General features: G+C 47.1%; 5 protein-coding genes and 2 long non-coding RNA genes across 12 annotated transcripts; 2 read left to right on the top strand and 5 right to left on the bottom strand.

Annotated features, from left to right (window-relative positions):
• Positions 1 to 286: 286 nt before the first annotated feature.
• Positions 287 to 5114, bottom strand: BNIP1 (BCL2 interacting protein 1). The gene is made up of 6 exons (XM_068206170.1): positions 4957 to 5114; positions 4784 to 4876; positions 4416 to 4507; positions 3485 to 3586; positions 2674 to 2792; positions 287 to 944 (listed from the first exon to the last, which is right to left on the bottom strand). Exons 1-6 carry the CDS (start codon positions 5041 to 5043, stop codon positions 748 to 750), a joined length of 690 nt encoding a protein of 229 aa, XP_068062271.1. The 5' UTR covers positions 5044 to 5114; the 3' UTR covers positions 287 to 747.
• Positions 5115 to 6474: 1360 nt separating this feature from the next.
• On the bottom strand, positions 6475 to 33666 carry CREBRF (CREB3 regulatory factor). 2 transcript variants are annotated; one of them, XM_068206168.1, is made up of 9 exons: positions 33528 to 33666; positions 23979 to 24156; positions 22951 to 23076; positions 21001 to 22084; positions 16734 to 16928; positions 14577 to 14766; positions 14020 to 14093; positions 13517 to 13639; positions 6475 to 12363 (listed from the first exon to the last, which is right to left on the bottom strand). In XM_068206168.1, the coding sequence occupies exons 2-9, from the start codon at positions 23985 to 23987 to the stop codon at positions 12248 to 12250; spliced, it is 1917 nt and encodes a 638-aa protein (XP_068062269.1). In that variant the 5' UTR covers positions 23988 to 24156; positions 33528 to 33666; the 3' UTR covers positions 6475 to 12247. The 2 variants fall into 2 exon arrangements, with proteins under 2 accessions (XP_068062269.1, XP_068062270.1); XM_068206169.1 differs by lacking the exon at positions 6475 to 12363 and adding an exon at positions 12413 to 13212.
• A 2507-nt stretch (positions 33667 to 36173) lies between these two features.
• ATP6V0E1 (ATPase H+ transporting V0 subunit e1) lies at positions 36174 to 46239 on the bottom strand. Its single transcript, XM_068206172.1, has 4 exons — positions 46089 to 46239; positions 44373 to 44420; positions 39228 to 39354; positions 36174 to 36672 (listed from the first exon to the last, which is right to left on the bottom strand). Exons 1-3 carry the CDS (start codon positions 46190 to 46192, stop codon positions 39261 to 39263), a joined length of 246 nt encoding a protein of 81 aa, XP_068062273.1. The 5' UTR covers positions 46193 to 46239; the 3' UTR covers positions 36174 to 36672; positions 39228 to 39260.
• A 2159-nt stretch (positions 46240 to 48398) lies between these two features.
• Positions 48399 to 52920, bottom strand: RPL26L1 (ribosomal protein L26 like 1). The gene is made up of 4 exons (XM_068206171.1): positions 52760 to 52920; positions 51805 to 51977; positions 50424 to 50564; positions 48399 to 48570 (listed from the first exon to the last, which is right to left on the bottom strand). Exons 2-4 carry the CDS (start codon positions 51970 to 51972, stop codon positions 48442 to 48444), a joined length of 438 nt encoding a protein of 145 aa, XP_068062272.1. The 5' UTR covers positions 51973 to 51977; positions 52760 to 52920; the 3' UTR covers positions 48399 to 48441.
• Positions 52921 to 55963: 3043 nt separating this feature from the next.
• ERGIC1 (endoplasmic reticulum-golgi intermediate compartment 1) lies at positions 55964 to 114697 on the bottom strand. Of its 5 annotated transcripts, none has more exons than XM_068206174.1 (10): positions 114525 to 114697; positions 92473 to 92534; positions 86013 to 86085; positions 76669 to 76763; positions 75879 to 76003; positions 73468 to 73572; positions 70421 to 70481; positions 69248 to 69348; positions 66523 to 66645; positions 55964 to 59707 (listed from the first exon to the last, which is right to left on the bottom strand). In XM_068206174.1, exons 1-10 carry the CDS (start codon positions 114680 to 114682, stop codon positions 59600 to 59602), a joined length of 1011 nt encoding a protein of 336 aa, XP_068062275.1. In that variant the 5' UTR covers positions 114683 to 114697; the 3' UTR covers positions 55964 to 59599. The 5 variants fall into 5 exon arrangements, with proteins under 5 accessions (XP_068062275.1, XP_068062276.1, XP_068062277.1 ...); XM_068206175.1 differs by lacking the exon at positions 114525 to 114697 and adding an exon at positions 110446 to 110468; XM_068206176.1 differs by lacking the exon at positions 114525 to 114697 and adding an exon at positions 101034 to 101225.
• Positions 91935 to 92901, top strand: LOC137483240 (uncharacterized). Its single transcript, XR_011004406.1, has 2 exons — positions 91935 to 92031; positions 92753 to 92901. It is a non-coding gene; the product is annotated as an uncharacterized lncRNA (long non-coding RNA).
• An 85-nt stretch (positions 114698 to 114782) lies between the features above and the next one.
• On the top strand, positions 114783 to 119352 carry LOC137483239 (uncharacterized). The gene is made up of 2 exons (XR_011004405.1): positions 114783 to 118756; positions 118950 to 119352. It is a non-coding gene; the product is annotated as an uncharacterized lncRNA (long non-coding RNA).
• Positions 119353 to 141183: the final 21831 nt, after the last annotated feature.

Genomic DNA, 141183 nt, shown 5'->3' on the forward strand with positions numbered 1-141183 from the left:
GGAGTAAAACCCTCCAACTTCCAAATGCACACCTTGGCAGTAACTTTGCAAAGATAAAGGCATGAATTGAAATTATATAAAGAAAAAGAGGAAAAGGGTTTTTGATATTAGGAGATTTCCAATCTAATTCTATTATGTGAATTCATAGTAACAAATGGGGTTCCCATTTTTGCTTTGCTCAGAGCCCTCCCAAGGTCAGAGGGACAGAGCCAGGCTGTGTTAAGCTCCCAGAAAAACAATCCATAAGCAACCACTAAAGAAAAAGCAGGATCTTTACACTGAAAGGCTCTTTGAAGCCATCAGACTTTGTTTTTAAAGAAAACTCTGTTGACATGAATACAATAAATATTTTATTAATGGAATGTGTGAATTCTTCTCTTCCATCCTCCCTCTTACTCTCAGCACCTTACACACAGATGTCAGAGCGGCTTCCAGTCCAAGACTTCATTTCAAGGCAAAGATCAGTGAGAGGTTGAAAGTTCAGACTGGCACCTTTGAGTGCCCAGTCCCTCAAGTGTTTGCTTCCCCAAACCCACAGGCAAACTGGCATTTCTTCTTTCCACAGCATGACCTATCAATCTCTTCTGAGGCAGCTCCACGGGGACAGCACAAATTCCTGCCTACTATAACACTCCTCCAGCTATTGCAATATCCCTTTATTATTCATTTAAAAGCCCCACCGTTATCAACCATCTCTCTTTCTGATTGTTTTTTTTTTTTTTTAATAGTTCGGTGATTGCTGGAATTTTACAAAAATGGGAAGAGTCTCTTTTTGAGGATGTAGAGCACTGTGGCCAGGAAGAGGGCGAGGGCCAGGAAGATGAGCAGCTTGTCCGTCAGCTCCCGGCGGTTGTACTTGGTGATCAGCTTCCTCCCCAGCTGGATGGTGCCAGACATGGACTTGAATTCCTCATTTGCTTCCAGGATGGTTCGGGAAGAATTGGCTGAAATTAAAGGGGAACAGAAAAAAAAAATTAAATCAGCAGGTTGTGCTTTAAAAATACCCAGCAAAGTGTGTAAGGATGAGATATTTGATAACACAGACAGTGCCTGAGGGATCCTTCTGGGTCAGGCTGACTTGTGGGTGAGACAGACACAGAGAGTTCTCACAGCTCAGGGGTGCAAAGTGAAATAAGAGCACTGAAAAGCTGAAAGTCCCTGATTTTTGAATTTTTGGGTTAGCAGGTCAAATCTAGTTCAGGTTTTTCAGTCAGCACTGCTAGAAGCAGAGTGAAATAGGAACAGTGCTAGAGAGAGAAATCACAAGCAGCAGCAGGACAGGGCAATATTTGAATATATTAATTGCACCACTGAAAGTGTTCCCCCAAGCCCCAGCAGTAAATCAGTGCGAGGCTGCAGAATTATTCAGCTCAAACCATTTGTAATAGACATTTTTGACACACACAGCAATTTTTGGCCTAATAAAAATGAGCAGGGTCAACTAGAAGTGTGTGAGAAAACAAACACATGCCCCAGACTTCTCAGCCTTGCTCCTTTCAAATTGCTAAACAAAAGCAAAAGCCCTGGATTGCCCTTTTTTCTGCTTTACAGAAAGCACAGCCTGTAGGACAGTGCATCACCCTACACTGCCCTGGTTGCTCACAGAAAGGTCAAATCCAGCATTGTCTGGTTCTCAAAAACAGAGCAGAAACAGGTCTGCAGTATTTTGCAAAACACTTTATCCCATCCCATTTCAAGAGGCATTCTGATCCAAGTGAAAATAGAATCCTTGTTTCCCAGAGTTAATGACAAAGCAGAGCCTCCCTGCTCCACAGCCTCAAACACTCACTGCATCCTAGGGAATGCTCAGGAAACAGGAATTCCCACTACTAACTCAGAATTTACAGCTGGGTTTTGTAAATGACCTTTGATAGTTTTTCCCTTGATGAATTCCAAGTGCTGTTCATTCAGAAAGAGGGTGAAAAAGTGCCTGCCAAACTGTCCTTTTAATGGGAGAAGGAACATGCTACTCCCGCAGCAACAAACTGTGGCCAGCTGCCACCCTCAGATGGGGCAGAAAGCAAAGAGGGCAAACGAGTGTTATTTGTCCTTGTCTTTAAAGTCCCCTCCTGCCCAAAAGCACAGCTAGGAAGAGGCCCAGGCAGCAACTCCTGAATGCTCCATGAATCACCAGTTCTGACAGGTCACTTGATTTATTGTTTTAGGAGTCCAAGCCAAGGAACTGGGTGAAATCTTGGTTTCACAGTCCCTGATGCACTGCTGACAGAGCAAGTGACCCCGGGTTCAAGGCACTTGATCTCAGTGTCTCAGCCATCCCAGCTGGAGCCTGGCTGGAAGCAGCCCTCCAGACACTCCTTCCTCTGCGCAGGGACTTGTATCCATGCTTTTGTTTCCTCTGCTATCCCCAAATCCGTGCCAGGACAGTGGCACAGAGTAACACCGAACACACTCTGGGCACTGGGTGAGCTCAGTTTGCTGTTACAAGAAACTAAACCTCATCCTGACCCCTCTTCCTTCTCACGATCATGAAACAGAAACTCCACACAAAGTACACGGATATTTCCTGTTTATGTCCAGCTGGTAGAGGAGTTCTGCTGGCCACTCCTTTAATCATCACTGTAGCACATTCTCCTACTCTGCTCCTCTCCCCAGGCTGACAGAGCTGACCAAAGGTATTCCATCACCCCCTCCATGCCCCAATTCCAGCTGTACCTAACGTCTGCACAGTCTCCTCGCTCTGCTGCACCTGCTGGGACATCATCCTGCTGATGCCCATCAGACTCTCTGTGATGTTGCTTGCACTCTCTGCCAGACTTTCCTTTGTGGTCTTCCTGAAAAGAGAAAAAAGAAAAGCAGGAAGAGGTAAAATTATTTTTTTGGATGCTCTGGGAAAATGCTGCTGATAGGTAAGACCAATACTTGGCACTAAACATCTCTGCAGTGTACAAAAGACACAACTGGTTTTCACCGCATGAGAAATTCAGATTATTTTCACTAAACAATAAAAAATAATCACAAAATAAGAAAGTCTTGAGCCCAAACAACAGCCCAGAATCTCACAGGGGCCTGTACTTCACCACTTGCTCACCCAGGACTGTGTAACTCCATGAGCTGCTATGGGAGCACCAACGCAAACCCATTTTATCATCCTGAGTATCCCAGCTGTTGCTTTCAATACAATACACAGCCTGCACACACTCACATCCAGCTCTGGATGTGAAAACAGCTTGGATAATGACCCAGTTCTTGTGTAAAACCTATCTGGAATTAATGTAAAAGACAATATGTAAAGCTATGAAGGTAATTTATCCCCTTTTCTGCTTAGTCATGCCAATGCCAAGAAAACCTGAATTCATCACAGTTCTTAACAGCCCAAATCTCCACAAATGGGAAATGCACTTATAAAATAAAAGCTACTCTCGATATAATTAAATAAATTAAAAATAAAATGTCACTTCCATTTAAAATGAGTGAATACAGGAGACACTGGTAAATCCCATAGTACAGTGGGACAGTCCAATACCTTTGTCTTAAGATGTCTCGTCCCTGCAGCAGCTGATCTTTCTCCGAGTTGTCAATAGCAATCTTGCAGGCCAGATTTGCCTTTCTCCAGGCTGCCTGGTTGCTGAAATCACAAAAGCAGAGTGTTGTAATGTGATGGGAACACCTTGCAAGCACAGACAATTTTCACAAAGCAAACACCACTGTAAGTGGGCACTCCTGATACATGCAAGGGCCCTCAGAATCTAAGAAATACCTGGGCTGGAAAATACTTCCAAGATCATCAAGTCCAAGCTGTGCCCCATCCCCACCTTGTCCCCAGCTCAGAGCACCAAGTGCCACCTCCAGCCCTGCCTGGGACACTCCAGGGATGGGGATCCAAACCTCCCTGGGCACTTCCAGTGCCTGAGCACCCTTTCCATGGGGAAATTCCTGCTGCTGTCCACCCTGAGCCTGCCCTGGCCCAGCCTGAGGCCGTTCCCTCTCCTCCTGTCCCTGTTCCTGGGAGCAGAGCCCGATCCCCGGCTGTCCCCTCCTGTCAGGAGCTGTGCAGAGCCAGAAGGGCCTCCTGAGCCTCCTTTTCTCCAGGCTGAGCCCCTTCCCAGCTCCCTCAGCCCCTCACTTTCTCTGTATTCCTACACACAACAAAAACATTCTATCCTGACATTCCCGCTCCTCAGTGTAGCATTTAAGAACCAAGGGAAGAAGAAAAGTGTGCCAGCTGTCAAACAACAGACTCCTAAGCCACCTTCTCTGAGCTCAAAGGGACAGACCAGAGTTAGGAAGTCAGGACAGGAGAAGGGAGTTGTACCTTTCTGTCCCCCACCTCTTGGTCTGGGACAAAACCGTGTCAGTGAGCGTGCTTCCCAACCAGACTCTGAGAGAGGCTGCACCAAAGTCAGCCAACCTCTGCTTGCAGCGGGCTGGGGAGCAGCCCCAGCTGCCAGACCCACCTGAGCATTTGCTTCTTGTGGTTCTCCACCTCCCGCAGCAAGGCTTGCTTCTCCGACTCCTTGTCCTGCTCCTTCGCCATCTGCTCCAGCTCCTTTGGCGGACAGCACAAACGCCAGAACCTCACCAGCCACCCGCAACTCGCACAGCCCAGCCCCGGCCGGGGACTGGATTCGGAGCAGATTTATCTGATAAACCCCCAGTCCAGGACCGCGACTCCCCAAATCTCAGCCGGGCCCCCCAAACCCAAGGCCGGGATCCCCCAAAGCCCGGCAGGAACCCACAGCCGGGATCCTGCAGCCCCAGACCACAGCCGGTGGGGCCGGAGCACAGCTCGGTGCCCTCAGCAGCCCCCGGCCGTGCTCCTCACCTGGATGCGGCCGCGGAGGTGTCGGAACTTCTCCTTCACGGCGCCATTGAGCTCCGTGAGGGCGCTGAGCGGCCCCGGGCAGTCCCGGATGTCCTGGAACACAACGGCGCGGTCAGCGCGGGCCGGGCTCGCCCCGCGGCCGTGCCGGGGTGTCCCGGGGCTGGCGGCGGTACCTGCACGGCCGCTTTGATCTCCAGGTCGAACTTGACGATCTCCTGGTGGCAGACCCGCAGCGGCACGGCCGCGCCCGCCGCCGCCATCTTGGCCGGGCCGGGCCGGGCCGGGCCGGGCGCGGGCGCCCCCTGCGGGCGGCGGGCGGGGACGCGCGGGCCTGAGGGGACGCGGCGGGGCCGGGCCGGGCGATGGCCGGGAGCGCGCAGCTCCGCGGGGATGGGCAGCAGAGTTCCAGGGTCGCTGAGGTTACAAAACACCTCCGAAACCCAGCGGGTCCCCGCTGTGCCCCATCCCCACCCTGTCCCCAGCCCAGAGCACCCAGTGCCACCTCCAGCCCTGCCTGGGACACTCCGGGGATGGGGATCCAAACCTCCCTGGGCACTTCCAGTGCCTGAGCACCCTTTCCATGGGGAAATTCCTGCTGATGTGCACCCTGAGCCTGCCCTGGCCCAGCCTGAGGCCGTTCCCTCTCCTCCTGTCCCTGTCCCTGGGAGCAGAGCCCGACCCCCGGCTGTCCCCTCCTGGCAGGAGCTGTGCAGAGCCAGAAGATTCCCCTGGAGCAATTCCAGGTTTACATCCAAGAGCTTCCTTGGGTTCCTGGGCAGGCCAGGCTGACTCTGGTCAGGAGCAGGGTGGGGAACACGAGCTCTGCACCCCCAAAACGAGAAGCAGAGCAATGCCTGTTGGGGAAGATGAAATAGGAAAACCTTATAAATATGATTGCCTGGCAAAAGATTCGGAAAATACAGCCATTGAGATGAGAACTAGATTTGAAATAACAAACCTTGACTACTGAATAACTAGAAAACAATAGTATAGCCAGGTTGAAAGCAATCCCCTTTCTGATTAAACAATGCCCTTTACCTGCAGATAGGTCCAAAGGTCAGATGGAATGCTCTGTCTCACCCCCAATGTATGGTTCATCCCACACCTGTGACCCTCCCCTGAAGTATCAGAGATCTGTGACCCCATTGCCCAAGTCCTGTTCCAGCCCACCCTGAAGCCCCCTGATAAGGTGTGCCCGAGGGACCAGACTCCCTCTTGGACCTTCCCCTGGGACCCTCACCTGGAACCCTCGCTCCCTCTCTCGCCCTCTCCCTCTCCCCCGGTACTGCCACGAGTTGTGCCTGGCAACTCCAAGCAGGGCCTTTCCCCCTTTTAATAAACCACATCTTCCAAGACCTGACTTCAGAGATCTCTCATCCCTCCAAACCGTCCTGGAGTCCCGCGCTCTCTGCAATGCCCTTTGCTTTTCGCACCAACTCGCCCCCGGTGCCCTCAGACCACGGCCACAGGACCTGCAGGCACCGACCCAGGCTCTCCTGATGGTCCCACAGCGAGCCAGCAGTGCTGCGAGGCAGCTCTGAGCAAGAGGAAGGAAAAACCAGGTACTTCCTTACCTCCCTGTCATCCATTCCAGAGGAAAGTTCCTGGAAATACCAGGAGGCCGGGGACTTCATTCAAAGCAGCAGGAGCCATTCTCTATCATTCCACACACACAACGATCCGAGACAGTATTTCCTCCACAATTTTTATTTTAAATTACAAAGGATGTTGCATACATTGATGAGTTTGTATCTGAATAGAAGTGCTAGGGATCAAGGGTGACAGAGTAAACAAAGTCAATAGTTTAATTGTGCCTCTTTTCAAAAAAAAAAAATAAAACTGCACAAATATTAACCAACATTTAACATTGCAACTCTTAACAGATCATGCTTTGAACAAGGTAAATTTATTTTCTAACAGAGACAAGACTTTCAGTACGTTTTTCTGAGCTCCAGTTGGAAGTTGATTATAGAATATAAAGGACAGCATTACAATCATGACCCCAAGCATAGGCAGAACAGGATGCCATGTTTTGTTTAAAATGCCTTTTTTATTTTGCATCTGCATGTGCCATCAGCCTTAAGAGTTCACCCAACTATAAATACTGAGCAAGAAGTTTTCCTTGGATATATAATACTCCAGGAAGGTAGATGATTCCAATCAGAATGCATGACTATCCATCATTACGAGAGAAATTAAAATTAAGTTTTCTTACTAGGTTCTGTTTCCTAATCAGAAGATTTTGATAGGGTGGGATGCGCTTTTTCCAATACTAAATCTAATCCATAAGTTTTCCTTACTGTAGTAAAGTCACCCAAATTTGACTTTAAATATACCCAAATAAAAATTACTTTAAACTCCAGAAAATCTCTGAACAATGATGTTATCTAAAAAGCTTGGAATTTTTTTTTTTTTAATGGGGGAAACAAAAAAAATGCAAGCGTGGCTTCAAAGAGCTCTGGTTCCACTTTTAGCTCCACAGCTTGTTAGAAAAACAATAAATTCAGAGTCAGTATTTGCTCCCATGGAAGTTCATGGATGTCTAAGAGGCTGAGGATTATATCCAGAGTGCAAAGACACCTTCTCGAAGCACTGGAGGGAAAACATGGCATATTGTGAAATGCAAGTTGTAGAAAGACAGAGATTTTTTGTTTGCTGCAAAGAAGATACAGCCTGAAAGTGCCATCTTTGATTAACGACATTGAAGAATCCCAATTTACATTGGGAGATATTCAAGAGTGGTGTTTTCTCAACAGACTAATGCCCTTAATACAGTTACAAGAAGGATCAGTCACTGAGGCAGCAACTGTTGGAAATGTACTTCACACGATCCCTGGGGTAAACAAAATAAACCTCAGCTGTGTGCAAGGCTGTGCCAACAAGCCAAGACCACATCTAGCAGCACACTCCACTAGGTGATTCCAACTGAAGCCTCCAACTTCAAAAGAAAATCAAATCATGCTTAGAGGATTTGAAACTCGGGTCTCAAGGCCAAATACAGATCCTGACATTCACGGTCCAGAACTGGGTTGTGCCTCAGCAGAATTTCAGGAAGACGAGCAAGCACGTTTGAGGAATAGAACTGCATTTGCTATTTCTGCTGGAGGCAGCTTGGCCTTGGAAATTCTCCCGACAAAACCTTTTAGAGCTTCTTTAAAATAAAAAAAATAGCTATGTTTAAATGATTTATGGAAAAGCACATCCAGTCATTATAGCTGTGAATAAGCTGTTTCATTAATGAAGGCAAATATTAGATAAATATTGGGGGGTGTCTTTAAAAAATAAATTTTAAACTGACACCTCTACATTTCCAAAGTGTCTGTTTGCTTTTAGGTTAGTTAAAAGACCTTTCATCCATTTTAGGTTGGTTTTTTGTTTGTTTGCTTTTTTTTTTTTAAAACCCCAACTTTTCCCTGGCCCTCTTAGTATGGAAAAAAGTCAGTCTATAAATTAATTTAGGAACTGAACACAGCTGAGCCTGACTCTCACATCAGCTTTACAGCAATACAACTTTATTAAATCACAATGATTTCAACTGGTATGATAAGAAAATCCAGCCCATCCACACATAAACACAGCTTTAGTAGTAAGTCTCTCTCATCCCAAAAAACATAAAGTACTCACCAAGTATCAGTAAATGTGTTCAAGAAACCAAAAAAGTAAGCGTCAGCAAAAGGGGTTTTGGGTTGAAAAACACCCTTCAGGAGCACCCCCACGTTTTGCAAGGCCATTCAAAAACGGGTCTTCCTTAGAAATACAAAAGGACTACTGAGAGAAACTGAAATCAGCCCTGTCTGCACTCACTCCAGCACGCTTAAATCAGCTCTGATTCCACCTCAGAAGCTTTGACGAGTTCAGAGGGAATGAAAAACACTTAGTTCTAGATGTACAAGTAAGGCACAATATAAAGCCACATCATCATCTGTCATGAAGGGAGGGGAAGGACGAGGGTCATACATGGTACAGCAGAACAAGCAGCCCATCGATTCCAAGTGTGGCACCTACGCTCAGACTGACGAGATCTCGACAAGAGCAGTTATGACAGCATGCTTTTAATATGGAAACAAATCCTAGAGAATCCAGTGTATCAGAAAAAGGAAGAGCTTTCTGGTTGTATTAAATCAAAAAATAGATCATTGTTTTTGGATATAGGATTAAAAGTGAATATTCACAATGCCTACACTCAAAAACAAACAAAAAAACCCCAGGACTTCGTTAAGATCCACATACTATGTATGAACACTGAAAATCTTTAGAAAATGGTCTTCTCTAAAGATCACCCCAAAACGCATGCCACAATTGCCAAAAAACAGAACATGTACATTTGTTGGTTTTTATACCCTTATAAGATTTTTGTTTGTGATAAGTATACACTAAATGTATATATTTTAATGACACTAGAGGAAGCAGATTGTTACTGGCATTAAAGTACAACCATTTCTAGACGGTTTAAATGCCACAGAGTCCCCTGGTTAAAATGTAAAGCTGCACAGCTTGCCTATGTCACCTTTATGATAAAGTTAAACCAGCAAAAGGTCTTATCTTTACTCTACATTTTACTGCCAGGTTTTATTTATCTCAAGTATCGCTGCAGCATTCTGACCAGCCCAGAGTTAGCAGCAAGTGGCAGGAATCATATAAAATGCAGTTTCTTTTTTTTTTTTCCTTTTTCCTCTTTTTTTTTTTTTAAACAAAGTGCTTTTCTAAGATATACATACATATAAATAGTTACAAAATAAAGTGTCAACATTAAAAAGCTCAACTATTTCAAAGCTTTAACTTAAAATAATACATAGGAAACACTGAAATGCGAGGGTATGGAACTCACTATAGATTCAAAGTCTACTTTGAAATGCGAGACCAAAATCATAGTCTGGTTTTCAGACAAAAATAAAAAGCTATAAAGTTGTGTGTTGCTCAGGATTCCCAGGCAGCAAAAAAAGGGGGGGCTTTTAAATGCCTTGTCAGTTGAATTTGTCCCAGAAGCTTTTACCTGATTTCAAACTGCTCTCTCCCAATGCTCAGACGCTGCCTCGCCCGCAGGGTTTGGATGGAGCACAGGGACGAGCTCTGTGTGCCAACCCTGCTCAGGCACAGCCTGCACCTCACAGGACACATTCTCTGTCGGGGTTTTCGGGGCCCTGGGCAGCTCCACAAGAACAAGAAGAATACACCAGACCCACTGTGGAAAGCAGCAGCCAACTCTCACCTCACCTGAACAACAACACCACCACCACAAACGCCTCCAAGGAAAACACCCACATTCCACTCAGATTTTGCAAGCCTTAAGTGGATTTACAAAGTTTTGCCTAAATTGCCCTGGGTATTTGTTCAGTCTCTTGTAGGAAAGACTTTCTGTACAGCTCAGTAGTGGTATTTTGGCCTCCTCCTCCCTTTTGAGTCTTCCAAAATATTTAGGTACAAAGGAAGCTGTGAGTGTGGCAGGGCCACCACTTTCACCAGCCACTCCTCCTGCACTGTTACCGATTCAGGCTTTTTTCTCTTATAGTACAAGCTCGGATATAAAAATAATCTACTTATAAACAAAAAGGAATCACAGTACAAATAAACTTAGACAAACTAGAAACAAAGTGGAGAAGTTCCCCAAAGGGAGTGGGGAAAAAGCCTTCATGGACTTTTGCATTTTTTTTTTCAGCAGCTACATTTGAAAATATTTGGTATTTCTATTTTCAGTAAACAGTGTTTTGTCATCTTTAAATAGGGAGAGAAAGAACAGGGAGGAAAAGGAGGGGGGTCCATGAAACCAGAGAATGATCTTGCCTTGAGATAAAGGACTTTCTCATCAAAGGCTAAAGCTTTTAATCTGTACGTTAACACTGACTACAAAGCCAACTCTTATTAGCAGAAGAGCAAATAAGAACTTTGTGTTAATATTCTTCAATCATAGAAACTACTGAATTAACAAGAATAAGTCACATATAAGTCTGAAGAAGCTAGTTTCGAAATACCTGTACAAAAATATAAAAGTCTATAAATTTTTTTTTTGTTTTGTTTGAAGCCTGTGTTGATCCTTGGAAACATCACATGCATAATAATACATCAACTGGAAAAGTGGCAACTAAGGAATTAGATCTTTGTAGCTTTTTTTTTTCCTCTTTACATATATACACGTTACAATAAAAATAATTTTATTTTGGTTGTTTGGTGGAAGTATACTACAACAAGCTAAATACTTTTTTTTAAATTCTCATAGTCGAAAACTATTTTACCAATAGCTTACTAAAATCCAAATATATTAAAATCTCCTACAGTAAGTGCAGAGAAAAAAGATTTAAAGACTCCAAGACGGCCACCAACTTATCTACCATGGAAGCGAACTACAAGAACAGCAAAATAATATTGTTATGTATGAATGCTCCTTCTGTAGATAATTGGACCCAAACAAAAAAATTCACAGTTCAGTAAGATCCCTAACCCTGACCTTTAATTTTTTTTCTTTTTTTCTTTTGTTTTTACATTCAGTACAGTATCATATAAGCTGTGCAAAACTTTACTTAGACTGGCAGTTCGCCATATCAGTTGCATTTGTCTTTGGTACAAAAATAAACAATCGCATTAATGTGCAAGTATTTGTTTTCTTCCGGCCAAAGTACCGAAATTGAGTTTTCTAGAGCCATCTTTTATACAATACATAGACTCTGTGGCATATATCTACATTTTCAACATATTCCTATATACATTCAAAAATTTTTAAGAGCTGGAACAAATACATTAAAACCTAAAATCTCACCATCTATACAGCTCGGTTTTGCCCCTCAGGGTTTTCTTCATACAAAACTTTACCAGCTTATACTGATAGCTCTCCCCACAAAATACAAGGCACAAAGAATATACTTTTTTTTTCTCTTGCTTGCACAGACATTTAAATACTCTTTTAAGCTCAGAAAATTAAAGTCTTATATGGCACACTAGCTCTAATGCTGTGTGTGCTATGTACAAGTTAATGGTTGCAAAGAAAGCTTACTGGGTTTTTTTTTTAAGAACAAGAAAAGAAAATCCAATTATTTAAAAATAAAATTTAAAAAGAACAAAAAACTCCCTACATTGACAGCTTCACCAAAAAAATGCTTCCTCTTACTTCACTTGGACCATAAACCTGTTACAATGTCTGGCAAATGCTAAAATATTTTCTCTAGCAAACTCATGTTTCTGCTTCTAAAACAAAAGCGATATATTCTGGTCCTAGATCATTTGAAAGAGAACTCTCATTTCTGCCCTTGAGCTTGAAGCAGCTTTGAAACTATCTGGTTTATGGTCCAAAAATGCTCTGCAGCATTTTCTACCACGCCGTGATTTGTTTTCCTACACTGTTACTTGAAAGCAATGGAACCTACAGGTGAGTGTTTACAGGACGCTAAGCTGACATGCAGAGCAGAATGCCATTTACAACGAGGAACTCGGCAGCACAGGCAGAACCTGCCCCAGAGCAGCTCCAGTCCTGTCCTAAACCTTGGCCATCGGTATCCGCAGCCCCACGAGGCCGCCCGTGGGGTCTCCCTCTGCTGTCTTCTCCAGCACCTGGTTCACAAACTCCGACGTCTGTCCAGCTACAGGAAGTCCTGAAAGGAAGGGAAGAGAAGCTGATCTCAGGTCACTGCTCATGGCACATTCCTACCGATGCCTCAGGTTTTGGCTTTTCTATGTTTCACATTCTGAGCTGCTTTAGAGTGTGGGTCTGGGGTTCACATTATGGGATGGTGAGCTCTCTTCACAAAGCAGGGAGACAAAACAATTCCTGCTCCAGCTGGGGACCAAGGACAAATGATCCAAACCTCAGCCCCAAGAGCACAAACAACGTGGGCTGGAGAGAGGAAAACAAGCAGGATGGGACTGCATGGGCTGGAGCTGGAATGGGACAATGAACTCCAATGTGCCAATGGAGCAGAACTCATAAAAGTGAGACCTCATGACCAGTCAATCATTTTTGGGACCATTTCGGTTCATCTTGGGTTCATTTTGTGCCATTTTGGTTCATCTTGGGTTCATTTTGTGCCATTTTGGTTCACCTTGGGTTCATTTTGTGCCATTTTGGTTCATCTTGGGTTCATTTTGTGCCATTTTGGTTCATCTTGGGTGCAGCCCTGGCTGGGCTCTTGTGCTGCCCAAGGTGGATCCATGGAGGAGATCCTTTTAATAAATCCCTGCTTTATTCTCTAGCTCTGTCCAGCCTCTGCTCTAGTTCAGCGTTCCCAAGGCATCACTATGGGTGACACAAAGCCAGGGGACACTTTGGGTTGGACAAATGGAATCAGGACAGGGTTCATTCGTTTCTCTAGATCAGAAATTGTTTGCAGTCAAATACAGAAAGCCCAGAGAAGGCACCAGGATGATCAGAGGGCAGGGAGGAAAGGCTGGGAGAATTGGGATTGTTCAGCCTTTGGAGTGGCCTCATTGTAGCCTCCCAGTGCCTGAATAAGACAACAAGATGGAGAGAGAATTTTTACAAGGGATGGAGGGACAGGACAGAGGGAATGGCTTCAAACTGCCAGAGAGCAGGGTTAGATGGGATATTGGGAAGGAACTGTTCCCCACAGGGTGCCCAGAGCAGCTGTGGCTGCCCCTGCATCCCTGGCAGTGTCCAAGGCCAGGCTGGATGGGCTTGGAGCAGCCTGGGACAGTGGAAGGTGGAATGGGATGAGCCTTGGTGCTCCTCAGGGTATTTATGATTCTATATCTTCATACCCAGGTAAATACACAAAGTTCACTGCTTACCAAGAGTGTCTTTAATAAGTATGTTCAACTTTTGTTCCATGTTGATTCCTCTGTCATCTTTAGGTACCTGCACCCGATTAACTATTTCTTGTTTAATGGAGTTGATGACAAAGAGTAAATTATCTGCAAAGAAAAAAAAAAGGATTAGCTTTACATCACATTCCCCTGGAAGGGATTCACAGTTACGCACACACAGTTATCTGTGTCAAAGGTGTCACATCACACTTACTGTAAAATTGAATGTGATAGTTTACATCAAATATTACCAATATTTTCAATGATATTTACAGAACATGCATACATTTACATAACTTACACCTGCAAAGTAGCTCAACATTGCAGGTAACCCAATTTACATTCACTTTATTCAATGGGCTGGTTTTGTAGAACAGAATTGCTGGGTTTATACCAACTCTTTTCTCTATGACCCAAGTCACATCACAGTGCAAAACACAGACTTGCCCAAACAATAGGAAAATTAAGATGTGAAGAGTTGTATTTACCATATTCCGTGTTGAGACCCCAGAGTTTAACTTTATTGGCTTCATACTGGGCTTTCTTTTTTAGTCTACAAGCCCTATGGCGAGAAGAGGGGAAGAATTAGAGCACTACCAGAAATTCCAGAGTAGTAAGAGCCACATGAAGTCATCAACCAACCCTCCCAGAGCTGTGATGCACAAACACATCCATCCTCACTCACCTGCACTGGAAACACTCTGCTACCTGCATCTGCTCACATTTGACACTTGTGGAATTTGCCACTGTCCCAGCTGTTTGCCCCATAGCTAAGGAAGCCAATTCCAGTGGAAACACATCCTTACCTAGGAAACAGGCAAACCACAGCTCCCAAGGTGGCAGCTGCTCTCCTTTTTGATAAACTGGTAATTCCCATTTGATAAACTGGTAATTTCCACTTGCTAAACTGCCACTGCTCCATTGCAGGAGCTGCCACATGAAGCAGAATTTCTTTAGGCTAAACGACTAAAAATTGTTTAGATCTTTATAATTTACTTGTAGCAATCCAAATTTTCTCATCCCTGCAGCTTTACCCAATGCATACCTGGAAGCCAACTTGTTCTTCTCTTTCCTTGACCTGGGTCTGGCAGTCAAGGGAAGTTCACTGACAGGTGTCAGGTCACTGATCACCTTATTCAGCTTCCTCAGCTCGTTACCAATCTGGAGGAGTTTTCTGGGGTTGGGAGTCAGGTCTTCTACATCAGTCCTCCGTGACTTCTTTGCTGCATATTTTCCTGTTTTAAACACGCAGAAAAATGGGTAGGGAAGTGACATAATACATACACAAACCTGCGAGAAAACACTCTAAAATAGGCATTTTTTGGGTGCAGTTTAAGTTCCTTTGTTCATTGCAGAAGAATGGGCCGGAATCAGGTGATCCCTGAGGCCTCTCACAATAGAAAGAGCATTTCCACACAAAGAGCTTTGTACAATTCATATTCTATCCAGATCAGATAAGAGCAAATACTGCTGGCAAGGCCACTGGATGTGACAGAGAGCATACACACAACTCTGCTGAAAAATGTATGTCACAAGTTCAAACCCTGTTGTTTTGCTCCAGCTGTAAACTTGTTAACTCATATGCAGCCAAAATATCCTCCTGTACACTCCAGTGGATTAAACTCCTAAATAATCTAATTGCCAAAGTCCCGTTCTAAGAAAGAGTGCTGAGGCCTGGTGCTGAAAAAATCTTCAGCAATGCTGAGATGAAATGATCCACATAATGCCAGTTAATCCCTCTTATTGTATGTATTTTAAGCTATTTAAGGCCAGGTTTTGCACTTGACTTAAAGGTCAAGTGGCCAAGCATCTGGTGGGTTTGAGTCCTCAGAGCATGTTTGGTTATTTGGTGTTGGATAACAAATATAAAATAATGGAATCGCAGAATGGTTTGGTGTCACCAGAGGACACAAGGAAAAACGATGCACCACAGCTATGGGCAGGATGAAGAGACTACTTTATTTCCTCTGACTCCAACATTTATAGTTTTCAAAAGGTGTCAGTGGATTGGAGGGAGAACGTGCCACCTACCAGTACATCAAATTTCTCCGCCTCTATGAAGGAATGCAAAACAATAGGTTGTTTACAGAAAGTTGTGTGAGAAAGTTTTCTACAAGAACGTAAACTCAGAAGGCTTTAGAAAATCTTAAAAAATCAGGGCGACAGTTTGGGTTGGAAGGGACCTTAAACTCATCTTTTTCTCCCCCTTGCCATGGGCAATGAACACCTTCCACTAGACCAGGTTGCTCAGAGCTCCATTATGAGAAAGAGCAGGGACAGGGACTTTAGGTGCTGATATTTCACTACAGGATAAAGAAGCTTTTAAAAACTAAGGACATTCAAAGAAAAAAAAATGCTTTCCTCCCTGAATAAATCTACAGGTAACAACAACAACAACGACAAAAAACCTTCTGATTTAAGAGAAGGCCAATTGCCATGTTAAAGACAGGAATTTTCAACTCTAAGGGAACATTAACCTTACAACCAGGGAAGTTGGTTTAAATTGCTCCTTCAAAGCCAAAATCAAATGGAGCAGCCTAAAAGAGGTCCTGTGAGAAGAAAACAAAAATACCCCTAAGAGTGGTTTGTTTTGGGTGATGTTAATCATGTTTGTGGTGCAGTAATTGCTCACTGGGAATAAATCAGTTATTAGAGCAACTAGTTTAAGTTTCTAAGAGGGCATCTTAAGGAAATAGTTTATTCCCAGAGGAGTAACTGCTTCACTGTGCTGCATTCACAGGGGGAAAACAAGGAGGGAGGAGCAGAGAGAGACAGTTGTACCTTAGTGCTTGTCCTCAGCTCATACCAGTCCCCTGAACTTGGCATCCCAGAGCCCTCCCAGCCTCCTGCTAACACAGGCAGCACTGACAGGAACAGCCACGAGCAGCAAACATCAGTCAAGTCACCATCCAATATTTACAGTATCCCACTGAGAAAGCTTTGAACTCTTGGGGTTTCTACTGAGAGCCCTTGGAAGTCACAATTCTCAATTCATCCACACTCCTCTGGAAGAAACCACACTGAAAGTCCCTACTGTGTGCTCACTGTGCCTTCCCTGGGCACTGCAGAGTAACAGATTTACAGCGCTTGAGTTCTCATGGCCAAAACACAACTTCTCAGCACTTGCAAGGAGGGGATTTTGGCTGCTGAAGGTGTCACAAGGAAAAGACAGTCATTTGAGACCAGGCTGAGGATTTCTTACCATGGTGGAGCCCATTCTTCTGGTACATGTTGCTGGGCAGGGTGTCCCTGTCCCACTCGGATGGCCTCAGCATCCTCTCCTGCTGGGACGGCGTCAGCTGCTCGCTGTACTCCCAGAAGTATCTTCGCTTGCCTCTTTTCCGAGAGGATATTGCAGTCATTTCTTTTAAATCCTCCACAGAATCGTTTTCATACCCTAAAAGCATGCAGGGGGTTGTTTATATGCTGGTGACAGAATTGTTTGTAGCCCTTTAGCAGCGGACTGAGGATTCAAGTTGAAAGCCAAACCACAGCCAGCTCTGTTTTGCATTATCTAACACTTGGTTCCCAGCATCAACTGCTCCTGGGTACTTGCCCTAAGTCCAGGATAGACACTGAGCCACTGATGGGGCTTCAATAGTTGAAAAAACCAAAATTATTTATGCATTTAAAGACCCTTTATGTTCTCTTGACTCCCTAAGCTGTAGTCCCCCACAATCCCAGCAGTGCCAAGTACAGACAGCAGATGTTGGACCATGTTCACCCATCCTGACAATTTCCTCCATGAACTGCCAGGAACACAATCCTAACTCACCTCCACATTTGACAAAAAACATGGAAAGAGAAGCAGATTAAATAAAGAAGGATTAGCAAAAGACAATAAAGAAAAAATTATTCAATTATAGAACACTCTGAGTTGGAAGAAGCCCACAGGATTGAGTCCAACTCCTGCTGCTCCTTGGCTCCAAAGACCTGCAGAGAATAAATCCAAGCACTGATCCCTCCTAGGCTGGAGAAAGGGGCTCTGTTATCAGGACAGTGACCAAAAGACCATCTAAGTCGAAGGGATCTGGACCCACTGTTCAACCTCTTCCTCCTCTTTAGTGGGATGGGAAGAAATGACCCTCAGTAAAGCTGTACAATATTTTAGAGGTGAATTATGATGCACTTGATATCATGAATTGCTCATGAAGGACATGGAAATTGTAATGCCACTGCTCACATCACAGAAATATTTTACCATAACTACGTAAACCCAAACCACAGGTTTTCAAACCCCAGATATGCTTTAGAAAATAATCTATACTAAGGTTAAAAAAAAAATCTCAAACCACGGCATGACCTTTTGTGCTAAAATGCTAAATATTAGTTTACATTTACTCAAAAAAGGAGCATTTCTAAACATCACATACTGTGATGGAGCTAAAGGAAAAGCCACCCATGCAGGGACTGCAGGCTTAGCAAGCCTTGACCCCATATGCTTCAGCTCTGCTTCATCTTCCAGCAGCACAAAGAACACTTTCTTCCTTTTAAAACAGTCCATTCAATTAGTCTGTTTGCACTTGAAAAAGCAGTTGAAAGAGGAAAAACAAACTTTCCTGCTTTGGTTTGACTCTCACATCATAACCCAAAGCACGAAGTCAGGTATGCAGAAGGATGAAATCCATCCTGAAGTTCTGTTTCTCACAATTTCATCAATTCATTTACTTGGGTTCTCTGGTTTGTTGGAAAGGCAGGATTTTAAAGGCAAACCAAAACATCTGTGGTGTATAGCCAAAATTATTGACAATTTACATTAAATACAGTTTCAAATACCATAAATGTTTGTAACTGTAGCTCCATTTTACTCAAATGCTGTTTGACATAAGTATCAAAACACACTCAAAAAGCCCACTGACTTTCCACCTAAAAAAAGCCGTGTAACTCATTATACAGAAATATATAAATTGAACCCATCTTCATGATAACACAGAATTAATCCAACCAATGAAAACAAATCTCTGTAAGAGCTGAAGTGTACAAATGTACAACAAGGTTAAAATCAGGACTTCCTCTTTGCTTATTCAAACTGTAATGAAGTTAGCAACTTCAATTACATTGACTTAATACATCCTGCCTTGCAAGCCCAACACTGACCTGCTGCCATTATAAAGTTACAGAAAAGAGCCCGGTGCAGTGCCCTAACCTAGCACACAACCTTGTTTAGCTGCTCTGCACTGTATTTATTCCTCCTCTTAGCGAAGATCACACAGCAGGGCAGGCTTCTAAGAAATCTGAAAGGGTTCTTGCATTTAACTCTGAAGCCCTTCGCAAGCCCCTCCTAAAAGTGCTCCTTCACATCCCTCCCTGTGGTTTCGGGTTTAAATTCACCAGGGTTAAATGAAGCAGAACAGAGAACAGTGCTCACATGACTCCTGCATCTCACCAGGTGAAACCCAAAAATAGCCCCACTGAAACAAACCCAGAGAACTCCTCCTCTTCACCACTTCACCACAGAGGCTTCTGGCAAATCATTCCCGGTGCTCTTCCCCCAGCTGATGGTCCAGGTGCTCAGACTGACCTAATGCAGCTTCTTAAAGCAATCTGTGTCTCTAGGAGCAATTTTTAACTCATTTCTTCTCCAGTGCTACTGACAATGGAATAAATTGCTGCATTTCCCATTCCTGGAATCTCCCGACTGCTCGATGGCAGGAACAGTCATTTAGAAGTCTTTCTACTAAATGAGACAGGAAAAATAAACTCAGTAATAGCAAAACCCCCACATATAATGCTAAAAAAGGCCTGGGCTGGTAATTCCCATAATAAACTACCTTTGCAGGGGACCAAAATTGCTAAATCTGTGTCATGGTGATAATAAAAACACTATGGTCCAAACTTGCCTGAGAGCCAGTCACATTTTTAGCTATTTCTCCTTCACTGTATCTAAATATTTCCTCAGATAACACTTGAAGAAAGCATTTCATTCACTCTAAAAGCATACATGAAGAATAACCAAAAGCAAATTATGCATAAAAGCCATTAGAGGGTCAGCAATAACTAGCAGATTTTTGTCCATTCAGTAAATTATATCCTCCCTCAAAATAACAACTGATTTTGCTTTCAGACCTGTGGAAGGTTTAATTTTCCTGTGCTGTGCCTCTTTTTAGATTCTTTACCCATAGTATTTACCTTTAGAGGTAAAAAAACAACACAAAATACAAGAGTAACATAATTAGAGTACCTGGAGATATTATTTCCTAAAATAGACAAAATACATGATAACATTTTTAATATCACCACATTTGAGGTGAATGGTTTTAGGCTTCATCCATGGAAGGGTTTGGCAAGCTTGGATAAGCCCAGATCCTCAGCTACTGCTGCACAATGTGGATTGTTGGTCAGTAAAATCATTAATTAACTCATTCCACCCACAGTATTTAACATAAGCTCTCTTTTTCAGGGATCCCAGGCTCCCAGTGCAACACATCCCCCATGGGCTGCAGAGCTGGAACAGCTGCTCAGGGCCCCAGAAAGCAGAGGGAGTTCACTCCAGAAGGGAGGAAGAAGCTTCAAAATGTTAATAAAAATGTGTTGTGTGCATGTGAAAGTAGCATAAAGGGCAGAATGCTTAACGAGTTTAATGCCAACGCAGGAAATCTAATTAGAAAATAATTTCATCTGAGAGTTCATTATGACAAACACTGACAAGCTTTAGGGAAGCTGCTGCTCTCAACAAGGAAGAATTTCAGCTGCTTTATCCCCCTGAAGTTACATATTGCCAAATGTCTGAATACTTTAATTCTTATTCTCTACTACAGGGCATTTATAAGATGTGAATATTGTAATACTTCCTGAAGTCAAATGAATACTTGGTTACAATCCTGTGCAATTTTATTTTTATACATTGTTACTGTTTTGTTACCTTCTAGGTGAAGGTTAGTTGTTATTCCTGCTCTTAGAACTCCATTTTTAAAGGCAGGAGAGAGGAATTCAGCATCCTCTGAAGCCCCACCAAGTGTTATTGCTGAAAACCACCTAGAAATGATTCTATTAATTTCAGTCATTCTTTGGATTCTGTGGAAAAGCTGCACCTGAAAATAGGACTTAAATAATTATGAAGTCATTTCACTCAGGATGTGATTTCATCCTGACAGATCCAACTCTGGATAAATCCACAGCTACAAGAAGTGCTAGAAAGCTCTGCACATCCTACCAGAGAGCTACAATAAAAAAGAAGGCCACACTTGCAGGCAGCTGCTCAAACCTCAGGCTACAGCTGGGCTTCCTGTACTCTATTATTCTTGTTGCACGACCACAATTTATGCATTTTCACGAAATAGGGCAACAGAGACTTTGCATACTTTGAATAAATTGCATTGTGCAAAGCACTTAGAAAACGTGGGAGGAGAGCTCACAACTTAAGATCAGTGGTGCTCATCTGTAACTTCCAGGAGTTCAGAAGCTTCCATTCCCACTCAGAGGACAAACCCATCAACCTCCACGTTACCAAAGCCCAACCCTGCTGGTACCTGGTTCTGAGAAGGTATCGCTGATGTCATCGTCCTTATCGTCCTCGTAATCTTCCTCCTCATCATCGTTCTCAGACAGCTCGTGCTCACTGCCAAAGCCTTCATCGTGGTCCTCATCCTCAATATCATCCTCATCCTCCTCCTCTTCCTCAGGCTCTGCTTTGACTGACTGCTCACCCAAAGTGTCTGTCACAAAAAGAGAATAGTTGTGCTCTTCTTTCTTCTGCGAGGAGTCCGACACGGACGTGCTGGCGGAAAGGCTGCTCTCCCCCACGGCCAGCCCTGGGCTCTCCTGGGGAGGGCTGAGGAGCAGCTCTTGAGTCTCTTTGAAAGGCAAGCCAGGAGTTGTACTGTGACCGTGGGGGGACTCGAGTCCTTTTCTCTCTTGTCTCTTTGCTACAGCCCCACAGTAGCAGGTGTTTTCCTTGGCTGCGTCAGCGTGCGCCTGGCTCAGCACGGGCCTGCTCTGCGGCAAGGGGTTGATCTTTACTTTTGCTTTTTTAACATAGTCTTTACATTCAACGTGAATGTTCACCTTTTCACTGCTGTACACGTTGGTCTTGGCCATGATCTGTGTACTGGAAGCAGGCTGGCTGCCAGGCTTGCTGGCCTTCTGGGCACAGTCCGACAGCGCGGCCTCGGCCTGCACGTTCTTGGAAGAACAGACCGGCGCCGCTGCTCTGCTCGCCATCTTTTTGCCAGGTAACAAAGAATTTAAAGGGTTTTGTTTCACACTAAAGAGCAAATCAGGGTAATAGAGTGAATCTGAGACAGGCTGGGAGTCCTCGCTGTTCAGCTGAGCCAGTGTGGGTGTTTTGCTTATCACCTCTTCATCTTGGTATGGGCTTGAAAAGTCATCGAGGCCCAGGTAATCCACCTCTTTTGTTCCCCAGATGTCACAGCTGGTTAATTTAGTGTACTTAGTTAGGTCTTCACAGTAGGTATCCCACTGCTCCCACTTGGAGGTGAAAGCAGCTTCTTTGTCCAGGATGTCCGTAAAAGACTCCAAGTTCTCAAGGTCTTTGCAGTCCTCCATGAAAAGCAAGTTGTCCCTGGAGCTCTGCTGATAGTCCATTTCTCTGTCCTGTGCACAGTAAGATAAGTTAAAAGTTAATACAAAAAAAGTATCCAACATCTCTTTCCTCTACTTCATCTGGTAAGGAGAGCTCAATTCCAGTGAAGTATGAGAGTGGTGACACAGGAAGGAACCTCAACTTCCAATAAAAGCTTCTTTTGAAGGTCAGAATGAAGTTCAGCTCCTGTGCTTCAGCAACAGGTCTTTCTGAAGACACTGCTCTTCCTATAACACTGTATTTTCCTGCTATTGCAAATCCATCTGCTCATCAGGGACTAAACCAGTACCAATATCCATGTATTTAAAATATGAAAGACATCACAGGCATGTCTATAATCTAGGTCAATCTTTGCTGTGTGCTTAACAGAATATGCTTGAGTTTACCAGTTCCTGGAAAACCTCATTCTAACACAACCAATTAATGACCACGAGTGACCTTTCTCCTTTGAAGAAGGGAGAAAATGAAAAAGGGAATGCTCATATAAGCAGTTTGTGAGTCAACTTTAATTTTCCTTCCCCTGCATTCACAGCTTGGGTGAAGCAGAACATAGCAGGGGGAAATCCTTCCTTGTGAGGGTGGGCAGGCCCTGGCACAGGGCACCCACAGAAGCTGTGGCTGCCCCTGGATCCCTGAAAGTGTCCAAGGCCAGGCTAGATGGGCTTGGAGCACTAGTGGAAGCTGGATTTGAGCCTGTTTGAAGAAGTGCCTGCTGAGGAAGCATCACACTTGCTGGACAAGCAGTCCAGCTCTTCCCTAATCAGCAGCCAGCAATAATGAACAATTTTCCAGCGTTCTTGAACCAACACCCCTTTATTCCTACAAGAACTGGTGTCAGTCAAGGAGATTAAATTCTGGGCGCACACAGGTGACCTACCAGTTCATACATGAAGTCTGGATCCGAGCTGCTCGCCAGGAGATCTGTGCTCATCAGAGTCTGCTCTGAAAACAGGTGGCTCCGAAAGGCATCCCCAAAAGGAGGGTCCATTCCACTCACACTGGGCTACAACACAATGGACAGACATTTCAAGCATGATAAAAAAAGGCACATTTTCATCTTCAACAAACAGAAAGAGGATCACCATTCCTCTTTGTCTCAGAAGGTTTTTACCACCGCAGATAAGCACATCATTCCCCAGAGCCAGAGAATGCTTCAAGAGCAGCTGACAACATGCAGGAGCAATCAAAGGACACATTTCTATCCACCACAGAGCTGCAAGAGCATTCACTGCTCCTTCATTCTTCCCTGTTGGTTTCAAAGTCTTATGTTTGCCAAATTTTGGGATATGTTGGCATTTGTAGAAGATGAGGACCAGTACTGGCAAGATCTGGGAGTCTCTCTAATACAAATCATTTTGTACTAATGCAGTGCTGACTGTGTTTAAAGCCATTAGAACTCACAGAACTTCCATATTAAATTGTAAGGAAAGCAAAATTTATGACAACTAAATCTAGACTGTTACCTCTCTCAAGAATTAAGTGAAATTTGGCAAAAAGAAGCTTTATACAGGATGACTGGGCATGCAGGGAACAGGCAGCAAGGCCTTCTGCTACATTTAATTCCAGACCTCGATTTCTCTTCTAGACGCTCTCACCCTGAGGGTTGGGAAGGCAGAAACACTGTGCTGCTGAAAGTCATTCAGTGTGCTCAGTGTGAATCACTGCAGTAATAAAAGGCTGTTCTGCTCTCCAGGCATCCTCCCTCACCCAGAGACAACGTGGCTGAAGCTTGAACAAACACAGGACCAAGAGCAGCACCACAGCTTCTACCACAGACACTACAGGGACCCTACAAAATATACATCCTTTAATCTCTTACACATCTTCCCTTCTAGAGCTGGTGAAATTTGTTCTTAAACAGAGGCAAAATTATTTACAGAGCGAATAAAATCCTAGCAGACTTACCTGAGGCATTTCCAAGCCCAGATTCCCCAAATCCAATTCCAAACTTCTTGTTTTATTCACTTGTAGATTCCTTTCCAGCTTTACTTCAGTCTCAGGGAGTTTACACTGTCCATGCAATGAAATTTTTCCTTAGGATAACTTCAGTTCACCCTGATGGAGCTTTTCTATTTGTCGACTTCTGTGCAGAATAAACACAGCAAACCCCCAAGGAGGTAAGTAATCCTTCACCAACAAGGTGAAAGCTTAAAAGACAGCCAAAGGCAAGAATATTCCCTGAAAATTGATTTTTTTCTCATGCTGGAATATATAGACATTTTCTTCCCCTGCCATCTTTCATTGAATGAAAAACCACAGATGCTACAGAACAGAGCTGCTGCAAAAACATTTTTGGCCAAGTTACATTTTGTTGCCTTTTTTCCTCTCTGCTGAGACCAGCAGCTCTACAGACACACCTGAAGAGAAAACCCTGCCAAATTGGGAACAATAATCAGCACACTGCTGGGTATCCAAGAGAGAGACAACCTTTATGACTAATGTAACAGAGCCAATAAACTCTAAAAATGTCTCAGGCAAAAGTCTCAAAATACAAATTTCAGGACAGGCAGAAATGCTGTTCCAGTGGTATCTCCTCCTTTTCTTCAGGGATGAATCCATCCAGCATCAGATAAGATTACATCAATCACTCACACAGCAACATCTAGTGGTAGACGATCACAGAAACCATCCAGCAGCAGAGTGGAAGAGACAGATTTCCCCAAGAGAACAAATTAAAAACTGCCAAATTCACAGCTAATAAAATATCTTCTCTATTAATTCAAGTAAGGCATATGTTGAAATTGGACTTATTTATCCACAGGTAGTTTTACCAGTTTAGGAGTTTCTACTTGCCTGCTCTACTTCAGATGTTTGTCTAATAACTCTTCTGAGCTTTTTGAACAGTGTAAGGAAAACCCTCACTCAGCATTGCTCCTAAGTCAGACTTTAGTGCAATCTGCTCAGACTGTGTTTATTCTCCTCTTCTGAAAAACAAATAGTAAACTCGAAGTGTTCTCCCACAGCTCAGAACCCTCCCCCAGCAGCACATGACAGCATCCCTGTGATTATTCCCACTTTCAGATGGTATCTCAGCTACTTTGTCCTCTTTAGCATATGGACTATCAGACTGTGGGAAAAACAGACACTATGCAAAGAAGCCTTTACTTATCAAAACAGCCTGCTTTGCAAAGAGCAGCTGGAATATAAAGAACAACAGTTCCAGGTCCAGTTACACAGGAGTTCTCAGCTGAACCCTCGCTATCCCTGCCAGAGCGGCCATTCCTCACAGGGCTCTGTGGTGAACGAGCCAGTTCCTTGTGAGAAAAGCTCCTTTCTGCTCCAAAACCTCCAGGGAACTCTTTACTTATTTAAAAGTGACATTTAAAGTCCAGTTTGTGCCTCAGCAAGCCCCATCTCCCTTCACCCAGCAAAGGCCACACCACAGCAGGATGGTCCTTCCCAGGTGGGGACGTGGCAGGAATGACTGAGTCACTTCACCTGGGCTAGGAGAAACAGTCTGTTCTTTAAAACAACCACTGGGATGTTCTCAGACACAAAGAGAGAGGCAAGGTTATGATTCTAAATACCTGAACACATTCTTTCCATGCAGACCGATGCCTTTTTCATCAGCACATCAGATTAATACTTTGACATCACCACCAAACCAGCTCCTGCATTCACAAGGAGACAGCCAGAGTTGTCCCTGACACAAAGGGCAAAGAAAGGAAACATTTGCTGCTTCTTCACTGGCTAGTCTTTGTCGTGTTTTCTGTCAGAACACGAGCCTCAAGCTGTTCCACACACAGCCAGCAAAGGGGGTGAAACCATCTCTACTGACACTGATTTCAGAAACAACCAGCCAACACTTCCAGGTGCCAGCTTTTGGATCACTTCCAAATCCTCAGAACAAACATTCAAGGCTCAGAATAATTTACTGTCTCCAAGACTGGAGGGATAAACTTCTTGCACTATTTAAGAATGCCAGTGCATGTCCTCTCAGGTCAAAGCAGTGTATCAGCTAACCCAATTATTCCCATAATTCTCTTTGTATTTCATTCTTGACATTTTATAATATTAATATTTAAATGTGACTTGAATCCCAGTAGCATCCAGTCAACTATTCCGCAATGTAGGATTTTTCTTAGTAGCTTTGTGGAGGGGGAAAACACAGTGAGGCCATGAAAAGAAAGACATTGCCTCAGGGAGCTGCACAATCCAGATATCCTTCATGCTCCAAACAAAGCAGCCCTGCTTCCAACTGCTTTCCAAATTTCCCAGAAAGATCAAGGTCATCATTAAAAGCCTCCTGCTGCTTACACCTAACTACCAGTGCTTCTTCATAAACTGGTAAATAAAGATGTAAGGCACAAATCAATGACACAAATGGGAGCACAGGTGTCAAATCGGAACTTGCTGTGAAGGAAAGTGATTTGTAGTCTGCAGTTAAAGTCCCATTCTTACAGAATTTATCATTACTGGCACTTTCAGCCCAAGACTGAGTTAGAAAAGAATAGTCCAGCTGTTGTGTTATCTATAATGAATGCAGTTCTGAATGAACTAGAAGAGCTGTGGCAGAGCTCAAGTACAGCAGCACAAAGAATTACTGAAGATAAATATAGCAGGAATTTCTACTTCAGGACAATTTCCATTAATGCCTTCCATCAGCCCTTCCCAAATGCAGAGACACAGGTGGAATACAGAGCCCGAACAGCAGGCAGGGTGCCCGCTCCTCTGGCAACAGCCTGCAGGGAAATCAGATTAAGGTGATTAAGGAGCCAGGCCCGGAGCTGGTTCTGTGTCTGCAGGTCTGGAGTCACATCAGTGCCCAGCTCTGCTCCTGGGAGGAGGCTCCTGCCTTCACTGGGGCCTGAGGAAGGGCACGACACCTGAGGGGACACACAACACACATGGAGAGGGACTCTACAAGGGTGACAGGACAAGGGGAATGGCTTCAAATGACAGACAGTAGGGTTAGATGGGAAAATGGGAAGGAATTCCTCCCTGGGAGGGTGGTGACGCCCTGGCACAGGGTGCCCAGAGAAGCTGTGGCTGCCCCATCCATGAAAGTGTTCCAGGCTGGGCTGGACAGGGCTTGGAGCCAGCTGGGATAGTGGAAGGTGTCCCTGCCCATGGCAGGGGGTTAAAATGAAATAATCTTTAATGTGCAATCCAGTCCAAACCATTCCATGATTCTGTGACCTCGGGAACTGATGTGTCCCTCTAACATTTAGGAATCTGGGCTACTGATGGAGGCATGCACATGTACATTGGTTAAAATCCCATCAGCCATCAACAAGGAACCAAAGCCTGTTCTGTAGAGTTAACACCTAATTAACCTAATGACAAATCCTAATTAAAAATGATCCCCTGTATTAAATATTTACTTTCTGAAGAGGAACTACTACTACTACTTTCTGAAGTGGTTCCAGGATGCCCAGGAAGACCAAATTTCCCACAGGGGAGCAGCAGGTGTGTTACCTGGGATTACTGGTCTAACCCAGCCTGCAGCAGGAGGTAAACTCCAAATATGCAGCATTTGGGACACACAGTGCAGCTCCTGTGCATGTGCTGCCTCTTGGGCCACTAAAACACCCTCCTACCACAACACAGCACCTCCCAAGAAGCCCCTCAAAGAGAAAACCCAAAAATTCAGCTTTTAGCTTAGCACCTCTGAAAGTCTTCCTCGGTCACCTGCGTGAATCATTTGTACCGTGGCTGTAAGGAAAGTTGCTATTTCTGGCCCAGCTCAGCTGTGTGTTTTGTACCACTGGAAAGGCACATGGAGCGTGGCTGTGCTGTTCTGTTGGCTGCACAGTGCTCATTATCCCAGCAGCTAAATGCCTGCTGTAAGTGCATTACAGGAACAATTACACTTTCACGATGGTGACTGCATCACACAGCACAGCTTGTCAAAGTCACAATTTTGATGCAGGTATTAAAAAATAGCTCAGGAGAGCCTGCCAGTACTAAACCTAAAAGCTCAGGCTGAAACATTAACGGCCAGCTCTGAATTTCAGAGAAAGCACAAAATCTACACCATGTGCTTGGAAAGAACCATTACGTACCGTGCACTGTTTGCTGTATCCGGACATTTTATGAGATATTGGAGTTAGAGATGCAAGAAGTTCTCCTGCACGTCTCTTAAAAACATTGTTTTCCTTCCACAGTTTGTGCCAACTTGTTTTCTGTTACAGAACACCCTCTGCTCAGGGCAGTCTTCAAGCTGGGAACATGCAGACTGCCCGGGGTGGAGTCCATCCCTGAAGGTGTCCAGGGAACATCTGGAAATGGCACTTCAGGCTCTGCTCTGGTTGAGAAGGTGGGAATCACTCACAGGTTGGACTCAATGGCTTTGGAGGACTTTTCCAACCTCAATGAATGTCTGTGTTTCTTACTTTTGTTTCTGAATAATGTTCCTTTTTTTTTTTTTCCCTACATGATTCTTCACTGATTATCCAGACTTTTAAAAATTCTTTTACTTTTCTCCACCACCACAAAGACACTAAGTTTATCAGTACTACTATTATTATTTCATAGCAGCGAGCAAAGACACTCTTAAAATGTCTTCCTGTATTTCCACCCACCACAGTCTCATTCCTGGACTCACAAAAGCAGCCAAGTGCCCCTTGTCGATGAAGGATTTCTACTAAAATGTCAGCACAAGCATCTAAGGCATTATGCTCTTTGCTTTTTCTGTCCTGGAGAGAAAATTATACCTGCTTAAAACCCCCAGACTCTGAGTCTGATGGAGCATTGCCACTTAAAAGAACTAAAGATACTTCTTTCACTTCTTCTAAGCCTCTTCCCTTCAGGATAGGGAAACTGTTACTTCACACTCTCTGTTCCTGTTCCTCCACTGACCATCCCTTCCCCCTCCAGTGTTATTTTTCCAATCCTACTCGCCCACAGCAGACAGACTTCAAGACCTGGAAGTGATACCTTTAAGAGAAGCTCTGGTCTGCAAGCACACACACAACACCGCAGGCAGCAGAGCCCAAGAGCCCCCAGAAGAGCAGAGAACTCATGGACCCCCCCATGCCAATGCCAATTCCCAGCTCTGGGGGTGCCCCAGCTGTGTCAGCAAACAGGCAGATCCCAAAGACGGATGGAATCACAGAGTCACAGAATGGTTTGGGCAGGAAGGGAGCTTAAAGATCATCTGGTTCCATTGCCCTGACATGGGCAGGGACACCTTCCACTGTCCCAGGTGGCTCCAAACCTCATCCAACCTGGCCTGGGGATCCAGGGGCAGCCACAGCTGCTCTGAGCACCCTGTGCCAGGGCCTCTCCACCCTCACAGGGAAGGATTTCTTCCCAATATCCCATCTAACCCTGTTCTGCCAGTGTGAAGTCATTCCCCTCGTCCGTCACTTGTGAATTGTCCGTCTCCATCTGTCCTGTAGGTTCCCTCCAGGCACTGTGAGGCCACAACTGTGTCACCCCCAAGCTTCTCCTCTGCAGGTGAACACTCCCAGCTCTCCCAGCAGAGCTGCTCCATCCCTCTGATCCCCTGGTGCCTCCTCTGGGCTCTCTCCAGCAGCTCCAGCTCCTTGCTGTGCTGGGCCAGGGCTGGGCCAGCTCTGCAGGTGGGACTCACCTGAGGGGGCACAATCCCAACCCCTTTCTGCTGCCCACTGGGGATCAGCCCAGGGCATGGGGGGCTCCGGGGGGCCAAGGCAGGTCCAGCTCTCACCCAGCAGCACCCCCAGATCCTTCTCCCAGGGCTGCTCCATCTCTGCATCTGTCCCTGCCTGTGTTTATATCCCAGCCTGCATTGATACAGACCATCATGCAAGAGGCAGAAGCAAAAAAAGTGATTACTTTTTATACTAACAAACATTCTGCATCCACATATTTTGTAACAACTATGCCCAGATCAAGATATTCCTACTAGAAGGACTTTTCTGTATGTTCTGGAACAGAGACAGAGATTTTATTTTTATTTTAGTGCCAAGAGTGGGATGTGCAGCATGTTAAACTTATTAAAACTATATTAACAGATTTAAATTCATTTTAAAAAATTATTAAATTTAAAATAGTCATAGCATAAACCTTATTAAAACAAAACTGCGGAGCAAGGAGAGTTGTTTGCACACGAGAATTAGTAGAAAAACTAACATTTAATTTTTTTTAAGCTGTAGATTTCCCCTGGAGCAGAGCAGGGTGAAAGCAAAGGCAAACAACAAAAGCAAAACTAAACAACGATTCAGCTTCCAATCTCCAGCAATATTCTACATCCTGACAGGATGGCTGTTCCTATATTTTTTTCTGAGTGTCTTTCAAACTAAGAGAAAAATTAATTCTGCAGTTTCCAGGAAAAAACAAAAAGCAACACAGGTCTTATGATGAAGGGAACGGTACAGTCTGGTCTACTCTTCGTACTGTGAAATTACAATTGTTATACTCTTATATAGAAATTTAGAAATGGGGCATCCGTACCAAATACTTCAAAGCCAGCAGAAAATTCGAAATATGCGTCAGTCAAAATTGTCCAAAATTAAAAAAACCCGTGGCTTGAGAGTTTAAAACCAGAAGGATTACAGAAAACCCCCCCAAAAAACAGGGAGATTTTTATAGCAAGGTCTAAACATTAAATTTACAATTTTAACAAAACTTTTGGTTTAACTTTCATACCAGTGCTGACTCTCAAGCACTTCTTATGCAGTGCCAAATCTCCTGATCCAGGTTTGATGTTAAAACATTCAGTTAAACTTCCCAAATCAGAGAGTGTGGACAGGCAGGCCATGGGAACGTAGACCTGTGGGTTCCCTTATTTACCCCATCAGTCTATTAGTGGGACAAAAGCTTCTGTTGGTTCCAAATTAATTCCTGCTAATGCTGACTTCAATCTCTGTCCTTCACAGGCTGTTTGCCTCTCTCATTATGTAAAAACCCCTGGGGAGGATGCTCAGGGGGCCTGATGCCTCTGCTGCGGATTGCTCTTATCAGGGATTGCTCCCATCAAACACAGAATAAAATTCCTTCTTGGCTCAGGTGAGCTCCTGGCTATGGACACGCCTGAGGTCTCTAAGCTGCTGTTATTTATGCATTTAAAAAGGAAATCTCACTGAGATTATTTTAACAGGAAAGGTTTTTTGCAGAATGCGCACAGCCAGAGAAGCTGCGGCTGCCCCTGGATCCCTGGAAGTGTCCAAGGCCAGGCTGGACACTGGGATAGTGGAGGGTGTCCCTGCCCATGGCAGGGGGTTGAAATTAAATAATCTTTAGGGTCCCTTCCAACATAATCCATTTGGGGATTCTAGGATTTATTTTCCATAGAAATTCTGACTTCTCGTGTAAGCAGCCAACAAGAGAAATCGACCACATTTCTAAAGCACCTGTGTCTGCCTCTCTGTAATTTTTACTATGAAAACACATTTAATAAAATTCATAATTAACCTACCCCACAAGCATGCTCGGAAGCGACCTTAGAGGCCTTTTAAACACAATCTTTAAAACATTTAGAAGTGTTTAAAAGACGATAGGAGCATCTGATTCTGTTCTGCGTGTTACGTGGAGCGTGATTTCAACAAGCCACCCCTCGAGTGGCAGCAACAGAAAGATCACGATCACTTTAAGTGAGAATCGCTCATTTCGGCTGGCAGCGCCGAGTGCTCCCAGCTCCAGCCTGTTGCATGGGGAAGCCCGAGCTAACACCGTGCGTCCCACACCGAGGTCTGGATTCCGGATCCCTTCTGCTGGATTCCGGATCATTTCTGCTGGATTCCGGATCCCTTCTGCTGGATTCCGGATCCCTTCCAGCGGCCGATGCCCTCAGAAATGCCGTGGGCTGCGGGGCTGCCAGGGACGAGGGAGGGCACGGCGGCGATGCCGCGGGTGGGGAATAACGCCCAGGGCGGGGACCGTGGGGACAAAAGGTAAATAATAAAGATTGGCTTTGAGTCTGCGGTGACACGAGGGGCTTTAATCGAGGTGCTCCCGGCTAGGAACCTGCGTGAGCTTAGAGCAGACACGGAGAGGTGTCCGACACCGTGTGGGGGACACGCTGAGACCCACGGGCGGCTCCTGAGGCGGCACGGCGAACTCGTGGGTGTTTTACAACCCAAACCTTCGGGGACGGGCCGGGAGCAGGCGACGGGAACGCGCCCCGTCCTCCCCTCAGCGCGGGGCACGGGACCCCGTGTGCGCGGGCACCGCCCCGGGCCGGTCCCGACGCCTAGCTGGGACAGCCTCCCTGAGGCACAGCGCTGCGGAGGGACGGGCGCCGCGGGTGGCCCCCGCAGCCACGGCGCCGCGCGGTGCCCGCGTCCCCCCGGTGTCCCCCGGCCCGGCCCTGACCCACTAACACACCTCCGGCCAACATGGCCGCCCCGCCGCCCAGCGCAGCCTACCCCGGCCGCCGCCGCCCCGCCCTCCGCGCCCGCTCATTGGCTGGCTGCCCCGCCGCGCGCGCTCCCATTGGCCGCCGCGCCCGCCGCTCACCCGCCCAGCGGCCCTTTCAAGCTAGGGTGAGGCGACATGTAAACAAACCCCCTCCCGCCGCCCCGGCCGCGGCCCCGCGACCCCCGAGCCGCGCCCGCCGCCCCGGGCACCCGCCCGGCCGCCCCCGGCCCCGCCGCGCCGCACACACCGCCCAGGGACCCGTGTCCCGCGGGGGGCGGCCCCCGCCCGGCGACCCCCGTCAGGGCTGCGGGCAGCCGGAGCGCACCCGCGCTGCTCGAGAGAAGCCCCTTCCCGGAGCGGCGGCTCGCAGCGAACAGCCGTCCCTCCGCTCTGTCATTACATAAACGGCGCGCCGGAGCGGGGACGGTGCCGTCCTGCCCCGCACTCCCAGAGCGGTGACCCCTCTCCGGCAGCTCCGCTCCGCAGCCTTCGGAGCGGAGCCGCCCGTCGGGCACCAACACCCCCGGGCACAGAGACCCCGCACGCCCACCGGTCACCCCCGGCCGTCCCGGGCATTCCAACAGGTCGCAAACGGAGGAGGTGTCTACGAGCCCGAAAGGCAGGAGCGCAGGACACGCCGAACCCTTCTCTCCCCTCCCGGGCAGCCCCTCCGCCCGCACACCCAGAGCGGCCGGGCTGCCCCGGCAGGACGGCGCTTTCCTCTCCCGGCGCTCGCTGCGAGACTCGCTTTCCTTGTAAAGGCACGGGCCGCTCCTGCCGGGCGGAGGCTGGAGGGGGCAACGCCGACAACTCTCGGCTCAGCCGGCGCTCCGTCCCCGCAGCCCCTTCTCATCGCCCCCAGCCCGGCCCCGGGCCCCAGAGCCCCGCTCCGGGACCGGACACCCCCCGCGCACCGCTGCTCTCCCGCGGCCCCGGCAGCCACACCCCCCCGGGCGGGCGAGCGGAGCGGAGCGGAGCGGGGCGGACGGGCCGCTGGCACCATCCCCGTCCCGCCGCCCTCGGCAGCCGGGCAGACACCTCCGTCCCGCTCTCCCTCCCTCCCTGCCGCCCCCTGCCCGGCGACACCGCCTCCTCCCACCGGACCGCCCGGGCCCCCCGACCCCCGGCGACCCTCGGTGCCCTGCAGCGCCCCCCGAGCCCGTCACTCACGGCGCTCAGCGGGGGCCGCAGCCCCGCGCGGCCCGGCCCGGCCCCTCCATGCGGCCCCGGGTTTGTTTGTTTATGTCCCTTCCTGACGGGTTCCCGGAAATCGCGTGACTCGCCCCTCACGTGGCCCGAGGGGGCGGGCGCGCGCGGGGGGCGGGGGGAAGGAGGCAGCGCCAGCCAATAGCAGCGGACCGTCTCCGTCACGTGACGGCGGCGCGGCGCGCGGGGGGTATTTAAGGCGGGGAGGCGGGTGCCCGCGGGCAGAGCGCGGCGGGGGCGCGGCCGCGGCTCCTGAGGCCGTGCCGGGCGCGCGTCCCCACAGCCCGGTGCTGCTGCTCGGCGGCCCCACTCACGTACTTACCCCCTTCATCCGTCCCTCTCCTACCTGCAGCTCTGTATTTCTCCTACTGTCTTTAGCTATGTGCACAACCACCTTTCACAGTGACAGGTGGCTGGCCTGGTGACTGCTTCAGACACAACTGGAGAAATTATTACTAATAAACACAATTAAAAATAGGCCCGCCTGTTGTTATCTTGCTATTTGTAAAGAATGTCTTCTATCCTTTAAAGAAGTTTTTGCATTTCACCCCATTTCTTCTGGTTTTGCCCCAGAGAGTCCGTGACATTTAATTCTGGGAACAAGGGAGCAGCCACCCACCTCTTATCATTCAGCCCTTCACAGGAGTAAAATGCTTCCATGATTTCCACTAGAGGAAAAATAAACTTCTATAAGGTCTGCAGAACAATTTCTTGTGAGGGGTGGGCAGAGATGCAGATATTTGCATTTCCTAAACAATACGAACAAAAGCAGTTACAAGCATTTGAAATGACCCTGACCTGAATTCTCGCTCTATACATTGCCAGAGTTTATGACTTAAAAGTCTTTACAACTTGACTGTGGAGTCAGCTTCCTTCACCCTCCTAATTTTTTACCCAAGTATCTTTCAACACAGCCACAGGTTTTCCATTTCAAGCACAAAGTTCTTTCTTTTATAGTTGAACATTCTGTGTTCAGACAACAGAGGCATGCGTGATAAATGCTCTGGTACCTGCACTGTTTGTTCAACACCAGTGGCTGACTCCCTCTGTTCTCATTTCCTGCAGTCACGCAAAAAAAAAGAAATCATCACAAGCAGTGTTAATTCCTGGCACACATGGAGCAGACCATTCCCCAACCACCACGCAATATCCAGCAGAACAGGCACAAAACATTATTCTTTCAGCTTCTTCAGTCATGCTACCACCTGGCATCTGCTTCAGAGGAAACATTAACCACTCTGGAAAAGGGGAATGTCTTTCTGGGAAGCATCTAGGTGAAACTGCTCTATGGCTTCTTTGTCCTGGCTTGGAATAGCTCTTTCCATTCCATTCAGCACCAGTGAGACATCCCATGGGAACTCTTTTACTTCTCTCTTCTAGAGCAAGCGATAGCTTAGAACCTAAAATAGAAAGCTTGTTAAAGACAGTGGTAACAGAATAAACAGCACTGTTTGTCATTGAGTGTTTTCTCCTGGGGTATTTCACTTCAGGCTAAATATGACAAGCAGATCAACACATTTCAAAATCTCAGATCTGTCAACGATATCTTGGAGTATTTCTCTCCCTTTCCTCATACAATGTCAACATATTTTATTCTCCACACACCTCAAAAATCAAACAACAACTTTAAGTTTTTATATGATCACTTGGTTTCAGTTTTCTTAGGAATTCTTTGGTACAGACTGTGTAACATGACGGTGTACAACATCTTGCACGGTGAAATACAGCTCTTAGAAGGTAACATGAGAAAAAAATTCCCTATTCCAGTCCCAACAGCTGCTATGCTTATTTGTAATAAGGGGCACGTTCTTCCTTCTTTTGCAATTCACACTGTCCAGTTTTGGATCACTGCAAGTTACATGTCAGGATCTTGGAATTTCCTGTCTAGTAAGGAGTGCTGTCCCACTGAACAAGTTAATGGTGCTATCCAAGAGGGAAAAGCTAATAAAATATTAGCCATTCCATTATGTCCTTGTGCACAACAATAAAGGGAACAACTGTAATTTATCTGGCCATGAGGTAAGGAAGCATTCAGAGGACAGCATTTATTCCCTTTGAAGCTGCTCCTCAGCAAACAACTGACCAGATCCATCCCAATCCCATGGACTCAGCTGACACTGAGGAGCCTCACCAACCTCCTGCCTACATTGCCATGTGCTTTCCCAGGTCTGCAATTCCACATGCAAAGGTCAGGTCAGTACAAAACAACTGGAATGTTTGCTGTTCAATTCAAACCATTTGCTCCTATAATATCCTCCAAATGTGCCAGGGATTAAATCAGCCTCCTGTCAAAATCACTGTGAAGGCTTCATCCAAATCAACCAGTTACCTTTGCTGCTCTGAGTACCCCTCAGACAATGAGAAGTTCCTGGAAAAGAGGCTCTCAAGCCAAGCATTCACTTATTCCTGCACCCTTCAGCAATTTTAAATTGCAAATTTAATCCTATTATAGATAAACCCCAGAGGTCTCGATACAGGCAACAATCCCCCAACTATTCCTACTATTTAACTTCATTACAATTTATCCACATCGTCTAAATATCCTCAGCTCAACTCCAAGTATCCAATTAAACCCACAGAAAAGTAACTGTTAAACATGGCACGAGAACGTTTTGTATCAAGCAGAGGATTAGTTTTATTTCCAGGCATGAAAAATTTAAGGCCAGATTTCTCAAGAATACAATTCATTTGGAAAAAAAAAATTGCCATCAGCATGTGATACCAATGTTTCTCCTCTCCTCACAGTTTATTGCACACATTTTTGTCCAGTGCAAACAGAACAGGGGTGAACAGCACAGTGACAGACAAACTAGGACCTGCAAACATAAAGAGCTATTACAGATAAAATGAACAGGAAATGTGATTCCATGACCCGTAAAAATAGAAATTTTCATCACATCTGGAGTTAACAGTCAAAATTGACAGTACCAAAGAGGAGTATAAATTGCATTAGGCACTCTGTTAAATGGAATAGTAGGAAAAAACACAGGACTTAGAAGAAGCCACTTGAAGAACATTAGAAAGGTTAAGGCATTACTGCAGGCTTCGTATCCAACCAGCTACAGAAAGGGCACCTTTGGGTCAGTGGAGTTTTTCATCTCTTCTTCACCTGCAAAGCAAGAGGCAACTTCATTATTCCTTCCATGGAGACAGTTTGCTAATTGAAGGCCTGGCTGTTAACCACAGCTATTTCCATTCCACAAACACACTGAGCAATGGTCAAGAACCGGAGATAATTCATCTGTGTGGATGTTTTCTTGGCAGTTTCACTTCTGAAGTTACTGCAAGTAGTTTTAGTTACATTATAAGCTGGTAGAACAACTATTTCCCTCAAATGTTTTCATTGCTGTAACAGCACCCAGTGAGCTGGATGACAGCCCTTCTGCACTTGCACAAAGGCAGTTCCTGCTCTGAGAACAAAGACTGTGAATTCACCAAGCTAAGGAGAAAAGGCAGTGTTGGATCACAGTTTGGAATAGCGCACAGCCTGGGTTTACCACGGCTACAGAGCTCTGTGTGTTCTTCCACGCTGCCGTCCAAGCCATTAACTTGGCGATGCATCAGCTGAACTGCTATAAAATCATCCCCTGCATGGGAGGGAGACTGCCTGAAAACACGGAGCAAACTTGTGGAATTTGGCACAGATCAATCAAGCCAGCATATGCAGAGGTCCTCAGCAGAACATGAGGAGCTCACTGGAGCATTTTCAGGCTGCTCAGTTAAGTAAAATGGGTTTGCTTTAATCATCCTTATTTTTAAGGATCTTTCCGCTTTGGGAGTTAGCACTTCATTTTCTTTGCATTTTCCATACTAATCCACCCAAACCTCAACTGAAAGGAACAGGAGGCAGAAACAAGTATAGTACATGTCCCCTGAATGCTGGAAAAGCACAGCTGAAAATCCAGAAATAACTGGTTGCTACACTGATGGGAATCCATGCAGTGTCAGAGAGATATCCCAGCTCTTATCAGATGGAATCTCACTCACAGCTCCTGTCTAGGCACAAACTCCACAGGAGCAAGGACAGGACATGGAGCACCTCAGCCCTGCAACAGCACTCAAACAACACTGCAGTGGAGTGACCTGGGACAGCACATTTCATGCAACAAACAACAGGTATTTGAGGATTATTATATGCTTTCACTTTTCTAAACCTTTCTTTTTCAGAGACAACAACCTTAATTTTATTCCAAAATCAAGCCAATAAAATCAGATGAAAGGTTAAAACAAACTCCTTCATGTAACAAAACAGCATGTGCTATGCAGGGCTGAAATGCTCCATTAATAAGTTTTAACATTACAGCTCCTCAGAAACTCTGCAGTCAGCTTCAAACACACGAGTTCCCTCTCTTCCTTGATACAAATTTAACTCCAGTTCTCTGGAAAATCCTTCACTGAAATGGAGGGGAAAGGCCTGGTTCTGTTAGCAGGAGTCCAGAGGTTGTGCCTCACCTCCTGCCTGTCCTTGCTGGTTTCAACACACAGACTGTGAAACCCAATTTTTATGTCCAGATAACTCCAATTTCAGATCCCAGGCAACTGAATCATCCTATGGGATTCAGGGATCTTTGTGCCCATTACCAAAACACACTGTTCTCTGTTTTAGCTAACTAATTATATGTTAGCACCCAAGCAGTGAAAATGCTCCTAGGAAATTCTGCTTGACTGACTTAGCTAATTACAGGCCTGGAGTTGAAGCAGGGCCAAGTCTACCTTTAGCTTCTGCTTGGTGCTCAAAAGGAGCTGCAGACACACACACACACAGGCCCAGTCTGACAACATCCCAGTTCACAGGAAGCCTTCTCTGAAACTGGGGAGCAAATGTCCAGGACACTTCACAGGAAGCATTTAACAGAGCTATAACATCAACTGTCACTGCCTGCTGCACTGAGCTGAGACTGTGTTGTACAAGGACAAAAAAAAAAAAGTGTTTAATTATTCAGTTACCAGCTTAAAAACTATAATCATGTCTGCTTGTTTCCACATTTCCTTCATTTGAATCTTCAATTCCAAATGCTGCCCTCCTGAACAAGCCCAACAGCATCAAGGTACTTTTAGTACAACACTTTATTTTTGCTGGCCCTGTCAAAAGCCCAGGAACTGCAAGAACCACATTCCAGCAGCACTGCCCAGATAGCAACCACCATGCTCACCTGGGATTAAAGCTGCACACAGGCTGTCATTAAAAACAAAATAAACCATCAAGCTGTGAACTCAGGAGATAAAGAACATTCTAATGGCAGCTCCCATTCCAACTTCCCAGATGAATGAGGGCAACGCTGTGTTGCCTTGGAAATCAGGACAGGTCTCAGATGAAATGGTAGCAGGCTTGAGGAGAGGTTTAACAATTGGTAAAGATTAGGAAATCCACTTATGTTACCCCAGTTCAATTATATCTTTTTTTGGAATTAACGTTTTCTTCTCCTTACAAACCCCTGAACACAGCACTACACGACAGGAGAGAAAGAAAAATAACTGTCAATAATTCAGTTCAAGCTTTTCATGTATCCAGTCAAGACTAACATCCAAAATGTTTTGTTGCAGCCTACAGAAAGACAGATTTCTCCTACAAAAGAGGAGTTTGAGCACACGGCTCACATTACTACTCAATCTCTCCTGAAGCTTTAACACACCAAATATATCAATAAATCTGAATATACTCACCTGCCAATGAACTGCAGCACAGCACAGCCATCCTCAAGGCCAGTGATATCTAAGATACCAGATTGTTTCATTGCTTAACTGCGGCCCAAAGAGAGGGTTGAGTTGAGCCAGAATTGCAATCAGCCAACTGCAAGACACCCCCCAACCCAACAGAGACAAATCAGCCAAATGACAGCTTGTGACAGTGGAAAGGTTGTCCAAACACGAGGACCATCAGAGAAGAAAAGGCTATTTTAGGGAGATCTAGGTTCAAATAAAAATTCTGCTCTAGCTCATACACAAGGACCAGCCACCAGCAATGAAATTATGGCACCAAATCATTCTGCAGCTGAAATAGACTGTCCTGTTCAATTGAAAGCAACACAAAACCACCTGACAGCACTGCCCTCAAACCTGTCTTTTGACAGCAAAGTGTTTTGAGACACATGAAACTCAGGTATTTGGGGGCTCAGAAAATGGAAACATAAAAGAGACAGAGTTTTTTCAGTGCCTTTGAAGCATCCTTTAAACAACAATCTCTGAGAAACATCCTCTCTCTCATTTGCTTCTCAGTGCTTGACAGACATGGTATATATTTCAGAGACTTAACAAAAGTGAATTTAAACCTGGCACACAGGTCAAGTAACAGGGACCTGAAGCAAAAAGGGTACAAAAGAACACAAAAAAAGACCAAAAAAGAACCCCACAAGAACAACCCCAATATGACACAAACCCCAGATCATCAGTGCAGCAGCCTTGTCACTGGAGCAGAGCACAAACTAACACTGCAGAAGCCATGGCCAGAACTGAGAACAAGAGGAATGTAGTTTGTGGAAAATATCCAGGAAAGCTAAACAGAAATAAATATTCCACTCTTAAAAGATATATTTGCTTTGTAAACGTTCAAGAATCAGAAAAAGCAATGGATACTTCCATGGATTTAAATCTATGTTAAATACTAACTATATAAACACATTTAGTGAACACACTGGCTCATCTGTCTGCTATTTCTAGAATGCTTTGTAAGGAGGAGAAAAAGCAGAGCAGCTTTGTAATGGGAGCTGCCACAAATGTATCAGAGTGCTTAGGCAGTCATGGAAAATTCCACACAAACCTTGATGCTCTGACCAGCAAACCAAGTGCAGGTCGGCTGCCTGCAACAGCCACGGGCAAAAGATGTGGGTCAGACTTAAAGAAAACACATCAATCCTCCTCAAATTTACCAATTTTTTTTTTCAATGCCCCTTTCAGTTTCGCACGGGGTAGAACCCCAGCTAAAACAAGAAGCTGAGCCTGCCGCAATCAGTCACACAAGCCTTGGAACACGTAGCAGGCTCTACAAAGGAATTAAAACATCAGCAAGACACCACTGAGAACAGCCAAAAACCTTTCAGTTGACACGTTTCTACTTTGCTGTCCAAAGCAGTGACAACAATGTATTTTGAGACCGTGATGTTAAATCTACTTAAGGGAAAAGCAAATTAGTTCTTAAAATTATCAGGGAATTTCTTTTGTGAGGGTTAATTTTTCAGATCCAACAGACAGATCCAAAGAGCACTGTGCCATCTGCCTCCAGCATCCTGAAGTAACACAAGTGGGAGGAGGGTAGAACACTAAAAGCCTGTTAAAGCACATTTTTCCTTTTGTCACTGCAGAGCAGGAAGGAACTCCTCGCACGAATCTCTCGCCTCTTGCTGCTTCCCGAGCTCAGGCCCAGCATGGCTGTGAAATAAAGGAGCTGGGAGCACATGGAGAAGCGCAGCCTGTGGAACCAGGCTTTGGGAAAAGCAGCGTGGAGGTTTCAAAAGGCATTTGTTGGGGCCGTGCTGGATACCCGAGCTCGGAGCCAGGGTGGCATTAGGGCAGCAGCACGTTCCTCCCCCCAGCCCTGCGAGGGCTGAGGAATTTAAAGCAGTTGTTGGGCTGCAACTGCCTCGCATTCAAGGTAAGTCATGAAAAGCTTTCCCCATGTTTTGCTTAAGTGATGCTGCTTTATACAGTAATCCAGCGTGACAACACACAACAAAATGCAGCATTCAGAGTAAAACAAACCTCTGTATCCAAGATGCAATGTTCCAGAGCTGCTAAAAGCAGGTATGGCATTCGAGCCACCCACAGGTCCTTACATTCTACCAGATCCCACTTAGAACAGTTACTGTTAATTATCCAGCTCAGACAAGGAAATTAAAGTCCCTTCTGTTGTACCAGAGAGATTTTTTTAAAAGGTCTTCCCACCACAACTGCCATCTGTCTGTGCTCGTGTTACAAATTAAGGTCCTGCTATCTCTGTTTAAATGTCAATTTGGGCATCCATATTTTAATCCCGTCAGAATCAGTAGCAAATAATACGATTTTCCAAGCACCCTGTCCTCTGTTAGGACATGATGACACTGTTCAGGAACTGCTTTGTGCACAGCAAAATAGATTTAGACTCTGACAGTACCTCACAATATGGTGTAACCTCTAATTTCTGCAGCAGTAACTCCTTGGACTTTGCCTTAGATTTTAGAGGCTCCTGGGAATGGTTTATTCTTCCCCTCTAAAAGGCTGCTGGGTACAGGATCTGTATGCAAATTAGATGCAAATATCTTCCACAGAACAACCAAATGAATCCAATGTAATCAATATGATTATTCAAAATTATCACTGTTAAATCTAAATACAGAAGAAACAGCTTTAAGTTGAAACGTGATTGACTTCAAATTAATTTCAGTGAAAATCAATTTGTCAATCAAGTGGTGTTTATTGAAGACAGGAAATTGTTTTTCCCCTACTTTCAACTGGAAAGGTAACTTAAAGAGTATAAAAGCAGGTCTAGCAGAGACTAAACAGCTGTACAGAGGAGCACAGAACAGCACCAGCCACTGCTGAGGACACACAGATACCTGGGACAGCAGAAATTATTCTAACCCTAACATATCTAATGAAGAACTCCCAGGAACAATTCTTTGGGCTTCTTTCAAGGCTGGTATGAAAAATTAATCTCTTTCTTTAACCACCCAAAATTAAGGTCTTAAAAGTTTTCAGTACCTCCTCCCCCGAACCAAAAAGAATGCAAGAATAAACTTCCATATGTTTGAATAAAACTGAGGGAAAAGGTTGGACCAGATCTTTTGAGGTCCTTTCCAAACAGGGCTGTTCTACAATTTCATAGAGAATAAAGGAGCAAATAAAAACAGAAAGACTGTGTGATGAGGAAAGTTCTGTCTTGGAACACAATGAGAAAAGTCTGCTTTTTGTTGCATTCTGGCAAGCAGACACTACAAATGCAATTTATGTGGTTGGGTACAACTACCAAGGGTTGAAAACATCGTAAGATTTTGCTGCCTTTTTTTTTCCCAAAGTATAATTGAAGAAAGCCAAAGGAAATTTGGCTTTCAGAAAACAAGTTAGAGCCCACAAAATTACCAAAGAACCCCTGGACGTGCAAAAGAGCAGTTTATAAAACATGTTAATAACAATAGGCTTTATAATGGGTCTGTTTAGATAAAATAATCAACTAAACCTACAAGTCACATACCACTGTACATTAGAAGAGTTCACAGAATTTAGCCAAAAGTTAAGAAATTCTACAACAAGCACATTTCACATCACAATCCAGAGGATGCTGCAGATGCCACATGGCCTCTACTTCAAGGAAAACTCTCCTTCAAACAATACAGACACCAAACCTCAAGGGTTTTAGAAGAGCGGGACATTGCTTCTGTAGAAAAAAAACCCAAGTGAGAACTTGAAATTTAAACAGAACCAAAACAAAGCTCAATCCTCCTCCTAATTAAAAACCACCTGACTTACTGTAACATAAATGCAGCAACCCAGTAAAAATCACCAGGAAAGTTGTCCTTTCTCAGCCAAACATTTGGGACCTGTTATGAGACTGGGCTGCTACAAACTTCATGTGCAGGGCAAGGAGACCTTCATAGCACTGAGATTCCCAAATTACAATCCCAAATTCAAGATGCTTGCACAAATTCTCAAATTTCTATATCCACTCAGCAAAACTTAAATTTAATAACTTCTGTGGCTACAAAACAGACCCAAGTTTGCTGGACTTTTACAGTTAAGCAAGAGTGAATTCTTAAGGATTCACATATCAAATACTCTGAATAGAAATAAGTTTTGTAGAGTAGAAACTGATACTAACCCTGAATATCACATTATTAACCTAAACCAAACCTGTGTTAGCTGTACCACAGTCTAACCCAACAGGCCTCTCCTGGAACGTGTCAACACTGAGATGCACTTCTCTAAATATTCATTTTAAATTCCTTTGAATAGCATAAATAATGCCTAAATAGTTCAAGGAAGTACAAATACTGCTCAGGTTTGAATGGAACGCCAAACAATTTTCATAACAAGTTAACCCTTAAGATCAAACTAGACTTGTACCACTTTACTCTCCATAACAAATTCTTTCAAAGTTATTTCTGCATAGTAGTTTTTTTTTTTTTTTACAAGATCAATCTTTAAAAAGAGAGAGAGAGAAAAACACAAGCAAGCTTTGTCTTGCAGTCTCCAGCTACAGCTGGCTTAAATCCTGATTAAAAAAAACTTTATATGAAGAGCTCTCCACAAGTCACTCTGTAATTGCTACTAAATCTCCTACAGAAAGGAGGCAGCCTCAAAATACACTGTGCAGTTAAATAGAAATTGTCTTAATATATCAAAGTCTGACTAAAAAACCCACCATGCAGCAGCTTTTCCACCCACCACTCTACCAGATTTTGAGAATATGTTCAAGGAATCTAAACGCAAAACTCAGTGGGTTTGAGTTAGTATTACCTCAGAATTAAATATAAAGTGGAAAGGAAAAAGGCAAAATCAGGAAAATCTTAGAACTGACCAAGTATCATACTTGTGAGCAAATGAGGCAGTGAACTGGAGAGGAGGAACAGCAAGCCCATGCAAAGGACAGTTCACAGTTATGTGTCAGAGGACAACGGGAGGAATTCAGGTTCCTTTTAATTCAGCATTTTCCAGTGGGAAAATTTCTTCAGCACACTGAAGGTCTTTAGAACTCAGAATTCCAAGAGCTGTCAAAGAACGTGTCTAAATCTCTGTGACACATTCAAAAAGCTTCTAACTGCTCTGAGGCTATAAAAAAGGAACTTGTGGTTACAACAGGAGTGGGCCTTGCTGAAGAGGCAGGACATTATTTGTACTTACAACAGGTAGCAGCAAACAGCACAGGTCACCAGCATGGTGTTGATAACTCTGCCAAGAGGAAGGAGAAATGTGATCAGGTGTGGTGTTGTGACTGACCACAAGATCCACAGAGGAAAACCCCACAGCAAACAAGGACAAGTTTAACTTCGATCATATGAAAGATGACTCAACGTGAATGTTCTGGTTTCTTCCAGCTGACTGAACTGCAGAGGCTCAGATCTGCAGGACTGACACAGCTCTGCCAGTTTACAGCTGGATTTAACAAAATCACTGTGAACAGCAGCAGAATCTGATGCAGTGTCCTTCACGTTAGTGAACCACTGAGGCTGGATGCACACTATAAATGCTTTCTCCATTTGCAGAATTCTACTTAAATAAAGTTTAAGTGTCAAATTGTCACTTTTAATTTTATGTGATGAATGAGGGGTCTACAAATGGAATACAAAATAAAACCTCAAAGCGGTGGTGTAAAATTTTCCTTTCTTGGTGAAACACAGCTGTGTCAGAAACCACTGGAAAGCTGAAAAGGAAGAACCAAGCTCTTGAAACTAAAAATGGTAAAACTGCAGCTACACACACACAGATGGGTTTGAAATGGGAGGAGAGGAAATGAGATTTTCTAACAGTGATCTCTGCAGTTCATGGAACTCAGTGGCAAAGTGGTTGTTTTATTTTTAAATTATAAAAAGGCATTTCCACCTGTGTATTTCCTCCCCAACTCAGTAACAAAACCTCATGGTAGGTGAGTAACTTCTGTTGGTGAGGCACAGAATTCCCACACTTCCATGCCTGGAAGCCATTTTTTCCAAAGTATTTCTGAGGACAGGCACATTTCCAGGCATGAAACACACATCAGGCTTGAAAGATAGGCAGGAAACATCAGAGCTTAAGGAATATTGAGGGTTTAGATAAAGAACTGAGAGAAAAGACAGTCGGTACCTGTGGAGTAGAGGGAGTGTCAGAGAGAGGAAGAGAGATTAAGAAGCCATTATCTCCTAGAGAAAAGAGAAAGACAAAAACTTGTCTGCTTTTTAATCTGAGCAGCCACAACCACTGCAGGAAAAACCTGCGCTTAGAAGCCCTGCTGTTGTCCTGTTACAAGGGCACCAGCACACATTTAACCCAGAAACCCACCACTGCAGCCTTTCCAGTCTCACCCAGTGTGAAACCAGAGGACGGTGGAGTAAGTTAGGGAAGGTCAAGTAAGGAAAGAAAGAGGAAGCTGTTGCTCAAATACCGCCTGACAATGAGCCACCTTGACACAGGACGTTCTGCCTGCAGAGGTTTCACAGGATGGTTTGGGTTGGAACAGACCTTAAACCTCATCCAGTTCCACCCCCAGCCATGGGCTGGGACACTTTCCATTATCTTAGGTGGCTCCAAGCCGCATCCAGCCTGGCCTTGGACACTTCCAGGGATCCAGGGACAGCCACAGCTTCTCTGGGCACCCTGCGCCAGGGCCTCGGGGGAAACCCAAACCCGCGAGGGGCTCCGGGGGCACCGCCCGGCTCTGGCAGCCGCAGGGGCGGCTGCTGGGCCGCACCTCGGCCCGTCCGTGCTGCGCCAGCGCCGCGCCCGCGGGGCTGCGGCGGCCCCGGGCCCGGGCAACCTCCGGGCGCCTCAGGGCTCCGGGGCCGCCTCCGCCGGGGCCTCCCCCCACACCCGCGGGAGACGAAAGGGAAGGTGCCCGGTGCCCGCCGCCGCCCGGTCACTCACCCGCGGTTCGGCCCCTTGGGTACGAGCCAGGGCAGGACGCCGCCGACCACCCCCCAGAACACGCTCATGACGATGATGGGCACCGCCAGGCCGCCGTACGCCATGGCCGCGCTCTGAGGGGAGCGCGGCCGGTGCCTCCCGCCCCGCCCCGCCCGGCCCCGCCAATCAGCGCCCGCAACGTCACCGGGCCCGGCGGGAGCGCGCGGGGCGGGAGCCATGGGGCCGCGGGAGCGCGCGGTGCGCGTGCAATAGGATCGGGGCCGCGATGGGACCGGGGCCGGGATGGGATGGAGGCTGTGATGGGACCGGGGCCGGGATGGGACCGGGGCCGGGATGGGATTGGAGCTGTGATGGGACCGGGGCCGGGATGGGATTGGAGCTGTGATGGGACCGGGGCCGCGATGGGATCGGGGCCGGGATGGGACCGGGGCCGGGATGGGATCGGGGCCGGGATGGGACCGGGGCCGCGATGGGACCGGGGCCGGGATGGGACCGGGGCTGCGATGGGACCGGGGCCGGGATGGGATTGGAGCTGTGATGGGACCGGGGCCGGGATGGGATCGGGGCCGGGATGGGACCGGGGCCGCGATGGGACCGGGGCTGCGATGGGACCGGGGCCGGGATGGGACCGGGGCTGCGATGGGATCGAGGCTGTGATGGGATTGGAGTTGTGATGGGATTGGAGTTGTGATGGGATGGGGGCCGTGATGGGATGGAGGCTGCGATGGGTCCGGGGCCGCGATGGGACCGGGGCTGTGATGGGACCGGGGCCGTGATGGGAGCGGGGCCGCGATAGGATTGGGGCCGTAATGGGATCGGGGCTGCGATGGGACCGGGGCCGTGATGGGATTGGAGCTGTGATGGGATTGGAGCCGTGATGGGATCAGGACTGCGATGGGATTGGAGCTGTGATGGGATGGGGGCCATGATGGGATCAGGGCTGCGATGGGATGGGGGCCGCGATGAGATTGGAGCCATGATGGGATCAGGGCTGCGATGGGATGGGGGCCGCGATGAGATTGGAGCCATGATGGGATCAGGGCTGCGATGGGATGGGGGCCGCGATGAGATTGGAGCCATGATGGGATCAGGGCTGCGATGGGATGGGGGCCGCGATGGGATTGGATCCATGATGGGATCAGGACTGCGATGGGATGGGGGCCGCGATGGGATTGGAGCCGTGATGGAATCAGGGCTCCGATGGGACGGGGGCCGTGATGGGACCGGGGCTGCGATGGGATTGGGGCTGCGATGGGATCGGGGCCATGATGGGATTGGGACTGTGATGGGATGGGGGCCGCGATGGGATTGGATCCATGATGGGATCAGGACTGCGATGGGATGGGGGCCGCGATGGGATTGGAGCCGTGATGGGATCAGGGCTCCGATGGGATGGGGGCTGCGATGGGGGCTGCGATGGGATCACCGGCCCGGCTCCCCAGCCCCATCCCAAACAGGCTGCCGGGTCAGGGGACACGAAGCTCCTGCCGGGTAAGGGCTGGCTCGGAGCTCCTCAGGGACTTGAGGATGCAGGACACGATCCCACAGAGCAGCCCCGCACCCAGAAAGGTCCCGGTGGTGAACAAACCTCACAGAATTACTCAAACACCCACTCAAGGTGAAGAAATTTTGTGTTAAGCAGCACGAGCTGGAGGGACAAAACCTCTGAGCCTTCATGAGAGAAACTCACTCAGGTCCACCTAAAGCATGGCTTCTAAAACCATTTTCTCCGATTGCCAGCATCCTCTTTTTTAGATTCCATTGTTGTCCAGGCAGCTGAATTCCTTTCCCTCTGCAGCAGCAATTAGAGGGGCGTTCACTGAGCCAGGAAATTCACTGAGCCAGGGCTGTTTTCAACATGGAGGTACAAAGTGCCAGGAAAAGATCTCACAGAAAATTCATCCAAAATAGCACCACCAGCAGCGCTGAGACTGCTTCACCCCATCCCTTCCCAAACCAGTCAGCTCTGCCTCCTGAGCACTGCTCACAAATCCCTTTCTCCTCATAAATATAAGACCTGAATTAATTACATATACAGTGCACAGAATTAACATGTTGATATTAAAAAAATCATGCCACATGTAACGAAGAGACAAACACAATGACTTAACACGGATGTTTCAGGATTGCGCTGCTCTTTCAGGTTGGTTGAAGCATTTCTTTTCAGGGAAAAATGTTTTTTTCAACAGTAAAAACAGGTACAAAGAGCTTCTTAATTTAGTGTATTTTTTACAAAGTCAAAACAAAAGTAGGAATATTTAAATACTGAGCAGGACACATCAATATTTTTGAAAGAAGACACACGACAGGTTGAATTTTAGCAGTTTTTTAATGGTGTCAATCAGGAAAGCCCCTATTCTTGCATCTTCTCGATTGTCTCCTCCTTGTACTTGCCCTTCTCCTTGCCAACCTGGCGGGACTTGGCTTTGCGCTCCAAGATCTTCTTGCGGTCCTTGTCCAGCTTTAGCCTGGTGATCACCACCTGCAGAGAGCACAGGGAGTTCAGGCTCCCTGTCCAGAGGGAAGGGCAGCAGCCAATCCCAAATCCACCTGAGCCACAGCACAGAGCTGATCCCACCAGCCAAAGCTGGCCCTGGACACTTCCAGGGACAGCCACAGCTTCTCCAGGCACCCTTTGCCTCACCACCCTCCCAGGGAAGAATTTATCCAACAATTCCTGCTCAGGCAAAGAAATTCACGTGTTGGTATTACTGAAAGCACTACCTGGAAAATAGAACTAACAATGAAATCCTAGAAATGCCATATAGGCACAACTTTCTCCTCAATTCCTTGTGCATTCAGGTCTCAATTGTAATTCCCACCTCTTTGCCCAGGAGAGGTACAAACTGTTCACACAGCCCACTCCAAGTCTGTAACAAAACATCCCTCTGCTCTCTGCATTAATAACCAGAATCTTTATGCAAAGCTTCACTGAGGTCTAGCTCCCAATTAATGAAAATTTTCCCTGAGTGAAGACCCAGCAGAAAGTTCTGTTTCTCTCACTGCTATTCAGCACAGAGATACATGCACTGGCTCCACCACAATGTCACCTTGTCAGTCAGATGTTGTTGCTGCACACAAATCGTGATGTTTTGGAATAATTCTGCCCTCCCTCTGCTGAACACACCAACCATTTACACCAGAAAACCTGTTACAACTAGATTTTTTCCACCAACACTTCCATCTTTGTGCCCACGTGGCAAGGCTGAAGCAGACTGAATTCATCTGCTTCAAACCAGGTTTTGTCAAGTTCTTGTTTAGTTTGAAATGTTTCCTGTTATGATCTAAACAGGCTTTACCTGGTTTTCACCAGCTCTAAATACCTCAGGCTAAACCCAGGCTCAGAAGTATTCAGTTCACAATTGCCTGCAAGAACAATCACAATTCTGAACATCTATTTAAGCCTCTCCAGCACCTCCTCATCCAGTGCAAGTGCCACACAGCAAAGATGAAAGATGGTTTTAAGTGATCCATCTTGTGCTTTGAAACCATCAGTCTCTTCAAACATTAATTTTAGCAAGATTCCAAAGTTTCTGCTCCTAGAAACAATGAGGAGTTTGTGGTTTCAACTCACTTCTCTGCTCATGACACTAACATTTCCTTGAGGCAGCATCTCCATTTGTTATTCACAGAACCCCACAATGGTTTGGGTGGGAAGGGAGCTTAAAGCTCATCCAGTTCCACCCCTGCCATGGCAGGGACACCTCCCACTGTCCCAGGCTGCTCCAAACCCAGTCCAACCTGGCCTTGGGCACTGCCAGGGATCCAGGGGCACCACAGCTGCTCTGGGCACCTGTGCCAGGGCCTGCCCACCCTCACAGGGAAGGATTTCTTCCCAATATCCCATCTAACCCTGTTCTGCCAGTGTGAAGTCATTCCCCCTTATCCTGTCCCTCCAGGCCCTTGTAAAATTCTCTGCCCATCTTGTAGCTCCTCCAGGCACTGCGAGGCCACAACTGTGTCACCCCCAAGCTTCTCCTCTGCAGGTGAACACTCCCAGCTCTCCCAGCAGAGCTGCTCCATCCCTCTGATCCCCTGGTGCCTCCTCTGGGCTCTCTCCAGCAGCTCCAGCTCCTTGCTGTGCTGGGCCAGGGCTGGGCCAGCTCTGCAGGTGGGACTCACCTGAGGGGGCACAATCCCAACCCCTTTCTGCTGCCCACTGGGGATCAGCCCAGGGCATGGGGGTCCAGCTCTTGGTCACCAGCACCCCCAGATCCTTCTCCATCTGCTGACCCAGGTGCATTCCCACCACTTGGTAACAATTCCCACCCAATCCCAGAGCAGCCATCCGCCCCCAGCTCTGCTGGCAGGTGGCAGCCCCAGGTGCCCCCGTACCTTGCTGGGGTGGATGCCCACGTGCACGGTGGTGCCGTTGGCCTTCTCCCGCTGCACGCGCTCGATGTAGATCACGTACTTCTTCCTGTACACCTGCACCACCTTCCCGATCTGCTGGCCCTTGTAGTGTCCCCGCACCACCTGCACACAGCACACACACTGAGCTCAAAACCAGCCCTGGAGCGGCCAGCCCATCTCACACCTGTGACATTCCCATCCTCTGCACAGAGAGACACGATTCTGTCTCTCAGGAGAAGCACAGAGAGAAGCAGAGAAAACAATCTTTATCTGTGCCCCTTTGCTCTCCCCATGTGGAATGTGGTGTGGAGATTGTTCACCTGCAGGGATTGCAGGGTTGGATCCTGGTGAAGGTTGTTTGGGGTCAGTGACCAGTGGGATCCAGCTGTGGCTCGGGCTCTCAGCAGAGTCACGAGTTGGAGTTAGGCGAGTAAGAAGTCAGTATGTAGAATAGGGTAGTCTCTCTTTAAATAGTGTATTAATGTACTGTAGTATAGTTTTATTAAAGCTATCAGCCTCCTGATCTGGGGCAAACATCAGCATTTCTTCCCTGAGCCGGGGTCTGCCACATTTTTACTACACACAACCCATGGCTGAATTACCCAGCTGAGCTGCTCAGGATCCAAGCCACAGACACGTGAGTGACCTGACAATTTCAGCATTACTAGCATGGAACATATCATAGATCAGGACTGTGCTTCTCCCCCACTTTCTCTGCAGCACACCCCAATGAGAGAGCTCTGTAGCTGTGCAGCCAAGTTCCAATTTTTAAGAGTTTTTACTCTAATTTTTCACCTATCATTGTGTTTTATATAAAAAAGCCACTTAGGTCGGACTCATTTCTAATCCAATCTTTCAAATATCACAGGTAGCAGTCTATAAAAAAGAAACAATTCTTTGCTCTGTGCTTTATTGTTGAAAGTTCTCAGTTCAGCACAATGATCAATGCAGGTAAATGAAGTGCAGCAGAACTGCCAGCACACTTGTGTTCCTGCTATCATCCTTGTCACTGAAGTGAATTTAAGAAACACTTGACAGCCCAAGTCATGAACTGATTAACTTAGATTATTTCTGCCATGCTGAGGGCAAAGCTCCAGCACCAATATGAGTTTCACCCTTCCCTTTTCCACAGGCTGCACATGAAAACAGGATCCCAGAATCGGCCGGCTTGGAAAACACTTCCAAGATCATCACATCCAAATGATGCCCCATCCCAGAGCCCCACCTTTAGCCCTTCCTCGGACACGCCAGGGATGGGCACTCCCAAGCTGCCTGGGCAGTCCCAGTGCCTGAGCATCCCTTCCGTGGGGAAATTCCTGCTGCAAACTCCTCGGGGAGGAGCTCGGCTGCGGCAGGGCAGTACCTGGACCTCGTCGTCCTTGCGGATGGGCATGGAGCGCACGTTGTACTTCTGCCGCAGCTCCTTGGACAGGGGCGAGGACATGATTTTCCTGCGGATGTGGGAGGGGGCATTGAAGTGCCTTTTGCGGTTCTTGCTGCGGTCCGAGGTCACGAAGGGGTTGAACTTCATTTTGGCTGCACAAAAATAAAAAAACCCCAGCAGTTGGAGAGGGGGGGACACACACACACACTACACTCCATCACCCACGCCCACAGAGTCCGCCGCGGCATAAAAATGCAGTTTCAACTCTTTTGAATCCCACCGCTGATCAACAAACCCCGATATCCCGGACTCCAAACAGCTGGAGCCTGTGCCCTGACTGACAGTGACGCTGGGACTGCCGCCCCTGCACATCGGAGCGCTCCTCCCGCTCCCAGCACACCGGGATGCTGCCCTGCGGCCACGCCGCTCCCATTGACATCCACCCGTAGAGATGTGTGCTGTGGGCTTGCACAGAGAGCTCGCTCCGCTCCTGCAGCTCCGGTAACGCTCCTCACCGCAGCGAGCATGGAGCACATCTGCAAACCCAAGAGAATTCTGGCCTTCCCTGAACTTCTAACAGCTGCGCTACGCCACTGCCGGTCAGGGCACCACTGATCCTGACAGCAAAGGATAAATTAAATCAAGGCTAAATTACACGAAAGGCTGGCTTTGCTCAACTCCCCAGCTTTTACGTGCACACCCCGTAAATGCGGGCTGGGCTGCGTTAACTCCGTAATGCACCAGGAAAGCGCAGCCCGAAGGAGGCCCGAGCTCTCCCCGTCCCGCAGTCCCGGGCGGGCCCCCGGCCGCCCGAGCCCCGTCCCGCTCCCCGCCGCTGCCCCGCGGAGGCCCCGCCGGCCGGAGATGGCCGCGGATGGCCCCGATGGCCGCGGATGGCCCCGATGGCCGCGGATGGCGGCTCCCGGTGCCTCACCCGCTGCCGCCGCCGCGCCGCCCGCCCGGAAGAGGAGCCAGCAGCGCTTCCGCTTCCGCCTGCGCCGCCGCGGGGCCCAGAGCCGCGCCCCCTGGCGGCCGGAGGACAGCGCTGCAGCGGGGACAGAGCGGGGACGGAGCCGGGATAGAACCGGGATAGAGCCGGGATAGAGCCGGGATAGAGCCGGGATAGAGCCGGGATAGAGCCGGGATAGAACCGGGATAGAACCGGGATAGAGGCGGGATAGAGGCGGGATAGAGCAGGGATAGAGCCGGGATAGAGCAGGGATAGAACCGGGACAGAGCCGGGATAGAACCGGGATAGAACCGGGATAGACTCGGGATAGACTCGGGATAGAGCCGGGACAGAGCCGGGATAGAGCCAGGATAGAACCGGGATAGAACCGGGATAGAGCCGGGATAGAGCAGGGATAGAGCCGGGATAGAGCTGGGATAGAACCGGGATAGACTCGGGATAGAGCCGGGATAGAGCCAGGATAGAACCGGGATAGAGCCGGGATAGAACCGGGATAGAGCCGGGATAGAACCGGGATAGACTCGGGATAGAGCCGGGACGGAGCCGGGATGGAGCCGGGATAGAACCGGGACAGAGCCGGGATGGAGCCGGGATAGAACCGGGACAGAGCCGGGATAGAGCCGGGATAGAACCGGGATAGACTCGGGATAGACTCGGGATAGAGCAGGGATAGAGCCGGGATAGAACCGGGATAGACTCGGGATAGAGCCGGGATAGAGCCAGGATAGAGCAGGGATAGAGCCGGGATAGAGCCGGGACAGAGCCGGGATAGACTCGGGATAGAGCCGGGACAGAGCCGGGATAGACTCGGGATAGAGCTGGGATAGAACCGGGATAGAACCGGGATAGAGCAGGGATAGACTCGGGATAGAGCTGGGATAGAACCGGGATAGAACCGGGATAGAGCAGGGATAGACTCGGGATAGAGCTGGGATAGAGCCGGGATAGAACCGGGATAGAGCAGGGATAGACTCGGGATAGAGCTGGGATAGAGCAGGGATAGAGCCAGGACAGAGCAGGGATAGAGCCGGGATAGAGCCAGGATAGAGCAGGGATAGAGTGGGGACAGACCTGGGATGGACTCGGGATACACCTGGCACACATCTGGGCATCATCCCTGGTGCCCACCTGGGCATCACGGCCCGGTACCGACCTGGCACCATCTCCTCGTGCCCAGCCGGGCATCGCCCCGGGACAGACCTGCTGGCACTGTCCCCAGTGCCCACCTGGGCACCCCCTGTCCCTCACTCCTCCCCTGCTGTTCACCACCAGCTCCTGCTCTCCATGAAGGAGGGTGAAACCGGTTCCTCCTGCCCAACCCAGCCCTGTCCCCCAGCCCAAGGGACACCAGTGACACCAGCCCAAGGGACACCAGTGACACCAGCCCCATGTCCCCCAGCCCAAGGGATACCAGTGACACCAGCCCAAGGGACACCAGTGACACCAGCCCAAGGGACACCAGTGACACCAGCCCCATGTCCCCCAGCCCAAGGGATACCAGTGACACCAGCCCAAGGGACACCAGTGACACCAGCCCAAGGGACACCAGTGACACCAGCCCCATGTCCCCCAGCCCAAGGGACACCAGTGACACCAGCCCCATGTCCCCCAGCCCAAGGGACACCAGTGACACCAGCCCCATGTCCCCCAGCCCAAGGGACACCAGTGACACCAGTCCCATGTCCCCCAGCCCCAAGGGACACCAGTGACACCAGTCCCATGTCCCCCAGCCCCAAGGGACACCAGTGACACCAGCCCCATGTCCCCCAGCCCCAAGGGACACCAGTGACACCAGCCCCATGTCCCCCAGCCCAAGGGACACCAGTGACACCAGCCCAAGGGACACCAGTGACACCAGCCCCATGTCCCCCAGCCCAAGGGACACCAGTGACACCAGTCCCACGTCCCTCAGCCCAAGGGACACCAGTGACACCAGTCCCATGTCCCCCAGCCCCATGTCCCCCAGCCCAAGGGACACCAGTGACACCAGCCCCATGTCCCCCAGCCCAAGGGACACCAGTGACACCAGCCCAAGGGACACCAGTGACACCAGCCCCACGTCCCCCAGCCCCAAGGGACACCAGTGACACCAGCCCCATGTCCCCCAGCCCAAGGGACACCAGTGACACCAGCCCCATGTCCCCCAGCCCAAGGGACACCAGTGACACCAGTCCCATGTCCCCCAGCCCCAAGGGACACCAGCCCAAGGGACACCAGTGACACCAGCCCCATGTCCCCCAGCCCCAAGGGACACCAGTGACACCAGCCCCATGTCCCCCAGCCCCAAGGGACACCAATTCCCCTGCCCAGCCCCTGCTCCTGTGTCACTGTCACCTCCATCCCTGCCCCTGTAACCCAGCTCACCTGCACAAACCATTTCCTTTTCAGGTAGATGTGGCCCTAGTATGTATTTTCAGGACACAGATTAACTTATTCTCACTTGGTAGAAATTAAGCAATTAATTGGCTGAGACACAGGTTGGTTGGGTTTTTAATAAATACCGGCTGGAAAAGTTTGGGACTGAGTTGCAGCAGGCTGGGATTTGAACAAACTCCTTCCCCAGAGCCTTTATTTGTCCTTTACAGAGTAAGGGACTTGCAGCACCACCCCATCACTTGTGGGAATGTGAGTTCCAGTCTTTGGAACAGGCAGGATCTCTTCCTTCACAAAGATCTGGTTGGCCCACTCCAGCATAAAGGGAATTGGTTTCTTACAATGGTGCAGATATCTTGGCCCAAACTCACTGTGCTGTGACCCTTTGCTGTTCAATCTTTAAAAATTGCCTCAGACACTTATTTCTAAATAGTTATGAAGCAAGGCTAAGTGGACATTAAAGGGGGGAGGGGGGGAAAAACTGGGTTATTTCATATACCAAGAAGCACAGTGACTAAAGCCAAAGCCAGCAAGTCCCAGGCACGGTCCCTCCACCTTTCCTTAAAAAAAAAAAAAAGGTTAGGACACTTGGTACTGTACAAAACTGAGCTCTGAACGTCCAGACATGACTCAGGGCTCATTACAAAAGAGCCTCGTGCTAACTTTCACCACAGTGACCTGGCTCCCAGTGATTTCACTGTGTGATAACGCTCAGTCCACTGAAATCATAATTAAAAACAAAAGAAAAAAAACCCTTTGGATTGATTTTGCAACAGGAGTGCAACAAGAAGCCAATCGAAACACGTAAGAGTTTTATTTTTAATTATGGAACTAAAAAGGCTAATAGTTTATTAACATAAGGTTGCAAATTAAAAAGACAAATGCCAGAACTCCTTAACAGTCTCCACTGTAGAAATGTAAAAGACTTGTGCTTTAAACATTGCTGTACCAGACACAGCAGGGCTGCTCCTCCTCCCTGCCCCTCTCTCCCACGTTCCAGGGACAAACCCCTCACTGACATCCCCAATTTGCAAATTCAAACAACTCCTGTAAAGCAGAGACTCATCACAGCCATTCCCAGCCCCAACAGCCCGTGCGTCACACAGAGAAAGAAAAATAAATGAGAAATACCCAGGAGCTGTGGCAGACAGGGCCACCGACACTGCAGATCTCATTTTTTACAGCGCACATAAGTCCAAGTATTTGAGAGATCAGATCAAACATTCACAGGCTCATCTCTCACGGATTTTTGTACCCCTTTTCCATTTTATTTTCTTTTAAAAATCCTCTTTAGCAGTCCAGATACTGCCTAGAATACAGCTAATAACTTTCCCTAGAGCCAGAAGTTCTTAATTCCACCATTGCAAAGCATCCTCTGCCTCAAGTTCTCACCGTAGGATGGAGTCTGGAGTTACAGGGAATAATTTAAAATGGAAGTTTCAGGTATTTCCTACAGGGATGTCTTCTTTGGAAACCCAAATACTTCTATCAAAACACTGACTTGGAAGGGCAAAATCAGAACCCTACAACTGAGGGTTTCCTTCTGCTCTGACCTGAAATTCTTTTGTTTGCAAGGACGTTTAAAAGCACGGCTAAGCTCATTTCCTCTACAGAACATTCAGAATAAAAGTGAGATCTCGTGGGTGCAGAGGCAGTAACTGCCTTGCTTCCACATCTGGAGAGATGAAGAGCAGATTCTGCTGTAAACACACGATGCAGTACCAGGTGTGACCCTGCAGGACAAGCTCACCACAAATCCCAACAGCCCCAGAAGGTGGCCTTGGCTTGGGACCTCTCCAAGGCTTAGACCTGGTTTAGAGAACCAAGGACTGCTTGTCCTGCCAGAACTTGAGTACAATTTGGTTTCCACATCTCACAAAAAAAACCCCAAAAAAAGTGATTTGTTACCTTATTGCAGGGGATGTTTTGGCAGAGAGAGCAGGCACGCTGAAGTGTGTTATTTCCAAAAAAACAAAACAAAACAAAACAAAACAAAAAACCCCAAAAAAACCCCAAACAAACTAATTTCACTGGTCTGGTTTAGAGAACTGGCCTGGACTGCACAAGAGGCAGTTTAAGGGAATGGGCAGAAGAATGGGAATAATACACCAGGGGACACCAAAGAATCTGCAACCACCTTTGCTTGTGTCAAAGAAATTGTACCAGAGGAGAAATTTCAGAAAATGAACTGTGCTGCAAAGATCTCCCCTTGCCAGCTCAGAAGGATGCACTAAATAAATCTCAGTGTAAGGAAGATGCTGAAATATTAAAAATCTCATCGTTGTAATCCACTGTTCCCAAGCTGTCAGCAAAGACTCACCAAATCCAAAAGGAAAAATCAGGACATTTTTTTTTAGCTGTGAGTTTCAGCTGGTCACAGTGGATTAGAGGAAATCCTTCAGCCAGCAGGAGAAGCAATTGCCATGGAAAATCCCACATCCAGAGGGCTCCACTCGCAGGCACACGGACACACACCCCAAATGAACACAAGCATCTCACTGAAAAAGTTCATCTTTGTACATGGGGAAAAAAAAGAGTAAAAAATCCTACCCATACATGAAGGGGTACAGGAAGTTACACAATCCCGTTTACACCTAAAGTAAGAGCAATCAGTCCAGAGAAGAACTGGGAAAAATCCCAATGCTGTCTGAAGTCACTCCAGGGCAGAGCATGGCAGGGGGAGAGGAGCTGGCTGCTTCTTTTGGGTGGGTGGAAAAAACTGGCTGCACCTTCCCTGCTTCCAGAGCAATGAGACAAGTTCAACAGACAATCAGGAATTCTTCTGAAATGCATCTGACTCTAACAATAACACTGAATATTCAACAATTCATATCATCACAGCGTAAAGTTTGGATATTTTGCCTCCAGGAAAAGGCAATGGATGTCATCCAAGAGAAACCCTGCACCCATCTTAGAATTTACAGCACCGAGTTCAGGACCTTTATTTTATGGTTATTTTTGTTTAATCCGTCCTGAAAGACTTAAAATTTGTGTATCCTCAGCTCAGACATTCACAAGGCATGTGAATTACTGAATTACTGAGACTGTCACTACTCAAGGAACATTGATGAGGCTCTGCAAAATGCACTGGGGGGCACCTGGGGGGCATCATTTTGGAGACCTCATGCCCACCACGAGATGCAAGACACCCCCTGGCAGGAGTTTTCCCCTCACACCCCTGTTTTATGGAGGCTCTAGAAGACAAGGCTCAAAGGAATGGACAGGGAAGCTCAGGAATCTTTTTAAGGGATCAAACAAAACTCCCGGCAAGGGTCAGCCTGTGGGAATGCTGCCCTGGGTACCTGTGGGAGAACAGTGTCAGTCCAGGGCTCAGAAAAGATGCCCTGACTGAGTTTTAAAGGAAAAGGCAGGCACCTTAAATCCTGAAAAGTCAGAATTCCTGTGTTTGACAGGTGTATTGTGCACACACACATAAAGCAAGAGAGGAAGCTGTGCTCATCCACCCAGAGGGCTGCACCATTTTTCTGAGCACAGAGAATATAAAACCTCTTTTCAAAAAAACAAAACAAAAAAAAAAAAAACCACAACAATAATAAAGCAGAAGTGCAGAATCCAGACTTTTGGGTAGTCTGTGTTTAGAAACAGAAGAAAGAAAAGCTAATGCTGTAAAGACAACTATTCCCTTTCAAAGCAAAGGCCACATAAAACTGTGTTGCTCAGTTTGGTTTTTACTTCATGCCACCTGTAAACACAAGACTGGATATTCAGTTAGTGGGAAGAAATGAAACCACTTTTACATCCAGAGTAAAAGAAATGCCCTCCACTGCTGGGATCACAGATTACCTAGGAAAAGGTAGCTGGGGAAGGCTTCCTGCTCTTTTTTCACTTCGTTAGAAAGGTTGTATCTGAACAACTGAGCTTTCACTAGAAGCACAAAACATTTCTTGATGTTATTTCTGCCCTCTGTCTCTCAGGTTTGCTGTGGGGTCTAACACTTTCCACTCCTCACCAACAGATACATCACCTTTTTGGCACCATGGGTGGAATTTCTTCCTCATGCGTAATTTTGCCCTATACAAAAGTCGATTGTCTGATCATGCAAATCCAACAGAACTCCAGAAAGTGCCACAAGACAGTTCAGCTCTTTGCCACCTGCTCCCTAGCTTGTACACTGCCATGGGAACCTCCCAGAGGACAGACTGCCATCCTTACTTAGATCTGATATGGCATTTCATCCTCTCTTTTTGGGGGGAGGGAATCAAAATCCACACCCTGATTCCACTGATTTTTCCCTCTCAGAGCTCTGAAATGCATGGAGATTTCTTTGATTTGTTGATTTGTCTTCACTGAACAGCCTGATTAGAAAAAAACATACTGATTCAATCAAATAGAAAATAAAGACAAAAACAGGTAGTGGTAGATTTCTCAATCTTTGCTCCTGTCCTTGGAGTCGAGGGTAGAGTTTCACTGCTACTGCATTTTGCCCAGCTGGATTTTCTTCCAGGCCTCTGATGCTGTGAAAATGCAGGAGTCGAGGATCCCAGCTACAGTAAATGTTCCTCCAATGATGGCACATATCTGGAATTACAGAGAGAGGAAACACGTTTGTCAACCACGAGGGAAACTTTTACACAGCTTGAACTGGAGGAGGGATCCTGCTGCTGGGGTGTTTTCTGGAAGCACAGTAAGAACGGGGTAACAGCACTGGGGATGGAATTCCATGAGGATCATTCACAAAAACCATTCCCAGCAGTGGAATAAGTGAGTGCTGAACTCCTCACAGCCTGAGCCCATCACGAATCCCAGCTCCCACAGCACAAACACTGCTCCCTCCTGGGCTGAACTCCACCTAACTCAGCTTTCTAGAAGCTCTGTGTTGCTCACATCTTCCTATACTGTTTTCTGTTATAAACACCACAGTCTTCTAGTCTTTTTCCCCATTTCACAAGACAATAATTTACAAACAGGCAAAAGACTCTGAAATAGCACGTGAAGGGCAGTGAGTAACAGAGAAACCCAGCTCCCAGTGACACCACAGCTCTGCCTAACACTTTCCATGACAAGGGCTGCTCACAGCAGCCAACTTAACTCCTTGTGGGACAGAGTTTTCCACACAAGATGTGGATCTTGGGTCGAATTAAAACACATTATTACTTCTAAGAACAGAGTTAGGGAAAAATTAATCTCCTGATTAGTGTTAACAGCCTAGTTCACTTCTCAAGGGCTACAAAACCACAGAAATAATCTGTGTATTCTGTCAAACCAGAGTCTTTGTGGCAACAGAATCACAGAATCATTTAGGCTGGAAGAGACCAACAACACAAAATATTTCCCTGCTACAATGGCTCAGTGGTTTGGGATTACTCTCTCCTTCAGCTCCTAGCTTGTAACAAATCCCCTTTTTCCCAGGCAGGCCCTCGTCAGGAGATAAGCTCCACATCTTGTTCCCCTTCTCACAACCCCGTTGTTATTCTCAGAACCACCTCATCCTACACAACGTAAAAGACCAAATTAAAAGAGCATCACAGTTATGAAGTAAAAAATGTGGGAGTTGGGAAGTTAGAGCTGTGTAATTAGAACATGGCTGGTAACGTTTTGAGGTTAGGCTGTGGTGTGTCACACTGCCTGGTGGCACCCTGGGACTTTCTTCCCCTCCTGTGGTGCTTGACTTCTGCCTCCCCACCAGGTGGTTTGTATGAAGCCAGTCTTGAGCAGAACTCTGATGCTTTTCTATAAAAATAGTGTGGCAGCAGGAGCAGGGTGTGATTGTCCCCTGTGCTGGCACTGCTGAGGTCACACCTGTGTCCAGCTCTGGCCTCTCATGGTGAGAGACCCTGAGGGGCTGGAGCGTGTCCAGGGAAGGGAATGGAGCTGGGGAAGGGTCTGGAGCAGCTGAGGGAGCTGGGAAGGGGCTCAGCCTGGAGAAAAGGAGGCTCAGGGGGCCCTTCTGGCTCTGCACAGCTCCTGACAGGAGGGGACAGCCGGGGGTCGGGCTCTGCTCCCAGGGACAGGGACAGGAGGAGAGGGAACGGCCTCAGGCTGGGCCAGGGCAGGCTCAGGGTGGACATCAGCAGGAATTTCCCCATGGAAAGGGTGCTCAGGCACTGGAAGTGCCCAGGGAGGTTTGGATCCCCATCCCCGGAGTGTCCCAGGCAGGGCTGGAGGTGGCACTGGGAGCTCTGGGCTGGGGACAGGGTGGGGATGGGGCACAGCTGGGACCCGATGGCCTTATAGGTCTTTTCCAACCTAAATAATTCCATGATAAACGTTATAAAAGTGCAACACAGCTGGCCCAGAAGGGAACCGGTGCCACACTACACAAACCCTGCCACGTCTCTTCTCCCACACAGCACCCCACGGGCAAAGCCACAGAGAAAAAACCAACGTAAGAGCAGCAGCAGCAGCGCTGAGGGGAAGGAACAAACAGCTCATTAGGGTGAGCAAAGGCACTGAGAACTACAGCTCCTTTCCATGTGCATTTATAACCAAGATATGAACGTTCTGTGAGCTCAGTGAAACAAGGAGCTGCAGGAAATGTGGCTTCTGCAGGACACTCAGCATTCCAGCAGATCGAGGCTGCTAAAACCAGAGCACCAGCCTGAGGCTAAGTCAGGATTTTTAGGGGACAAGTCCAGCTCCTGCTCCTGTACCCCCTCCCTGCTGTCCCTCGGGGTGTGACACAGGGTGACTTCCCAGGGAAATGCCCACCATGCAGCTGGGTTATTTCAGCTCAGAGCAGCTCAGCTGACGGGAGATGTCACACCACAAACACAAACCCCGTCCAACACGCAGACTGTGCATCACAGGCAGGAAAATCTGACTTCAGTGCAGCAGCACAAGGGGCTGGGGAATAGAAAAAAAAATAAATTCATCTGCAGAGCTCTGTAGTGCTGAGTGGGGATGAGTCACACACACCTGGCACTGGCTCGGGGCCTCCTGCACACACAGCTTTGAGTCCTGGTGACGAAAAAAGGGCTTGGAGTGCTTGTGACCAGGGCTGGGCTCCAGGTCAGCACAGGAGCTGCACCAAATGGTCCTTTATCATCACACCTCTGCTGCGCAGGGGAGGCAGGCACCAGGCACTTCTCCAGATCGAATGGAATGAATTATCGGCAGTGATCTGCCGTGAGGTCTGTGGGACTCAGGCCCAGCCATGAAAGGGTGAAGGGAAAGAGGCACAGAAGTGGAATAATCCCAGCAGTGAGAGCCCTCTGGACATGAGGAATGCACCTCGAACAGAAGGAGATCACAGCAGAGTGGGATGCAGGCTCGTGCCCAAAGGAGAACACGAGTGCACACACAGGAGGAGGCAAGGCTGCAAGCAAGGCGACAGAAAGGCAAGTGTTAGACACATGACTGTGCTCCTCTGGGATGTCCTAAAGTCTGAAAAGGACTTTTAAAGTCAGAGGGGACCGGTAGGGCCCTCAGGCAATTCCTAGGAAGGTAAGCTGGAGAATCCCACACAGAGATTTTCAGCACATTTTGCATTATTTGGCTTTAAAAATGCCACAGGACTGAATCTGTGACACCTGCTAGTACCAGCTCCCATGGCTGAAATTACTCTGCCTGCAACCACTCTGCTCCAGTTCCCACCTTCCATTATTTCCAGTTTAACTTTTTTTCACACCTAGAGTCCTCTCATACCAGGAAAAAAATATTTCTTTGGATTTTGAATGCTTCAGCAGAACTTTGGCTGCTTTTCTGCCCGCTCTCCTCTCCCAGCCCCGACACTGATCTCATGATAAAACCTTCTCTCAGTTTGACCACTTACAAGAACTCATGAATTTTCAGCAGTGAAACTTTTCCCTTTGCTCCATAACCTCAACCAGGAGGTCTTGAATGGCTTCTCTTTATGAGGGATGAGTTGATTTTAAGCAGTGCAGTTTGACAGGCAAAACAACCCCATGTTTAACTCTAGGATCCCTGGCAAACTCATGGAACAGTGACAGAGGCAGCAGCACTGACCCACAAGAAATATAAAATCTTATTTAATACTGAACATTTTTGAGCACGACATGGAAAGTAAAAAAAAAAAAAGCACACTTATTTTAAACCAAAGCCTTTGCACAGGAAGCACCTCTCACACGGTACAGAAAATTAGGATAATTCTTCACACCACAAAGATCTAAGGAGCAGGCATGAGCTAGAATGGGGACAGAGAGGATGTGGGAATGCTGCTACAGGGCTGGAATGCTGCTCTTCACAGCGCTGAGGTTCTGGAGGGCAAAGCCATGAGTGGCAAAGAGCATCAGATAACCTTGCCAGCAGCAGGAGATGCCTTTGGCTCTCTGCTGAACAGCCAACACCCCTCTCCCATGGGATCATCCCCCAGCAGTGTGTCCTTCCCTCCATCACTGACCCCCCAGGAGTCAGCCCAGGATCAGCCCCCATGCCAGGAGTAATTTGAATTTACTGAAAGCCACAGGGGAGCCCAAGTAAACAGTGAAGGAGCCCCTGTCCCAGAGCCTGTCTTGTGGTTTTTAAACTGAGCAGCTGCTCAGAACAAGCTGATGCTTTCCATGGCCAGGCAGTGACTCCACACGCCCCAGCCCAATCCCTGCTGGCCCTCAGCCCAGTGCTGGCCATCACTAGCTGGTCTCCAGAGCAACTGTGATGCAAAAGGCCAGGCTGGAGATCCAGGAAGGGGCTAAAGACCAGATCATGTCATCCAAACAGGGCAGGGCTGGAGGTGCTCAGATCCTCTGCAGTGCTGCTCCCCCTCCCAAGCTGTCCAGTGCCACCTGGGGGGCTGTGAGGCTGTGATGCAGAGCCAAGGCTGCTCTCCTGTGTGGCAGGCACTTTCTTCTCTCTCTCAGGATTTTTTTCATAGAGGAAAGAAAGAGAAAACAATTTCTATTTCTGCTCCTTGTTTTCCCATGTGGAATGTGTTTGGATAATTGTTCACCTGGGGTGATTGCTTGGTTGGGTTCTGGTGAGGATTGTTGGAGCTGATGGCCAATCCAACCACCTGTGGCTGCACTCAGAGAGGGTCACGAGATGTGAGTGAGTTAGATATGGGAGTTACAAAAGTAGGTTTGTAGTTTTAGTATCTCCTTTAAATAGTATATTAATGTGTTATAGCATAGTTATAGTAAAGAAATCATTCAGCCTTCTGGACTGGGGTCAGACATCAGCATTTCTTCCACCGGGTTCACCTGCATTTACAATACTCCTGTACAGAAATCCTGGCCCAAAGGAGGCCAGAGCAGCTCAGCAGGGCCAGATGGCCCAGGCTGAGCCAGGGTCCAGCCCCTGGAACAAGGCTCTGCCTGCACACCAGGAGTGTCTGTCACACCTGTGTGACGTCCTGACACAGCCACCAGCATCATCCTCACCCCCCAGAGTGAGGACATTCAGCTGGAACAGCCCCCAGGGAGCTGCCTGAGCCACAGCCATTTACAGCACCAAACAAAGCAGCCAAAAATCAACTGCAAAACTCTCCTTAAGCAGCCAGAAAGTGCCAGGCTACCTTTAAAGACAGAACAGGGCAGAATTCATCCTGGGGCCAGTGCTTCAACACTCAGACTGAGTCCAGTGAGGAATATGGTGTGTGGAGAGGACTGATATTTTGGGCAATAGGAGAAACTGAAATTCTTATTTAATGAGAATTAATCAACCTTTAAATCTTTACAGAAACAGAACTGGAACCGCTTTTTTGATTCCGTTTTTGGTTCCATTTTTGGATTCTCAGTAGGAAACACACATTTCAGTTTTTGAGGTTATGGGATACAAATTCAAATGATACAAAAGCAAAATGTCACTGTGGCAACCAGGGAGGAAATTCTCTCCTGTGGTCCCTTATGTCAACTCAGAAGGAGGATATCATTCACAAAAGATGCTTTTTATAGGCATGTAATGGCAGATCTGCAGTGAGTCAATGCTGATAATAAAGAATAATGCCAGCTATCAAATAATTTCCCATGAAAACACCTCCACATCCTCACCCCCAACAAGATGTGTAAGAAACTTTTGGGAGCATAATTTTAGGGAAAGAAGCAGAGGCAGAATGAGATGTCAAGTCATGAAATGCTGATGTTTGACCTTTTTTAGGATTATGTTCTGAAGCCAAGTGGATGTGCTAAGAAGAGAAAGTCTTTCACCACGACATTTAGGTTTTACTTCAAGCCCCCTAATCTGGTTATTTGTGTATTCTATTCACTGCCTAAAGTTCAGTGAAAGGAACTTGTTGTTTATCAGAAGTTGCAAAATCAAAATCTTGAAGTGCAACTCCACCATACTGTTTATGTGACTTCCAGTTAAAACAGTCAAACAGTTTAAAAATCAGAATTTGAGGTCTTCACTCCAGCCAATTTATCAACTGCTTCACATTCCACCATGCCTCACTGGCACAGCTCACTGCAGCTTCCATTTTAAGCCAACTCCCTGAAGACACTTTTTTTTTTAAAGTTCTGGAGGATCTTTAAATAGCTCTTTGCCTAATGAGCAGTTTGGCCAGCACAGCTTTGTTCTGGATGCTGAGATCAGGACTGCAGGATGCTCTCTGGACAGATCCAAATGGAAGTCGTCATGAAAACACCTCTGGAATTTGATAATGCAGCTCTTCTCCACTTCTACCCAGCAGTAAACGCCTGGAACTGGCACTCCTTATTAAGCCAAGCAGCAGCACTGAGTAAAACTCAGTGTAAAAAAACCAAAAAACTTCAGTGTCTTGTAGGAGAGGAGAGAAGTGGGTGCTGATAAAAACTCCACTGCCGGTTTTCTTCCTATTTACTGTAAAAATCACCCAAATACCAGCAGATATCAAGGACAAGGCAGCTCTGTGTCATCTTAACAGTTCTCCTTCCCTCACTTGAACAAAGGAAAACCCTCTGGAGAGACCAGGATGACTTTGGGGTGGCAAAAGGTGGGGAGGCCCGGGCACAGGGTGCCCAGAGCAGCTGTGGCTGCCCCTGGATCCCTGGCAGTGCCCAAGGCCAGGCTGGATGGGCTTGGAGCAGCCTGGGATAGTGGAAAGTGCCCCTGCCCATGGCAGGGGGTGGAATAGGATGAGGTTTAAGGTTCTTTCCAATCCAAACCATTCTAGATTCTCTGCACGTTTGACCTCATCATTACTGAGCAGTTTATTGCAGTTTTCCTGCTCACCACATCAGCTTTACTTCCAAGCTTCTGACATGCTGCAATAGAGCCCATCCTGCCTAGACAGAGCCTGGCACTTCTGGAACAGGTTACTTTCCCTTCTTTTTGTGCCCAGCTATTAAATCCAGTTGTCAGAGCACTGGACTCACCTCCCACTTCAGCACCACCCCAGCGATGTGCTGCATTAGCTCCACCACGCCCTGAGGCAGAAACTCAATTCCTCTGGACAAGAAAGGCTCGGGATGGACATGAAAGGCAGGCAGAGGAAGGGAGAAGGAGGGTTTAGGGCAACTCACCGATGTGATAAACCTGTACAAAGGCTGTCTCCTCTCTGTGTATTTCACTGTGATGGGGCTCAGGTCGTAGCGGAACCAGATGGCCGGGATGATGCGGCCGGTGTGGCTGTAGGCTACGTATTCCTGGGGAAAAAAGGGGGAAAACAGCACAAAGTGTGAGCAATCTCATTCCAGAGACTGTCTGCCACAAAACTGCCTCCGTGGGTCTGGCCTTCACCCCACTGTTTCGTAGCAGTGACCAGATGGAAAGAAGCAAACAGTGAATTCCTGCGTGACTGCTCACCTCCCATCCTTATCAAAGAGGAAAACATCTCTTTACAGCATGATAATGAAAGATCTGGGGACAGAGTAATGGTGATTACTCTCACCTTCATTCAGAGTTACAGGACTAAACAGAAAGGCTGTTATTGATTCTCCATCCTAGATCTGCTCTGTTTAAATACAAACAGCCTGGTTGCAGGTCAAGTTTTAGTTCTGTAAATCACATGAATGTCTGTATTTTGTATAGAAATCATTCACCAAACAAATGGAATTTAGTTTGTAAGAACCTGAAAATCCCCCCTTGTCCTTGCTTTCCTTTGTCAGGCCCCCTCCCCACTGGCAGTGGGAATGCTTTGCCCTCATGAATAATCTGCAACCATGTTCAAACCACGTTTAAAACTCCTACTGAAAGCCAGGATGAAACTGTATACAGAAGAATATTGGCAAAAGTTCAAAAATTATACCAGTGCTGGTTTGGGAGAGACCTTCCAGATTTCCGGTGCCACTTTCCTTTAATCCATTTGTTTCCTAACAGGTCCAGTGCCACTCACAGCCACAGGACAGCATCCAGCAGGAAACACTGCCCAGTACCAACACCAACACCAGCTTGGTAAATAAGCCACATCTTCCTGAGATAATATTTTGTCTGTGCTGTCAGTGGAGATAGGTATCAGTTTTCAGGCATTCACAGGGTGAAGAAAAATCCCAGGAAAGCAGGCTGGGTCCCAGCAGTGCAAGGAGAGCCCAGCGTGGCACAGCTGCCTCTCCACCCAGCTGCTCTTCCCTCCCTCAGCCCCGACAAGCTGGCAGCTCGCATCTCCTCTCCTGGCTCAATTCTCCTTCACAAAGAGGCAAAGCCAGCCTCAAATACTTCAGAAAGATGAAAAATGAGCAAGCAACAGGACGCTCATAAGCACGACACAAAAATTTTACTTTTGCTCTCTGTGTGCTAGTGAAACAGTGTTTACCTTCAATCGTCTCGTATAAATCCCAAATTTCCCTATTTTTAGGTGGTTCATCCCACAATGACAAGAGAAGCAGAAGTCCCCAGTCATGTAATTTTCAGGCTTTTATTGGAGTCCTGCAGCTCACTTTGGGACAGTGGGAAGTGAGGAAACAGGAGCTAAGAGAGGAGACAGAGTTTATACCCTTCAGACCCTCCTCATCCCAGCCACTCTGTGCCAGACTGTTCCAGGGGCTTCCCATTTCCCTTTCCCACTGCTCAGTGTGGAGTAAAGGACTGAAGCGCCATGAGAAGAAAGCACAGAGGCAGCAGTGCTTCTCAGCACCTCCGTTTTGACAGAACTGACCTCATTTTTTCCTTCCTCTCCCCTTCTCCCCACCAGCAATCCGGCCCTAGTGAGTCAGACTTGGCTGAACGCCCCAATTTGCAGCCAAGCTCACAGAAGTGTCAAAAGCTCCTGCAATTTTCCAAATTACTTTCAGAACTCATGTCACAGGAGCCTTATCAGAACAGCAGTTGTGACATTAAGCAGAACAAATACATTGTGATCTGAACAGAGGGAGATGTCCAAATCCCTGGGACACACCATACAAGCAAGCCCGAAAGTCACCAGTCAGGAACATTAATCTGAGAACTAGTCCAGGAGAGTGTGTGCTTAATTATCAGTTAGGGCAAACTAGAAGTAATTAGATATTACAAACATATTCTGGACTTTCATTTAGCACCTGAATGGCAAATAATTTTCAACTGGAAGATGCTTTCTACCGTACAAAGTAAATAGGGTCTTTTTTTCTTTTTTCCCCTTAAAAAAATTCAATACATTGAGTTATTAAAATGCTGGATGTGGCACTCAGTGCTCTGGGCTGGGTGACAAGGTGGGAATTGGTCACTGGCAGGATTTGGTGATCTTGGATCTTTTCTAAACTAATGGATTCTGTGATAATTCACTATCATAATGCAGGGTCTGTGAAATACTCAACCAGCACATATTTGCTGCTACAGTTCAGTGGCTTAATGTCTGAAATCAACATTTGCAAAAAGCTAAAAAGTCTGATTTATTTGCCTCATCCATCCATCACAACTGAGACTGTTTTGTTACTAAAACCAGGTGCAAGTGATGTTTAGTGTGTTCAGCTGGATTCCAGTTCCCATTCAGATGCATCTTACCAGGCACAACGGGAGTTCCTGCAGCCTGCAAACACCTCCCACACAATTTACAGAAATCCACACCAGCTAAACTGACAGGTGAGAACGCCAGGAGGGAAGAACACCTTCCTCAGGAATGAAAGCACCACCACCACCTGCCTTGACAAGCCAAATGCCAGCAGCAGGAAAAGCCCCACTCTGAGGAGCTTCAGTTCCTCCTTCTCCCAGCAGAGGCTACTGCTCACCTACAAACCCACGGGGCACAGAGAGGAGCAGGAGGGAAGGAACGGTGGCCGAGCATCCCCTGGGATGCAGAGAGGAGCCTCCTGGGTGGAGAGGCAGCTGCTCCTTTACCTTGTTTGCCACCGTGTACTGGTAGGAGTATCGCTGCTTGCCGCTCATGTCCTCGTACACCGTGGGCACAATCTTCAGGATGTAGTCGTGAGAGGCAAGGGCTGTGCTCAGGGAAGGAAAGGACACGTTAGCACTGAGAGAAAGGAGCCAGCCCACAGAACAAGTCACAGAAAAGGGTGTCTCCCTCCTCCTTATCTCAGGGACAAAGCTCCACATCCCACATTCGTGCCCTTTGTTCAGAACTCTGGCAGGCGTTTGGGTGACACCAGAAGCCGCCCACCACTTCTGTAGGACCACAACCCACCCGAGGTTTGGGTTACTTGAACCTTCCTAACTGCTTGCCACTATAAATGGTAACACTTTTATCACCACCACAAACAGCCTGGTTAAATCAGGAACTGGCTGAGGTCAGGGCTGCAGCCCACTGAGATCATTTTGACTAAAAAACCTGAGGTATCACAACCCGTGTACTTCCATTTCTTTCTTGCTTTCTCATCCTCCTTCTCCCGCAGCTGCTTAACTCTTTTTTAAATTATTTTTTCATTATTCAAATGGCTTGTTCCAGTTTTTGTGTCTGCTAAAACAGTTCTAAAACAAAATTCTAAATGACGTCTCCGAAGGATCCTCTAGCCAAGTGTAACATGATGACATTTGGCTCCTGGAGATAAAAAACAAACCAAAAAAAAAACCAAACCACAACTGTATAGCTTCAGGAACAGCCATAGAGATTTTGTTCCAAAAAATGGACTCGACTGATGTCCTGGAGGAGCCTGAACATTTAAGAGACAACTCTCTACACTGAATTGTAGCATGTATTGAATTTTCCTTTTTGTGCTGGGCCATGAAAATGTCCCTCTTGCTATCCACAGAGTAGAAATTTCAAGGTAATTTGCAACACAAGTGCAAGGCAGAGTTCTGGTGGAAGTAACAGCAGCAAAGGGACACTGCAGGAACAGGATATGGATGAAAAACTCCATAAAGACTGCAAAGGACCTTTTGGGCTAAGCCTTTTCTGTAGCACTGGAGGAAATGGAAATGTCAGCCAGCAATGTCTGGATCATTTTGGCTAAAGAGGCAAATGAAAGACTTCTGGATACAGCAGTGCTGCGTGAATGGCCCTGCTTTCCCTCCTGCAGAGGGTGGCTGAGAGCTGCAATCCCCAGGAATACCCACGGTTTGAGCTGAGCTTGTCTGCTCCCTCCAAGGCATTGAATGCTCCGTGAACGTTATGGACCTGGAAAGCAAAAAGGAGGATGAAGAAACTCTGCTCTGACTTGATACTCTTGACCTTTGCTTCCCTACCCTGTAACCCTACCCTGATTCAACCTTTCCGAAAAACAAAGCCTCAACCCAGTAAAAGATGACCCCAAATATCTTTCAGTGACCATCATCACAGTGGTTGGCTCCAAGTGAAAAAGCTGATTTCACAACATCTTACAAGATGAAACTCCAAAACCACTCCAAAGCTAAAGGAATTGCACTTGGAAGAGGCCAGTTGTGAAATTTTCACCGTGAGGGATTTCCTAAGAGCATTGCAGAGTTAACTGTGAAATTAATTTTATCAGGCTGAAAGGGAAACAGATGGGGGTCACACTGGGGTTAAAACTCAGGAGTTTTCTCCTCTAAAGGTGGCTCGTGTCAGAGCAGCTGGGTCTGTACAACTCAGCCTTGGAGATGGGAAGGACACATCCCAACACTGACATCCCTTCAGCTTTTCCTGCAGCTGATTCCAGACCTGTGAGTATCAGTTTGCCCAGAACAACAGGACTTCCATGCCCTGCACACGCTGTGACCTGGAGTCTGATCTCCAGCAACAGAATAATCCAGGTGTGAACTCTCCAGACAGGGAAGAGCCCATGGCAGCAGCTGTAGGTCAGAAGTTGTGCTGCTCACAAGGTACAAAGAAAGGACAAAGAACTCCGCAACCCAGAAATTCCTGACCTTAAGTCAGACAACAGGGAAGAAGAGCTTGGAAGGAAGATTTGGTCATGGGTGTGACAGTTTCACCTCACCAACAGGGCAATGCCATCTCCCTCCCAGACCCTCTCAACAACTGACAGCACATGGATGTGTCTGTCCCATCCTAATGGACATTTCCCTGTTCCCAACACTGTGCTCTGCTGGAATTTCACACAAGCACGACCATTCCCAAACTACATCTGCAGGCTGTGCTCATTCTTTACTCACTGTAAAAGGCAGAAGAAGAAAAACAAACCCCTGGAGTGGGCTACAGTGCTGTGTTCCATTCTTGATACAGCTAAGAAGTCTCTTACAGAATATATGGGCCAGAGACTTTAAGGTCCACTTCAAACTTTCGGTAAATTTTCCCCTCATCAAGACCAAAATTCAAACCAATGAGTTCCTACCTCCAGCCATCAGGTAACCCAGTAAAGAGAGAGATGTGGGAATGGGAGATGTTGCATTTTTAATCATAATTTCTACTGAGTTCTACATTATGGTGTTGAATAATCCTGGCTTTAACCTTGTCAGGAGAGTCATCTGCATCTGATAGTAAAAAGGAATAATCTCCTGCCCTCCTCATCCCTCTCCTTACTGGATTACCTGACATGCAGGAACTCACTGCATGAGTTTTAATTCTGCAGGTTTTCATTCTGATCTCATCTCAATGGGGATGTCTACAGGAAGTCTGCCACTGTTGTGCACAAAGTCCTGATGAAGACTCAAAGCTCCTTCAGTGCCAGATGATATTTAAATCTCTGCTTCAAAGAGACTGGTTTTTCTGGAGAACACAGCCAGTCTCTCAGTGGATCACAGTGGCAGAGTCAGTACCAACCCACAAAGAACAAACTCCCAGCACATGACACAAGTGAATGAGAAGCTTCTCACTCTCTGTAAGGAATGTAAGCTTTTATTACATCAAAGCAGGTGGAGACAACCTGAAATATTCAAAGGTGCACCTAGACAGAGTTAAAGCTCCCCACACTTGCTGGCTCTCACTGCTTGCTGGGTCGTGGTAGCACCTGTTGGGTGAACATATCCTTCTTCATTTTGTGCTGCTGAACTGCTGCTTGCCTGCAGCTCCCTCCCTGAACACTCAGACCATGAGCAGTTATCCTGAACTCTGAAAATACTCATCTGAACTTGTCCCAGCCAGGAGCCAACTCCACATTTGCTAGACAGGTTTCTCACCACAAGAACTGAAGACACTTGCTGCTTGTCTCTCCAGGCTCCTCCTTCATGCTGATTCACACTCCAGCTGCCTTACTCCAGCACTCCATGATAAAACAATGGGAATGCTTCCTCAGAGCACCCATTTCCCACGCAGGCTGCACAACTCCCTGTTACCACTCACCTCATGTTTTTCATAATCTCAGTGTGCTTTACAGACATTAAGCCAAGCTTATTTATAAGCTAATATTTCCTCGTTCCCACACAAGATAATTCCTAAAAGAAGCCGGGAGCAGAATCAGAAGACTACAAAGCAACGCTTAGACTTGTTAGCATGAAAAAGGGTTTTGGAAGTGGGTGTACAAGGAGCAGACTAATGAGACGTCTGTGCTGAGGAAAGAAGATTACAGAGAGACTATGGGTAAGCAATGTTTAGGGTGAGTCTCAAGCTGGGTGTGCACATGTGGAACTCCCACCTGCGAGGCCAGCTCCTTGGAAGTAGGCTAGAGAAGTGCTGTAATCTGTCCTTATTGAGAAATCAGGTAATATTACATAACTTGCAGCACCTGGTGAAACTCTATCCACTGGGTAAGTGCATGCATTCAGCTTCTTCCCAGCAGGGAATTGGCAGTGCTAAGTCTAACTTGTGTTTCACAGAGCAAATTTGACTAATAGGTGTCTGCTATACAAGTAGAGTGAAGTGAATTAAAAAGAGCTTGACTGCTGCTGTGGTGAACACAGTAGGCAGCACACATCTTCCCTGAGTGCATCACTGCTCCTCCACAAAGGCAGAAAGTTTTGTTTGCTGTGTTCATGCTAAAACCAGGATTTTGCTGAGCCACAAACCCTCACTTCTAACTCCCTGCAGAGAGACAGCCAGAGTTTTCCAAAAGCACTTTGAGTTTCAGAAGAACACAGCACAGCTGCTCTGTGACTGGACACTGCTCCTGCCCGAGCTGGTGGCAGCTGTGAACTCTTCCAGACTTGAGCTTACGTTGCAGGGACACACAATCCTTCCATAAAACCAAAGTGTCTAATATTAAACCACTCTCACTGCATTCCCCTACAGCCAGGGAATTTTCAGGACTCACCTGTAACTTGTCCCCAAATGAGAGCTTGTGGATGACGTGAGTCATGTCGGGGTTCTGGGGCTGCGCCGTCGCGCTGTGCGTCGACACGTGGAAGTTACCAGGGACCTAAAATTAGCCAAGACAGGGAAGACAGGATTGCACATTTTATCCCTCAAGGCATTGCTGGGCTCTGTGATGTGACGTGGGAATGCCTGGAACCATCCAGGAAGATGGAAGAATGTGTGATACCTTCTTACAGCTGACCCACCACCACCACACTCAAGTCCTGCAGCCCCGGAGTCTGGCACCCCCACACTGCTGATGTTCCTGACCAGGAGAGGATGAGTGGGTCACTCCCAGCTCCAGGGATTCCCAGCACTTGGGGCTATGCCTTTCATCCCTATTAAAATAAAATTCCTGTCTCTCTTGCTCACTGTCTTACTCCCACATCTGACATTTGCAAACAGGCCCACTGCTGCAGAGCAGCCCAGGAAGCTGGGGATGTATTTCTCTTCTGGTACCAGTCATGAGCAACTTTATCTCAGAGATGGTGTGCAAGAATGAGCTTTATACGAAGAGAAAATCCACCGCCAAACCCAAGTGGGCATCCCATACAAACTAACCTAGATCTTCCCCTTCTCCACCTGGCAGGAGCCCTCCCTTTTAATTTTTTTAATGGATGTTAATACAAAGAACTGAAAAACACAAGTTTCACCTAAAGGCTCAGTTCCAAGACAGAAAATGAGCCCCAGTGTCTCTCTGATGGCACCACTCTGCATGCATGCACTTTTCAGGTCACTAGCCCTGAAGTCCTTCAGCAGATTCAGCTCAATCACTGTCACGGAGGGTGCACGAATATTTTCCTATTGAGAAAAGGTTGTGAAATGAAGCAACCCTGAGGAGCAATCTGGCTTAAGGCAGGAGTGGGAGGGTGGTTATACAACTGGTGCCCAGCATGCTCTCTGCAGAGACACCTCACCAGCAGGGCCATGGGAGGCCACATGCCCTTCCATGTGCTTTCAGGAAAGCTGATTTAATGACCTGAGGAGCAGCAGTGCACTCCTGGGAACACTTTCAGGTGTGGACACCAGCTGTGTCATAAACAAGCTGAGCAAACAGGGCGTCAGGCCCTGCAGCAAGCAGCACACACCAGCATCATCTCACTGTCACCCTGTCCTCCCTCAGCAGCTGTGACAGCAACACCCAAGTGCAAGCCTTGGTCAAGTTTCCAAGGCTGGCCAGGTCCCACTCCAGCTCCCAGCTCAGCCTGTCCAATTCCTGCCAAGGGACTGCAGACTTCCAGGTCACACACAAGAGATTGGGGTTTCCAGAGCCAGAAGTCCTGGGTCAGCTCCCCTGCCTGTGACAGCTGTCCCAGCCACTAAATGATGCACAAATCAGCAGCGGAGGAAGCTCCTCACTGCCACATTCTGCACCCCCTTCTACAGCTGCTTTGTGAGCAGGACACACCACATCCAGCAGACTAACCCCCAGCTATCTCAGCCCTGTGCTCTGGGAATTGTCTGGACAAGAACTACCTTTCCAGAAGCCCTTTCCCAGTTTTGTGTACCACAGCTGCCAGCGATCCTGGTGGCTTGGAGATGAGGAAAAGTCCTCTTTTTAAATCCCTAATCCTTTCCATGCCACAGAATCAGCAAGAGGTCCTGTCTGTTATTTTTAGATGTGCTTTAACATGACCTGGGAGGAAAAGAAGGAAGTAGGATTCTGTAGCCCGTGGTACACGGAGTGAATAAAGGGTGTGCCCTTCTTAGGACATCAGTGGGTCCCACCAGGGCCTCCCCCACCCCAGCAAGTCATCTCCAGCATTACATAGCAAGATTATTCAATCTTGAACACACCCATCCCAAAGAGGAACCTCCTCCAGGCCTGGATTTTCATTCCTTGAGACAGAAGCAGAGCATCCCCACCAAGCATGCGTGGGGCCACGTGCTGTATTCCAAACATCCCAGCACGGAGCCCTGGCACCCTCCAGCAGGGAACATTCCTGTCATTCTGCAGCTCTCAGAACAAAGGAGAGCTGGGATGCAGCCACTGCCAAAGACCTCTCCACACTGAGTCAGGTTTTGGAGGTGCAGGAGTCGTGAGGAGTAAACACAGAAGCCCTTTGGCATCTGTAAGGTTTTCACACATCCCCTGAACACTGGGCTGCTGCACAGAGCTGCTCTCTCCGTTCAGCAATTCTGTCTCCATTACCTGTTCTGGAGAGTGAAGAAAACCCCTGATCTAACACATTCCCTGTGGGACTGGCCATGCAGCCTCCTCTCTCCACACTGACTTGAATTTCTGCCTGATCAGGGTCATAAACACACACAGGGCAGGAGAGACACACTTCCAAATTTTCATTTTTACAAAGGGATCCTGCCAGCATTTCCTCAGCCAGCACACCCTCACCCACTGTCACTGCCACTCACCTTGTTGATGCTGAAATGGCCCTCAAACCTGCAGCCATCCCCATTATTGAGAGGGATCTTCATCGAGTTGTCAATGTGACCCACTTCGTGCCTTCCCATTTCATCCTGGATGTCCAGTCCAACCACTGCAGGGGTGGGAGGGAGAAGACAAAAAAAAAAAAATCAAACAAAATAAGTAACAGGAAGGTTGCATAGGAAAAGGATGTATTGCTTTTACTTGAAAAGAAAACCACACCTTTTTTCCTGACATTTGACTAAACTGAGGTGATAATGTCCTTTGTCAAAAATTGTTATACCCCAAAAGCTTTGTAACCAAACTTTTCACGCTGCCTATTTGACACAAATACACCTCCCATGTCCTGCCAGCTGCCTGCAATCCTAGTCACACAAACAGAAAAACTTCAGGCAGACAAGGCAGGTGACTTGGGAAGAGCCAACAACCAGCTGGAACTTGGGAGGTTTCTTGCTCCCAGACACAAAAAGGTTGCTATTAAAAACATAAAAACAAAAAAAAAAAAAAAAAAAACAAAAAAAAAAAAAAAAAAAAACAAAAAAAAAAAAAAGAAAAGGAAATGAGCTTCAGAAAGAAGCCAGCAAGGAGATCAGCCACTAGCACACGGTCCAAGAAAACAGGTGCCCTGGCCTGGAACAGAAAGCAATGGGGTATTGGCAGAGGCTGCAGCTACTTGTTTCCATCCTGTTACAGAAGAAGGGCCACTGTACTTGTCAGGGCCCATTTCAAGGATTACTCAAAGCACAAAGAAAAGCTGCTAAGTGAAGGGGTACTCACATTCACAGTGCAGGTTTGGCAAACTGATGTTCAGGTTCACTTCTATTTTCCCTCCACTGTCTTTGTCTGGGTCATCCACGTAGAGCTCATTAACTCTGCAGGGCAAAAACACACCTGGGTTCAGGCACAGGGCTGCTTCCCATAGGGAAAACCCAAAAACTTACATGGGGAAGGGGAAAAGGAGACTGGAAAGAGGAGGTTTGATTGTGTGATGGCTACAACAGAGTTACAGAGAGAAGGGAAAGCTCTCTAGGATGAAATGGGGGCAAATCACAGCTTAATTTGATTTTTTGCTTGGCAAGTGCAGGAGGCTTTAAATAAGTTCTGCACCAGTAAAAATCAAAACTTCTGTTCTGTGCTCCCTGTACCCTTCTCCACCCTGGGGTTTCAGAGGAGCTACAAAACAAGAGCCTAATGCTGAAGAGATGGCAGGTTATCGATCCAGCCCTCCCCTCCCCTGGGCTGCTACTCCTTTTAGGCAGGAGGCAGTCATGTGTTTTTCCATTTGTTCCACAAATAGTTCTAGAGAAAGGCTGCTCTCAACTACCCCCAGGAAAGCTTATTTGTGTCACTAATTGCCTTTTGTTATTGCCACCACACGGACAGAGCAGCAGCAAGAGAAGGAAGGCAGCACGACATATCTGTATTCTTCTCCTTAATATCACATTCCAGTCTATGAATGGTAACCAAAAGTGGTGACTAAAATTGAGGAGAAGGGGATGTGAGCCAGGAACAGATGGGAAGAAACATCCTGGACAGCAGGATCTCACACACTCTACACCAGCCTCCCAAAGAGTAATGTTGTCTCATAGCACCCACGGTGCTGGCACGCATCTCACAGGAGACAAAACACAGATAGAGAGGCAGAGCAATGCAGGAGTATAAATATTTACTGCTGGCACATACAATCCAATCCACACGTAAAAATAAACCAAAACAACCCCAGTGCTGAATTTGCTGAATGGTCCTGGAGAGTCCACTCTGGGGAGACTCACCCCATTGAACTGAGACGACGGCGAGATTACCTACAAGCTCTTTTGTTCAACAAATAAGATTTGACGATTTATCTTCCAGCTGGGCAGATTATAAAGCTATGGGAGCTTAGATTCAGGCAAATTACATAAAATAAAACCAATAAGTGCTCTGCAGCATTTTTATTTTACATTCAAAGTGCACTAAACTCTTTGACAAGCCCCACTGGAGAGTCCACATGCTAAGAGTCAAAGCAGACTAAGGCAGCTACGAGACAGATTCAAAGTGATTTTGCTCTGGTGATGCATCTCTGGGCCACGGTGAACTGTTTGCCCTGTGGATGCAGAAGAAACAAACCTTGACACTGAGAAACACACCTGCTGCCAGGTTTTTTGGAGGCTATTACTCACAGGTCAGTGGGGTTTACAGACACTCATTTAAAACCAGCACAGCATTTGTCTTCAGCTTCACAGCCCTACCTTTCTCTGTTTTTAATTGGCTTGACAAGTTGCTTGCAATCATTACTCAACCTATTTTTCAAGTGATTAATAAAAATGACACAGAGGGAGGGGAAAGATTGCTCATCAGTGACCTAGTTAGCAGCATTTTGGCTGAGCCCTCTCCTCCTGGGCGGAATGCATTCTCTCCTCTACGTGTTCATTACTGACAGATTGGGCAGATTGGATTAAGTCATATATCCAAATAGGGCCGGGAGGAGCAGCTCCAGCCAGGAGGGGCATTAAACCCCCAGAGCAAGCACCTCTCAGCACTGCCCGAGTGCTCCCATCCATTTCCCAGCTCCAGCCAGCCCATTTCAGAACCCCTGGCTCCTTCCCAGCGCCGTGCTGGCCGAGATGCCCAGAGATGCTCAGAGATGCCCAGAGATGCCTAGAGATGCCCAGAGATGCCCAGCAGTGCCACGGGCACCTCGGCGCTGCTGGCTAAAGGAGCGTTCACAGCAGGGCTGGCAGAGCACAGTCAGGTCCAGCAGCTCAGCTCAACATCCCAGCTCTCTGGAGAAAAGCCCTAGCACGGTCAGTGTTTGTATTTGCCGATTTCTAACCCTGAACCTGTCAGGAACCTTTTGGTGATGAGCGAGTGAGAAAGAAATTTCTGATTTCTCCGGCCGAAATCAGCGGATGAACTGTTCCCAGGGAGCCCGTGGGAGCTCTGACACAGGAAGACAAGTGCTGAGGTCACTTGACTGCCTGGTGGATCACTGAGGCACAGAGAAGTAGGGCAGCTTGTGCAGATCACACAGCCCATTAGCTGCAGGTGAAGGAAACTGGTTTCCTGTCCCGCAGTCCGGTCACTGGACCAGTGGCTCCCAGCCTGTCCCTTGGGCAAGGCTCACGGCCACTTCCTCCTCCTCCTCCTCCTCACCCAGTAGCCCCCTGCCCTTCTCCAACTCACGCTCCAAATTTCACAACCCAATTGATCACTGCACTGACATCAGGCAGCTCGTGACAGTGGATCCTTCCTTTCCTTCCCCTCATTTCAACCAGCAGCGTCACCTTCCATGGAGCACCCATCCAGCTGGATCCTGCTTCTCCCTCCCAGCTCCAGCCACTGCCTCCTCATGGCATGATCAGCTCTGACAACTGACAAATCCAGCCCCAAAGTGCATCCTTTGTGTGTCACTGATATTCCCTCTCACTGTGGGGAACCAAGGGTACAATGACAACACACCACAGGCTGCACTTGGTGGGGCAAACCTCACAAGAAATGTTATTTTTAACAAACTGGCCATTGCGCACCTCAAATATCTGGAGTATTGGAATTCTGGAAATCTCACAGGTAATGCAAATTTCCTGGGTCAAGGCTATTCCCTCCAGTGAACCACTGGCACCCAGGTTTGGGTGGCAAAGGACTGGCACTCACATGTCCCTTGCCATCCTCCTCCCCAGGGCCACAAAGCCAAATTGCACTCACCCTTCCTACTATTAAATCAGACTCTCCTGGGATGTCAGGAAAAGCACTATTTACCCCCTCTAGCCACTCTCCCTGGAGGAGTAAGGTCTCTGCTGGAAGTTGACTCTAATCTATAGCTGTCTGTCCTGGAATACAAAGTGTCCCAGAAGTTAACAGTGCCTTAACAGTCAATCTGGGATGGTCACAAGGGAAATAAAACCCGAGGCCAGGCAGAGAGAGGCAGTGATATTGGCCATACTGTGACTCCAAAGGCAGGGTGTACCTTCTCCAAAGGAATACTTGAATAAAAGCAGCACAATGAAGGAGGGTGAGGGTGCAGAGCTCTGAAAGTACAGTGAGTACACACAACAGGTGAGAGCTGGACCTCCCACCCCCACAGAGCCTCCCACCACTGACCCGAGGAACAGGAGGGAAGCTTCTCCATGATCCACACATCGGGAATCTGCTTCACTTCTAGAAAGAGCCACTTGGAAATACTTCACATTCCTGAGTGATGCTGCTGGGCTGCTTACCCTGTCTGCTTCCAAACTTCCAGCGTTCCACGCACAAAGCTGGAGGGACCCTTTGGCCAGATCATGCCAATGGCACGTGAGAGCCAAGGAAAGGGGGCCACAGCAGCCATGGCTTCAGGGTTTTATCCAAAGAAAGTCAGACCTGTTCCCTGTGCTTTAGGTCTCAGATTTATGGCACAACAGCTTCGTTTCCCCAGAAACAAAACTTCCACAGTAACTTCACCCAGCAGCTCTGGCCATTAACTTCAGCACTTCAACAGGCAAAGAGCCTGCAGCCCTTTGGATCCGAGGGTGGGCACTGCATCCACCTCCCAGGGCTTCACACACTGCGCGGGTGCCCTCTAAATACATCTGCCTTGTCCTCTGTCCTCCTTGTCCCAAGTCCCTGCTTCAGGTTTTAGCCTTTTTTCACAGCAAACAATCAGCCAGACTCCTCCTCAGTCATCAGCCACAGAGAAAATACAGCCACTTACTCCAGAAAGCTGCACTTTACCCTGTCCTCCAACTCCCAGGAGGCACCCTCTCATCTCCAGGACCCCGTGCCTAAGAGGGAAAATAATTATTCTTTCTTGAGGAAGCCCAAAGCTTCTCAAAAGACTTTCTCAAATGAGCCCTCTCGGCTCCACTTGCCCTTTCAGCTCTAATCAATCACCTTCCAGAAACACAACCCTCCAATGCTGAGATTCCTGCATCACCACATTTTCAGTGGTGCCAGAGCAGAGAGCATTAGACAAATCTTCTTTTCAATTTGTGTGAAGAAACAACAACAAGCAGGTCAGCAAACTCTCTACTGCGTCATGCGTCTGTTGCTCTGACATTTGTCATCTTCTGCATCCCAATCAGCTCCTCAGTGTGAAGGTGCTTGGCCCAGATCAGCTGTGGAGCACAGCAAACACGCTGCCCTACAAAGGAAGGGATTACAGCTCTCCAGGAGACAGGAAGAAGGAGAAGGGTTCGAAAGACGTCAATGTAGACTTGACTCAGGAATTGCAAATGACATCATGACACGACCTTCCGCTTCCTGCAAGCCCACACAGGGCACAGCAACCCCGCACAAACCTCCAACACCTCCTGTTAGGTAATGCCCACCTTGCCACGCAAACATCAATTAAGCTTCTTACCTGCCTACCTGTCTCAAGGCTGCTAAGGATTACATCCCTCTGCAGAAAAGGTTCTGGCTCAAGGTCAGTCCGTGGCAGGAGCAGGATTACAGCTCCAATTTCCTTTGCCTACAAAGCTGTGCTGCCCGTGCTGGGCTGCTGGGCTCCAGCTTTTCATCTGCCTCAAATGTCTGAGCCAGCGGGGTTGGAGGTGCATCTCCAGCCCAGTGGCAGGGCACAGGAATTGTGGCATCTCTTGGCTTGTGCTCCCAGATTAGGGTTTGCAGCAGAAGGAACCCCTGTTGCAGCAGGATCACACTCTGCTGGTTGGTACCATTTCCACGGGCTGAGAGCCACAAAACACACCCCACACACTTTGCAGAGCTACGGGATAAAAAGCCTCTGAAGACAGGTCTGGTGACAATCCTGCTGCTCTGCAGGATCAGTCCTGGGCGTGCAAATGAATCCAGTGTGGACAAGGAACACTGCTCCCTGAAACTCCTGGAGTTTTGCTTCCTCCCACACTCCTGACAGCCTTCTTGGGGCTATCCTGTTTCAGGCCAGGAATTGGGCTTTGATCATCCTAGTGGGTCCCTTCCAGCTCAGGATATTCTGTGATTCTGTGATTCATGGTTTATGCTTTCATGAAAAGGCAGTAATTTTACTGCAGATATTCTGCTGAAGTAATTAATTGCCTTGTGCAGGGCTCAGCTTTCCAATTTGCAAACTTGTCACTTCAGATAGGTTTTTTGTCTGTTATTACATAAAAACAACAAAAAAAAAAGCAAACACTGCCAGGAACAGTCTGTTGCTTCCTACAGTGTGCTGTGGCAGATGAATTAGTGTTGAGCACAAACATTCATACCACAAGCACCACATTCATACCCTCCTACCCCTTCCCCTGGCTGCCAGTGCAAGGCAGACTAGATTAGTTAATTACATCTTTAATCCTTAATGATGGAATACTTGGAAAACTATTATTGATCTTACAGGACATAATTCATGACCTAATTAGGGTGATAAAACGGTGAGATTATCATCTTGCCAGCTATTAACGTCTAGCGCTGATCTGAGTTAATTAGAAAAGAGATGGGTGATTTCTATGCTTCTGATTTGCAGCACAGCAGCAGAGGAATGAGGAGGCTGCTAAAGGCAGGACAAGCCATTCCTAGCACTCAGACTACTCTCAACTCAACCAGCTGTTGGTCTTGCCCAGGAAAAGCCAGACACATTTAACCCTTTGGCTTAATTTCTTCAGCCATTTGAGTCATTGCCTCAGTGGGACAAGAGTGTTTGATGCGGTTCATCTTTCAGCTGTTCAAACTGGAGCACAGACCTCTTTATCTTCTACAGAATTGAGGAGATTCATTAAAGGTTCTTGGTATGGAATCACTTAGGTTGGAAAAGACCTCCAAGATCATCGAGTCCAACCTGTGACCCATCCCCAGCTTGTGACCCAGCCCAGAGCACTGCGTGCCACATCCAGGTGTTCCCTGGACACCTCCAGGGATGGGGACATTCCAATGCCTGAAGTTTGGACTAAGTCTTCTTTCAGTCTGGACTCAAAAAACATAAAAATCAAGCAGATCCTTGACTTCCAGAGTTAAACTCGCCCTCCCCTTAATGGCAATGATGGGTTGTGACTGAGAAAAGAAAAAAGCTCTTTTCCCTCACCAGTACTTGACTGTGCTTTTCCTGGGAAGGATGCAGCCCCACCTAAGTGCCAAGCTTGGATTTCCTTCATGGCTGCTCACAGGCCTGTTAGGGTCACACGATAAATCTGGAAGATGAGCAGCTTGGGAGTTTTCTACCCTCCTCAGGGCTGGTCTCCCCAGGAAACCCGTCAGCAGCAGAATAGGACATGCCTTTAGAGTGTGTTACCTCTTCCATGAGCTTCCTGCAGTGTCTCGGTTTGACTTCCTAACTGGAGTCAGCTCCTGTGCCCAGACACAGCCCCGGCGCTCATTAGAAATGCCCACACGAGCTCTGACACAGCTGCCGTCCTCCCCACACAGGTAATGTTTGGGTTTAGGGCTGTGACTCTGATCCTCGAGATGAGGCTGTCATTTCCTGGCTCTCTGCCACCCAGACAAGCCTTCAGCAGCTGAGACTGTAAATGCTACCACAATGGGCTGGTCAAGGAAAAACAGCTTTGAAGTTGGGCAAGAGCGGCCAAACCGAGATTTCGAGTAACGCCAGGCACTGAGGCTGCTGCACTCATGTGAACGTGCAAGAAAGTCCAGCAGTGGGCAGGAGCCAGTGAGTATTTGGGGTCAGTGTGGTGCAGAGCAGACCTTCTTTTCTCGTGTTGCAGCACGAGCTCAACAAACCACACCAACCTCTTGCTTGAAATGCAGCCACCAAGGGAAGCTCTGGGTGCTGAGAGTGAGACAGGGAATCCTGTGGGCACCACTGCCCTGGAGGAGCTGTCCCTGCACACACCCCACACACAAAAACTCGGTGGAACACGGCTCTGAGGGAAGCAGGAGTGCTCAGCAGGGAATCTGCCACATCTCTGATGTAGAGCACCAGGCCAAGTGCTTACCTTGTCATCAAAATTGTGCAGCTCTCCCCACCCAGCCTGGCTCTGTCAAGTGCTTTAAGGGAAATATGACACAAAAGGAGAAAGAGTGATGCAGTCTCACAGCACAGCTGGCAGTGACAAAGCAGGAAAGTTCATCCCATGTAACTGCACACCTGTAATCATTCAGGTCCTGGCTGGCATTGGGAAACTTCAATCTGGGAGAGGTATCTGCTGTAGGAGGCTCTTAATACTAAAAAAAACCCCTTGAAGCTTGCAATAAAAGTTGATGAGAACTGAACAGTTTGCACATAAGGAATCTTCCATATATTTGTATTTGGATCATGGGAAAATAAGGCTCAAAAGCCTTTTTGAGACAGTTTTTCCCCTGTTATTTGCTATTACCCAGCTTAATGGCAGCACAGAGCTCTCACAAGTTCCAAACCACACAGAGCTCCCAATTATTATTCCCAATGATGAGGCTCTGCTGCCTCACAACACACTGCCAGTAATACCTGTCTGAAAGGGAAACACAAGAGGCTCACAACAACTTGTACTGGGTTTCTCAGAAGAGAAACCAATGAGTAAGAAATGGAAAAGAAAAGTTCACTCCTCTTTTCGAAGTCGCTGAACTGGGAAGGACTTGAAGTGACTTTCTGAAGTATTTCCGCTGTTCTGGAAGAGCCTTTTCACAAGTGCTGGGGGTGAATGTTCCCAGCAAGAGTCTGATGACTTGTAACTCATCAGAAGGAGGCTGCTCTACTCTTTTGTGTGAGCTTTTGTGTTGGACAGTCCATGACGAACCAGGTTCCTGCATCATTTGTCCCAGACTCATGTGTGACATCCTCTCTCAAATTTTACTCCTTTATTGCCTGCAAACACCTCCTCCCCACGCAGCTCCTGCTGGGAAAGGCACTTCAACATCTCTCTGAGGTTTTAATGGGGAACTTGTCAGCTGAGCGTGCTTACAGCACTTCCCAGTATTTCTGTGGAAAATGCATCATCTTCTTAAGGAAAAAGCAAGAAGAGACCTCAGACGTGCTCTCCAATAACTGGGTCAAAACTAGGTAAATATTACTAATTCCTCCTGTAAAGCATTAACTGAAAGAAATAAGAAAACCAGGCAAGAGAATGAGGAGAGCAAGAAAAAGCAGTGCTTTAGTTGAAGCAGTCTTGTGTTTTCTGTGTTTTTCAAATCAAGAAACCCAAGGAAACTCAGCTCTGTGGAGTGGCTGATAAGGTGACCCTGGATTTCACAAGCAAACACACGGAACTGAAGTCAAAGAAACAGTGAGCAAGCAAGAAATCTGAGATACCATCTCTGAAGTAAACGTGCAACAGGCACAAAAAATGATCTCGAGCTTGATTACACTCCTGCCTTCAGTTAAACATTAGTCAACCTTAACATTATTCCTGAAATTATACTCTTGATCCAAGACAGAGCTGCACAAAAACAATGAGAGAGCCTCTTGGTTATCAAAATGGTCAATCTAAGCAAGGTTTCAGAGCTTTTTAGCTCAGCTCTGACATCTGTTGTTATCAGGACTATCATGTGAGCCTGACAGAAGTTCCACCCTTCCCAACTATCCAGGAACTGTGCCTCACACTCAGTGAGCTCACTGCCACATCAGCAGGGTGATGGAGAAGGTTTCCTAGAGCCCAAAACAAAGGTAGATGTGTTAAGAGTTACTAAAAGTTTACTTTGAGGCAGGAAGAATATGAGAAGAGGGGGGAAAAAAAATCTGATTAACTCGGTGTTAATAAGTACTTCATACTTGTTCAATGAGCAATTTTTAAAAGTAGAAATTATTTCCATTTTTCTCACAGCTGTCACCACCTGGGGCAACTTGTCCTCAGGCACAAAACCTGTGAATAAGGTTTCCTAGTAAGGCTCAATGAAAGAAGAAAAAATTCACACTTTAATAAAACTACCTGCATGAATCAGAGATTCAGCTCTGACATCATAAAAAAACGCAATTATTGATATTAAATTCATAATTCTTATTTTATGCAATCCATTTCTCCATGCTGCTAATTATGTAATCCAGCATGCAGCTAATAAAGGATCAAGCAAGTCTGGAACAGCTTCCTCTATCAAAAATAGTTCAGAACCAAGTTTGCCTATTAATTTTAGCAAATTAAAAAGCTGAATGGATGTCTGAGAATTTGGACTCAACCTAAAGGAATCCCAAAACCATTAGGCAATTAAATGACCTAGTGAAATTACAGGAATATTTCTCTCAGATAACAGTAAAGCTGTAAAGATTCACATCCACACAAACAGGGGAAAACATGACTTTTACTTACATTTCAGTGGCTATGAATCCGGTGAGCTCAGACAGGAAGAGAAACAATATGAAGAGACAGCAGCAGACAGAGACTGCAACAGAGGCAAGGAGAGGAAAAGGTTAGTTTTGTTTGTGTAACGAAGACAAAAACTGTTTTCACACAGCCATATCACTGCCCCTAAGGATATACCCATACACAACTGAGAATTAACAATTTTTAGAGTCTATGACCCAGAGGAGCCCACCAGAGCAGTGACTTCAATGCCATGCCAATATCCAAACATCCTGAGGAACCATTAAAAGTTCTATTATTTTATGAATGCATAAATACCAGACTTGTGTCTTTCCCACTGAGCAAACACTAGAAGATTCTGCAAACAAGAAAAAAAAAAAAAGCCCTGAAATTCACATAAAATCCTGACCACTGCATCCCCACCCTTGGGACTTACCAAAGGCATGTCTTAATTCTGCTCACAGGCAAGATTATCTAGAAAAGCCTCATCTTAATTTCTTTGCCTCTTGCAGTGAAAATATGAGCATCCCTTGGCTTCATAATCAATGACCCAGAACAGGGATATCTTCCACTTTTGGGCCACTTTTTCTGTCATGATTTCCATCTCCCCACAGCTCCTGCATTCTCCATTTTCAGCACACCATGCTGGTCTGCCAGCACGCCCTCTTCTTGACACAGCTGCTTGACAACAGCTCGTCTTTGGAGCCTTGGCCCCCAATTTTATCACTATTAAAACCTCCAGAAGGCAAAAAGAACCAGCACCTCCTTGCTCTGAAAGCACCCAGTCCCCTTACACGGTGTTTTGGGGGTAAGGAGACACTTTGGCTCTGTGTCAGGTTCCAAAGCTCTGTGTAAGGCACCTCAGAGCTGGGACAGCAGAGATGTGGCAATACTGGAATTGTGCAGCCAGTGACTTCTCTCATCTCTCCATTTGCTGACAAATTGACTCTGCAGAGAGGGAAAATCCCCACTGAAGGAATTGTGAGGTACCCGGACAACAATTCCTAGGAATTCCAACCTGGAATGGCATGGAGGGAGCCCAAAGTAACTGGAATGTTACTGTTTGCTCTTCACCAGGAAATTATTCCAACTGGAATGTTACTGTTTGCTCTTCACCAGGAAATTATTCCAACTGGAATGTTACTGTTTGCTCTTCACCAGGAAATTATTCCGACCCCTGAGCAGGGACATTGAAGCAGCAGTGACATTGAAGCAGCAGTGACAGTCACCCACACAGGAGGGGCTGGAAGGAAGCCCAGCTGTAAATCCTATGGATCACGGATGACTGGAGCAGGCAAGGATGTGCCAGCTCAAGGGGACAGGGCTGCAGTGTGTCTCTGTGTTAAATACAATACCCAAATTCATCATGAATCACTCACAGAAGGAACTGGCAGGCTCTTCCAGGGCTGTGACAGCCAGAGCACAATCCCAGCACAACCCCTCCATCCCAGCACAGCTCTCTTCATGTGAAATGACCACTTCACCAGAGCCACTAATTAGGGTTGAGAAATACATTAAAAAAAAAAAAAAAAAAAAAAAAAAGCCACGTTCCTCAACTTTACTCCACATGACCTGTACAGCCTGACTGCCCATTCCTTCGGGAAGCTCAAGTAACAACAGGATGGGAACAATTTTATCACTCCCTTGGTAAAGAATGGGACAGGCAAGGGAAGGAAAGAGGTGCTGAGGGCAAGTACTGAGACAGAGCCTTGAGTGACCTAAAGCCTTGTGCCTCATTCTTCCAGCTCTGAGGAAAGAGAAATGCGTTGCTTCCCCTTCCTCATCAGAATAATTTCAACTGGGGATTCATTTATTGACCCACTCTAAAGAGCAAGGGATTAACAGAGATGCCAAAAAATCCACTAGTTAGAATGAGGAAAGAGAGGAAAAAAAAAAAACAAACTGAAGACCAGTAGGAAAACAGGAAGCAAGAAGGCTATTAACTCCTGAAGAGAAACCTCAGATGGGCACACAGTTGCTCCCAAGTTTTGGCTGTCAGGACACAGAAGGTCACCAGGGCTGTGACCCAGATGAGCCCCTGGCACGGGGCACCAGGAGAAAGGTCCGCTCAAAGCACAGCAGCAAACTCTTGTGAGAACGTCCACACCTACGTAAGAGCCCATAAAACCAAACCAAAGCAGCACACGAGTAGATCCAGTGTTCGTAGTGCTGATCACTGACAGAGAGAGGCACTAGATCTCCGGCAGTTGCAGGGGAGAGTGTTTGACATAGACAACCCTTTTTTTTTTTAATTGCTTCCCATATTCCTTGCTGCTTGTTATAATCCCGTAAAGGCTTTCCACAGCATCAGCCAGACCTCTCTGCTCTCAAGCACTTCTAGGAAAGCTACTACTAACTCTCTTAACTAAATTCTCTCCCAGAGCTTCCTCTCTCTTCCAATTTTTAAACTTCCTTCTCTGCCACTTATATAATCAAAATACCTTCTTTTCCAGTACTTGCTCCCTCAAGCCCATCTTCAGTTCAGCTCTTGCAGTGAAGGTTCGTGACAATACTTAGCAAACACAGCACAGTAAAATTCCACTAACTTATATCTAAAAAACCCTGCAAGAATGCCCTGAAAGGCAGGGACTAACTTTCAAAGCTCTTCAATGCTTTTCCCAGTCTTCAAACCATGGAGTCAGTTTTGAAGCTGTAAAAGAGATTACTGAGGGTGGACATGAGAGGGGGATATAAAATCATGAGCAGCCTGAAGGAGGTGAGTGGGGAACAACCACTCACTGTCTCTTCCAGTATGGGAACTACATGGAAAGGGGAGGTTAAAAACAAGGGGAGGTTTTCCTTTACACAACTAAATTCTGAGGATTCTTGACTACAGATGCTGAGGTTGCTTAAGAAATAAAACCTGTTGGATTACAAAAAGGAATCATACATGCCCCGAGGAAGAAATCCATTGAGGTATACTAAACACAAAGGAACCAACTCCAGCTTAGGGAGCTCAGGAGCCAACTGAGCAAAGCCTGGTGAAGTGTTTAACCTGCTCCTCCTGCTCTTTCTCAGGCATCTGCTGCCGGACACTCTGGGAAAGAGGACACTGGACTGTTAAACTCTTCCTATACACACACATTTCCAGAGCAGGTGGAGTTTTTGGCATGAGACTCATGTGACAGCATTATCAGTTACTGTCTCCAGAGGCAGCATTTCCTCAGCTGCAGAACAGGAGCTCCTCTCTCAGCCTGGAGCTGCAGGCACAGATGACATTCCCAGCACAGGAATTTATGCACGGGGTGCTTCAGCTGCTTGTTTCACTGTGAAGGCTTTTACCTGCTTCCATGCAAATGTGCAGTCCTACCACCCACATTTGACAAGTGTATTATATTTGGAAAAGTAGATTAAAGGCTGGGATCAGACAGAATCAAACAATTCATACATAAAGCTTCCTTAACTGCAAGAGCACGGTGACATTCCCACAGAGCTCCAACAACATCTGAGACAGGATTTTTAAAGCTCTAATATGATAACATGATCAATATATCAAAGGTTGATGGTGTAGACACACTGCTAATCTGCAATCCCAAAAGGATGGGAAACTCTGCCAAGGTTTTTATTGCTGCACTAACCTTTTTGTACTTATCCCTTCCACTACAAACCCCGTCTGCGTACATTCCTGGCTCTGCCTCCCCACCCCACGAGAAATGAGAGAAAGGCAAAGTGTTTAACACATCACACAGACTGAGAACATGGAGCCATGCCTATATTAAGGCATAAAATTAATAGTATTTATTATTCACTGGAGCAAACTGCTAAGAAGCACAAGGAACGGGTCCTGTTACAGGCGCCATGTGAATCATAACTTCGATATTTCCTGATGTGTATTTAAAACTCCAGCCCCCAAACAGCACAGAGTATTTCTGGATAACGTTTCCATGTGTGCATACAACATGTGCATGCAAACTATGCATCCACACTGATGGATGGAGAGCAGGATGGTGACAGCAGCTGCCTGGGCTGCAGGCTCCTCTCCAGAGCCCCACTGCTCCTGTCCAGCCAGATGCCAACTGTCAGCCAGCCAGGAGTGCTGCTGCTGCTGCCTCTGTACCCAAACATGGCCAGGCTGTCACCACGTCTGTCACAGTGGCACCACAGACATGCTACACACAGTGGAAGGACCTGCAAAGACTGGTGGAAGAGGGACAACAGCACAACAGGGATGCTGCCTGAAAAAGGGACTTTTATTGAGGAAAAGGAATGAGTAACTTCTACACACTTCCCAGAGAAGTCCACAGCAGTGGCTGTGTTGCTCTGGACAAACCTCACTTGGTTCCTTCATTCCTAAAAAAGTTGTTTGTAGCTGAGTGGGTGCCACACAGATCTGAAGTATCTTGTATGCAGTGTTCACTGCATACAAATTTGGGAATTAAAAATCCATACCTCATAAAGCCTCTATAACTCCAGTTGGCTTCTGAGCTTGCTCATGTTTAAGATCACCTGCTCTTCTCCCTCAAAATCCCCCAACACTCACTCTCCTGTAGCTGCTTCTTCCCTAAAAGCCTTGGTCCCTTCAGCCCTGGTGTCAGGAGCAGAGCTGCTCTTTTCCATCTCTTTTCTTCTGTAATCTGATCTGTTCCTTCTCTAATAAACTTCCACCTTTTTTTTTTTAAATAGACCATTATACAATCCCTGAAACCCTGCAGTAAATCCATTCATATTCCAGAAAGCCTTCAGCACCAGAAGTGATACTGAACTAAGGTTTCAGCAGAAATCATATGGAAAAGGCCTAAATTAATAGTTGGATATCATTAACTTGAAGGACTTAAAGAAAGCCAAAATAAAGTTGCAGTCACGGTAATTCCACATGACTACTAAAGCCTAAAAGTTTTTTTGAGAGGCAGAACCTTCCCCTGCACTCAAGCCCCCAGTGTTAACAAAGGCTGACTTCCCTAAAGCAATTTTTCACCAGGTCATGCAACCTTCCCAGGCTTCCAACTGGCCTGGCAATGGGCTGGTCTCATCCATGGCCTCCTACAATACCTAAGATTAGTGGCTTTCAAATTACAAGCCACAGGCTTGGTCAGACAGAAAAAAAGCCCATTAGAAACGCTGCTCACAAGATCCTCACAGGCAAAGCCACCAGTTTGTTTGCTGCCTGTGTGGTTCAGAAGCTTCTATCAGGCTGCCTAAAAACACTCTGAGAAAAAGAAGGAGAACCAGTTAGAGAAGAAAATCAAAGCCTGAGAAGCTGTAAATAACAATACAGAGAAATAAGTCGGCTAATAATTGTAAGGAAGAGTCACAACCTTGAAGCCTTCCCACAACAGACTTATCACTTGAGCTGTTTACTGCAGATCTGAAAGCCTAAACCCAGTGGCCTTTGATGGGTTTTTTTTTTTGCTTCTAAAATACTCTTTTGCAGGTGATTCATAACAAGACAAATTCTCAAAGGGAGCCCAGTGGCAGTGTGGGAACTCTTAGTTTCCAAAACAGAAGAGAAAGCAGGATCACTCACAAGTTCAAAGTGTTCTTTCAAAACACTAAATCTCACCCGCCCCTGAATTCCCAAACAGTTTGAGTCAAGCTCTTTGTTCACAACTTCAACAAACCCAAATGGGAGTTGGGATACAAGTAATTCAGTGGCCAGGAGAACTCAGGGGACAAGGACTCAGAGTAAATATTTAGGGAAATGTGTTATCTTCACAGAAGCACAGGACAGTTGAAGCTGGCAGGGACCTCTCTGGAGCCCATCCCCTGCTCTGAGCAGGTTGCTCAGGCCCAGCTCTGGTTGTTTGGAGCATCCCCAAGGACAGAGACTCCACACCACCCTGGCCAACCTGTTCTTCGACCATGCTCACAGCCAGGAGTTTCTCCAGCTCACAGAGGGCTTTCCTTTGTGTCCTGATTCACTGGCACTGACTCAGTCCTGCGTGCTGTCACCAAGGGATGTGACATCACTCACGTCAGCAATGACACACAAGACTACTGACCCATCTACCAGCATGGCTGAGTGGGGCACAGCTCCCTGATCAAAGGAAGTCCCTGCTCCAAGGGACAGGAGAGCTCCATGAGCAGGGTAATGACAGGCCTGGCAGGATCAGCCTGATCAATGTTTACCAAGCCCTCTGCCCAGCCAGCTCGCTGCACATAATTGTGTGAAATGGCATTACTCAGCCTCCAGCCTCCCTCAGGAGCAGGAAGGAAGGAAAAAGGGCCCAAGGCAAGAGATCGGTATCAGCCAAAGTCTGTGTATTGATACATGGGAGTGAGAGTGGATCCCTATCAGTGGTTGGAGCTGGAGGCTCTTTAGAGCCCCTTCCAACCCAAACCATGCTACAATTCTGAACTCACACAAACTATTCCACTGTTTGACGGGCAGAGCAAGCTGCCTCAGCAACAAAGGACACCCTTTCCAACACTTAACATCCCTTTAAAAGAATTCCCTGCAGACAGGGAGGCCAAACAATCTTTAATTTTAGACCAGGGCTAGCAAGGACATCAAAAAGAAATTACTTACTAATGGCCCCTGTGTAGGTTGGCTGTGTAAGGTCTTTTGGCACCTTCCTGTAGATGTCAAACCTGAAAGAGGAAAAGCACCAGCCATAAAACAGGTGGAACATTTCAATACATTTCATGCCCCCACAGGGATGAACGATGCTGAAGTTTTTTCCATCCAGCTTTCCAACAACGTTTTTTCAGTAGGCAGGAGGATATGGGAAGGAAAAAACAAAACAAAAAAACCCTTTTCTTTTGTACAATTATGTAACTGTGCTCTGTCTTGGCTCCCATTTCCAAAGCACTTCCCTCCCCCTCCCTGCTGTGGATCTGTGCAATTTGAACTGTGAGAGCAGCCAGGCAAGAAGTCATGCTGGACAAGTTTATAGACCACTGTAAAAAGGAAAGGATACTCTTCAGACTCCTGAATAAAAACCCCAGTAAAGCACAACCTGTATTGCCCCTTGTCATTTGTATCCTGCAAAGCCAAAAATAGACAACCCCTAAGACAGAAATCCAGGTGTTGAGATAAAAAAAAATCCCTAGGACATTGGATACCACAACAGAAATTAACCCAACAGGTTTGTTCCTCCCCCAGCTAAGTCCAGTTTAATATTAGCCCGTTGTTTTGATTCAGTCATAGTTTTTAATATCCATAGGGCTCAGCTTTGCTATTTTAAACTGCCCATGGTTAAACTCTCCCTGCCCTCATGTGTTAGCTGTATTATTTCCTACCACCTTGTGTTCCTGCACGCCCAACCGCAATGAAGCTCTGACATCAGCTTTTCCATCACTCAATAAAAATTAATTAATGCATTAAAAACACCCACCCACCCACCCACCCACCCTAAAGAAGGAAGTGACCGGTTCTCCCTAAAAATAGACTTTTTTGGATATGCCACAAGTGGGTGAGAGCTGATGCTTTTTCCAGCCCTGGAGAGAGCTTCCAAATTCCCAGTCTACACTGCACCAAGATGAAACACCCCTGTGTTTATTCAGTAGCTCCTACTACATCAAATATTTTACTGGGAGTTTAAAAACTAGATAACTGTTCTTTTCTTTAGTCTTCAACTGCTGAGATAACTCTGAGGAACTGCATGAACAAAACAGCATTTGCCTTGCAGGAGATCAGAAGGATACTGTGCTTGACTCAGGAGTGGAAGCTGGAGGAAGGAAGGGAAGAGAGGGAATGGAGAGCAGGTAGGAAGGTATTTCAGCTGCCCAGCTGGAATCCTGAATAAGCTGTGCCATCCCTTAACACCCCAACAACCCTCTGTGAGACACCTGACAGCACTGCTGCACAGGAGCTGTGTTTTCATCACCCTTCTCCCTGCTGTCTCCTAAACAGACCAGCAATATTCCCCAACCAAACAATCCATGTATGGTTTTCCAGCTGCCCCGAGAACATCTGGAAAGTGCTGTTTGCATTCTTTCCACATCCACCGAAGCATCAGGATGGTGAAAGAACCCAAAGTAGCTGATGACATCATGGTCTCACAGGCAGAGGAAGCTGTTGCTCTCCCAGCCCATTAAATGCTGAAAGCTGGCGTCGTCTGGCCAAAGTCACAATAATAGATCAACAAGGCTAAAAAAGCTGAGAGAGAAACAGAGGGAGACAGAGCACGTGAACACCAGGAGCTGCTGAGTGTGAGCCAACACTCAGAAATAGGAAACAGCTCCAGGCTGGATTCAGTAAAAACAGCAGCGTGTGGATACTATAAAAGGAAGTTTGTTCTCATCATCAGAAATATTTACTAGTATTGAAATGATGGCCCATCACAGCTTTAAAAGAAAAAAAAAATCTGCTTTTTAAAGAACTCACTGGAAAGCTGATGTCATATGAGGCAGAGTTCTCTCCTCTGAGATTGTCATTTCATCACATAAGTAACCACAAATTAACTTTTCCATGGCCTAAGTAAGCTTGGATTAGGCAGAGATACTACAAAAAGTGCTCAATTAAGGTTTTAGGGATGAAAGCAGAAGCTTGAAGGATGACATTCAGAACCTGACCCAAACAGAAGGGAAGGGAAGGAGGGAAGGCGTATTAAAGCTTGGACAAGGATGCTGGAATGATCAAAACAACAATCAAAAAAGACAAGTTTGGGATAAGAGGCAAACACTGCTAGTTAGATTTTGCTCACTGATGTGTGATACCAGCAAATCCAAACGATCACCAGCCCAAAAGACAAAGGACTGGCTATGTACAAGTCGCCTGACAGAACAATCAATTGCTTGGAAAAGACACATCCTGAGCTAGGAGGGTTCATAGTCTGGCACAGGAACAACAGCCCTCAGGGTTCCAGGCAACTTCTCACCTGATACTGGCCACAATTTATACAATTTCCTCAGTCTGATCCCTGTTAGTGAAAACAGCAGTGGGGTTTATGCACTCAGAGAAGGGCAAGGGGGAAACCCAAATGGCACCAAGGTTTGAGAAGAATGATGGGAGATGGCATGGCCAGGACAAAGAGCACCCTTCTTCACTCTATTTAAACTCCAAGTTAGAAGAAGATATGAAATGTAAAGGATTCAATGACAGCTTGAAAAGTATGTTTGGGAGTCACCAGAGAGAACAAATGTTAGCAGTGAGGACAGAAGCCCAAAGAAGGCTTCATTAATTACATATAATTATAAAAATAAGTAAATCAAGCAAACATCTCAAACAAATCAGTGAAGTTGGCAAGAGTTATTGTAACAGGAGACCCAAGCCCCAAGAAATGAGAGATTTATGGTAGCTCCTATCAGACCTAGAGTTATTGTAACAGGAGACCCAAAGCCCCAAGAAATGAGAGATTTGTGGCAGGTCCCATCAGACCTAAGGGTTAAAAATCTGCCTCCACTAGAAAAACCTTTCTCCTTTTGCCATTGGCTCTTTGCCTACCTCCCAGAACTGAAAGCAATCCCAGGAGAGCACTTACACTGTCCTGGGAAGAGAAAAGAATGAGGATTAGACACCAGAGATGATTTGTAATGCAGGAGGGAGGAGGCAGTGGAGCTGTGTGCATGGCAGAGGGGAACAGGTTTTACCTGCCCTCAGGTCAGAGTTCCTGCAAGCACCTGCAGTAAAGATTCCAACAAGCCTCCAGGTTCCTGAGGCATTGGTCACTTGGAGGAGTATTTGTAGCCTGGGAACAGAGAGGAACCTTGTGCTCTGTTGCAAGAGCTGCTGTACCCAAAGCTGTGGAAGGTGTTAGTAACGCTGCAGGGAGACTGGATGTGCACAGGGGCTGCACCTGGCAGCTCACAGGGCACACACACCCTGTGCCACCCTGAGCAGCCACTGCCAGGGTCTGGGAGTCATCTTTCGTGACCAGGAGGAACCAGGGTGTAGATTTACAACTGCTCAGTGAACTCCCTTAACCTGCAGCTCATCCTGCTTTAGGGAGGGAGGCATCACTTCACACTCCCACAGCAGGCACAAGTGCATTTTCCACTGCACGTTGTTTATATTTAGCTTTTGGCAAGTTTCTTCCTGCCATCAGAAAGGCGAGACTTGTAAGGCGAAGTTGTATCTTTGAGCTGATCAATTAACATCGTTTCAGAGTGGAAACAACAAACTTGCTGCTAGGAAAGTTCTTCCTCCGGGTCGTATGTGTTCTCATAAAGGGAAGGCTGGGCCTTGCAATTCCAGAATATGAGGCTAAAGATAGAATTGGGCTGTCATCTGTACAACAAAGGAATTTCCTGACACATCTATAGTGGCTTTTCTTTCAATGGAGAGCAGGGTTGCAAACAAAGAAATAAAAAAAAGCCCGTTTGGAAATGTCAGAGGTTTGCAGGAACCAACATCCATAACTAACATGAGGGAATGCTACAATACTTTTTTATCAATCCTAGAGTTGAAAGGACAGGCAAAAAAACTTTCACACCTTCCTGGTTGGAATGTCAACAAACTGGTAAAACAGCATCACAGAGAGGAGCAGGGTCATTCCTAACCAGGCTCAACCCCAGAATTCACCAATCTCTGTGTGATTAAGGCAGGTCTGGGGCAGAACTCCAGCTCCCTGATGGACAGGAGTGCCACAGTCCTCCTGGAAAGAGTGAGGCGAGATCTAGGTGGTGACCTCAAGGAGCCAAACAGAAGGGCGGCATATTGCAAGTGCCAGTAAATGTCAGAAGGATTTCAAAAGCTGTACCTACACTAATATGGGCTGCTGCTACTCTGATTTTTTTTTTTCAGACAGAAGTATATCATAGAATCACACATGGTTTGGGCTGGAAAGGAGCTTAAAGAGCATCTCATTCCAAACCCTGCTATGGGCAGGGACACTTCCCACTATCCCAACCTGGCCCTGAGCACTTCCAGGGACCCAGGGGCAGCCAAAAAGATTTCCAAGAGCAGGTGAAAGAGTTGTGCTGGCCCTTAAATGAGCTTATCATAGAATCATGGAATGGTTTGGGTTGGAAGGGAGCTTAAAGCTCATCCAGTGCCACCCCTGCCATGGCAGGGACACCTCCCACAATCCCAGGTGGCTCCAAGCCCCAATGTCCAGCCTGGCCTTGGGCACTGCCAGGGATCCAGGGGCACCACAGCTGCTCTGGGCACCCTGTGCCAGGGCCTGCCCACCCTCATAAGGAAGATTTTTTTTCCTAATTTCCAATCTAACCCAACTATCTGTCGATTTGAAGCCATTCCCCCCTGTCCTGTCACTCCATCCCTCGTAAAGTCTCTCTCCATCTTCCTTGTAGCTCCTCCAGGCACTGCGAGGCCACAATTGTGTCACCCCCAAGCTTCTCCTCTGCAGGTGAACACTCCCAGCTCTCCCAGCAGAGCTGCTCCATCCCTCTGATCCCCTGGTGCCTCCTCTGGGCTCTCTCCAGCAGCTCCAGCTCCTTGCTGTGCTGGGCCAGGGCTGCAGGTGGGACTCACCTGAGCTGTGACTGCCAGTGCTGGGTGAGTGGCAGGGAGGGCAGAGGACCCAAACACCGCAGGTTTTTTCTAGAGTTGAGGCTTCAGCTGCCTCCCCTGAGCAGAGGATGAGCTCACTCCCTCAGCAGGAGCTGCCTGCCAGGGCTTTATGTACACTTGAACAGTTTCAAGTTTGGACCCGAAATATTTCAGGAAATGAAGTAATAAATACATTATTTCACTGAAGATTTCCACACCTCCAAACAGAAGAATCCTCTCTGACATCTCTGGAATCTGAAAAGAGCTTTTTTAACCACTCTGGAAGACACTGTTATGTTTTTCATGAACAAGAAGCAAAGAATGTGAGGCAATAAAAAAACCCCAACAACTTTTAAGTAGAACTAACTAGACAATGGTTAAATTCAAATGCCCTTTAGCTAAGGGAAACTCTGATACCCAAAGCAGTCCATATCAGAGAAGGAAAAACACTGATTCCTCCTTCAGTTTCCAGCATTTGCCCATCCCTCCCTGGCACAAAGACAGGAGGGATGCACTGGCCATGGCACCCAGGGCTGAATTTCTCCCAAAATCACTGATGCCTGGGTGGAGTCCCTGCAAAGACCCAGCAGAAGCTCTGGAGTGAGCAGCAGTGGAATGTTCTCCTGTAACATTCTGCAAGGTCTGGTTTTACTGATTTACCTGAGGGGCCAGGGAAAGGCTGTTTTGGAGCTCTTGGACTGTATTTTGGACTCCAGTTAATCAAGCAGAACTGTAACACATTCTCATCTGGCACTTGGTCACAGAACAGAATTTGGCACTGTAAATCCACAGCAAAAAGATTAATTTTTGTCCCTTTCCAGAAATTAATGCTCACAGACAGGGAAAAATGGTTTTGTTCTTCAGGCAGATTATGTTTTCCCCAGGAGAACCAAATACTTAAACATCAGTCTTCTTTTTGAAGCATACTGGCTCTATTGTAGGTACTTCAGCACGTCCTGAAAGTTAGAGGCTGGGAGCATTCCCTACAACAAATTACAGTAGTGATGTCAAAGATGATTAAAAAAAATAAAAACTCAACCAGTATCATGGCTGACATTCCACTTTTAGCAGGTCAGTGGTGGTGCAAATACACCATTGTCATCTTGGCTCAGCAGAAAGGGTCCATGGCTGTGATTCACCCAGAAGAATGTGGGTGTTGGAACAACACTTGGTTCTCCACCTCCCATGTTCACCAGCTTGGAGAAGTGACATCTATTTTTCAGCAGATACCACATTTGGAGCTGAGGTCACTAATTCCTGGTGACATTACTCACTCTCAGTAACGAGTCCAGTGTGGGGTGAACAACTACCTTCATTTTATTACACATCAGTAGCTTTGAGATCTCTTTGAATAAATGAGACAGCCTGGTGCTGCTGAACCAATTTGTTTCACTAACAAAAAACTTGAAGTGACTTGCAGGGACAACACATTTTCCAGCAGAAACAGAATTTACTATGAAGTTAATCAAACACCTGGCAATTCTACAGCAGAAGTGACTGAACTAGACAAAGGGGGACTTGTCAAATACAGAGAGAAAAAAGTCAACTTAGAGGGTGTAGAGTCTCCCTCGCTGGGGATATTCCAGAACTGTCTGGATGTAAAAGGTTGGACCAGTGACCCACTGTGGTCCTTTCCAACCTGACCCACCCTGGGACTCTGTGATTCTGAAACAAGGGGTTTAGGGTCAGTAGAAATGCCATCCCTGATTGTTTCCTTCTTGGTAAGAAAATTGACTTCCCTGAGAAAGAGATGGACTGCAGGTTGAAAAAGAGAAAGACAAGACAACCATAACACATAGACATGGGGTGGAAATAAAGAATAATTCACCTTTCCAGGCTGAGATGGCTTCCTGATCAACAAAAACCCTCAACCAAGGGCTCCAGTTGAAAAAAGAGCACAAAGAAGCAAAGAAACAACAACCCCTCTCTTAAGCCCTTCAGTGGGAGGCTGATTCGAGCAGTACCACCCAGATTTCTCTGGAGATCCCTCTTCTCACACAGAATTTAAGTATCTGCAGTACAATTAATTCACTCCCAAGGCAGGAGGCAGGAATAAGTCTGTCTTTGCACAGCCCCTTTGAAAACATGACTGTCACACCAAAACCACGCTCCTTTTTTTTGCTCTAAACCTTGCACAGCAGCTAACACTGCATTTTTAGGCATTTTTCTCTGCTCTCTAAAGTGAAAGAAGACCAAGTTGGCCTTGGAGAAGCTTTTTCATGCCAGAACTGTTTCCTTGCCACTGCACAGGGAATACAAGTGGGTTAAAGCAGTTATCAAACCTTGTTTACCCTTCTGCTTGTTTGCTGGTGATGCCCCTCCCCATGGATCAGCAAGGAGCTGCAAACTGGAGATAAACTCCAGTGAGATGTTGCTGCAGGTTTCCCCCATTTGTCAAGTCCTCCTTGCAAAGGGGATCAGAGCATGGCTGCAAGCCTGAAATCACAAGAAGCCAAGAAGGCATGAGGTCACTGTTTCTCCACACACACCAATTCCTGACTAAACAAAGAGCTTGCCTGTTCTTTACAAAGTCCACTCATGACATACTCACCAGTAAACCCAGTTACAACGTGGAAGAGAGAATTTCTACTGTTACACGCTGTACTTGTCATGTTCAAGAAATGACACACAGGCAGCCCATGCACATTAAGTTTTAAAAAATTCAGTCTTGAAAAGAAAAAAAAAAAAAGGTGTTTTTTGCCAAAAGAAGATAAAGTGCTCTATTTGTTACACTGGTTTTCTTCTTCAGGTGGACAGAAAAACTGCTGCACTGTGCATTTCTGGGAACATTAATTCAAAACAACAATCCCAGATGGTTTTTGATGAAAAAAAACATGAAAAAAAACTACAGCAGCGTAGAAGACACAGAGAGAGCAAGGCAGGTGCCAAACACAGCCCTGGACAGTCAAGCCTATGCCAGCACCCATTTGGTTTTTGATAAGAGTCACTTTGAGGCAGGTCTGGCTGATAACAAGCTTCAAAACATCCACTGCCTTTTCTCTGAGAGCGTCTGTCACTCAGACATTCTAAACAAATTCATTTTTAGGCCACATCCCTCAGAATTACACAAGCCTCTCTAATTACTTCATGTAGATATCAGTGAATCCAGCCAACTACAATTTCTATTTAAGTGCCTTTAAAGAGACGGATCATCCTCGACTCTGAGGATTAGTTTTCCCTGGAGACAAGGACATAACCTTGGGATTTGTCACACAAAACACTTCTGTTCTTCCTCTTACCATTTCCTACCTGCCTCCTTGAACCTTTTTGTTGTTTTACTGAGCAGAGAGAAGAGATGATTGGTTCCATTCCCCTTTATTTGGGATCCCCACAGGACCTACAAGACCTGGTGCAGAGACAACCAGCTCTTCCCACAAGATTTGTATAACTGGGTCTATTTTGAAGTTTCATTTCACGACAGAAGAGCTGCAGTGGCAATTCAGGAAACCAAGGCAGGTGTGGGGCAAGAAGAGAATGAGAAACCTCAGCCCCACTTGAGGAAACATGTCTGAGTGCACATGAAATGAGCTGCGACAATGGCTCTGAAGAGTCTCCCCCATCCCACCACACAGCTTTGTTTCCCCCCATTCCTGCTGCTCCCACCTCTGGAAGACCCTTTCCCAGAGACAGCAGAAGAGTTTATGGACTATGATTCATTCAGTAGCTGCTACTATTAAGGCTCTTAGCAGAGATACCAATTACAGCTGAGAATCCACTTTGCATAAAACACTTCATCATTTTTAAGGAGGACATGGGAGGCAGAGAGAAACTCAGTCATGGTAAATATAACTTGGATTAAGTCCATCTGACATTCAAAGATGACTGTGCACAAACAGACTCCATTTTACCTCTCTAGGAACACTTCAGAAGAGGTTGGTGTTACAAAGGGGAGATCAGAGTTTAACCACCCTGTCTCAGCAGCTTCCCTTCTCCCCTTCCCCAAATCAATGCAGCTTGGAGGCAGAAGGGGGGGAAAAAACCCAGGCCATGTTGGGTATTTTCCATGCGAATTCATGGTATCAAAAGGAAGCTCTGCCTGCTGTCAGAGCAGGATCATTCAGGCTGGAGACGCGAATGGAAACGCCCTGGCTTTAATCCCCAGTGGTATTTCTAGAGAAACCTTCCCACCAGAGGCATGCTGCTGAGTGACAAGGAGCATTTCTGTGTGCTCTGCTGACTTCTCAGGCAGCTTCTCTGCTCATCTCAGCAAAGCCTGAGAAATAGAAATGCCCAAGAGAAAACCTGGCTCCCTCCAGCTCGGGCACGGTGGGGTCTGTGATTAGCCCCCGGAACACCCAGGGATGGCATTCCCCATCCTCTCCCCAGCATCCAACACATAAACATGAAGTAAGCCAGATCCTCAGGCTGTAGCTTCTGGATCAGGAATGGAGACTTGGAGATCCTGGGACCACTGGAGGCTGCGGAGCCGAGCAAGGGCCTGGAGCACCTCTGTGCCCTGGGAAGGCTGAGAAAGGCTGAGCTCAGCCTGGAGAGGAGCCCCAGTGAGAGCGGCCTCAGCCCTGGGTGTCCCAGGGTGTCCCTGTGTCCCCCTGGCTGTCCCTGTGTCCCTGTGTGTCCCTGTGTCCCCCTGGCTGCCCCTGTGTCCCCCTGGCTGTCCCTGTGTCCCCCTGGCTGCCCCTGTGTCCCCCTGTCTGTCCCTGTGTCCCTGTGTGTCCCTGTGTCCCCCTGGCTGTCCCTGTGTCCCCCTGTCTATCTCTGTGTCCCCCTGGCTGTCCCTGTGTCCCCCTGTGTGTCCCTGTGTCCCCGTGTCTGTCCTGTGTCCCCCTGTCTGTCCTGTGTCCCCCTGGCTGTCCCTGTGTCCCCCTGGCTGTCCCTGTGTCCCTGTGTGTCCCTGTGTCCCCCTGTCTGTCCCTGTGTCCCCCTGTCTGTCCTGTGTCCCCCTGGCTGTCCCTGTGTCCCCCTGGCTGTCCCTGTGTCCCCCTGTGTGTCCCTGTGTCCCCCTGTCTGTCCCTGTGTCCCCCTGTCTGTCCTGTGTCCCCCTGGTTGTCCCTGTGTCCCCCTGTCTGTCCTGTGTCCCTGTGTGTCCCTGTGTCCCCCTGTCTGTCCCTGTGTCCCCCTGTCTGTCCTGTGTCCCCCTGGCTGTCCCTGTGTCCCCCTGGCTGTCCCTGTGTCCCCCTGTGTGTCCCTGTGTCCCCCTGTCTGTCCTGTGTCCCCCTGGCTGTCCTGTGTCCCCCTGTCTGTCCTGTGTCCCCCTGTCTGTCCCTGTGTGCAGAGGGCAGAGCAGGCCCAGCTCTGCTCCAGGCCCAGCGATGGCCCCAGAGCCCCGGGCAGGGCCTGAGCCCAGCAATTCCCGTGCCCAGGAGGCAGAACTCCTGCCCTGGGCAGTGCCAGCCCTGGGCAGAGCCCAGAGAGGCTGTGCAGTCCCGTTCCAGAGCAGGCTGGACACACGGCTGTGCCCTGTGCCCGGGGCTGGCGCTGCTGGAGCAGGGAGGTGGCACCAGGGACCCTTGGCGGCCCCTCCAGCCTGGCCCATCCTGTGAAACTGCTGCCCCAGACTTGATTTCTTGAGACAGACCAAAAAAAAAAAAAAAAACCCAAAACAGATGAGGCTAGAAAAAATACGAGAAACTAAGAATACTCCAGGGTTACTGGAAAAAAAAAATTAAATAAAAATCCAATCACTTAGTTAAGAGCTTCTAAGCTTTAACAGGCAGCAACTGTTCCTCTGTTTCCTTGGGTCACTGCTCCCAAACAATGACTTTGGGACAAATCACCCCTGCTTTGTCAGCAAAGCTGCTGGGCACCAGGAGCCCAAGCACACCAGCTGAGGAGCACAAGCCATCAGGTGGCTTTTAAGCTCTTCAGAGGTCATCTAGCTCTAAATAAAACCAAGCAGGCTTAGGCACAGTCTCACTCCACCAAAGGCAGGCAGGTACGTCTATCAGAACACACTTTTCTGGCTTCATTCCCACCTACGAAGCACATCAGACACTCGTGGTAAGATCTTGAAAAGCAAAGCTGTTACTTCTGTAAAATGGATAAATCTAAAGCCACCAATTTAGCTTTCAACGTGACAGCTCAAGCTGAGGGGAAATACAGAGGTAGAACAAACAGCACAGCTGTGTCAGGTTTGCACACAAGGCACTCTTTTGATTAGCAAAATACCATTTACTTAAAAAATAAAATCCCAGACGCCTGTCTGAAGTAGCTGGGGGGAGTTTTACTGCTCACAGGTGTTGAAACCAACCCTACAGCTCCTGTGCCCAGGACCAGAGATAAAAAGATGAACGTCTTTACTCCTTAAATGGATCTTCTTCAGCAGTGTAACAGCTGGGGTGTGCAGAGATGGCCAGAAAGATCAGTTACCCCATTCCTAAGGACAGAATATGTGAAATAAAACAGCAAAGATAGCCCTGGAGAACAGCTGGGATCTGCGACACAGAGAAGGCACGAGCAGGACACAGCTCCCCTCTGCTTAGTGACCCTGACAGGGGCTGGGCATCACCAGACTGGTGAGGAGAGGAATAACAAGAAGGCCAGGCAAGGGACACAGACTGCTCAGCAATGCCCTGGGCTGGATTATATTCCCCAGGTGCTTGAGAGCTGCTACAGGGAAAAAAGTCAGACCTGGTCTGACCAGCATTTTGGAGCAAGTCTGTGAACTAGGAAAGGATGGGCTTTAATTGGGGAAGCATCAAGAAAAGCCTGTCCTTTTAAAGCAAAGCCTCTCTCACTTGACACTAAAAGTGCTGAGTTCAAACACCCTCTGCGTTTCCTGTTCCTGTGCTCCTTGCTGTACCTGTGCTGGGCAAAAATCTCCAGTTTTGCTTCACAAACCTAGCAAAGAAAGAAGAATTTCTACACATAGTAAATTCAGTCTAAAACAGGTGAAGAAGTAGAGCTGCCTTATTCTGACACCTTACTCTACATGTATATAGAAAGCATTAATTTTTCTATTTTCATTGAGAAATATTACTTCAAGATTTAATTCTGAAATCCTTTCTTTAGCTGTTTTTGTTCCCACCCAAAAGCAAGTGCATGTTCTGACAACTCTGCAAGAACACTTAGCTCCTACAACCCAGCACAGACAATAAAATCAATCACTCTTCTCCCAATCCAACCAAGTAGGTGAAATCTGTTTAAATGAATGGGAAAACAATGGTAGGAAGTCAGCAGCAGAGACAGAAAATAGGAACTACTGACTTAGAGCCCTTCACCCTGCTAATTCTTTGTTTAGATGACATTTCTATGGTTCCTGTCTGCTGGCAGATGAGAACATGATGTGCAGGGAGCAGCTCAGGACAGCTCTGGCAGAGCCAGGCTGCGATCCCGGGATGAGCAGTGGGAGCCAACAGACCTGGGTTTGTTCTGTCACTGTGTAATTCTTGTTCCACTCAATTAAACCTTTCTTCTTCAGCTCGTTCGTTTTGCACAGCAGCACCTGGCAACATCTGCCCACCTTTCCTCGAGCCCGTGGCAATCTACAGACGGGAAAGCTGCAAATATCTGAAGCTAAACCAGCAGAGCTCCAAGTTCTACCTGAAGGAATGGCTGGGGTTGTGTTTGGGGAATTTTAGGCTGGATATTTGAAAAAGGTTCTTTGCTCAGAGGGTCGTGGGGCACTGACCAAGGCTGTCAGAGCTCCGGGAGAGTTTGGACAACACTCCCAGGGATGAACAAGACGGGATTGCTGAGGTGTCTGTGCCACAGGCAGGAGATGGATCAATGATCCTCGTGGGTCACTTCCAGCTCAGAACATGTGGTGATTCTCTGATTCTTTGAAGGTCTGTGCAAGAAAAGCAGCAGGAAGGTGGCTTTGGGAATACAAACTGGATGTGCTCTGCAAGAGCCAAGCTTGGTTCAGTACCAGGGCTGTGCCTGGAGAGCAGTTTGTGAACAGTCCCGATGGTTTTGTGAATTGGGACACAAACTCCGAAGCATGTGCAAAGTAAGATAAGTGATCCTGCTAATCGCAGTTTCACACAGAAAATAAACACTGAATACACAAACAGCAAAGCTTGGCCCTGAGTGTGAGCTGGAGATGCAAATACAGATTCAAAGCCGGACCAATAAGCCGATACTTGTAAATACCAAGCAGTTATTAACACATTTTATGAGATTAACACCCCCGTAACAGCAGATAAATTACACACATCATTAAGCAATCGGCCAGTCCTCATTTACACACAATGGGACATTAACACACACACACTGCACAACCTCAGCTTTACTGGACAAACTCTCAAGGCTTCAGAATTACATCAGAAACTGTTTAATCCTCAATTACTTTGGGCAAGCTCTGATATGAGAAGGACCAGACAGGGAGGTGGAGGGGCTGATGGAGCTTTAAACCAGTTTATCTGGACTGCAAGCAGGTGAAGACTGCAATTTTTCAAACGCCGTATGACTGACTTACTCACAACATCACACCAGTTTTCAAAGCAAGCAGGATTTTGACCTGCTGGCTCTCCACACTTACAAACCCAGGAGTGAAATGTAGGAATAGGTTTCCTTGCCAGCCAGCTCCTCCCTCTTAATTCCAGTTCCAAGAACATAATGAAACCAACAGAGGAAGTGTCTGAAACAAGGAGGAGTACTGAGAACAAGAAAACAAGGTTAGGCCAAGAGGACTGTCATTAATTATATAATCCAGCCTTTGGGTAACTGGACATTTAGGGAAAGGGGCTGAGAGAACTTTGGAGGCACCAGCCCGAGCACATTATGTCATCTGGCCTGCTGGTTACTTAGCAGGTACAGGATCTGCATAGGGACAGAAAAACAAACCCGTCTATTTCCAGGGCAAAACACTTCTCACAGCAGCTGCTGAAAAAAGGCATGAGAATTCATACATTCTGCTCACACTTAGATTGATTCCAGTTCTTTTTTCCTCCCTTCTGCCTGCTCTGTGGTTCTATTATGCTGTCCTGCAGAACACCTTTTTGTCAACCACGTGCCAAATTTTGTGGTTTTATTCTTCCAATGCATATCCTTGTTCTCTCAGGAGTATACTCAGCAATTGTATTGCTGCAATATGCCAAAACTGCAACTATTTTAGGTGACACTGAAGGATGGAAGGCAGGAAGCAGTACATCACTTTTCTTTTTCCTTCAAAATAAAATGTTAGGCTCAAACACATTCCAAAGGCAATTAGGAGGAGGAGGAAAGTATAATCTCAAATACTCAAAGGTGGAGACTTGCCAGCAAGCATTTTATTTCCTTTTAGGCAGTGAAGCAGGTGTCAAAATGAAGGATGGAAGAGAAATGTATTTTTAATAAAGTGAGCAAATTACACTTTGCTTCATCAAAACAGGAGAAAAGTGTCACGAAGGAAAAATGCTCAAGTAAGGGGACTGGTATTTAAAGGGATCCAGCCCTTTGCTGGACTGTAAGAGCCATTGTACTCCTGAGTGGGAGCAGCATTTCTGGAGAAGAGAGAGAATGGGGAAGAGCATGAAACATATATGGCTGCTCCCCAAACCAAGCAGATTGTTCAGATACTTGAATGCCATGAGCTGACTGGAACCTTCCTGGCCCAGTGCCTTTTCAACTCAGAGATTCTCGTTCCTGCAGCTCCCCAGCACATCCCAGCACTTCCACCCTTGGTGATCCCCTTGGTCCTGAACATTTCTCCTTTTCCCAGTGGGACACCTGCCAGCTCAGGGTCCTCAACCTCCTGCAACATTCCCTTCCCACAAATAAACAGAAGTCCTGATCTGCAGCAGACACTGAACAAAATTCAAAGCTGGACTGTGATTTCCAATACTTCACCTGCACACAACCAAAGAGCTACGGAGAAAGAGCTGTACCAAAGCTTCCAGGAATCCCAAAACACTAAGGTTCTGCTGCTGCCTTGCACTGCTGAACACCTTGGAATAAGATCTGAGAACTATTTTAGCATCAGAATGTGCAGGTTTTACTTGGGGAAGCTACTTTTCTGGTTTAAGTGCCAGCTGCGCTTGCTCAGCACAAAAATCAGAGACTGGTACAAAAGAACATGAACAAATATAACATCTGGGGAATCAAGAAAAAAAAGGGGAGAGAGTGATATGTGAAGAAAACAACTCCATATTCATAAGGCTTCCCTCAAAAACACACAGGCCAATCCATACCTACTGCAGAGAGAGATTTCTCCATATCAGTAAGAGAAACTCCTATCCCATACGAGGGATTAAAATATATTGTACTTTTCCAGAATATCAGTAACTCTGCAGTGACCAGCTCAGGTTCTCCTATTTAAATTCCAATCCAAGAAGACAAAAATTTCTGTACAAGCTTCCACGACTCAGTCCTGTTTTTTATCTGCATTTAAGTGTGTTACCTACAAGCAAGTACAACTCTTCTGCATTGCCCAGCTTCCAAGTCAAGTCCCTGGTTTGATACAATTTCCCAGAAATATCTGTATGGATGCCCACTAAAAAAACATAACTGATACAGACTCAAGAGCTGCCACTTGCAGGTTTACCACTGGTTTTTGGTCCAGATATAACCAGTTATAATGCAGCAGCCACATTCAGATTTCAGTGCAGTTGGGTCACGTTTCATTTAGAATGGCACAGAATCCAAGCAAGACTTGAAGACTCCACCTTTATCAGAAAACAATTACATTTACATTAACTGAATAACTGTGTCACATTTACATTACTGATGTTTTAAGGGTCACACAGTGGTCTGCAGAGAGGGACAGTTTGGTAGCCAGGTGATCTGCTTTAGGATAAAATTAAATAAACACTCCTGAAATCCTGTCAGCAGTAATACAGGCCTGCACATTTTAACAGAGCATTTTGAAGGCTCTTCTATTACATGCCAATCTTTCTGGCACCTCTGAATTAAACTTGATGTATCTCATTTGGAAACACCCTTCAAAAAAACCAAACAGAAAAGCAAACATCCAAACACACACAATTCAGTGAGTTGCACTGGCCAACTACATCTTGTGTGCGTGTCTGCCATGATTATTACTGAAATACTCAGGCATTTCAGCAAAAAGAAGATTTACTACTAAAATACTCAGGCATTTCAGCATAAGGAAAATTTTGTAGATTGTGGCAAGGCTGTGGTTAATTTTTTGGCAGACAAAGTGTTCCATTTCGAAAGCAGCTGGCTCTGTACAGGAATACCTAGACATCACTTCAGGGCTTGTGCTTGGACAGAAGACAAGAAAAACAGATGATTCCCCACTCTTTCGTTCATTGCAAGACTATTCTTTCCTCACCACCTCCACCATTTGAACTACATGCCTAAAAAATACACCAGCACACTTCAAAATACGAGCTCAACAACGTCCACAGCTCCCAGTCCAGGCTGGTGGCATTGCTTCAGCTCTGTTTACAGTGTGATTCAGTCATTTTCACAGCAATGAACCATGATGGCATGAAGGAAGCATCTGTGTCACCAAGGACTGAACAAAGGAGGACAGTTAAAGTTCAGAAGAAACAATGCAAAACTTTCCTACAAAGCCAGACTTTAATATTTCCCTACTTACTCAGGGGAAAAAAAAAATCTCCACTCTGATGATATTTTCAGAGAAATTATGCACTAGGGGCACTTAGAAAGAAATATTTACATACATGCACACCATGTATAATCAGTTATTTGTGGCACAAACATCAATAGACTCTGTCTGTACAGCTCTGCCTGCCCATCTGACTGCTGTGACTGCAGAATAATTTCTCAGGTGCCCTCAAAGGGCTATTGTTGAGCCAAAGTTAGTCATGGCACTGCTTGGCACCCAAATCCACGTTGGTCATTACGTAAGGTGGCAGCAATACCACTTGCAAGGATTGTTTACCAGTGGCATTGCACAATGTGAACTGGAGCAGGCTCCAGACGTGGCTGCAGGTGGGGATGGAAATGCAGTAACTGCTGAAATGAGCTCAGTTTGTCAGAGCATGCTGCTAATAATGCCATGGTTGTGGGCTTGGATCCTTGTGGGTCCCTTCCAACAGAGAATATTCTGTCATTCTGTAATTCTGTACATCTGTAACTACCCAAACCAGAGCTGTGCTACGGCCCCCAGACGTTAATTTAGGAAGTGATGGCTACCAGCTCAATCACACACAAGAATTAATATTTTGGACAAAATCACTGTAACCTTCCTGCTCTTAGCATAGGGAGTATATTTGGGTTTAAATTAGACCTTGGAGTTGTGATGGGGAATGGACAGACTGATGCTCACACTTGTGACCTGGCACAGTTGTGAAATTGATTCCTGCCCAGATTAATGAGCATAAACCAGGGCATTTTAGGCGATTTTGAGTCTACAGAGAAAAATTTTCTCCAAATTAAGCACCCCTCAGACACCTCCTCATTCACTTGTTAAGGCAAATAACTTGATTTTAGTCTTCAGGTTTCAGAAAAGAAGGAACAAAACAGTCTTTCATGGTCCCCTCATTTTTCTTTTGGTCAGGAATCAATTTCACAACTGTGCCTGGTCACAAGTGTGAGCACCAGTTTGTCTATTCACCATCACAACCCTTAGGTCTAATTTAAAACCAAACAAACTCCCTTTGCTAAGAGCAGGAAAGTTGGAGTGTGTCAGCTTTGGTTAAGATTGAACAATTTGATTTAAAAGAAAACCTTCAGGAACTAAAGCAAAGACCTGCCTGTGTCCCAAAAACAATAAAAATGATCCATAGGTCTGAATCAGCACACCCACACTAAAATATAATTTATCACAGATATGCCAAAGAACAGCTGACAGTGGGAGCCTGTCATAGTGTGCAGATGGAATAAAAGTTTTTGCCTTCTACTCTAGATCAGCATTTAAATCTAAATCCTTTCTAAGCCTGGCTCCTTTCCCATGACCTCCAAAATCCGGGTACAGCACATTGTTACTGCATACAGGTTATCACATTGTGAAAAAAAAAACAACCAAACCCCAAAACCAAACAAGGAACAATAAAAAAAAAAACCCTAATGAAAACATCACAGTGATTAACTGTGGGAAATAAATCCTGAATTTCTCAGTTAAACATAAAAATAAGGCTTCACAGACATTTGCCACTCTGTGTGAAACACCTGGCCAGGGCACAACTGTGAATTACCCAAGATTAGAACAAAAACTTGATTTCAGAGTGGTCTATTTTAGTTTTTCTCAGCGTAACCAACTAAAGTGACCAAGATGGTTCAGAAGTTTCAGTATCTTACAAAGCCATCAGTAACTCTTCCATGCAAGGTGGCAGGTGCAAAGAAAAGCCACCAGAGTCAAGAGAACTCACAGCAATGCTTCTCCCCACCGTGTCCTCCTCCACTGCAGGGGAGCCACTCCATTCTACATCTGTAATTCTCATTTTTATTTGTGACATTCTCAACTCCTGAGCAGGCTGAGTCCCAGCACCAGCTGAGCCTCCTGTTAAGAGGATCCCAGAACATGTGGGATCCCTTCTGGCTGGCTCACAATCACCACTCAAGATGACCCTGGCTCAGAGTTTAATCTAATTATGATCGGAACCATCCTCAGAGGCTGCAAGTGTGCAGGTGACACCAGATCTTAAAGGCTCCAAGGGGACATACCCTTTCAGCTCCAGTGAGAGAACTCAAAATCCCCCATCAAACACATACAAAGCTGCTTTGCTGACACAAGTTCTAAAAACCAGGACATGGGCAAGAAGGGAAACATCTGTCTCTCTCTTTCAGCCAAATGGGTGTTAAAAAATAGGAAAGAACCAGGCCTTCTGGAAATACAAACTGATTTAGGAGTTCTGTAGGAGGGCTGGATTCTTGTGACATGCACTGAACAGACCTGTACTGAAGGCTTCAATCTGGAAGCTGAAAACTTGGTTCTGTACCAACATCACAGCAGGACTGGGGGGATTAGTCTGAATTAAATGCTTTGAAAAATGAAAAGCATTAGGTAAATTCTGAGTACTATTAAAACCCTATAGATACTTGACACAGAATAGTTATTATTCATGTGAGATTACTGTGAAAATGTTGGTTTATTTATGAATTAAATGAAGTTTGTACTAGGAAAGGGAACCACTGATAAGCCAAGAAAACAGGAGTCCTACAAAAAAAAAAACTGTACAAAAAAGTACATGTAACAAACCAAGCTACTTCCATATCAGACTGGCTGATGGAGACAACTTCAAAGAAAGATTTTTAAGCAATTTTGGTGCTTCAATCTAGCTAGGTTTAAGACAGAGCAAAGAGATTTAGCCCTATGGAAGTAAATTATTTCTTTGACTTTTAGTTGGTGAAGAACAGGGACATTTTTGGTCCTGGGCTGCTTTAATTACTTGTCATTTGTGTCTTCATCTTCTCCAGATGAGGTTTGGGCAACCTATTCCTCCTAGAGCTACTTTGTGTGGAAAAAGAGCTCAAAGCCTAAACTTGCAGCTGCTCTACAATGCCCTCTCTCCACCTGGTGCCAGCTATCAACATCCTGCCACCCTAAACTACCAAAAAGAAAGCTCTAGGAAAGGGGAGGATACAAAAACAACAAAACCTTGCCTTCCCAAATGTCCTTGGCAGAGCAGCTAAGGCCAGAATTCCTTCAGGTGCAACGTGAAATGTGTGGCCTCCAGAAGAACACAACTTGGAATTTCCACATGGAATTCTGGACTCTAGAAGATATGCAGGGGCATTTCTAAAAGTTTCTTAACAATCCAAACCTCTAGTCACGCACAGGCATGTAAAAGGCAGGGTCCCAAAATGTACCTGCCAAAGGCAACATCCTGCTGAAATCTCTGAGAGAAAAACCTTGAAATTTACACGGTGAAAATGTCATTTCTTCATTCAGAAACATACTCAGGGTGGTGACCTTATTTCTCCAAGAACTTGTACTGCACGTTCTAGAGTTGTCAGGAAGTACCTGTGCGGGTTTTTTAACGTGTGCATCATATTTTACCTACATCAGTAACATTTTCCAGCCTCAGCAGATTTTGTTCCACTGCCTGCACTATGAACAAAACCCACAGCAGCTAAAAAGGGCTCTAACCTTTTCAAACCTTTTGGTCCTGAACTCCGTTCATGCTTCTAAAACAGGAAAGTGGTTTGCTGCACGTGACAACAGCTCCTCTGTACTTTAGATAGGAAATTCCTGTTATCAATGGCAGCTTTTGAAAAATTCATCCTTGCAGAAAAGCTGAAGTTCAGTGAGCTTATGTTATTTGAGAAAGAGCTTTGAAGTGTCTATTTCTAATCCTCCACTCTGAATGACAAAGAAGTTATTTGCAATTGTGAATCTTTAAAATGCAGATCTGAACTGATGTCTCTGTTTTTGTAACTCATTAACACAAACCCTGCAATTCAGCTTTTACTGAACATCTTTTTTCCATTCCAAAGTGAAGCACTAGTGCTGTCTCTTAAGATGATTATGCTCTTGGTGAGCCAGTGTTTCCACACATTCTGAGACCAAACAGAAATTACATTTTCAAAGACATCAGAAATAACATTTTCTTTATCTGCTATTACAAAGTGACAGCCACAGCCCAAGATCTCTTATTGCTCATGTATTTTACAAGTCTGAAAATGGATGGCAATAGGATTCGCAGCTGGCAGAATGTCTCCAAAGAAGAATTTTTCTATCAAATTTTACACAAAAGCAGAAACGAGGCTCTGGGCCCCGGATCCCACATGATCCAGCAGATGCTGTTTCCAGCTTCAGCAAGTTTTCATTCAGAAGCAACTGCCTCCATGTTCAACAATGCCCCATGGATCACACAAGATCCTGTTAGCCTGTATAAATGAGAGGCCTGGTTTAGAATTACAGCAAAAATATAATAAAACACTGCACTATCACCATTTCCCATCTCAAAGGGGTGCACATGTAGGGGTCAAAATGATCCTACACGGAAAGGACTGTAGTTCCCAAAAATGTATGCATTTTTTATTGTACTATTAACGTTGTAGTAAAATCTGTACTAGAAAACTCATCTGTGCATCTTCCCCTTGGCATCTCTGAACTTGGAAAGATGCAAATTGTTGGTTCAAGAACAGCTCAAAAAAGAAAATGAACCCGCAGTTGCTATTTTGGCTCCAGTGAAGTCAGAGAGGTCTTTTTCACTTCTGCTTTGGTACCTGACACTGCCTCCAATGGCACAGAGGATGAAGGAGCCACGCAGAAAGGCCAATCCTACTACTTGCACCTGCTCAAAATGGCAAAACCAGAGGTGGAGGCGTCGGTGTTGGTCCCCAGCCATGAGACACGTGGCACAGCTTTGGCACACGGAGCCTCGCGTGGGAGCCCCGCTGCAAAGAGTGACCCCTTAAAGATGCTCTGGGAGCTCCACCCTAAGCAGTGACCCCCTAAAGCCACTGTGGGATCCCCATTGTGATCTCCTAAGGCTAATGTGGGAACCCCACTGTAAGAAATGACCCTCTAAAGCGGCTGTGGGAACGCCACTGTAAGGAATGATGCCCTAAAGCTGCCATGGGAGCTGCACCATGACCTTTTAAAGGTGCTGCAGGAGCCGCACCCCAAAAAGTGACCCCTCTCACAAAAAGTGAGACCCCCAGACACCTGTGGGAGGAGCAGCAGCCCAGCACCTCCACCCCAACAACACCCGCATCCATCACCCCGCAGGTCCTGCTGCTCTCTCCGTCCTGCCCAGGCAACCCAAACTGCACACATCCCCTTTGGCTTGGTGGAACCGCATTACAGAGCTGGGCACAGCCTCCCCACTCCCTTCCCTGCGCACAGTCCTTCCGTCCGTCTGTCCATCCATCCATCCCTCCATCCATCCATCCATCCATGTGTCCATCCATCCATCCATCATCCATCCATCCATCCATCCATCCATCCATCCATCCATCCATCCATGTGTCCATCCATCCACCCATCATCCATCCATCCATCCATCCCTCCATCCATCCATCCATCCATCATCCATGTATCCATCCATCCATCCATCCATCCATCCCTCCATCATCCATGTATCCATCCATCCATCCATCCACCCATCATCCATCCCTCCATTCATCCCTCCATCATCCATGTATCCATCCATCCCTCCATCCATCCATCCATCCATCCCTCCATTCATCCCTCCATCATCCATGTATCCATCCATCCATCCATCCCTCCATCCATCCACCCATCATCCATCCATCCATCCATCCATCCCTCCATCCATCCCTCCATCATCCATGTATCCATCCATCCATCCATCCATCCATCCATCCGCCCATCCCACGCGCACCCTCGGGCGGGGAGCGGCGCGGGGCGGCGGCGGGCGGTCCCCGCGGGGCGGGCGGGCTCTGTCGCGACTCTCGGCGACACTCACCTCCTGAAGTCAAAGGGCATGGTGGTGGCGGTGGTGGTGGCGGGCGGGCTGCGGGCGCCGCCGCCCCCGGTCCCGGCTGTGGCCTCGCTGCCGGCGGCTGCAGGGCCAGGAAGTGACGGCCCCGGCCCCGGCCCCGGCGCCGCGCAGCCCCAGCCCATTGGGCGGCCGGGCCGGCCGGGGCTTCCGCCGCCGGGTTACGGAGCGGCGGCACCGCGCTCGGGGAGCCGGGATCCGGGATCCGGGGTGAGGGATCCGGGATCCGGGGTGCGGGGTGCGGGATGAGGGATCCGGGATGAGGGATCCGGGGTGCGGGATGAGGGATCCGGGGTGCGGGGTGCGGGATGAGGGATCCGGGATGAGGGATCCGGGGTGCGGGATGAGGGATCCGGGATGAGGGATCCGGGATGAGGGATCCGGGGTGCGGGATGAGGGATCCGGGGTGCGGGGTGCGGGCGGCCCCAGGCCCCGCGGGGCTCCCGCAGTTTGCAGGGTCCGCTCGGTGCTCGCCGGGCTCCGCTCAGCCCCGCGGCTCTCAGGGCGCTGGCAGCACGGTATCACGGAATTATTTCGGTTGGAAGAGAGCACCGGGATCATCGGGTCCCAGCTGTGCCCCATCCCCACCCTGTCCCCAGCTCAGAGCACCCAGTGCCACCTCCAGCCCTGCCTGGGACACTCCGGGGATGGGGATCCAAACCTCCCTGGGCACTTCCAGTGCCTGAGCACCCTTTCCATGGGGAAATTCCTACTGATGTCCACCCTGAGCCTGCCCTGGCCCAGCCTGAGGCCGTTCCCTCTCCTCCTGGATGTCCTCCCATCTGTCCCCTCCTGTCAGGAGCTGTGCAGAGCCAGAAGGGACCCCTGAGCCTCCTTTTCTGCAGGCTGAGCCCCTTCCCAGCTCCCTCAGCTGCTCCTGGTGCTCCAGACCGGAGTGTGGAGGTGTTTCAGGCTTTGTCCAGCATCTTCTGCACTCTCAGCATCACACCACTACCAGCGTGTGTCAGGGGCTGCACCACGGGCTGTGTCTGCAGGCAGAGCCAGGCCCTGGTGACGGACAGGGAAAGGTCTCACACCTCCAAGTGCCCTCAAAGGAAGGAAGAGCACCCACTCCTCCATCCCTGGGCACCTCTTCAGTTTAGCTTAGACATTAGGAAGAACTTGTTCCCTGGGAGGGTGGGCAGGCCCTGGCACAGGTGCCCAGAGCAGCTGTGGTGCCCCTGGATCCCTGGCAGTGCCCAAGGCCAGGTTGGACATTGGGGCTTGGAGCAGCCTGGGACAGTGGGAGGTGTCCCTGCCATGGCAGGGGTGGCACTGGATGAGCTTTAAGCTCCCTTCCAACCCAAACCATTCCAAGATTCTATTATAAGCTCCTTTAAAGGCCAGCACAGCTCTTTCACCTGCTCTTGGAAATCTTTTTTTTTTTTGTGCAATTTTACTGGAGTCAAGGGATTAAAGTTAGAAAAAGCTCTCCATTCATTAGACGAGGCATTTCCCCAGTCTTTCTGTTTTGCCTGCATGTCTTTTTCTGTCTGCATCCCTGGCAGGTTCGGTGCAGTGCACTGAACTAATCCTGTCCTGCTCCTTGCACCATCCCTGTTCCTTCCCATAATTCTGTCACCAGCTAGCAGTGTCCTCAGGGATGCTTTGTAGTGTGACTGCTGCTGTGTTCAGAATCGCTGTCACTCACATGCAGTGCAGGTTAGACTGCACTGCAGGAACAAAATACAACTATTCTTGCCTTTAAGTCTAAAAGCAGGGCAAGAGAAAGAGTGAGATGACAGTAATCTGAGTATGCAATATACTGCATTTCTAATTGATTCTGTACCTTTCTTCCTCCTCCTCCTGCTGTCATCATTTCTTTACTTAGAGATTCACATCTTTCCATTTTTTCCCCTTCAGACAGAAACTAGGCCCATACCTGGTTAAAAGAAAAAGAAATTCAGATTGAAACAAGCAGGGCAAAACTACTGAAGAGTCAGAGCTGTTAATCGATACCATTTTCATTCAAAGAAAGCGGTAATAATTCATGCTGGGAATATGAGAAACTGAACTGGAGGAATCCCGAGTATGAGATAACACGGCATTATTCCCCAGAAGCCCCCAGGGAATAGATAAAAATAATCGGTTTTTTGGGGGTTTTTTGATCTCAGACACTTAAATTATCTGCCTGCATTGTGTGAGCACATTCAGCAAAATGCTAACAGATCAGCCACAAAATCCTGCCGCACTTCACGCTGTGCTCCAAAACTGAGCAGCCCAGTGAAATTAATGAGACAGTTCTCATCTCTCATGAGGTCAAGCCATTGCACTGGCGTAGCCAGGGGGGAGGATCGTTGTGGAAAAAAACCAAAACAAACAGTTCCTGACGAGGTGGTTACACAACCGAGAGCTCCTGGCAAGGCCCCCACATCATTAGCTGTTATTAACTGTCCTGTGCAGAGGCATCAGCTCTCCCAGGAGCCAAGGGAGTGTTGAAGGGTTTACCAAAGCTCTTCACTTGTACAGTAGATAAATCTGGAGGTGGCCTTGAAGAGTTCTCCTCCTGCAGGCTCGAGTCTCAAGAACACAGCGCAGCGAGAGCTCGCATTGTGGGGATTTTATTTTATTTTCCACTAAAAGGTCAAACTGGAGAAAGCAATGGGCTCAGAGCAGCTTTGCAGCTGGGTCCAGCTCGCTCACATCCTTGCCAAGGGAAGAAGAGGTTAATGCCATGAGATAAGACCCCTCGTCACAATATTGTTTAATTGCATAAGGCTTCCATGGAGCTGGAGATAAGAACAGGAATTTGTCCCCAGTCCAGCTGGGTGGGGCAGCTGAGCTCATGGTGTGTGTCAGAATGGGAACCAAAAGCAAGGGGTTCATTTGAGGTGGTTGTCCCACCATTAGAACTGGAATGAGCGAACTGATACTGACAACTGACGGAAAAGTTAACTTTCTTTTTCATGGGAGCAGTAAGTCAGCCTTCTTCTGACAACAGCAGACTTAAAATTATCATTTCTCTCCAAATTGCATTGGGAATGTTCATCGAGCCAAACTGCTACTCTGAAACCAGTACACCAATATTTTCAGACCTCTTTAACAACCAAGAAACCAAAGCAGGAGGATGAATTGACTCACCTAAGACTACAGAGTAAGATCAGCTTTAGTTCTAAATTAGCAAACAAATCCCTTCAGTCCTAATTTGTGTTCATAATTCTTCTTGCAAAAAAGAGCATTTTCCTCATTCCAGATCACTTTGTTACAGATAAATCAGATCATGGATGAGTCTATCTGAATTCTTGACTAATGGCTCACAACAACAAAACTGGTACCTCCTTCCTATGAAAAAAATAGTGGCCAAAAAGTGCTTTATTTGAACAATCTTCTTGGTTATTTATTTAATAAATTTGTTTTTGCAGGTAAAATGATTTGTGTCCAGGTTTCTGGGATATTCTTCATCTCCAGTTGATACGCTATTTTTAAGTTTTGACTTCACATTAACAAAGTTAATTTACAGAGTTTATATTAATCCTTGATAATTCAGCCTTGAGGAGACTGAGGGGAGGTCTCCTGGAGCTTCCTCCTGAGGGGCAGCTCTGATCTCTGCTCCTGTGACAGGGACAGGAGCCAGGGAAGGGCTGAAGCTGTGCCAGGGCAGGCTCAGCTTGGATTTTGGGAGAGGTTCTTCCCCCAGAGGTGCTGGCACTGCCCTGGGCTCCCCAGGGATGGGCACGGCCCCGAGGCTGCCAGAGCTCCAGGAGGGCTTGGACAGCGCTCCAGGGATGCCCAGGGTGGGATGGCTGGGGGTCTGTGCAGGGACAGGAGCTGGGCTTGGATCATCCCTTCCATCTCAGGATATTCCATGATCCTCTGAATTTTACTTATCTCAATTTTGTACTCTTGAAGTTTTCTCTTTCCCAGAAAAGTCCAGCCTCAATCCTTACCTGTCCAGCATGGTTTGGGCTGATCTCACATGCTGTAACACTCACATATACGATTCCCCTTTTTTGTTCTGTTTGTGATTCCTTACACAGGGCTGAGTTTTGTTTCAGCCTCTGGCTCCTGCCACAGCTCTTGCATTGGGAGCTTAGTGTGGGTGCTGTGACTGGGTCATGAGCATCACTGTTTGCCAAAGGCAAAGCCGGGTACACACACTCATCCTTCGGGTCAACTGCGCTTCGTTCATCAATGGGGAATGTGCCATGACTCTGAGGAAGGTGCAGTGCTTATTCACTTATTCCCCTTCTGCTACACAGGTGTGTAAAAACACAACCAAAAGCTGCCCCGTGGCTTTTGTCTGGCACGCTGTGAGGCAGGGCCCACCCCAGGCCATTTCCCCGGGTGATTTTATTCGGTTTGCAGCGCTGGTGTGGCGGGGTGGGCTGGGAATCGGGGTGAGCGCATTGCTCCGCAGGGCGGGTGCCCCCGATTATGTGTTGTGTTCTGCAGGGTGTGGCCTGGAGCCCTGAGCACAACTGCCGTTCAGGAAAAGGAAAAAACACTGCAGAGAATGAAGAGAAAAAATGGTATAAAGCGTTTTCAAAATATAAATAACGGCGTTTGAGGAAATCTTGCTGAAGGAACAGGATGCGCGTGGAGGTGAAGAATTCAAATACAAGTGCTGTGCTAAGTATAATCAGTAATGAAAGTTCAGCCCTTCCTCTTAGGATTTGGATAAGCTACGTGTTGGCAGTACTTCCCAAATTCCAGGGAACAAAAAGCAAGCTTTAAATGTTGTCTTAAAGTCTTGTTGCAGTGTGGTTTGTTTATCATTACCACATGTAATGCTGTCCAGGTATTTTTGCGAGATTGGGCTTAAAATACACAATAGAATAAATGAATATCTACTGAATTTACTGTGTAAGTTCCTTCTTTATTGAATAGGTGCACTCTTTCCTTAAGACATAACAACCACCTCTCCTCTTCCTGCTCAATAGGCAGAAGAAATAATCTGATTGTTTTTCAGTCACAGGGATGGGTGCAGCTGATGTTTATGAGTGTGGAGAAGGGGATCTGTGCAGCCGCATGGCCTCTCCCTTGTTCTGTGACAATGGGCAAATGCCCAGGGGAATCTGCCACTCTTAAAGCCCCTAGAAAATTTACCCTGCTTTTAATACAAACTGCCTGTTTTCAAGCCTGTTTCCTGGCACATTTAAGGTGCCAGGAATTTACTATGGGAAAGTCACAGCGAGCAGAACATTTTTTGTATTTTTGTATTTTATTTCTTTTTCCACTGTGGAAATGAATGCCACAAAGAAGTTGCAGCCCCTGTCCCAGGCTTACCTCATGCTTTGTACAGCACCCCTGTGGTGGTGAGTGCTCAGTGTGGTTCAGGAGACTGCAAACACCTGACCAAAGGTCATGGCCAAAGGGAGATGCAAGTTAACAGTTAACTAGGGTGAAATCCTGGATAGAGGACTTTGAACACTAAGAGGGCCGGATCTCAAGGAGATTTGGGATTAGCAGCAGAGGAGAGTTGAGGATTACACCTGTTTCTCAGTGCTCTGTAGTGAGTTAAATACCTTAAATTCCCTTTACACTGGAGAGGAATAGTTCAGTACCAAGACTTGAAGGACTCAAGTGCCCTTAACCTGTACACTGATGGTGAGATTCCTACGTCAGCCAGTGGGAAATACTCAGGAGAAGGGGACCTCTGAATACCTCACTGTGAAACTCTTACAGGGCCACAAAGTGTTTGCTTCTGTGCTCAGACAACACATTTGGCATCCACATCTAAATTAGTCTTGTCAGTGAAAATATGCCTGGGAGATGAGCCACCCCTCTGCTTTAAATACTCACCGTGTGCTGGAGAGCCCTTCCCTGGAAGACAGGTGTGGACCTTTGACACAGAGTGTGTGAGAAACTTGAGGGCATCAGGGCAAGGGAGAAAAATGTGCTCTGCCCAGCCTCTGAAGGCTGAGCCACTGTGTAACCAGAAGTGCAGAATTTCTGGAGTTGAATTAGGGCTTTTACCTTGGAAACAGTGACTGTGCTTGGATACTGGAGGAGGGGTCCCAGACTCACTGATGTTAAGTACCCGTCAGCACTCCTGAGACTTCCCTTCTGGTGCCTACATCATGCCTGGGAAATTGGGTCTTGAAGGTCTTCCTGACAAAAGCCCCACCTGATTTCTGGACAAGGAGGCAAGGAGCAGCTGAGGGAATTGAGCCCACCCGGAGCAGTGGGGCACGACAAGGCGCCAGACCTTGCGGCGCCTCGGGAAGCGTTCCCCAGGAGCTGTGGGCACTTAGAGCATCTGACGTAGCTGAGCAGGGCAGGCAGAGCTTTCCTGGGCTGCTCTCACGAGCACAGGCGCCAGCAGTCTGCAGAAGTTGCACTTTGGTGCCTGAGTGCTGTTTTGGACGTCTCCCAGAGCCGCTGCACGGGCAGGCTCGCAGTGGGCACTGAGGCTCAGCAGGGATGGGGATGCTGTGCCTCAATGACCTCTCCGAATGGATGGCTTCTTCCCAGGTGGGAGCTGTGCAAGCCAGCTCAGGCACCCGGGTGCAAGGTCAGGTCTCCGTTGGGCTCTGCTGTGGCCAGCAATACGTGGAAACCAGCTTTTTACAGCAGAAGGAGTATGGGAGGATTCAGCAGCGCTAGGCCATCACAAAGGCCCTCAGGCAGCAAAGAAGTGAACCCAAACAACAGTTTGACAAGGAGGAATTTCTCAAACAAGGCTCTGGAAGTTTCCTTGGAAGACTTGCCAACTCCTGCTGTGGGCAGCCAGTCCTGCTACTGCAGCTTAGCGGGTTCTCTCCCATCCTCTGACCCTCTGGAGCCAGCCCTGTGCGTGAGATGTTGAATTGCACTTCCCTGTCTTGCTTTTGGCATGTCCTCTGTGCTGCCTTATCAGCATTCTCAGCGATTTCCTCTAGATATTGTCTAGCTGAGTAAGCCCAATAGGACATTACAGACAAGAAATACATACCTTTTTTCTTTTTTTTTTTCATCTTTTTCATAGTAAGGATATAGATTTTTAATTGCGGCCTCTGCTGCAAATGAGATTTGTGTTTTCCTTGTTCTCACTCGGTCTCTTGTCACTGCTGTGGTGGTCAGTGGATTGGGGAGGTTTTGTCAGTGCTAAAGAATCTGTTGCAAAAATCAGGGTGCGGCCAAAGAAACACATTTTATAAAGATGCTTTATTAACCTTCTAATGAATGAAGGCAGAAATCATTCTCTCTGGCCTTGTTTGGTCTGCAGGGACACCTTCCACTGTCCCAGGCTGCTCCAAGCCCCATCCAACCTGGCCTTGGACACTTCCAGGGATGCAGGGGCAGCCACAGCTTCTCTAGGCACCCTGTGCCAGGGCCTCAGCACCCTGACAGGGAAGAATTTCTTCCCAATATCCCATCTGGACCTGCTTTCTTTCAGTTTGAGGCCATTCGCTCTTGTCCTGTCACTACAGTATCTGGCCTCAGATTTGGAGTGGGGTTAGTTTTGGTGGCCAGTTCCAGATGCCTTGTGACCCAGTCCATCCTTGGTGCCAGCTTCAGCAATCACCACTTGGCCAAACCCAGACTCCAAAATGTCTCAAGGTGCTGGCTTGAGATGGGGGTGAGGAGAGTGCTGTAAGACACAGAGCATGCAAGGGAGCGTGGAAAGGTAGGAATACATGGAGAGAAAAACCGCTGGAGAAGGGAATTCCCAGCAGCAGGGAGCTGGGAACAAACAGACCACACATGTCGGCAGGCCTGTGCAGGGACTTGGAGGTGAGGATAAATCCACCGTAAGGCAGAAGCGAAGAGGAGATGTGCCTGGGGGAGCTGAATGGTCAGAAATGAAGTGAAAGGTCCCTTTCAAATGATGGCGTGCAAAATCAGAAATCACCAAAGCAACAAACAAACCCTTCCAGAAAACTCCTCCAGCCTTCAGAGGAAGACAGGCCCAGCAGTCTCCAGACTTCTCCCTCACCGAAGAACACTCCTCTCACCCTGTCTCTGCTGAGGCCACTTCATGGCTTCTTGCTCAAGCTTCTCACAGGAGAAAGAACAAAATCCTGTCCTCCTCACGCTGTGATGATAAGCCTGCAGTGGAGTTAGCAAGGATTTATTTTAATTGGACTTCTTTGCTTTTTTCCTGGAACTTTAAAGTTTATGAACGGAAAGGATCAGTCTGACTCAGAGACTGGGCTACTTCCAAACATTCATCTTAGCTGCCATATGCTAATGCACCTTGGCTCCGGTGCATCCTATGGTGTAAATATGTCTGTGCCTTTCATTTCTGGTGTCAGAGGCCACTGAGGGGAACATGTCAGGCTTTTGGGCAGATTGTGACAGCCTGGCGTGCAATCTGCAGGCATTGGATGAGGTTCTGGGAGGAAGAAGGTCTAGAAAACATCCCTATCGTGTTCTCTTGAAGTTCCTGTTTTAGCATTCTGCAATATTGGTTGCCAAAGTTATGATGCCCAGGGAAATTTTTTGGCCTGTGCTAACTCTGAAATCTGTACAAAGATTTTGGTTATTCCAGTTCTGAGCTCTAGGCAATAAACCTTGGAATATTGGGTATAATATTTAGCCCCTTCTGTTTTAGTTGGCTCTGTTGGATGGGTATAACAAACACGTAAAAATGACTGTCCTGCTCATCATGACTTTTCCAGCACTGAAACATTAGTCTCTCATCCTTTGTGTTTCACTTTCTTCCATTCTTCATCCCAAATGTTTCCATTCTACTGATTTCAAATTTCTTTCACTGTTCGAGGGCGTACACTGAAAGTGTTTGGTATTTCCCTGCCTCTTCCTCATCTTCTTACTCATTCACTGTCTTCCCTGAAATCATTGTGGGAACAACCCTATTAAAAAAAAAAAAAAAAAAAACAAAAACAAAAAAAAAAAAAAAAACTTTCCAATTCTCCTTATTTCAATGGAATTTCCCTGATGTCCATTTCCCATATCAGTGGATGTTTTTTGCTGGTGACAATGGTGTGAACAGCATCAGGAAGAAGAAAATTTCATTACAGAGGCAGCCACTGAGGCTAACTTTAGCCTAATAAAACTGATTTTCCTGGATTAGCTCTCAAACCTATGTGCAGGAAAAGGTCTCCTCCAGAGGTAAGTCAGAGCCATGGAGGACATAGGCTGTCCACAGAAATTAACTCTTTGAGCCTAAAACTTCAAAGGCTAAAGAGATTGAAACCCACTCTTGTTCAGGGGAGTCACAGCAGACAGATAGCCAATCCCAGTCTTGTGGACTTGTTCCTGACATGGAGAAGTGTCGTTGTTGAGGCGGTCACGACACAAAGCAGAGCCATTAAGTAGTCTTTTATTGGCAACTCTTTATTACAGAAATGGTTGACCTTTTATACACTTTCTAATTGTTTATACTTCTTCTACTCTAACTATTGGCTACAATAATTCAACATAACACCACTGGTGAAAAGTAACAGTAACTTTAGCTAACTTTCTTGTCTAGTTGCAAAGTTCCCTCCTTATCTTTCTTCAATTCTTCTCTTAGCTCCTTAGTAGCAGCCTTGAAAAGAGCTCTTTATCAGTTTCTTCTTGCTTCTCAACTTCTTCTCACTCCTTTAGCTAACAGGCCCCCTATTAGCCCCTTCCACAGAGAAGGATGTTCTCAGTTGAGTAACCACTGATTTATGGTGCAGGACAACAACCCTCAGCACTCTTCCAATCTTCTAAGCAGTCCTCTGGCCTTGGTTGATGGATGGGAAACGATGTGAACCATGTTAATTCACACAAGACCTTTCTCCAGGAGGACAGAGATTTGATGGACAGTTGGTGGACACCAAGCTACAGCCAGCAAAGCCTTGCAGAGGAGATGCAGGAGATGAAGTAGGAGAAGCTCAGCTTTCCCACGCTGCAGGGAAATTTCCTGGGCACATTTTACATTCTGCTATTTCCCCACTTGCAGGCTCTGCGAGAGCCTGGACGTTGGGGACATGGGAGTGACGGAGGACGCAGCCATCCTCTCGCCATCAGGAGCCTCGTCACAGTGACAAGGCAGAGATGAGTCATGGCTGGAGCTGCTTTGTGTAAATGAGGAACCTCTGGTGTTCCCCTGGTGCCCGTGGGGCCACGTAAAGTTCACGTAAGTGACATTGTGTTCCCATGTCCCCGCTGAGGCGGGGCAGGGAAATGGGGTAAGGTGGCTGTGGTTGCCCCAGAGAGGGCAATAATTAGTCAAAACTGGTGGGAAGCTGAAAGTGAGCCCCTGGAAGGGAAAGTTCCTTCCCAGCAGCAGTGCCTGGAGAAAATTTGCTGTTGCCTTTTGCTGTTAATTGCAAAAGGGATTGAGCCACTGATGGTAAATGCTGGGGAGGGGGAGCCAGAGAAGGGGGAAGCAAAGAATTTCAGCAGAGAGTTCTCTCGCTGTGAAATCAGTCAGTTTTAGTAAGATTTATGGGTCATCTGTGACACAGCTGAGAAACCTATTTGGGAATAAATAAAGAAAGGTCCTGCTGCTGAGTGGCATGATGCTGCAGTCCCTGTCCTGGTGGCCTTGTGTGGGCAGCACATCCCAGGCAGGAGCACTGAGGGGGAGGAGTGGAAGCGTGAAAAGCAGCGCAGTGGAATCGTGTCCGTCCAAAGCCACAGATAATATTATTTCAGGTGGAGGACCAAACTCTCTGACTCACCCCCACAAAAATCACGTTGAAGTTTACTGAAGACAGTGGAATTAATCTAGTGTAGAACGAATCTGAGGGAGAATGCCAGCCTCCAAAACGCTGGCCTCCGTGGCTGTGTGGTTCCCAGGTGCCGTGATTCACGTGGACACAGCGCTGCTGCAGATGACTGCAGGCAGCCAAGAGGTGTGAAAAAGCTGACAAGCCTGAAAGGATTTCTCTTGCCTTGGTTATGTTGTTTCAAATCAGAAGAAAGATTTAATTGACTCCAGTGGGAGTTTTGCTTGAGTAAGGACTTAGGAGCTGAAGTGAGAGATGAAAAATACAATGTACCTTGGTAGTGCAGTGCTCACGGAAGTGACTCCCTTGATTTACTCTGAAAGAGATGCAAGAAACTTTCTTTAAATCATTTCAGAACCCATATCACTTTTTTGGTCAGTATTCAACACATTTCCTCTTACATATGATTGTTTCTTTTATCTGTAGATGTTATCTGTCACACTCTACAAAAGTTTTCTCATCCCTTACAGTCATCCAAATTTGATAATGTTCAGTACATTTAGTTTAATTATCCTTTTTTCCCCTTAATTGATTCAGACACCTACCTATTTTAACCCTACCCTTGTTAGCAGTGCAGCCACAGCACCCATGTGTGCTTTGACTTCCAGAGAGGTCTGCAGTGAATTTCCCAGGCAGGTGATGGATTGATGCAACTCTCACTTCTCACTGAATTTAAAGGTCAGTCTATAATGCAGAGAGGTCCTCCATGAGCTAAGTCCTTCTTGTGTTTTTGCTCTTTTCATTACCTGTTCCCCACTCTGTCCCACAGTGTAATGGCTGATAATTGAGCCCTTTTCAATGGTGCGGCTCCTGCTCCATTGAAGGCAGGATTTTTTCTCAGCAGAAAGCTGACTCATAAGGATGCTGCCTTCTATCCTTAGGAAAAGTGAGTCACTAATGGATTTTTCATTATACATTCAAGTAACATGGCCTGAAATTTTGTTCTACCAGTCTCGTCTTAGGTAGTGTTTGGAAGCCTTTTAGATTTGGTATTTTAGTTATGTCTCAGTGAGGCTCTTGAGATACAAAGGACGCTGTACAAGGAGCTGGTTTGTATTATATGCTGTGAGTATTCCCATTAACCTCAGCAGTGCCATGGCTTCACTCTGTGTGCTGTATCCTTCCTTAGCTAAAATCCCATAAAACCCACTTTACACCTGCATCAAGTTCAGCATCTGTTTTCAACAGACATAAGGATTTGAGAGTTGATTTTCAAAGCTGTACAAAAGCTGAGAAAACTGAGGCATAACTGAAATAATATTAATCCCATTGCCTCTATTGCATTAATAGAAATAGTCCATTTGTTCAGGCAGTAAGAATTTGGTTTTCCTTCAGACAAGTAGTGAAGATTCATCACTTCACAATGGCCCACGACAGAAAGTTAAATATTATTGTTTCGATTTTAAAAATAAGGGAATTAAATTTAGGGGGGATGAAGTTGTGATGGGGAGGCAATGGGATTATTGTGGATGGAACCCAGGGTTCCTGTATGGTTTTTTCCCCAAATGAAACAATATTTTGCATCAAAGATTTTGCTGTATTTACAGTCACTGCTGTTTAACTTTGAGCAATGTCCATGCAAAGGAGATCTGGGAGAATCTATGTAGATTTGCAGCTCACCAGCTTTTGCCTGTCCACGTTGCATTCTGTTAAACTCCCTTTGCAGAGGGTTTTAAGGGGGAAGTCTGAATCTCTCTGCTTCTGACTGCAGCTGTTATTTAAAGCTGTGTGATGAGGATGCAAAAGGGATGCTGTTGGGTGGTTGCTTTGTTCTTCGTTGCACAGAAGTGGCTGTGCTGCAATGACAAGTTTGTAAATCACAGGTAGTTCCGTTCTCACACCACCCAATAACCTCACAATCTCTCTGTCAACTTCCTGAGGGCCTTGGGAAGCTATAATCTGCGATAAAAATGGGAGTTGGAACGGTACGTGTATATCAAAGCTGAAAAGTTGGGGCTGGCTGACCTTTTCATTTTGAGCAAAAGCACTCATTTCCTTTGCGTTGCTCCGCGGTTTCCTCCTGAAGCTCGGCATAATAGGAAATCCTCCAGGATTGTTCTCCTTAATCAGTGGCTCCATTGTGCCGGCTTCTGTTCCCTTCAGGAGCAGTTTTCCTCGTGGAGCATCACTCTCTGTGCTCTCAGGCATCAGTGCCCCACAAACTCAGAGGAATTTCAGCTGCCGTGGCTGAGAGCACACCAGGGGCAGTGGGTGCTAAATTCAGTGAGCTGTCAGAGCAAAGAAACAGCCCTCTGATTTTCAGCTCAGGAAAAAAAAAAAAAAAAAAAGCCCTCACTGGATTTTACAGTGACATTTCCCAGTGCTTGTGATTAGGCTTAGATGAATAATGAAAATGAGTGGTTCGTAAATTTAGATTTCGCTTCATTTCCATACGTGGGGGGGATGTCATTTGTTGTCATGTCACTGCTAATATTTGCATAGTCATCTGGCAATTATAAAGCAGGCATATGAATCTTTAGGACAAATAACTTCTCCAGAAATATATTCTGGAATGCCTAGTAATCATGACTAGCACATCATTTTTCCTTTTCTTTTTTATTCCTCTTTGTCATCCAGTCAAGAAGTTCCATGCTGTGGCTGTACAGCCCAAACTACAGATGGAGCAGCATTTGCATACACATATCTTTCTCAAAATCAGGCCAGTATTTAGAAATAAAAGATGTACTGGCAATCACCTAAAACTGTTTGGAAAATAAAAGTAAGGCTGAAGTTGCCAAAAAAAGGTTATTTGTGCTGGTAACCTCGGCTTTGTAAAGCACAACATAAAGGAAAACAGTGGCAGGTCAGTTCTCAGGAAGAGCTGAAGCTTCACCAAGTCTTATCTTCTGTTTCCTGTTGCAGCACGGAGTTGTTGACATCATGTTCCTGCACATGCAATATGCAAAAAGAGCTCAGGGTTCATCATTCTGTTTTGGCACAAACACAACAACTTCTGCTCGTTGCTACTGGTTTTCTGCTGTCCTGCTTTCCTCCACTGGAGTTGGTGTCTGAGGAGAGCCAGGCAGCCTCTGCAGGTGTTTCACAGCACTCCCAGTTTTTTGCTCTCTTATGGCTTTCAAGTGCAGCTTGCAGTAAAAACCAGCAGCGTTCAGGGGGCTTTGGGCAGTGTGTGACCCATTCCTTAGGCATAAATTCAATGGGAAGGACTTGTGTGGCAGCATGGTTGACAAAAACAGTGTAAACCCCAGGACAGCCCTTCATGCATTTCCACTGGAGTCAAATCTCCAGGGAAATGAGGTTAGGGATGGTGATGATGATGACAATAGCAAATAATGCACGCTCCCCTCGGATCTTGGCTGCCTATCAAGACAGACTTCCTGATGAGGACATGCATCTGTCCCAGGGACTGTCTGTCTCCAGTCCCTTCAAGGTATCTGCAAGGCACCATTTTTTGCAATTACAAAGGACTGCAGATGAGAACATGCCCCATAAGAAGAAATCCAGCAGCATTTGTCCCAGACTTCTGTCTCTCATTTCCATAATCGTTCTCGTCTCAACTCCTTGGACATTAGCAAGCCAAATCTCAGAACAGCTCTGTCAACGCTGACACTGGTGGCAGTGGCAGCCCGGGAGCCTCCAGGTTTTTCCTTTTCTGCTCCTGCCGTGCTTTGTTTGCATGGGGATGAGCCAAGGGGGGCACAGGGAAGAGATGGGGGTCAGTGAGTGGATCTGTCTGCTTCCAGTGGGGACTGGGGCTCTGCCAGAGCACTTTGCCAAGGGCTTCTTCATGAAGTTTGCAGAAATCACCGGCCCCAGCCGTGCAGCACTGGGGAGGGGGCTCTGTGCCAAGTGCTGAACGGGACGGGAGCACATCCACGGTGACGTTGGTGGCTTTCCTGTTGCTGGCAGTGCCACGTAGAAAAGAGGAAGGAGAGCCCCGTGGGGAGCACTGCATTGGTTGCAAAAGGTCTGGGCTCACCCCACAACACTCTCCTTCCAGTCCCTCAGCTTCCACTGGCTCTGTTCTTCCCAGGAAAATGGGACCTGCTGTGCTCCCCTTCCTCCCAGGTGCTGTACAGGCCATTCTGCTTTCTATGAGAACAAACCCATCACAGTTCATTTCTAAGGGAACAAACCCCATCCCAGTGCCTTTCTAAGGGAACAAACCCCATCCCTGTGCCTTTCTAAGGGAACAAACCCCATCCCAGTGCCTTTCTAAGAGAACAAACCCCATCCCTGTGCCTTTCTAAGGGAACAAACCCCATCCCTGTGCCTTTCTAAGGGAACAAACCCCATCCCAGTGCCTTTCTAAGGGAACAAACCCCATCCCTGTGCCTTTCTAAGGGAACAAACCCCATCCCTGAGCCTTTCTAAGGGAACAAACCCCATCCCAGTGCCTTTCTAAGAGAACAAACCCCATCCCTGTGCCTTTCTAAGGGAACAAACCCCATCCCAGTGCCTTTCTAAGGGAACAAACCCATCCCTGTGACTTTCTAAGGGAACAAACCCCATCCCTGTGCCTTTCTAAGGGAACAAACCCATCCCAGTGCCTTGGCTTGTCCACAGGATCCCCTCCTTTGCCACTGCAGGCAGCACCAAATGGAATTCCAGTAAATGATTAAGCACGATAACCAGGCTTTGGCAGTAGCAGGACAGGTCTCCCCCCAGCTTGTGGACTTTGTGTGAGAGCAAACAGAGTCCAGCACCTCTCAGGGCACACAGGCAACACTCAAAAACATCCCTTCTGCTAAAGTCCAAAGGGAAGTTGGTATTTGCCATGATTTGGGATCACAGTAACCTTCTGCACTCTCCTATCTAATCCTGCACTCACCCAAGGTTGGGCTAAATGTTTGTTTTGGTTATTCTTGACATGTTTGATAATGAGGAACCAAATGCTGCCTGGCCCATCCTCTGACTCTTGGGCTGGTTTATTGTTGCTTATTCTCATCCTTTCATCTTTGGTCTCGTGACATGCAGCTCTCAGGTTTAGTCACATCTGCCATTCCACATGGCCTATTTGAACCATGTACAAAGGAAAATAAACTTTGTTCAAGGTATTTGCTCTTGATTCATTTTTTTGCAAGCTGCTGATTATCAGTGTTGTAAAATGAGATGATTTTTCATGTCATTATTGCTAGAACGTGACTCTAGATTCATTCTCATGAATTATTTTGCCCCAGATACTCTAAGAAATGAGCAGGATTTGTCCCTCTGGTCTCTTCTAGAAAGATTTCTCAAGCATAAAGAGCACAAGCAGAGCAACAAGCATGAAGCCTGTAGATCCCTCTCAACTGAAATTAGAAATTTTAGAGGAGCTTTGCTACCCATTTCCTGTTGATAGCCCCTGGAAACCTGGATGATCTCATCTTTAGACTGCACTGAGCTGTCAGATAGCAACAGAAGGTTATCTCCTAGAAAGTCACAGTGATAGTGGCAGCTTCCCAAGCCCAGGAGATGCTCAGGGCTGGGAGTGTGAGGGCTGCTCGGGTGGTCCCTGTGGTGCCTTCAGGATATTTGACAGAGGAAGGGGGAAGGAGTGATCCTGGCACCTCCAAGGAAGCCCCAGTGGGAAATTTCCTGGCAGACAGAGCAGCTTTAGGACTCCACTGGGTACATCTGTCACTCCACCTCCCTTCCTCCTGCATGGACTGCTCTGGTGCTGTAATTGCCACGCAAACTCTCAGACATCACTTATGCCAGAGGATTTTCTTTCTCAGCCTTTGAAAACAAAGTTAAATATAACCATTCTTCTTCTACAGACAGAGAAACTGAGGCACAGAGGATCTGAAGGAAGGTTAGGCAGCACGTCACAGGCAGTAAATCCCAGGTGTCCTGATTTCCTCTCACCCAGATGAATCCCTAGAACTCACTATCTCCTGTAATAAAGCTTAGCTCAGAGACTTATTCTGAAATGTAATTAATATGCAAAGTGCTTTGATCCCCTCTGATGAAAGATTCCATGTAATTTGCTACCATTTTTTAAATTAATACCTCTAACTGCAGCAGTAAAACGAAATATGGTTAATTCATTTGCTATTTTTGGGGAAAGGGCTGAGTCTTTTACTCCAGGAGTTTTAGGTTACAGTCATTTTCAAGAGGAGGGCTGGGAGGTTGCTGCTGCTGTCGAAACACTTTAAAAAAAGTGAGGATTAACAAATATACAGTGTGTTCTGGGATCCTGGCTCTGGAGGGGTGAGTTCCCCCCCCCCAAGGATGACTAACAGCAGGATATGGGACATAATTTGCATGTTCTCTGCCTCTGCTGCAATCATTTGTGTATTGGATACTTGAATTATACATTACACAGAAGGTCGCCCACTTGCCAAGCTGACAGCCCTGCTGAGCAGAGCACAGCCCTGGACAGGGGGCTGATGTTATTTCAAGAAATGCTCGGTGCTGGGCTCAAAAAATAATAATAAAGAAATAGTTCTGTGTATGAGAGTGGAATTTGTCACTGAATACTTCAGGGATTGTTTACTCATTCTGATCATGCTCCTGCTAGCTCTGACTTTCACCTATTTTGCATCGGCTTCTGTTCTTGTCCTGAGGTGAGTTTGATGCTGCTGGGAGGTGACAGAAGTCATCCCTACCCACTCCAGCGCTCCCTCTCCCAGGAGATCCAGCCAGGGCAGGAGAACATTCCCCCTGCTCTGCCTGCTGGGGCTGCCTCTGGTATTCCACAGAAATCCCAGCTTGGAAGGGACCACAGAGGGTCCCTGGTGCCACCTCTCTGCTCCAGCAGGGCCATTCCAGGGCACAGGGCACAGGACTGCATCCAGAAAATTCTGGAATATCCACACTGAGGGACACTCCATCCCCTCTCTGCTCTCTGTTCAGGGCTGGGCCCTGCACAGGAAAAACTCCTTCCTTGTGTTCAGGTGTATCAGTTTCTATCCATTGCTTTTTGTCCCTGCTTTCCAAAGGAGACAAGAGAGTTCCCTGCTCTCCTTGCAGCCTGCTTGAACTGTTCTTCACTGACAGAAAGACACCAGGGGTGCTTTTTCTACTGCCCTGCTCAGAAAAAAGCCCAAACCCCAAAACCTCTAATAGAAGCTCACAAAGTCATTTTTGTACCTCTCCTGTCCAGGAGGACAGACCTCACAGCATCTCCCACTGCTGCCAGCCTCTCTGAGAAACCATCCTTCATGAACTGAAATCCCATGAGAGAAGCAGTGATCACACTTTTCCCCTTCACAATATTATTTTTTCTGGCAGTACTGACCGCAGGAAAACAAATGAAAAAAAGGAAGTGATTCAAAGCTAAGTGACAGAGTGCACTCATCCATCATCTGATCCGCTTTCTGCTGGTGGTCACACTACCTTGCTGTACTCAGGCTTAAAATTTAAGTCTGTGTCATCCCAAATTCTATTTGCCAAGCAAAAATACTGGATTTAGGAACAGGTTCCAGTAGGCCCTGTGTCTTTCTTCTTCTCTGGATTGGTCACGACTGGACAACCCATGGCAGTGGGAGCCATTTCATCAAATGCATTCTTCCAAAACCTGTTTTTTTTCAATTTGGCTGTATCAGAATGAACAATTTTCTTTGGTATTTTCACTGAGAGCTCAAATCTTTTTGTTAAGAATTGTTCATTAGATCCCATTCACATTTCCCCTTCCCTTCATTTCCTTTCCCTTCTTTTCCCATGGCTTCAAAATCTGAATGGAAGCTGCAAAAGCCCATTGAGCACCTCTGACCCATTCCCTGTGGAATGACATTTCCCTGTCCCCGTGCTCTGCTGGCTGGCAGTCAGAGCTTCCAGGACAAAATGTGCTGTGATGGGCAATGCAGGAGCTGCTCATCTCATTGAAGTCCCCAGTGCCTGCAGGGCAGGTGGATTTCTGGGGAGGTGGCCTCATAAACCATGTCAGCAGAAATCAGAACCTCTCATCTCCCCTTGAATTGCAGTTGCCTGCTCTCCTTCTCACTGAGCCAGGCTCCTGCCTGATGCAACTCCAAGTTTTCCCATCGATTCTAACCAACTATTTTCAAACAGATTCCCAAGAAAACAACGAGCACTCCCAACCTGCTCCAGGTACAGTGCTTGGCATGGAATGTGCTGTTGCCAGTGGCTCTCTGGCCCCCACAGTGACTCCATCCAATATTCCACTGGATTCCAGGGATGCTGCACACATTTACTCCAGGCAAGAGCCTGGCCCAGAGCAGAAATTCAGATATTTTGTCACTTTAAAAACAAAAGTCATCATTTTTCAGCGTAATGTGCCATCCTCCTGTTTCTAAGTAAAAGATACATCACCAAACCCTCAGGGGGAAGGGCTGTGTGAGTAATAGCAATGGCAGAGTCTGCATCCCAACCAGCGTGCCAAACAATATTCCAAGAAAATACTTCCAAGTTACAGGAGTTGCGTAAGGCTGATTATTATTTTTGAAGCACGGAAAACCAAGTCCAGTTTCTAAAAAAGCAAACACATATTTTTAGCCTTGCTGGTCTCTTGATCTCAGACTAATGAGAACCATCTGCACCGGGCCTGGCTGACGTTGCTGGTAAATAACCTTTCACTGCAACATTCCAGATGTTTCAGAGGCTCCTCTGTGGAGCAGAGTTTGTCTCCCTGCCTGTCAGTCTCCCTTTCTGCCTTTCCTGTCCATGTTTGCTTCAGGAATATACATTCCTTCAGTAAAAAGTTTTTTGTTACAAATAGCTGCTCAGGATTTTTTGCCTAATCTTCGTTAGGGTTCTTGCTCGCCGGCAGAGAATGAAAACTTTTGTTCCTTAGTGCCGGGGTTGAAAGATAAAATTGGAGATTTGAGAAAGAAGCTACAAGATTTAGACTAAAAAACAAACCAGAAATCAATTGGAGATGGATTTCTACCTCACCTTGATCCCTCTGAGGATTCCAGCTATTGAACAGACACGTTTCTTTTGGCATTGAGAAACTCAAATGTGACAAACGTTTACAGAATACACAAATGTACTTTTTTCTGAACAAGATATCTCGCTAGAAAACCTTTGCAAATCATTATGTAAAGGAGTCCTGTGGTTTGCTTTGCTGCCTCTGCTGTGATATATCCTGGTACTGGCTGTTTCCTATGCAAGCAAACATCCCCAGGCACACGGGTCACTTTTTGTCCCAGCCAAGCTAAGCTGAGCCAGACCGGTGGGAGGAAAACAAAGGGATTTAAAACCATCCTTTGACCTTTCTGTTATCTCCACCTGGAGCCTGCCTGAAATCTGATGTGTTACAGCTTCATTAAGGCTGTAACTTGGGCTGGGGTTCAGTTAGATAAGAAAAGCTCGGGTGTCAAACCTCCTGCTCAGGTCTGGGAGCTGCTGTGTGTACCATCCACTCCTGGTGTGCTGCTCAGGAGCAGTGAATCCTTCCTGAGCAGTAATTACCCCGCAGAATGCACTCTCCACTGGGTAATCCCTTCATTTTAAAAACTTTGTGTCACTGCCCCAGTGTAAAAGCTCTGGAAGGTACAGGAGAGTCTGTCTGGTTTTTTCTGAAGGGTCTGGGGCTGTGAGGCTCCTCAGTGCTCTGGTTGAAGTGGGGCATTGTGATGGCAATTGCAGCAAACTCCGATTTTCCGAGGCTCTGTGGGCTGGGACGCGGCGGAACTGAGCGCGGGGTTTTAGCAAGCGCTGCTTTGTTCTTCTGTCGCCTGTTATCAAATTTGTTTCATAACAAAGGTTTCCTGAGCTTGGGGGTTTTGTGTGTGTTAATATTGGTAATATGATTTAAATATTCTGATGATTCATTTTCACTCCAGAGAGCTGAATCAGCCATGTAGAACACAACTTGCTTCTCCCAAACCGTTACCTTTTTCATCCTTTCTCGTCATTTCTATAAGGGGATGATTCACGCTCCTCTTGTATTTACCATTTGAGAATGTGCCCCACTCCATCAGCTATTTTCACTTCTTGTTCCTCTTTTTCAAGGAAAATAAAACGAAGAAGAAACAAAAGTGATTGCTGATCGATGAGGCACATCCCACTGGTGAACATGGCACGTGAGCTAAACCTGAACTGGACCAACAAGAAAAAAAAGGAAAAAAAAAGCCTTGAATTATTAAATTGATCAGAGGCCAAATTGAGTTCAGCCCCTGGCTCAAATTTCACACATTTTTGAAATCCTGTGTGTTCAAGTCAGGGGCTGTGTTGGAATAAATGTGCTCAAACATATCCAGTATAACTTTTTTTTTTTTATTTCCTTTGGCATATTGAACAGAATTCCCTTATTTTATTCAGTTATTCAATTCAAGTTTGTTTTTTCTCCAGCCTCGCTGTGGTTGTGACAACCCATTAACTGGGGGATGGCAGTGTTAATTATTGATTGACCTGATTACATGAGAGCATTCTCAGAGATGGCTGTAAGATATATGAAAACATAAGGAAATAACTGTGTCAGACCTTGGGAAAACACTTGGACTCTTGTCCTCAATTTCCACGTGAGACACTGTGCTTCTCAGTGGTGAGATCAGTTTTAAACTCACAGAGCATCTCTTGCCTTCCCTCTCTCACTGCCAGCCTCACCAGAACCAGGGTCCCCCTCCAGGTGAGGCAGGGACCATCCAGGTGAGGCTGGGATGATCCAGGTGTGTTTAGGACCATCCAGGTGAGGCTGGGATGATCCAGGGGAGTTTAGGACCATCCAGGTGAGGCTGGGATGATCCAGGTGTGTTTCGGACCATCCAGGTGAGGCTGGGAGGATCCAGGTGAGGCTGGGACCATCGTGGGACTCTCTGGCTGCTCGCGCCCTCCAGGAGATGCTTCACTCAAAGGAAAGTCTCCCCCATTTTTCAGCCATTTACATTTTAGGGCTCCCCTCATCCTTTTAGGGGTGGCTTTTCTGGGATTTTAATGGCAATGGAGTTGTTTACAGCACAGCAGCTTTAAGAAGCCCTCTCTCAGAAGTCTGTTCATGAGAGCATCCCTTAGTCTGGGCCTCTCTCTAAACAGAGCTCTGGATTTTGAGCGGTGGCCAAGGTGAAATCACAGCTGGAGACAGGCTCCAAGAGCCACAGGGCATCTGTCCACACATGTGGCCACCCCTCAGGAGAAACGTCCCATGTTTGGGCAAATTCATTTGAGCCAATGCTGCTGTGTGACCTCACTCCTCATCCATCCCCACCAAGAAACATTCTGTCCAACACTTCAGAGGACAGCACGAACCTGGGCTCACCTGGAGGTTTCACAGCAAGGCCGTGACATCAGCTCAGCCCTGGGTTTTATCAAGTGGCCCATGAGCAACGTGGGAGGGTCAGGAGTGGTCATGACAAAGGGACAAAGAAATGGATCACCAGATCCCTCTCCTGCATCTCACGCCCTGTCCCCCTCGAGTGGCAGAGAGGTGACTCACCCTGCCCCGTGTGCGCTCCTGGAAACAACACCGTGGGCCAAAGTTTGGCTTTTTCCACAGCCTAAAGGTTTTCATGTCCCAAAGAGCCAAGTGTTCTTCTCCCCTCTGAGTAATGCTGTGTTTTCACTGACCGCTATTACACACTCACCACCTCCCTCCATCACATGAGGGAACCGTGTCATTTTGCAAACATTGTCACAAACTGCAGGGCACAGAATGAATAAGCCGCTCTGGGTTTGCCGACACGGGGGGATTTTTGAACGGTTAGGGTTTAAACACCACGATTGGTTATAAACACCTTGGAAGCTCAGACCAAAAAAAGCACAGAAAAAGGAATGACAGTAACAAAGGGACTCAGCTGGAGCATGTGCAGTGTAATATCCACTGGAATGTCTTTGTGCCTTGCTTTCCTGACAAGTTTCTTTACTTTTTGATGTGCTCTCGTGAAGGGTCACTCTTGGGTCCCCACACTGAGTTACTCCATGGTCCAGGAATGCAGGAATTGTGGTTTTTTGATAACAGAAACCTCACTTTATTTCAGACAGTTTCCAGTTGCTTTTGCTGTTACATCCTCCCTTTCTGTCCCCTTTTAACACCATTAGATGTGGGACAAATTTAGACCTGGAGGGTGGCAGAAGTGGCAGAGATGAGCAGTGGAAAGCACAGCAGGAGGATTTCCCTTGACTCCTGCACTTAGCACAGGACTTCAGGAGGAGACAGAAATGCCATTTCCATCAGCTCTGCAGCTTTCAGCCCTGAAAATCCTGTATTATCTCAAGGTGGCTTTATCCACCTAAAGTTATTTGTGTGTTGGGAGAAGTTGTTATGTGTGAACATGAAATTCTTTCTCACAGCAGCTGGCCATTGTCTTTACAGACCCTTCCCTGGTGGAAGCTACAACGAGTGGAGAACAGGTTTGTGGTGGCTCCAGGACAGGGGAAAGATGCCAAACTCCAGCTCTACCCCTTCCAGTTCTGTTCTGTCCTCATGGGCAGAGTAATCCCAGGCTCAACATCAGCCTCTCGTGTGCCACGTCCCTTTATGAAGCCTCCACCTCGCTGGAAAGACAAGAAGAACAGAAGAACAAATGGCAGTGCCTCAGCAGCTCTTATCTCAATCTTTATGAGAATGGATGGTTCTGGGAATCTGAAGCTCTTACAGAGTCCCTGCGCCCACAAAACGCTGACATCACCTGACAGGCAATAAACCCGAGGCTCATGTTTCTGGGGAGGAGAACACGCCTCTCCCTGCTCCTTGGTGCGAGCTACGTCATTTGTTTTCTATTCAAATTCAGCCTCCTCCCACGGAAGCCTTGCCTTGCCCTCCCAGCCATCAAGAGATGTTACTGAGAAAACACACATCCCAGCAATAGGAAGAATAATTTCCCATAAGTGTATTTTATTGTGTATCTAATGCCTTTCATCTTGAAGTATGAGAACTTTACAAATACAGCGATTTTATTGAATAAATACCCTTATGCCTAGTGCAAGGCATGATTCACAGCAGATTAATAGAGGCAATTAAATGTAAGATTAAATTGCCTAAACCATTTGCCCTACAAAGCTGATCCCAGAGCTGTGAAGTGTATCGGTGCCACTAATTCCCGGAGATTTTCCTTTGCAGGCAGGTATTTAAGGATTTTGAATATCAAATCCAGGTATGCCAGGCTGGCTCTGTAATGCCTGTAATCATGTTAAAACGCAGCACTAAGCAACTTGCCCGAGGCAGCTCGGTGAGTCACTCGGGAGAAAGCAGAACTTCTGCCTCGCAGGAGCTGCTCGAGCAGAGCGGAGCCTTGCAGAGCTGGGATGGGCACTGTCCACGCTGCAAATCCGGAGTTTCGGGCCGTGACGAGCATTTGGTGGGCGCTGTGACAGGCGGACACACGGCTCCAGGGCCACACGGTGCCGGCTGCTGGCACAGCTGGTGGCAAAGCCCAGCTGCAGCTCTGGGAGCCTCACGTTCTGGAGCGTTTGGAGCTCTGGCCGCAGCGTCAGGAAGAGCTGGGAGCTCCCAGCAGCTCGTGGTGAGGAGCCCAGAGTGCAGGCAGTGCCCACCGAGCTCCTCTCTGTGCAGGACTGGCACCCACTGCTGCCAGCCCCGGCTGTGCCAGCCCCTGGGAGCAGCCCGCAGGGCAGGGCGCTGAGATCTCCTCAGGCAGGGCTGGGAGAAGGGGGTTTGCCATATTCCCCAACATCCACCAGGGTCCAGATGTGTCCCCAGTTGGAATATCCAAGCTCTGACACCAACTCTTTCCACTCGTGGCCCACAGAAATAAATGTTCCAGGTTTTCCAGCCAGGAGTGAGACCTCAACCCAGAGCTGCTTTTCCTGCTGTTGGGACTTACCCTCCTGCCACCCTGTTCCCCCTTCCCATCAGCTCTGAGAAAATGGATTTGAGGCAGTCTGAGCTCGGCCAAACCCTGGCCAAAGGGTTAAATCTTGGGATTTAAATGCATAAAAAAGAATGTTTTCATTGCAGTGTGAGTCATCAGTAATTCTATATTGTTTGTGTTCTTTTATTGCGACCTTTCATCTCTGAATCCTTTCTTTGTTTCCCTTTCTTTCTCTTTCTTTTTCTCAATCTTTCCTTCCCTCCTTCCTTCCTTCTTTTTATTTCTCTCTCTCCCTATGTATCTTTCCTTTCTTTTTCCTCCTGTTTTTTATGAATCCGTGCCTCTGTAAAATCTGTCCAAATATTTACAAAAGGAAATGCTGGGTTGTGAAACTGAATTCAGAGAAATTGCTGAATTCATGCTGAAGAAATGCATCCAGCACGGTTTCCAAATGTTCCCACATGCATTTTTGTCCTGTGTCTCAAGTGTTGGGGCTTGATACTTCGTATTTTATTCAGGCAAAACTTGCACTGAAAAGGCAGCGGGATCCAGGCTGGGGTCTGTTCCAGGGGTGCCGTAATTCTGGCGTGCTTCCATTTGATTTTGGCCATGGGTGACTGGTTAAAAAGCCTGAATAACCAGTGGGACTGGGTAACTGGTTTGTGCAATGGGCCCGTTCCAGGCCAGGGGTTGGTTCACTTGTCACCAAGCTGGGACAAACTGGCATCGCTGTCAGGCAGAGCAGGAGCTCTCTGCAGCTCTGTCACCTCCAAAAAACATCAGCCAGCCTGCACTGGGAGACCCCTGGTCCCTGGAGGAGCCAGGACAGGTCTCAGAACCTGCTGAGATCAAAAAACAAAACAAAAACCCACACTCAGCTGTGCCATGATCCATGAAGTCATTTTCCTTAATGCTCACATGTCCTCATGTCCTCATGTCCTCGGACATGTTTTGGCAGAGGAACAGGGAACTGTTTAAGCCCCGGGGATAATGGGAGTGGGTCCCATCTGCTCACAGAAAAGCGTCACCTCCCACCCCCACACTCCATGCTCATGTTTCTATTCTTACCCGCACAAAGGCGTCGTGGCCCCAGCGCAAACAGGGATTGTTTGGGAGGAAGGGGTTAATTTTGTATTTCCTGGCTTTTGTTAGGGCAGGAAAATGAAGCCTTTAGCAAGTCATTGAAGGCGGTAGGAGCTTCTAAAAGCCACTTCAGGCCTGTTTTGTATTCTGCTTTCTTGCATTCTTTCGGCAGGTTTATTTAAGAAAAGAAAACAAAAATAAAGCAAGGAAATAGCCAGCCCAGGATTGTGAGTGATTAAGTGCACACTGCCACATGTGATGAATTTTTTTCTTCCTGATTTACACCGGGTATAAACAAGACCAGATTCCAGAGCCTCGCAGTTACATAAGTGCATCGAAAAGCAATTATCATTGTTGTGGAGATAAATTCCCTTTGTGCAAAGGCCTCCGTGGGGTGTCATCCCTGCACTGGCTCAGAGCAGCCAAGGTACCTGGCCCAGGCCCCTGGCTCGTGTTCAGCATTTGTGTGGTGCTGGTTAACATCATGGTGAGAGAAGTGGATGTCATTGAGAGCACGTTGTCCCTCGGCTGGGCAGGTGGCAGGCCTGGAAATTTCTTTAAACTCGGGGAAAATTGAAGATGCCGGACTCCGGGAAAAAAAATATCCCTGTTTTTTAGATTTGTGGGACACTGAGAAGGGTTTAGGACAAGGAGAGAAAAGCCTGTCAGTGGCACAGGGATACCTGTGAGCCACACATGGGGTGGAATAGAATCTCTTCATTCCCTTCCAGCCCAAACCATTCTGTGATTTCATTATTCTAGGGATGTCCCCAGTTCCTCATCCCACAGAGGTTCTCCACTGTGGCTGGGCAGACTTTTTGCCTCACCTGTGCCCCTGCCAGGAGATGCCTTAAATCGCTCCCACATCACACTCCAAAGGAGAAACGTGGAACAATTCCTGGGTACAGGCCCACTGAAAGCTCCGTGTCTGAGGTCCATTTCCTCCAGGAGAAATGATGAGCACAGCCCTGTCTCGTGGCCATCTGTGGTGCTGGCTTGTGCTGCAAGAAGCTGGCGAGGAATCCATCACGGAGAATTCCTGCTGTTCATCTCCTTAGAACAATCTGGGCAGGCTGGTGTTGGACAGATGATGTGCAAGGTCACCAGAGCTTGGTGTCACGGTGATAACTCATCTTTTGAGGTGCTGGCTGGGAGCACATCCAAGGAGGGCAGCTGGGCCTGCTGCCACCAGGGGCGAGGTCCCCGTGGTGGGACGCGTGTCACCTGCCCAGCTGGTGGGTCCTGAGGGGTCCCTCTGCCAGTGGGGGCTGCTGTGATGGAGAGGAGTCATTTCCCAGCACCCAAGTGTGTGCGAGCGTTCCTCCCGCAATCTGCTTCCAGCCC

This window comes from Anomalospiza imberbis, chromosome 15, assembly GCF_031753505.1.
Source record: "Anomalospiza imberbis isolate Cuckoo-Finch-1a 21T00152 chromosome 15, ASM3175350v1, whole genome shotgun sequence".
Taxonomy (NCBI): domain Eukaryota; kingdom Metazoa; phylum Chordata; class Aves; order Passeriformes; family Viduidae; genus Anomalospiza; species Anomalospiza imberbis.

What these genes read in the sequence shown, in the direction of transcription:
- BNIP1 (XM_068206170.1), bottom strand. Translation starts at nt 5,043, where the DNA reads ATGGCGGCGGCGGGCGCGGCCGTGCCGCTGCGGGTCTGCCACCAGGAG. An exon ending in CACAAGAAGCAAATGCTCAG is followed by an intron (nt 3,587 to 4,415) that starts GTGGGTCTGGCA and finishes TTGTGATTTCAG; the next exon opens with CAACCAGGCAGCCTGGAGAA. An exon ending in GGAGACTGTGCAGACGTTAG is followed by an intron (nt 945 to 2,673) that starts GTACAGCTGGAA and finishes CTTTAATTTCAG; the next exon opens with CCAATTCTTCCCGAACCATC.
- ATP6V0E1 (XM_068206172.1), bottom strand. Translation starts at nt 46,192, where the DNA reads ATGGCGTACGGCGGCCTGGCGGTGCCCATCATCGTCATGAGCGTGTTC. An exon ending in CCCAAGGGGCCGAACCGCGG is followed by an intron (nt 44,421 to 46,088) that starts GTGAGTGACCGG and finishes TCCTCTTGGCAG; the next exon opens with AGTTATCAACACCATGCTGG. An exon ending in GCTGTTTGCTGCTACCTGTT is followed by an intron (nt 39,355 to 44,372) that starts GTAAGTACAAAT and finishes GGTGTCTTGCAG; the next exon opens with TTGGCTGATTGCAATTCTGG.
- CREBRF (XM_068206168.1), bottom strand. An exon ending in CAGACTTCATGTATGAACTG is followed by an intron (nt 22,085 to 22,950) that starts GTAGGTCACCTG and finishes TACTGTGCACAG; the next exon opens with GACAGAGAAATGGACTATCA. An exon ending in GGGTCTCAACACGGAATATG is followed by an intron (nt 13,640 to 14,019) that starts GTAAATACAACT and finishes TTTTCTTTGCAG; the next exon opens with ATAATTTACTCTTTGTCATC.
- RPL26L1 (XM_068206171.1), bottom strand. Translation starts at nt 51,972, where the DNA reads ATGAAGTTCAACCCCTTCGTGACCTCGGACCGCAGCAAGAACCGCAAA. An exon ending in GCAAGGACGACGAGGTCCAG is followed by an intron (nt 50,565 to 51,804) that starts GTACTGCCCTGC and finishes TGCTGTGTGCAG; the next exon opens with GTGGTGCGGGGACACTACAA. An exon ending in TGGGCATCCACCCCAGCAAG is followed by an intron (nt 48,571 to 50,423) that starts GTACGGGGGCAC and finishes TGCTCTCTGCAG; the next exon opens with GTGGTGATCACCAGGCTAAA.
- ERGIC1 (XM_068206174.1), bottom strand. Translation starts at nt 114,682, where the DNA reads ATGGGCTGGGGCTGCGCGGCGCCGGGGCCGGGGCCGGGGCCGTCACTT. An exon ending in ATGCCCTTTGACTTCAGGAG is followed by an intron (nt 92,535 to 114,524) that starts GTGAGTGTCGCC and finishes TTCCTCTTTCAG; the next exon opens with GTTTGACATCTACAGGAAGG. An exon ending in AGTACACGGTGGCAAACAAG is followed by an intron (nt 66,646 to 69,247) that starts GTAAAGGAGCAG and finishes TTTTTTCCCCAG; the next exon opens with GAATACGTAGCCTACAGCCA.